Raw genomic sequence first — 144,179 nt, forward strand, 5'->3', positions numbered from 1 at the left:
TTACATATGTTTGGGTGAAAAACCTTACTGAGGTTTTTATGTGTTTTTAGTATTTCAATGTGTCCATGATTTCATGGACACTTCCTACCCAGACTACAATTCCCATAATGCTTTGGTGCACTGCTCCTTGTGCATAGGGGAGGGCTGTCTTACTGAGACAACATGTAGTCTAGGGAGGAAGTGAGCCCATTGTCCATGACATCATGGAGCCCATGGACACTTTTGAAATACTACATATATAAAAACGACGATTACCCACATAAAAAACCCAGGAAAGTGTTTCTTGTCTCCCAAACATCATTAAAATAAGCTCTGGTTGCAAAAGGGGTGAAGTCGCCGTTTAATGGGTTGAATCATTAAAGCTGCTATAAGCAATATGTCAAATGTAATTACTTTAAAAAAAATTGGTATTCAGACTGCCAGCAATGGGTAAAACAATATTGTCTCTGACACATCTTGGGGCCACAATCTGCATTCAAAGATGTTCCTAGCTTTGTCATTGGTCGATTTGCCTGTCTACTTCCTGATTGGTCAGTCATTTTGACCGGGTTCTTTTTTTTTCTCTGACCAATGACAAAGCTTCTAGGAATATCTTTGACTGCAGATTGTGGCCCCTAGATGTATCGCAGAGACTAAATCATGTGTGTTTTACTCATTGCTGAATGAAATAAAAATCATTAAAATTGACATTATTGCTTATAGGAGCTTTAATCACAATTTGTGACAATAATAAAGTAAGATATTGGTGACACAGCTTTCAGTGACTGTTATGACTTACAAAATGTCATCCTGTAGGCCGACAACTAAATAGATATTTTTTTTTCTTGTCATTTCAGAACGTGAAGCTGACAAGGCGACGTCGGTATTGAAGGTACAGTGCTGTTGCCACTCCTGGGTGCTGTTGGCAGTGAAGGTTAGTAATGAACCTTTTGATTCCTGATGCTTGTGTAAGTGGGCTACATGCTACATGCTACCATACCATAGGTTGTCATTCGCACCGTGTATCGTTTCACGTAATCTGTGTATAATGCCACTCTACATCACATGCCGCAATGTGATTTATGTATTGTTTAACATAATTTACGGGTAAAGCAGCTGTCGCGTCACGTCACATCACATATGTTATGTATGTTCTGTTGTAGTCTTTCTGTGCTGTTTTCTGTGTCGAGTAATTAGAATTTCTATTTCCTTTCTCTTTTAATAAAAAAAAGTATTTTTTTTTATTTCTCCTTGCCCATTGCCCTAGTTCTTCACTAGTGGACTGTGTGTACAAAATGTGATTTGGCGTCATGCGACTTATTTCCGGTATCATTATGGTAGCATGTAGCCTGCTTAACACTGTTTACAGCCTTCTATGCTGTAGATCTGTCCAAACTAACAGGAAGAAAATTATGGCAGATTTTCTTCGTTGGTTAGTTTGTTTTGTTTAGTGCTGATATTGAAGGTAAGTGGGCGTAGTTTATTATCTTTTGATGTCGGGCAGAAACCTTGTATCTCCATAGTTCAACCTTTTGTAAATTAATTTCCTTACTTGGTCATGCTACAGTGTCACACACTAAAGTAGCAAATAGCTGATCTACAAGCTCACGATGCAAAGATCATCCATTATTGAATATAACCTATTAGTATCGAACATGCACGGTTTCTACCCCGACCTTTCATCTTCTCTTCTATTCTTTGCTTTAATAAAGTTATTGTTTTTTCTGGTCAGAGTTTTTAATCGCATTTTGCTTTATTTTTCATAAGTAATTTCTTTCTTTCCTATCTATCACTAGTTCTTCACTAGTGTATGTGGTGCGTGTGTCGGGTCGTGTCTCTCATACAGTTTCTAATCATTTGATTGGAGCTGTATCGTTTCACGTCATTTGCGTTGTGTCATTTGCTGGTAAAGCGCCATCACGTCAGTTCACATCAGATATGAACACAGGCCGGTATGTGATGTGCATTTATGTGATATTTTTATGTGATTATTTCACAAATTGCGGATAGCTCATATATATTATTACAGAGTGAACATTTTAACTCAGAGAGAGAGAGAGAGAGAGAGAGAGAGCAGGTGAAACTACATGTTCAAAGTCGTTTGTCATGGACAGACTGGGAAACCGTTTTGCTGCCATCTAGTGTTCACCAGCAGACACTGCATGTGATTATTATGGGTCTGACTCTGCAGCAGTTCTTGACAAACCTTTTCATATATTATATAATTTGTGGGTCCTTGTCTGTCTGTCTGTCTGTTGTGTGTGCGTGCGTGCGTGCGTGCGTGCGTGCGCGCGCGCATGCGTGCAGCTTGTAAATCCACACAGCTGTTATTCATTCACTCTGACGGACCAATGACCGACGGTCTAGAACCGGATACAGGAGGCGGGGCTTATGCTTTAAAATGGAGGCGCACACGGTGCATAGTGTGTTTGGGGCGTTGCTGCTGAGAGGTAAGATTTGTTTGATAACCGCATGGTTGTTAGTGAACATTAACTCTGTTATTGTTTAAAGTGTTAGTGTTGTTAGAAGGATTGTTGGTTGTTTATTGTGACTCTAAAACAGTCACAACAAATTATGAGGAATGTGTTGGTACTTTTTGAGACACAAACAAACAAACAGGTGGAAAGTAAATAATTACATCTACTGAAGTACTGTGGACAATGGGCTATATTGTACTTTTATATTCTATTATTTGGACACTTTACTAGTTGTTTTGTAGATTGGGATTATTAAAAAAAAAATCCTTTTGGCTACATTGCAATCTACCACTGGGCTACAACCACATTTTGGCCATTTGGAAGTAGCTGATCTACAATCTCACAATGCTTTGTGATGCAATGCATTGTGAAATTGTAGATATGCTATTTTCAGATTTTTTTCTTTCAAACATTTGAAATGTAGCCTACTCATTCTGCGTAATGATTACATTTGGTCATTTTTTAAGTGCATGTTGATGCCATACCCTTTTACTTTAGTACATAATGGTAACACAAGTTGTAACTGTGGCTCAGACACATTCATAAGATCAAGCTAAACTAACTCTCTGCTGGATGGAAAACTCTGTACAAACTTCTCAGAATTCTAAAGTAGCAGATGTACAATCTAATTTCTACCATACAGAGCAACTTGATTTCAACTTTAAAGGGCCACTTCACCCCTTTTGCAACCAGATCTTATTTGAATGATTTTTGAGAAACACTTTCCTGAGGTTTTTATGTGTTTTTAGATATTTTAGTATTTCAAAGTGTCCATGGACTCCATGATGTCATGGACACCGGGCTCACTTCCTTCCTGAACTACTATTCCCACAATGCTTTGATCCACTGCTCCTCCTTGTGGATAGGGGGAGGGGCTGTCTTACTGAGACAACATGTAGTCCAGGAAGGAAGTGAGCCCAGTGTTCATGACATCATGGACTCTTTGAAATATTGAAATATCTAAAAACCCCAGGAAAGTGTTTTTTGTCTCAAACATAATTAAAATAAGATCTGGATGCAAAAGAGAAAAGCAAGAATTTCCTAAAGATGTATTTTCTACAATGTATAAAATCTGGATAAAGAGTAATGTTGGTGTATGTTTGTGTCTTACAGGTTGATCATGTGACCTTGGTGTCATGCGGTGACCTTGGATGCAGTCATCAGGAGATGGCTGGTATTGCTAATAGAGTGTCTACTCGGCTGAGCTGAAACTTATAACGGTGTCAACGAACGCTCCCTGAGATTACGAGGCGTACGGTGCTCGGGACGTATTGTGCCATACAACCTACGCGGCTCTATTAATACCGGCCATCTTCAACCGAGCGACGGAAGGCCCCGCACGGTACGTACTGCGATTAATAATTGTGTTTGCTGTTGAACATATGAATACAAAGTTTCCTTTTTAGCTTTTAGGCTTCATAAAAGAAATGGTTGCACAAGGCAGATTATAGCCCTAGAATGTGTGTAATAATGGTGACACAGCTCTGTCAGTGACTGTTATGACTTCCAAAATGTCATCCTGTAGGCCGACAACTCATTTTCTTTCCCCCTGCCATTTCAGAAAGTGAAGCTGACTGGAGGTGTGAACTCTATGCTGTTGCCACTGCTGGGTGAACTCTATGCTGTTGCCACTGCTGGGTGAACTCTATGCTGTTGCCACTGCTGGCTGCTGTTATCTGTGAAGGTTAGTTAACCGTCTGATTCTTGCTGCTTGTTTAAGTGGGCTACATGCTACCATACCGTAGGTTGTCTTTCACGCCATGTATAGTTTAACTTAATTTGTGTGTATATAATGCCAGTCCACATCACCGTTATATGATGTTTGTGGAGGCATGTGATTTATTTATCGTTTAACATAATTTACAGGTAAAGTCTGTCCACATCCACATCACATATGTAAGATCTCCTTTCTCTTCTATTCTTTGGATTTAATAAAGTTATTTATTTTTTCTTGTCATAGTTTTTAATCACATTTTGCTTTATTATATTTAAGTAATGTCTTTCTTCTTGCCTATCTATTGCCCTAGTTCTTCACTAGTGTTTTATGTGTGTACAAATGTGATGTGGAGGTGTGTGCTTTATGTCTTGTGTCATTATACAAGGTTTCTGCCTAACAGTCAAGGATAATAAACTACACTCAACCAAGGAAGCAAATGACACAGCGGCCATCATTTGCTTACTCTCGTTAGTTCAGACCTACAGCATAGTAAGCTGTAAACACAGTGTTAAGGGGCTACATGCTACCAAGGTTCATGTTTCAGGTTCATTTTTTTGTTTGTGCCCGTGGGGCGATTTGGTTTACAGCAAGGCATAACACAGGCAGGTAACATGAAACACAAAAACACAGCAAAAAGGCACATAATACACATAGAACATTTAAAACAGGATGGCAGTTCAAGGTATCAGTGTAACATTATAATTCATAACTTTTCCAGAAAGTTGTATAAAACATTAATACAAATCCAATTTACCTCCTCCTATCGGCATTTAGAGCCTTGATAGCTACAGGCACGAAGGAAAACGTATACCTGTTGCTTTTGGCCCCTGGGACTTTTAGGCGAATGCCAGAGGGAAGCAGCTTGAACTCAGAGCTGAGGGGACGGGAGTTGGGATGGGGAAGGTTCATGTTTTAGGTTGTCATTAGAGAAAGTAAAAGATGAGTGTTTCTTTTTGAGTGGTGCAACCACTCCTACAACCAGCAATGTCCGTGTACCCCGTGTACCTGTTTGTGTACCTGTGTGAGCACGAGTGGGTGTGCGCATGCGTGAAATTGGAACGAGAGAAGTATGTGACATGGCTGCCACCTGCTGGACGCAAAATCCAACTTCTGACTGTCTAGGTTCGCTAAAGAAGGAAAGGCCGAGCCAAAATAATAATGAAAAAATAGTTCTCAGCGACGCGGATTGATATCCATAATAAAGCTAATCTGACGGAGCAGAGAGAGAGAGAGAGAGAGAGAGGAGGGGGGAGAGAGGGGAGTTTCACCACTCTGTTCACACAGGTGTGATTTTTTATTTCATTTGCTGCTTTCTTTCGTTTTAGCGATTTTTGACGGGGTGGGGGCATTCGAGCATGGGGGCTAAATATTTTATTTTATAGCGATTTATTTTTTAATTATTTACTATGGTCCTAATAAACCCCAGGAAATTTAATCTGGCCAGAAAAGATCACGAGTTCTACTGAATGTGTCAAACTGACATTGAGCCTATGACACACAGTGTGGCTTCCCCCCCAGTAGGCTACCTTCACATTCAGTAGATCCTGTGATTTATTTTGTGGCCAGATGTAATTAGCTCATAGCTACGAGCTTGTAGGTCTGCTATTTTTTGAGTGGTGCAACCACTCCTACAACCAGCAATGTCCGTGTACCTAGGTACCTGTGTGTGTCTATGAGCACGAGTATGTTACTTATTTATACCAGTAGGGGGCGCCAGAAACAGAGAGAGGGGTAGTGCTGTGTCTCTATTGAGAGAGAGAGAGAGGGGGGGGGGGGGGGGGGAATTGCACCACTCAGTTCACACGTGTGTGATTTTTTTTAATCGAAGAACGACTGACACAGAAACATAGCTTTTTCAGAAAACTGTCAGGATGTACAGTAGAAGACATTTTTTTAATCTGATCTCGGGTCAGAATGGGAAACTGTCGGGATGTAGAAGACATTTTTAGAATCTGATCTCAGGTCAGAATGGGTTAAAAGCTCATTGCCGTTGGATGTTTTGAAACCTTTTCTCTGATGTCTCGTTTGTAGTCACAGCCAGACGAGAGTGACGAGGACATCCACACGGCCTTCTTGGATTGGCTGCACGCACAGAGCCACCAACCGCTGGCCTGCCTGACCGCACGCTGCAGCGTCATTGCCCTACACGGACACGAAGGTGAGTTATACTACTGACCACAATTTAATTATTTTATTTGGATCTGCACAAGAGGCGTAATACAATAGACCCAAACACTGATCAGAATTAGGTTATACATTATATGGTCCAAACCAGATATAGCTGCTGCACACATATATTATATTATATTTATTCTAGCTTTGGACACTTTCTGTTTTACAATTCATATTTTGATATTGCTGTATTGTAGAGTGTATGTTGTTGAGTTTGTTTTTTGTATTTTGTGCTTTGTATTTCGGCTACATTGAAAATGAGGGCTTGCCCCTTAATTGTACTCAGAGTTTAAATAAAGGTTATGATGATGCTTAACACACGTAAAAGAAGGAAAAAAAAAAATATATATATAGCACATTGTTGACATACTATTACTTGACACTACTAGACAGGATGTTTTTTTATTTTATTTTTTTAAGCCACCTAGGGATAAATTAATCAACGCCTTCTCCAGACGGACAGACTGCCCATAGTAGCTGAGACAGAACAGTATTTAGCCAGCTTTTTTGCATTTGTTTTTAGCAATCCACCCAATTGCAAACCCCTAAGCACAAGTTTATGGACATGGCCCAGACTTCCAAATACAAGGACAATAAGTTGACAGTTATATCCCAAGGCCATAATACGTTCCACCAGAAGCTGATATTTCATAAGTTTCGATGTAAAACAAGTGTCCATATACAAATCAAATGGGCAGCCTATTTCAAATATAGTGACAGTTTTTCTAATTTCATTGATGAACACAATATCTGGGGTATTTGGAATATTTTGTAGTGAATTGACATGCGTGTCATTGTGATCAAACCAGTCTATTTTTACAGTGCTGTGTTTATACATTCTTGTTGTCCTGTCCTGTACTCCTCTGGTCTTGTCTGAGACCAGGTCCACCAGACGATCATGTCTGGCAATGTACAGTCCTTTATAGTGGCTGCAACCATTTAAGATGTGTGCGACTGTTTCTTTGTCATGTGGTACTGGATGTAGGATGCAGTGTGGGTCGTGTGCTGATGGGTACCAGGTTGCCAAGTTGAACTTGGTCGGCAACACCTGTAAACGGGCTTTAATAGTGAAAATGAGAATGTCCTCACCTATGGTGTTATTTGACAGTATAGAGTGTGATAATGAGTGGTTTGCAAAGGGAAGAAGAGCCAGTTTTCCCTGCAGCCTCAGACTGGTCCAGTGTTGTGCACTTTGATCGCTTCATTGCTAGAATGGTGGCTCTTGTGGTCGCGGATTTGATTGACAGTTCATGGTGCGCACCGTCCTGCTCGTAGGTCGCACATGCACGGACACGCGGATCTATGATGATGCTGTTGTTGAGCGCAGCAGTTGTTGTTGAATAGTCCTACTAGTGATACACCCCCAAACATTTCCATAACCATTTTTTTTTGGAAACCTGTTTGAGAAATTTTGAGAATCAAGTTAAATACTACACCTGGAGAGGAAATATATAACGTACTGTACATGTACTGGTAAAATAAATGTCAAACCTTTCTTTCTTGTGACTGTTTTAGCTAAGCTGGAGCTCGCACTGACTGTCCTTACGCCAGAGCCAGAGAGCGATCCACTCGACCAGCTGTTTCTGCTAGCTCCAAGCGTCCTACGCAAGGCAGACATACAGGTATTGTTTCTGCTAGCTCCAAGCGTCCTACACAAGGCAGACGTACAGGTATTGTTCTGCTAGCTCCAAGCGTCCTACACAAGGCAGACATACAGGTATTGTTCATACTGTCAGAACCCATTCTGACCTGAGATCAGATTCTAAAAATGTCTTCTACATCCTGACAGTTTTCTGAAAAAGCTATGTTTCTATGTCAGTCGTAAAAATCGCCCAAAGACAATAATAGCAGACCTACAAGCTCGTAGCAATGAGCTCGTAGATCCGCTATTTTTCAATAGCTAAAGCTCCTAATCATAACTACAGAGTCACACAAAAGCTTCAAAAGTAGATGGTCCCTACTAAGCTCGGAAAGCGGCGTGTTTTGAGCTTGTAGATCTGCTAATACTTTTGAATTTGCATCCTGAAAAGTAACAGTTTTGGACACGATATTATATCATCTTTTCTCACAGTTTCCTCCCAACATTCACATTACTTTACGTACTACAGTGCAGTCCCCTGGGTTCTCAAACATGTTTAAATACTAGGACACTGTCTTAACTAAGGGACCTTTTGGCAAACCTCACACTTGATTTATAGTGCCGTTTCATATGCTGAAATATAGCACATTTAAAAAAAACATAAGCTATTTTTGTATAGTTGAATAGAGCACCAAAGTCCGGGCGTCAGTCCCCAGGTTCATGTATTTTTTATTTGCATTGAAATCCCCATTTTAGATCTCTTCATATAAGAACTGTGTTTGAAAAATCAACATATCATCCCGGCCTTTTCACTCATATGGATATGAAGCATCGACTGAAGGTGGAAATGTACAAATATAATATAAGAGTAAGCAAAGCAAAGCAAAGTTCTTTGTTTACCCAGGGAAGTGGAGTGGACTAAGCCAAGGACTTGTTTACAGCCACACCCTGCTCATAGAACATTTCATGGTAGGGGTTCAATGCCTTGCTCAACAAAATAAGCGTTAGAAATTAGTCAAACAACCCAGAGAATACATTTCCGGGTAGGCGGGGTGGCTGCATCTGCCCGTCGCAGAAACTGAATGTTAATTACGTTTATTTTTATTTTTATTTTATTGATATTTAATGTTTCGTGGTTAGTATGAGTCGAGTCACCACCAGCTGAGCTTACGTCAACAAGGAATCGCAGGAACGCAATGTGTTGACAGCTGGGCGTGACGTATATTAGCAGCGACATTGCCTTTATATGTAGTTTCAAGGCTTTTGCGGCAACATTAATTCAGTTTTCTCCAGAAACTGGCTGTATCAAATATTAATGGACATCATTAACGACACACAGCCACCCCCCTGACAGAAAGGCCGGAGTGGTCGGTTTATTTTTCAAACACAGTTCCTTCGATTTAAAATATTTGGGGATTTCAATGCAACTAAAAAAATCACACACGTGTGAACTGAGTGGTGCAATTCCCCCTCCCCCCCCCCCCCCTCTCTCTCTCTCTCTCTCTCTCTCTCTCTCTCTCTCTCTCATTAGAGACACAGCACTACCCCTCTCTCTGTTTCTGGCGCCCCTACTGGTATGAATAAGTCACATACTCGTGCTCACTTACACAGGTACGCAGGTACACAGGTACACAGACATTGCTGGTTGTAGGAGTGGTTGCGCCACTCAAAAAATACATGAACCTGTGTACTGGCGCCCTCTACTGAAAGTGACATCAGACTTCGACGCTCTATAGGATATATTTATTAGAAAATGCTTTCACTACGTTGTTGTGATTCATGCTGATTTAGTGTCTTAAATATCAACATAGTTTAAAAGCTACAGTATATATAAGCTTACATCTGTTCCTCATTACTGGTAGTCTGACAACCTCTGGTATTGGTCATTTTTTTTAATTTTTATTGAAGGAAGAACAGACAAAAAAACCCACAACTAACAAGACAATACGGAAAGAAAAAGAAAAGAAAAAGACAAAGTAAAAGAAAAAAAGGCTGCATTTTTCATATTACAACAAACTCAATGAAATCCTATTGCAATATCGCTATAGGCTGAGAGAAGAGATTTCACTTTTCCCACTTTTTATAGAATTTATCCTCTTGTAGTCTCAGTATGAATGTTAGTTTTTCCATAGAATACAGTTCCTCAATAATGTCCATCCCTTGATCTTTCGTTGGTGGGTCCTGTTGGTACCAGCGTCGTGTGATTGCTTTTTTACTTGATGCTAAGAGGATCTTGATTAAATATTTATCATGTATTAGAAACTCTTCAGGGATATTTCCCAACAGTAGAAAAGAAACAGAGGTATCTCAAAACACAGAATGGTCTCCAAGGTGGAGTGGATATCTGGTATTGGTCCCTTTTGAAGGCAATGGAAGTTAATTTTGTCATTCTGATCACAGTTGTTGTGTTATTATTATTGGTCACATCCAGGTGGACAGACAGCCGGTCAGCACACCACCTCCACCAGCACCAGCGGTGAAATCCCCAGGCGACACCACGCTACATCCAGATCTGACCTGTCCCAGTACTCTCGGGTATGTCTGGCTACTATTTATTTATTGCTTTTTATAATCGGTGTTCCCACCGTCCATGAAATTCCTGGAAATATTTTGAAATTGTCTTTGGGCATGATTGCACATACTGTACTGTAGGAGTATAAGAGACTCATTATTGCGTTGAATATTATTTCTGTGAACAAATTCAATTCAATCCCCCCCCAAATAAACGTAAGTCCCTTTGCATAGGAGTGTCTAAATAGTACATGTTCACAGCTAAATAGTACTGTACATGTCCCCTGTACAATTATATCGGCCTACAGAAAACATAAAAACCTTAAAGATTATCTAGTACACAGCAAGCTAAAATAAATCAACACACCAGCACGCCAGGGACCAGAATACTTCAAACCCAAACAATTAGTAAAAAAATAGAACCACAAAACGCGTGTTAGACATTAAACAACAAATAACAGCCAGAACCAGCAACTGCATTTACTTAATCACATGTGAAAAATGTGGTTTACAATATGTCGGAGAGACGGGTAAAACAATAGGTACTAGGCTGGGACGACACAGATACAATATTAACAATGCCAAAAAGACAACCACAACATTTGTGCAACATTTCATGGCTCACGGCATTGAAGCTCTAAAATGCGCTGGACTTCAACACAATCCTAACTGGACAGTTTTAGGACAAAGACGTTTTAATGAAAAACAGTTGGATTAAGAACCTCAACACGGATTTTCCTGGAGGCTTAATTAAACATGCCTAAAATCAGATCTTGAACACAACAAAACTTAAACTCAGGATTAAACTGGAGAAATCTAAAAGTGATTGGATCAGACTTCCTTCGGATACATGGCGAATGCATTTATTCCTTGCATTGTGCCTACACATGTTGCGACCTTCGGTCCCAACATGTGTAGGCACAGTGCACTGAAGTTGTTTAATTCCCCCACAGGGGGATGAAGGAGCTGATCACCTCCGGGTTGGAGTTCATCTCCCTCAGCCTCCAGGTCGGTCCTCTGTCCCGAGAGCTGGTGTCTCTGGGACGGGGCCTCCGGGGAGGGGCACTGCTGGTGACCGGAGCCAAGGTAACACACACACACACACACACACACACACACACACACACACACACACACACACACTCGTCACCGGAGCCATGGTTCCCCCACTAGAGCTCTTCATGGGGTCCATAAACATACTGTAGACCCGAACCCAAAATTGGCCTGTGATCTTTTACAATTTAGGCATTTATCAGACGCTCTTTTTTTTTTCACTTAATTTTTATTGAAGGAAGAACAGACAAAAAAAACAACTAACAAGACAATACGGAAAGAAAAAAAAAAGAAAAAGACAAAAAGTAAAAGAAAAAGGCTGCATTTTTCATATTACAACAAACATTCAATGAAATCCTATTGCAATATCGCTAGGCTGAGAGAAGAGATTCCACTTTTCCCACTTTTTATAGAATTTATCCTCTTGTAGTCTCAGTATGAATGTTAGTTTTTCCATAGAATACAGTTCCTCAATAATGTCCATCCATCCATTGACCGTTGGTGGGTCCTGTTGGTACCAGCGTCGTGTGATTGCTTTTTTACTTGGAGGATCTTGATTAAATATTTATCATGTGTTAGAAACTCTTCAGGGATATTTCCCAACAGTAGAAAAGAAACAGACAGAGGTATCTCAAAACACAGAATGGTCTCCAAGGTGGTATCGGACGCTCTTAATCCAGAGCGATTTACATTAAGAACAAGAAAAAAAAGCATGGGAATACATCACATAAAAAGCATTTATCATGAATTATGCGTAAGCTAAGAACGTAATAGTGGAATATCTATATAATGAAACTATACATACATAACTAACTATACTATGCTATACATATGTACTATGACGTGCTATGACTACATACAATGCAATTATAGTGCAGTCTACATAACATGCTATAAGTCTGTATCAAAAGTCTAGAGAAATGCTATCTAAGGGGGTGGAGTAAGTGCTATGGGCCATGATGGAGTCTGAAAAGGTGGGTTTTCAGACTACGGCGGAAGATTGGGAGTGAGGCTGCAGTTTTGACTGCAATGGGAAGTGCATTCCACAGTTTTGGAGCCAGAAAGGAGAAGAGTTTGGGACGTGTGGAGCGTTGTCCCGGAGTATTTAGTGAGGGTACTTCCAGCTTCCCTGCGTTGGCTGATCTGATTCCAATCCAATTCTGAAAACAAATTAAAATAACAAATCCAAACACACGTGTCAATTTCGTTCCCACTAAAAAATAAAAAAATAAACAGTACGAATCTGTACCGTAATTTGGCCTGTGAAATTTTGTTTTCCGAAATCCACAGCCATTCATGTCGGTGCTGCACTGACCCGATACTTACTGGGTCAGGGTTAAAAAAGACCCGTACATTCTAAAAAAAAGTCTTCTACATCCTGACAGTTTTCTGAAAAAGCTATGTTTCTATGTCAGTCATTCTTCGATTTTTCAAAAAATATTTTTCAATAGCTAAAGCATAACGTAATGCTAAAAACACCAAAGCGGGTTCCTGCCCCAAAATGGGTTAATTTGTCCAGTTAGCGCTGGCTAACATACTGTACGTGTTGTGTGGGGGGGGGTCTCCTTCACACAGGTTAGCGCTGGCTAACATACTGTACGTGTTGTGTGGGGGGGGGGGGGGTCTCCTTCACACAGGTTAGCGCTGGCTAACATACTGTACGTGTTGTGTGGGGGGGGGTCTCCTTCACACAGGTTAGCGCTGGCTAACATACTGAACGTGTTGTGTGTGTGGGGGGGTCTCCTTCACACAGGTTAGCGCTGCATGGCTAACATACTGTACGTGTTGTGTGGGGGGGGGGGGGGGTCTCCTTCACACAGGTTAGCGCTGGCTAACATACTGTATGTGTTGTGTGTGGGGGGGGGGTCTCCTTCACACAGGTTAGCGCTGGCTAACATACTGAACGTGTTGTGTGGGGGGGGGGGGGTCTCCTTCACACAGGTTAGCGCTGGCTAACATACTGTACGTGTTGTGTGTGGGGGGGGTCTCCTTCACACAGGTTAGCGCTGGCTAACATACTGAACGTGTTGTGTGGGGGGGGGGTCTCCTTCACACAGGTTAGCGCTGGCTAACATACTGAACGTGTTGTGTGTGGGGGGGGGGGGTCTCCTTCACACAGGTTAGCGCTGGCTAACATACTGTACGTGTTGTGTGTGGGGGGGGTCTCCTTCACACAGGTTAGCGCTGGCTAACATACTGAACGTGTTGTGTGTGGGGGGGGTCTCCTTCACACAGGTTAGCGCTGGCTAACATACTGTACGTGTTGTGTGTGGGGGGGGGGTCTCCTTCACAGGGCAGTGGGAAAAGCTCTCTGGCTAAAGCCTTGTGCTGGAAGGCTGCGGAAGAGCTGGACGCACACGTGGATGTGGTGGACTGCAAGATGCTCAAAGGTAGGAGGATATGTGCACGCACGCACGCACGCACGCACGCACACACGTACGTACATTTACAGTGCAGTAGTGTGCATTAGAGACTGACACAGGAGTGGATTTCCACTCCTGTCCTGTCCCACAGAAAAAATCCTGTCCTGTCCCAATCCTGGACCAGGGTAAAAAACTAAATCCTGTCCTGTCCCACTCCTAGAATGACTCCTGATCCCATCCCACTCCCACTCGAGATGACTCCCATCCCGCTCCTGTTTTTTTAAATTTTTTTATGGATTATTTGGTATGTGTAGTTTTTTTGACTTGCTAACGCAAGTCAAAAGAGCGTTGTCTCACTGAAAGATGACTACAAATATGGGTGCTTCTGTTCTTTTGGTTGGCGCCACGACCAGCTGAAAATGATCATTATGATTCCCTCTCCTGCACGCTCCCGTTGACTTTCATTCCCGTCCCGTCCCGATCACGGGATTAATAAAAATGTTAATCCCATCCCACGGGAATCCCGAAAATGTCACTCTCTAGTGTGCATGTGTTGAAGATAGTTGAAGATAGATTTTAAATGTATTAATGACATACATGCCCAATGTAGGTTTGAAAGCGTTAATCTTTCAATCCAATTAATTGCCAGAAATTGTCTCAAATGTGACTCAAATATAAAACCATAATTATTTCCCAGGTAAAAGGGCGGAGACGGTGCGCCGGGCGCTGGAGGAGGTTTTCGAGCAGGCGGTGTGGAGGCAGCCCTCGGTGGTCCTTCTGGATGACCTGGACCACGTGACGGGCTCGCCCACCTCGCCGGAGCACGAGCACGGCCCCGAGGCCGTGCTGAGGAAACACATCGCACAGAGTAAGAGAACACATCGCACAGAGTAAGAGAACACATCGCACTGAGTAAGAGAACACACGTCGCACAGAGTAAGAGAACACATCACACAGAGTAAGAGAACACATCGCACTGAGTAAGAGAACACATCGCACTGAGTAAGAGAACACATCGCACAGAGTAAGAGAACACATCGCACAGAGTAAGAGAACACATCGCACAGAGTAAGAGAACACATCGCACAGAGTAAGAGAACACACATCGCACAGAGTAAGAGAACACATCGCACAGAGTAAGAGAACACATCGCACAGAGTAAGAGAACACACATCGCACAGAGTAAGAGAACACATCGCACAGAGTAAGGGAACACATCGCACAGAGTAAGAGAACACATCGCACAGAGTAAGAACACACATCGCACAGAGTAAAAGAACACACATCGCACAGAGTAAGAGAACACATCGCACAGAGTAAGAGAACACATCGCACAGAGTAAGAGAACACATCGCACAGAGTAAGAGAACACGTCGCACAGAGTAAGAGAACACGTCGCACAGAGTAAGAGAACACGTCGCACAGAGTAAGAGAACACATCGCACAGAGTAAGGGAACACATCGCACAGAGTAAGAGAACACATCGCACAGAGTATGAGCGTTTGTGTCTCTGTCAAATCACGTCGCTGCTTGCGGCGCTGCGGCTTTAGGCTTATGATTGAATTGAGGATTTAAGTGTGTGCGTGTGCGTGTGTGTGCGCGTGCGTGTGCGTGTGTGTGTGTGTGTGTGTGTGCGTGTGCGTGTGCGCGCTCCCTCCAGGTCTTCTAGACATAGTGGATGAGTTGGTGCAGCGCTCCAGCCTGGTGTGTCTCCTCCTGTCCAGCCACAGCCAACACTCCCTGCACCCCTCACTGACCACGGTGCAGGGTCACTTCATACAGAGGACCCTCCACATACACCACCCTGACCAGGTACACACACACACACCTCACTGACCACGGTGCAGGGTCACTTCATACAGAGGACCCTCCACATACACCACCCTGACCAGGTACACACACACACACACACCTCACTGACCACGGTGCAGGGTCACTTCATACAGAGGACCCTCCACATACACCACCCTGACCAGGTACACACACACACACACCTCACTGACCACGGTGCAGGGTCACTTCATACAGAGGACCCTCCACATACACCACCCTGACCAGGTACACACACACACCTCACTGACCACGGTGCACTGGTGCAGGGTCACTTCATACAGAGGACCCTCCACATACACCACCCTGACCAGGTACACACACACACACACACACACACACACACACACACACACCCCTCACTGACCACGGTGCAGGGTCACTTCATACAGAGGACCCTCCACATACACCACCCTGACCAGGTACACACACACACACACACACACACACACCCCTCACTGACCACGGTGCAGGGTCACTTCATACAGAGGACCCTCCACATACACCACCCTGACCAGGTACACACACACACACACACACACACCCCTCCCCTCACCCAGTTGCAGGCCACCCACTTCATACAGAGGACCCTCCACATACACCACCCTGACCAGGTACACACACACACACACACCAACACACACACACACACAAACCCCTCACCCACTTCATACAGAGGACCCTACACATACAGCCACCTGACCAGGTATACACGCGCGCACGCATGTACGCAGGCACGCACACACACTGAACACATCATTTGTTTTAATTATTATAATTTAGCTTTATTATAATAAATGTATGAAACGTATGAAACAGTCCTTAAGATGTCAGACTAATCTTCTATAGTTCTATCATAAAACGTAACTAATTCGTACGTGTCAGTCAGTGCCTATGTCGTTGCTGTCGGGTTGGAAACCGCACGTCCAAAACTGTTGCTTTAACCCATTCAGGCCTGACGTCGAAATAAATAAATAAAAGTTTTCTAAATCATGACAATTTTCGGCAGACCTACAAGTTTGTAAGTTGCGGCACTCGGTGGCGCGCTATGAGCTTGTAGATCTGCTATTTTTTCAATAGCTATATTATAACAATGTATGTAACCACCAAAAGGGGTTTCCCGCTCAAAATGGGTTAAAGGATTAAAATTCAAAAGCAAAAAAAAGTAGCAGATCTACAAGCCCAAAACGCGTCACTTCGCGTTTCGGCTGTTATTTGCGAAAAAAGAAAAAAAAATCAGAGATGAGAGTTTTCTGTGACTTACAGTATATACTGTACATATAATACTGTACATCTTCCCTCAGATGCAGAGAGCAGAGATCCTGCGCTGCCTGGTGCTGGGGAGGACCGGCCTATCGGAGGAGACCTTACACACTCTGGACCTGGGGACGGTCGCCAAGGAGACGGAGGGTTACGCGCCCCGCGACCTGGCGCTGCTGCTGGAGAGGAGCGTGCACGCCAGTGTGGCGCGCACGCACGGACACGCACACACTGGAGACGGTAAGGAAACCCCCTCCCCCCCTCCCCCTCCCCATATGTGACCAGATTTGACTGAGAGCCTGCCATCGCCACTATTCAATTCAAACTTTATTCAAGACACTCACAGGGGGGTCCATAGGGCAGAACACATAAAACATAAAAAAACACAAAAGTAAACAAACTATAAATAAAATAAACGAAGCATAAACAAACAAACAAACAGGGGGGACACTTATCTCTGTACATACTGTACAGGCTAGAACGCCAGTGGCTCCACAGCTTAGATGATAATAGTCTGACAGAGCTCTTAGCAGGGTTGGAAAGTGATGCAATGATGCTGTTCTCAGATCAGGTTTCGTAGCACAGCAGGGCAAGTGGGTACATTTATTTCTACAAACATTTGACTGGCACTACAGCATCTTGGGGCTTTGAGCAGCAGTCTCATGCAGCCATTATACTGTATGCCACTGTCATTTTTTTGCAGGCTGCCCTTTTTGTAGTGTCGCCACAAGTGGGCAGTGTACAGCGGAGTACAATAAGCTTTAAAAAAGTGAGATTTTCACAGGAACAGAGCAGAAATTAAACTTGCGTATGAGTGTGTTTGCTTGAGCATACAGTTTACGCCGCTGTCTAAAGATATCTCTATCATCTGATCATTTGTTATAAAATGACCTAGATATTTGGTCTCTTTGCATTCTTTTAATGCCATTCCAGACAGGTAGAAATCAGGAAATACCAGCTTACTGTCTTACACTATATTTCCACACTCACTCCAGAGGGCCACTATAGTTCCACACTCACTCCAGAGGGCCACTATAGTTCCACATTCACTCCAGAGAGCCACTATATTTCCACACTCACTCCAGAGGGCCGCAGTCCCTCCCCCTTTCAGAAAAACGAGTGGCACAGGAAATGAAACCCCAATGCATTCTCCCATCGGCACTTCTTATTTAATTTATTTAAAGACTGTTACGCCGCGGACAAAGCCAACTCGGATCGTGACAAATCATGACAATGAACACAATGTTTTGGGCCGATCAAATAATTTATAAGACGAAAAACAAAACAAATAGTGTTGTCTCCTGACTTTCTTTTCTTCTTTCTAATGATTTGATCGGCCCAAAACATTGTGTTCATTGTCATGATTTGTCACGATCCGAGTTGGCTTTGTCCGCGGCGTTTTGAAAATGTATTTTTGAAAATGTATTATTTGACACACATAATAATAATAATAATAATTATAAAACTTTATTTGTATAGCACCTTTCATGACCTGAAATGCAGAAGTGCTTTACAGAACAATGGAGAATAAAAGCAAGGCAACAACATTAAAAAAAAGCAGTAATGCAATACAGTGAGGACATGAATAACAAAAAATAAAAGATAAATTAAAAGCAATGTTGTAGAAGTGGGTCTTGAGCTGAGCTTTAAAAATGTCTACAGAGGCTGCCTGACGAAGGTACAGTGGGAGCTTGTTCCATGCCGACGGCCCGTAGAAGCAAAAAGCTGCTTCCCCGTATTTTTTAGTTGCCATTTTTTTGTCAAAGCGAGCAGGCCAGCAGTGGAAGACCTTAGGGGGCGGTTTGGGACATATATTTAGGCAGGCAGTCATGTAGGTAGGAAGACCATTGAGAGCTTTATAGACAAGTAAAATAATTTTAATCTTAAAAACAACCGGAAGCCAGTGCAGTGATGCCAAAACTGGAGTAATATGTTCTCTCATCTTAGTTCTAGTTAAAACTCTGGCTGCTGCATTTTGGACAAGTTGTAATCTGTCAGTTGTTTTCTTAGGCAGTCCTGAAAAAAGTGCATTGCAGTAGTCAAGCCGAGAAAAAACAAAGGCGTGGATTAGCGTTTTTGCATCTTCCAAGGACAAATAGGCTCTGATTCGTGCAATATTTCTAAGGTGAAAAAAGGCAATCTTGGTAATGTGTGAATTAATATGAAATATAACATAAAGCCAGTGTTAAGGTTTAAAGGAGAATTCCATGCTAGAATGCTTTCTTATCTTTCTTACCTTTCTTTGTAGTTGTTACGTCCCCACCAAAGAGGTCCAGGTGTTTTTTTGTGCAAAAACTCCTAATTGGCTATTTCCCCTACCATAAGCCCTCAATGAATTGCATTGCATTGAATGGGGCTATGGGGTGTTCGCTTATTTCCATCGAAAGAAGTATTAAAGTGTGAATTAATACTTTCCTAATGAACACACAAAAGATGTGTAGCTGTCAACCCTTTATTTGAAAAAGAAGAAATTGCGGACAGTCTTTTTTACAGAGTAAACATGTTCTGTTACACTTTTATGAATACAACATAAAACAGATAATCTAAACATATAATCAAACTAAGTCATTGAAATACACTATGATGATAATTATGTTAGTCAACACAGAGACAAGTTACAATTGCACCACTAGTCCGTGAATATTAGTGAATGTGACATTGTAATTGCAGAAAAATATAACAATATAACAATATGAGAAGCAGCTGCTTCTCATATTGTTATATCAATATCAGCAGGTCATTATGCCAGTTGAACATTGATTAAAATAATTGATGTATAGTCCATCATGTTTAATGTATATAGCTGGACTAAACTGAATAATTGACATAATGCCAGAAAAAACACTCAATCATTTAACAGCCTTTTCCTCTTCATGACACGTCTTCATGTGTTTTTGTAGATTAGTCTTTTGACTACAGCCCTTGCCACAAACTGTACACGTAAAGGGTTTTTCCCCTGTATGAGTCCTCATGTGTGCTTTTAGATCACCCTTTCGACTACAGCGCTTGCCACAAACTGTACACGTAAAGGGTTTTTCCCCTGTGTGAGTCATCATGTGTCGTTTTAGATGACACTTTTGACTAAAGCCCTTGCCACAAACTGTACACGTAATGGGCTTTTCCCCTGTGTGAGTCATCATGTGTTGTTTTAGATGCCCAGAATGAATGTAGCTCTTGCCACAAACTGTACACGTAAAGGGCCTTTCCCCTGTATGAGTCCTCATGTGTGCTTTTAGATCACTCTTTTGACTAAAGCCTTTGCCACACACTGTGCAAGCAAATGGCCTTTCCCCTGAATGAACCATTGCATGCTTCTTCAGATTTCCGTTTAGGCTAAACATTTTGCCACAATCTGCACAACTAAAACATTTCTTACCTGTGTGACTCCTCATTGAGTGACTTTCTTTTGGTGATTTGAGGTCATGGAGCAGCTTGTTGCTTAAAGACAAACTCTTTCCTCCCATGTGTTGTGTATTGTGTGATTTCAGTGTGTTTAAACCAGACTGGTCACCTGTGGTCTCATCCCACTCATCACTCTCTTCAGTGATGTCAGATTCAGAACAGTGTGAAGAGAGGAGCTGATCATCACTAGTTGGTTGTGATGTTCCACAGTCCTCTACATCAGATTGTGTTTCCATGCTTTTAGACGAGGTGCTGGCTACAGGTTCTGTTAGCATGTTTTCATCATCTTCATGTTTCACTAATAGTAATGTCTCTGTTGATCCACCATCCTCCTCTGATCTTTGAAGTAACTCATTGTGTTCTCCTTTAATCTCTTGAGAAACTGGTTCCTCTTTGATAAGACTGGAGGTTCTCTCCTGCTGCTGCTCAGGGAATACCTCCTCTTTACACACAAGGGGGTGTATGGAGTCTAGAAGATACAGAGGAGAAACACATCATTACATGTTTGAACATTAACTCTTGCTGTTAGTTCCATACCTGCCCTAATGTTGTTTTTTTCAGTGTGAAGTGTCATGCAAATGATTTTACTTCAACAATGCTTCATTTCTAAAACAAGTATCTCCTTGTTTCTCAAATGTAAATTATCATTTGCTATACAACCCTATTGCTATCAGATGTACCCTCTGTTGTTTTAGAGTGCAACACGTTTAATGGTAAACATTTAAATAAATTATTCCTTACTACATGATTCTGTTAATGCTAGTTTAACAGTCACACGAACATGAATGAAACTACAACTAGAATACTATTGACTATTATCAATGCAACATTTTCACCATTTAATAAATAATGGTGAAAATAGTAATAGTAGTGAAGGTTTTACCAACCTGCTCTGTGTAGTTTGACGATTGGTTGTAAAACCATATCCAGTAGTCTGCGTTGGCGGTCAGTTTCTTGCTTGATGTGGAAAGCTTCATCCTCGTACTCTGTTAGAATTCTTCCAACGACCCCAAATATCTCTTCAGCAGCAGCAGATAGTCTCTGGTTGACCAAGGACTTCAATGTTTGTAGTAAAGCCATAACTCAAACCGGCCCAAACAAACTGATACTAGATCTATTTTTAAAGAGCGAAAATCTAAAGTACTAAAGTTTAAAGTATAACCAAAACGAAATGCTTCAGTTAGTGTAGAAAGGAGAAGTTCAGCTCTTAACAACTAGCAGAGATTAAAGTGACTCCAAGCAGAAGAAACTCTTGTTAAATACTAACAGAGGGCCCTGATGGTCCAATCAGAGTGAGGGGGCGGTACACAAAACTGGCCAATCACTGCTCCCAACAACAAGGCAATTCAATGAGTTTTATATCAAACATTAAGCAAATTAAACATATCAGATTCAGTAAAACAAATAAAAGTAAAAGCTGCATTATGTAACTTTCCTATTCTACCTATCTATATTAAATGTCAGTGTAGAATAATAATGACACAATCTCAATGAAAGGCAGCAGCAAACAGGCATGCATGTTTTTAGCTGTGATAAAAATAACAATTGTTGCAGAGCTGCAGTTTTCAGGGAGTTTGTTCCAGATATGTTACACATTAATCTGAATACTATGTTTTAATCCTATGGTCATAAAGCAAACCTTTACCAGGTGACCTTAGAGGTATGAACAGGTGGCACCTACGCAAGACTAAAGACTTGAGTAGCAGCGTTCTGAATGAGCTGCAATCACCTGGTATATTTTTAGGGACATCTGTAAAACACTGGTACAGTAGTCGACTACTATTGGACATTTTTCTAGATTCCGGTTGGATATGCATATATAATCTGACTTTGACGGTGCTAATGTGTCTGGTTAAAGTTCTGAGGCCATGATTAATTATACCAGAAAAAGACCCGGAATTCTTTGCGCGGCTTCGCTGCGCTCGGCCGCAATTTCCCTCCACAAGTCCACAAGTACTATTATTTTGTCATAGTTTTAACCATCACAGTATGACTAAGTGTCACCATCCTTGCACACAATTGTTAGAAAATGTAGCATTTCTTATTATACACTAGGTCTATCAATGTAGTCACAGGTTAAGTACAATGGACAGTATGCACTCTGTAACATTAGGAGTAGGACTTACTCCTGTCATGTTCAATGTAGACTGTTTCATTTAATTAATACTCCTATCATGTTCCTTATAGTAATAGTTTAGCATGCAGGATGTAAAATGAAGCAGTTCTTGTCACAGTACAAGTTGAAGGTGAAGCACATGTGTGTGATGAGCTTTCTGTAATGAACACACAAAAGATGTGTAGCTGTCAACCCTTTATTTGAAAAAGAAGAAATTGCAGACAGTCTTTTTTTACAGAGTAAATATGTTCTGTTACAATTTTATGAAGACAACATAATACAGATAATCTAAACATATATAATCAAACTAAGTCATTGAAATACACTATGATGATAATTATGTTAGTCAACACATGTCAACAGAGATATGTTACAATTGCACCACTAGTCCGTGAATATTAATGAATGTGGGCAAACACTAGTGTTTGCCCACATTCTTCAGCAATTACGATATATCAATATGAGAAGCAGCTGCTTCTCATATTGTTATATCAAAAGCTATTCAGGTTTTCAATTCAAATATAGCAATATAGCTGATCTACAAGCTCAAAGCTCAATGGTCCATCATGTTTGTCCAACCTTTTCAGCTTGGCACCAAAAGATACATATCTCACATGGAAATATACTTACAAAATGATGTATTATATACATGTTCTGCACATCACTTTTAACTTGATATGATGGACTCAATAGTCCATCGTATCAAGACTAACTGGAAAATAAGCATGGAGAGTGTGCAATATGTGTTTTTAGATATTGTAGTATTTCAAAGTGCCAATAATGTCATGGACACTGGTCTCACTTCCTTCCTGAAGTTCCTTCCTTCCTTCTCCACAAGTGCAGCAAAGCATTATGGTCATTGTAGTAATCCACCAGTGTCCATGACGTCACAGACACTTTGAAATACTAAAATGTCTAAAAGCACAAATTTAAACCCCCCAGGAAAGATATGGTTGCAAAAGGGCTGAAGTGGCCCTTTAAACATGCATTTGTGAAATGTCTATTTGACCATGAGAGGATGACTTCATACAATGACTATTGCTGTGTGCAGTGGGTGTGGTGAATTTAGGATTAGGAATGTGACAAATAGCTCAAGTTGCTTTTGTCACCTATCGGATGTTGTCACAGGGATGCTAAGTATTTTCCAGTCTAAATGATTTGAATGCAAATGATTCCCAATCTGTAAAAGGATCACATGCAAATTGGTTGGTCGATCCATTCAGCAACAGGGTTACACACCCTAACCCATTATCACCTGTCCATTAACAATGAGACAGACATGCTCCTAAACATTCCACAACATTCACAACCCATTTATTCTAACACAGTAGATAAAGGTGGGATTCCTGTATCCTACGACTAGAAATAATAATGCACTGGTATTGTACAGTAAAAATAAAATATAAAAAAGTTTAATTCATACCAATTGTCAGATAACATATCCACTCATGTCCACAACTATTATTTTGTTATAATTTTTACCATCACACTATTACTAAGAGATGTGTCACCATCCTTACACACAATAGAAAATGAAGCATTTCTTATTATACACTAGATCTACATGTAGTCACAGGTTAAGTACAATGGACAGTATGCACTCTGTAACATTAGGACTTACTCCCGTCGTGTTCAATGTAGAAAGTTCAAGTAAAATATGTGTAGACTGTTTAATTGAATTAATACTTTCCTAATGAACACACACCGTGAATATTAATTAATGTGACATTGTATTTGCAGAAAAATATAACAATATAGCAATATGAGAAGCAGCTGCTTCTCATATTGTTATATCAATATCAGCAGGTCATTATGCCAGTTGAACATTGATTAAAATAATTGATGTATAGTCCATCATGTTTAATGTATATAGCTGGACTAAACTGAATAATTGACATAATGCCTTATCTGAAGAAGAAGAAAACACTCATCATTTAACAGCCTTTTCCTCTTTATGACACGTCTTCATGTGTGTTTGTAGATGAGTCTTTTGACTACAGCCCTTGCCACAAACTGTACACGTAAAGGGTTTTTCCCCTGTGTGATTCATCATGTGTCGTTTTAGATCACACTTTTGACTAAAGCCCTTGCCACAAACTGTACACGTAACGGGCTTTTCCCCTGTGTGAGTCCTCATGTGTTGTTTTAGATGCCCAGTATGAAGACAGCCCTTGCCACAAACTGTACATGTAAAGGGCTGTTCCCCTGAATGAGTCATCATGTGTGATTTTAGATGACTCTCTTGAATGCAGCTCTTGCCACAAACTGTACACGTAAAGGGCCTTTCCCCTGTATGAGTCCTCATGTGTCGTTTTAGATCACCCTTTTGACTACATTCTTTGCCACAAACTGTACATGTAAAGGGCTTTTCCCCTGTGTGAGTCATCATGTGTTGTTTTAGATTCCCAGTATGAAGACAGCCCTTGCCACAAACTGTACACGTAAAGGGCTTTTCCCCTGTATGAGTCCTCATGTGTGCTTTTAGATCACTCTTTTGACTAAAGCCTTTGCCACACACTGTGCAAGCAAATGGCCTTTCCCCTGAATGAACCATTGCATGCTTTTTCAGATTTCCCTTTAGGCTAAACATTTTGCCACAATCTGCACAACTAAAACATTTCTTACCTGTGTGACTCCTCATTGAGTGACTTTCTTTTGGTGATTTGAGGTCATGGAGCAGCTTGTTGCTTAAAGACAAACTCTTTCCTCCCATGTGTTGTGTATTGTGTGATTTCAGTGTGTTTAAACCAGACTGGTCACCTGTGGTCTCATCCCACTCATCACTGTCTTCAGTGATGTCAGATTCAGAACAGTGTGAAGAGAGGAGCTGATCATCACTAGTTGGTTGTGATGTTCCACAGTCCTCTACATCAGATTGTGTTTCCATGCTTTTAGACGAGGTGCTGGCTACAGGTTCTGTTAGCATGTTTTCATCATCTTCATGTTTCACTAATAGTAATGTCTCTGTTGATCCACCATCCTCCTCTGATCTTTGAAGTAACTCATCGTGTTCTCCTTTAATCTGTGGATACTCTGGTTCCTCTTTGATCAGACTGGAGGTTCTCTCTTGTTCTCCTTTAATCTGTAGAGACTCTGGTTCCTCTTTGATCAGACTGGAGGTTCTCTCCTCTTGTTCTCCTTTAATCTGTAGAGACTCTGGTTCCTCTTTGATCAGACTGGAGGTTATCTCCTCCTGTTCTCCTTTAATCTGTAGAGACTCTGGTTCATCTTTGATAAGACTGGAGTTTATCTCCTCCTGTTCTTTTTTAATCTCTTGAGAAACTGGTTCCTCTTTGATAAGACTGGAGGTTCTCTCCTGCTGCTGCTCAGGGAATACCTCCTCTTTACACACAAGGGGGTGTATGGAGTCTAGAAGATACAGAGGAGAAACACATCATTACATGTTTGAACATGAACTCTTGCTGTTAGTTCCATACCTGCCCTAATGTTGTTTTTTTCAGTGTGAAGTGTCATGCAAATGATTTTACTTCAACAATGCTTCATTTCTAAAACAAGTATCTCCTTGTTTCTCAAATGTAAATTATCATTTGCTATACAACCCTATTGCTATCAGATGTATCCTCTGTTGTTTTAGAGTGCAACACGTTTAATGGTAAACATTTAAATAAATTATTCCTTACTACATGATTCTGTTAATGCTAGTTTAACAGTCACACGAACATGAATGGGGGAAAATACAACTAGAATACTATTGACTATTATCAATGCAACATTTTCACCATTTAATAAATAATGGTGAAAATAGTAATAGTAGTGAAGGTTTTACCAACCTGCTCTGTGTAGTTTGACGATTGGTTGTAAAACCATATCCAGTAGTCTGCGTTGGCGGTCAGTTTCTTGCTTGATGTGGAAAGCTTCATCCTCGTACTCTGTTAGAATTCTTCCAACGACCCCAAATATCTCTTCAGCAGCAGCAGATAGTCTCTGGTTGACCAAGGACTTCAATGTTTGTAGTAAAGCCATAACTCAAAACCTGCCCAAACAAACTGATACTAGATCTATTTTTAAAGAGCAAAAATCTAAAGTTTAAAGTAGAACCAAAACGAAATGCTTCAGCTAGTGTAGAAAGGAGAAGTTCAGCTCTTAACAACTAGCAGAGATTAAAGTGACTCCAAGCAGAATAAACTCTTGTTAAATACTAACAGAGGGCCCTGATGGTCCAATCAGAGTGAGGGGGCGGGACAATTCAATGAGTTTTATATCAAACATTAAGCAAATTAAACATATCAGATTCAGTAAAACAAATAAAAATAAAGTAAAAGCTGCATTATGTAACTTTCCTATTCTACCTATCTATATTAAATATCAGTGTAGAATAATAATGACACAATCTCAATGAAAGGCAGCAGCAAACAGGCATGCATGTTTTTAGCTGTGATAAAAATAACAATTGTTGCAGAGCTGCAGTTTTCAGGGAGTTTGTTCCAGATATGTTACACATTAATCTGAATACTATGTTTTAATTCTATGGTCATAAAAAAAACCTTTTTCAGGTGACCTTAGAGGTATGAACAGGTGGCACCTACGCAAGACTAAAGACTTGAGTAGCAGCATTCTGAATGAGCTGCAATCACCTGGTATATTTTTAGGGACATCTGTAAAACACTAGTACAGTAGTCGACTACTATTGGACATTTTTCTAGATTCCGGTTGGATTTTGCACTTTGACGGTGCTAATGTGTCGCTGCGCTCGGACGCAATTTCCCTCCCACCCTGCATGTCCACAAGTACTATTATTTTGTCATAGTTTTAACCATCATCACAGTATGACTAAGTGTCACCATCCTTGCACACAATTGTTAGTAAATGTAGCATTTCTTATTATACACTAGGTCTATCAATGTAGTCACAGGTTAAGTACAATGGACAGTATGCACTCTGTAACATTAGGAGTAGGACTTACTCCTGTCATGTTCAATGTAGACTGTTTCATTTAATTAATACTCCTATCATGTTCCTTATAGTAATAGTTTAGCATGCAGGATGTAAAATGAAGCAGTTCTTGTTGAAGTTGAAGGTGAAGCACATGTGTGTGATGAGCTTTCTGTAATGAACACACAAAAGACGTGTAGCTGTCAACCCTTTATTTGAAAAGATGAAATTGCAGACAGTCTTTTTTTACAGAGTAAATATGTTCTGTTACAATTTTATGAAGACAACATAATACAGATAATCTAAACATATATAATCAAACTAAGTCATTGAAATACACTATGACACAGAGACAAGTTACAATTGCACCACTAGTCCGTGAATATTAATTAATGTGACATTGTATTTGCAGAAAAATATAACAATATGAGAAGCAGCTGCTTCTCATATTGTTATATCAATATCAGCAGGTCATTATGCCAGTTGAACATTGATTAAAATAATTGATGTATAGTCCATCATGTTTAATGTATATAGCTGGACTAAACTGAATAATTGACATAATGCCTTATCTGAAGAAGAAAAAAACACTCATCATTTAACAGCCTTTTCCTCTTTATGACACGTCTTCATGTGTTTTTGTAGATTAGTCTTTTGACTACAGCCCTTGCCACAAACTGTACACGTAAAGGGTTTTTCCCCTGTATGAGTCCTCATGTGTACTTTTAAATCCCCATTATGAATACATCCCTTGCCACAAACTGTACATGTAAATGGATTTTCCCCTGTATGAGTCCTCATGTGTACTTTTAAATCCCCATTATGAGTACAGCCCTTGCCACAAACTGTACACGTAAAGGGTTTTTCCCCTGTGTGAGTCATCATGTGTTGTTTTAGATTCCCAGTATGACTAAAGCCCTTGCCACAAACTGTACACATAAAGGGCTTTTCCCCTGTGTGAGTCATCATGTGTTGTTTTAGATTCCCAGTATGAAGACAGCCTTTGCCACAAACTGTACACGTAAAGGGCTTTTCCCCTGTGTGAGTCATCATGTGTCGTTTTAGATTCCCAGTATGAAGACAGCCCTTGCCACAAACTGTACACGTAAAGGGCTTTTCCCCTGTGTGAGTCATCATGTGTGCTTTTAGATGACCCTCTTGAATGCAGCCCTTGCCACAAACTGTACACATAAAGGGCTTTTCCCCTGTATGAGTCCTCATGTGTCGTTTTAGATCACCCTTTTGACTACAGCCCTTGCCACAAACTGTACATGTAAAGGGAGTTCCGCCTGAATGAATTATTGCATGCTTCTTCAGATTTATCTTTAGGCTAAACATTTTGCCACAATCTGCACAACTAAAACATTTCTTACCTGTGTGACTCCTCATGGAGTGACTTTCTTTTGGTGATTTGAGGTCATGGAGCAGCTTGTTGCTTAAAGACAAACTCTTTCCTCCCATGTGTTGTGTATTGTGCGATTTCAGTGTGTTTAAACCAGACTGGTCATCCATGGTCTCATCCCACTCATCACTGTCTTCAGTGATGTCAGATTCAGAACAGTGTGAAGAGAGGAGCTGATCATCACTAGTTGGTTGTGATGTTCCACAGTCCTCTACATCAGATTGTGTTTCCATGCTTTTAGACGAGGTGCTGGCTACAGGTTCTGTTAGCATGTTTTCATCATCTTCATGTTTCACTAATAGTAATGTCTCTGTTGATCCACCATCCTCCTCTGATCTTTGAAGTAACTCATCGTGTTCACCTTTAATCTGTGGATACTCTGGTTCCTCTTTGATCAGACTGGAGGTTCGCTCCTCTTGTTCTCCTTTAATCTGTGGATACTCTGGTTCCTCTTTGATCAGACTGGAGGTTCGCTCCTCTTGTTCTCCTTTAATCTGTGGATACTCTGGTTCCTCTTTGATCAGACTGGAGTTTATCTCCTCCTGTTCTCCTTTAATCTGTAGAGATTCTGGTTCATCTTTGATCAGACTGGAGGTTCTCTCCTCTTGTTCTTTTTTAATCTGTTGAGAAACTGGTTCCTCTTTGATAAGACTGGAGGTTCTCTCCTGCTGCTGCTCAGGGAATACCTCCTCTTTACACACAAGGGGGTGTATGGAGTCTAGACAGAAGATACAGAGGAGAAACACATCATTACATGTTTGAACATGAACTCTTGCTGTTAGTTCCATACCTGCCCTAATGTTGTTTTTTTCAGTGTGAAGTGTCATGCAAATGATTTTACTTCAACAATGCTTTATTTCTAAAACAAGTATCTCCTTGTTTCTCAAATGTAGATTATCATTTGCTAAACAACCCTATTGCTATCAGACGTATCCTCTGTTGTTTTAGAGTGCAACACGTTTAATGAGTTGGCTTACTTTAAACGGTCTATGATTATTCATGGTCAACATTTAAATACTTTATTCCTTACTACTTGATTCTGTTGTTAATGCTAGTTTAACAGTCATACGAACATGAATGGGGGGAAATACAACTAGAATACTATTGACTATTATCAATGCAACATTTTCACCATTTAATAAATAATGGTGAAAATGGTAATAGTAATAGTAGTGAAGGTTTTACCAACCTGCTCTGTGTAGTTTGACGATTGGTTGTAAAACCATATCCAGTAGTCTGCGTTGGCGGTCAGTTTCTTGCTTGATGTGGAAAGCTTCATCCTCGTACTCTGTTAGCATTCGTCCAACGACCCCAAATATCTCTTCAGCAGCAGCAGATAGTCTCTGGTTGACCAAGGACTTCAATGTTTGTAGTAAAGCCATAACTCAAACCGGCCCAAACAAACGGATACTAGATCTATTTTTAAAGAGCGAAAATCTAAAGTACTAAAGTTTAAAGTAGAACCAGATGTAAAATGAAATGCTTCAGCTAGTGTAGAAAGGAGAAGTTCAGCTCTTAACAACTAGCAGAGATTAAAGTGACACCAAGCAGAAGAAAACTCTTGTTAAATACTAACAGAGGGCCCTGATGGTCCAATCAGAGTGAGGGGGCGGGACACAAAACTGGCCAATCACTGCTCCCAACAACAAGGCAATTCAATGAGTTTTATATCAAACATTAAGCAAATTAAACATTATATCAGATTCAGTAAAACAAATACAAATAAAGTAAAAGCTGCATTATGTAACTTTACTATTCTATCCTGTATTTGAACCTTGTTGCCTTAATTGAAAACATATTCAGGACGCAGAGCAAAATGGAACAAATTTAAATAAATTAAATGTCAGTGTAGAATAATGACACAATCTCAATGAAAGGCAGCAGCAAACAGGCATGCATGTTTTTAGCTGTGATAAAAATAACAGAGTTGTTGCAGAGCTGCAGTTTTCAGGGAGTTTGTTCCAGATATGTTACACATTAATCTGAATACTATGTTTTAATTCTAGGGTCATAAAGCAAACCTTTACCAGGTGACCTTAGAGGTATGAACGGGTGGCACCTACGCAAGACTAAAGACATGAGTAGCAGCGTTCTGAATGAGCTGCAATCACCTGGTATATTTTTAGGGACATCTGTAAAACACTGGTACAGTAGTCAAGACTACTATTGGACATTTTTGTAGATTCCGGTTGGATATAAATCATATAATCTGACTTTGACCGTGCTAATGTGTCTGGTTAAAGTTCTGAGGCCATGACTAATTATAACCGAATAAGACCAGGAATTCTTCAATTTCCCTCCCACCCTGCATGTCCACAAGTACTATTATTTTGTCATAGTTTTAACCATCATCACAGTATGACTAAGTGTCACCATCCTTGCACACAATTGTTAGAAAATGTAGCATTTCTTATTATACACTAGGTCTATCAATGTAGTCACAGGTTAAGTACAAGTAAGACGCGCAAATGCGGGAAGCGAACGCAGCTTGTACATATTTGGGTTTTTTAAGTTACGTTTTTTTTAAGTTACGTTTTTTTAAGGTGTGTGTGTGATACAGCTGCGCCCTCTGGTGGCGGGCGGGTGGTGTAACAGCGGGACAGACACACAGACATGATCTGCAGGGTCTCATAGTTAGTGCTCACTGCGTTCACAACAATGGACAGTATGCACTCTGTAACATTAGGAGTAGGACGTACTCCTGTCGTGTTCAATGTAGACTGTTTAATTTAATTAATACTCCTATCATGTTCCTTATAGTAATAGTTTGGCATGCAGGATGTAAAATGAAGCTGTTCTTGTCACTGTATTGTTCACAGTACAGGTTGAAGGTGAAGCACATGTGTTGTGATGAGCTTTATGTAATGAACACACAAAAGATGTGTAGCTGTCAACCCTTTATTTAAGAAATTGCGACTACGACTAGAAATAATAATGCACTGGTATTGTACAGTAAAAATATAATATAAAAAAGTTTCATTCATACCAATTGTTAGATAACATATCCACTCATGTCCACAACTATTATTTTGTCATAGTTTTAACCATCATCACAGTATGACTATGGGATGTGTCACCATCCTTGCACACAATAGAAAATGAAGCATTTCTTATTATACACTAGATCTACATGTAGTCACAGGTTAAGTACAATGGACAGTATGCACTCTGTAACATTAGGACTTACTTATGTCATGTTCAATGTAGAAAGTTCAAGTAAAATATGTGTAGACTGTTTAATTTAATTAATACTTTCCTAATGAACACACCAAAGATGTGTAGCTGTCAACCCTTTATTTGAAAAAGAAGAAATTGCAGACAGTCTTTTTTACAGAGTAAATATGTTCTGGTACAATTTTATGAAGACAAGATAATACAGATAATCTAAACATATATAATCAAACTAAGTCATTGAAATACACTATGATGATAATTATGTTAGTCAACACATGTCAACAGAGATATGTTACAATTGCACCACTAGTCCGTGAATATTAATGAATGTGACATTGTAATTGTAATTACAATATAACAATATGAGAAGCAGCTGCTTCTCATATTGTTATATCAAAAAATATTCAGGTTTTCAATTCAAATATAGCAAAAATAGCTGATCTACAAGCTCAAAGCGCGTCACATTGCGACGCGTTTTGAGCTCGTCGATCGGTTATTTTTTACTACGTCGGTAATATGCACTGTGGCTGTGTGGAAATATATTGGCCCTCTCTCCATCGTCAAAGTTGCCCAATAGACTCAATAGTCCATCATATCAAGACTAACTGGAAAATAAGCATGGAGAGAAAATCGAGCCTGTCTTGCATTTAAAGGGCATTTGTTTGGGAAACAAGAAACACTTTTTCCGTGTGTAATTATGTGTTTTTAGATATTGTAGTATTTCAAATTGCCAATGATGTCATGGACACTGGTCTCACTTCCTTCCTGAAGTTCCTTCCTTCTCCACAAGTGCAGCAAAGCATTATGGTCATTGTAGTAATCCACCAGTGTCCATGACGTCACAGACACTTTGAAATACTAAAATGTCTAAAAGCACAAATTTCCCACATAAACCCCCCAGGAAAGATATGGTTGCAAAAGGGCTGATGTGGCCCTTTAAACATGCATGTGTGAAATGTCTATTTGACCATGAGAGGATGACTTCATACAATTACTATTGCTGTGTGCAGTGGGTGTGGTGAATTTAGGATTAGGAATGTGACAAATGGCTCAAGTTGCTTTAGTCACCTAACAGATGTTGTCACAGGGATGCTAAGTATTTTCCAGTCTAAATGATTTAAATGCAAATGATTCCCAATCCTATACAATACATGTAAAAGGATCACATGCAAATTGGTTGGTCGATCCATTCAGCAACAGGGTTACACACCCTAACCCATTATCACCTGTCCATTAACAATGAGACAGACATGCTCCTAAACATTCCACAACATTCACAACCCATTTATTCTAACACGGTAGATAAAGCTGGGATTCCCGTATCCTACTACTAGAAATAATAATGCACTGGTATTGTACAGTAAAAATAAAAAGTTTCATTCATACCAATTGTTAGATAACATATATCCACTCATGTCCACAACTATTATTTTGTCATAGTTTTAACCATCATCACAGTATGACTATGGGATGTGTCACCATCCTTGCACACAATAGAAAATGAAGCATTTCTTATTATACACTAGATCTACATGTAGTCACAGGTTAAGTACAATGGACAGTATGCACTCTGTAACATTAGGACTTACTCCTGTCGTGTTCAATGTAGAAAGTTCAAGTAAAATATGTGTAGACTGTTTAATTGAATTAATACTTTCCTAATAAACACACAAAATATGTGTAGCTGTCAACCCTTTATTTGAAAAAGAAGAAATTGCGTACAGTCTTTTTTACAGAGTAAACATGTTCTGTTACACTTTTATGAATACAACATAAAACAGATAATCTAAACATATAATCAAACTAAGTCATTGAAATACACTATGATGATAATTATGTTAGTCAACACAGAGACAAGTTACAATTGCACCACTAGTCTGTGAATATTAATTAATGTGACATTGTATTTGCAGAAAAATATCAGCAGGTCATTATGCCAGTTGAACATTGATTAAAATAATTGATGTATAGTCCATCATGTTTAATGTATATAGCTGGACTAAACTGAATAATTGACATAATAATGCCTTATCATCATTTAACAGCCTTTTCCTCTTTATGACACGTCTTCATGTGTTTTTGTAGATGAGTCTTTTGACTACAGCCCTTGCCACAAACTGTACATGTAAATGGCTTTTCCCCTGTGTGAGTCATCATGTGTTGTTTTAGATTCCCAGTAAGCCTAAACCCCTTGCTACAAACTGTACACGTAAAGGGTTTTTCCCCTGTGTGAGTCATCATGTGTCGTTTTAGATCACACTTTTGACTAAAGTCCTTGCCACAAACTGTACACGTAACGGGCTTTTCCCCTGTGTGAGTCATCATGTGTTGTTTTAGATTCCCAGTATGAAGACAGCCCTTGCCACAAACTGTACACGTAAAGGGCTTTTCCCCTGTGTGAGTCATCATGTGTGCTTTTAGATGACCCTCTCTAATGCAGCTCTTGCCACAAACTGTACACATAAAGGGCCTTTCCCCTGTATGAGTCCTTATGTGTTGTTTTAGATCACCCTTTTGACTACAGCCCTTGCCACAAACTGTACAGTTCCGGGCTTTTCCCCTGTGTGAGTCATCATGTGTGCTTTTAGATTACCCTCTCTAATGCAGCTCTTGCCACAAACTGTACACATAAAGGGCCTTTCCCCTGTATGAGTCCTTATGTGTTGTTTTAGATCACCCTTTTGACTACAGCCCTTGCCACAAACTGGAGTTCCGCCTGAATGAATTATTGCATGCTTCTTCAGATTTCTCTTTAGGCTAAACATTTTGCCACAATCTGCACAACTAAAACATTTCTTACCTGTGTGACTCCTCATTGAGTGACTTTCTTTTGGTGATTTGAGGTCATGGAGCAGCTTGTTGCTTAAAGCGGGGATGACACGCCCCTCGGGAAGCTATTAAGGCTATTAACGCTAGCATCTAGATTGTGACGTAAAGTCGGGCCAGCTCAATTTGACCAATGAAATTGATCTTGTATCTGGTCTAAATGTCAGAGCGGCTCTGGGCTCTGCGAGTTAGCGTTCCTGGTGGCTATCAACTCATGCTAGTGGTTTTGAGGTCACTTTTAGCTTCATAGCTGGGTAAAAGTTTGGTGGAAAAATTAATTTTTTGCTCTAAAATATTCTTTAGAATGATATTGAGTTGACGTGTAAGTTTTAGGGTGAACTGTTGCATAATCGCAATTTCGCGTGACGGGCTCCATACATAGCGTTATTTAGGCTATAATGATCAACTTGTATGGGTGATCATTTTATGTATATCAAATATTATACCCCTCCATACACACACACACACACACCGACAGTCAGAGAACTGACTCACTAAACAACACTAAACAACGTTGGATTCGTACAGTGCAGAATGCAGATAAGTGTAGGCCTATGTTCTTATTATAATTGTGAGTTTGTTTTTTAACATGCACCGCGAGTCCACGGGAGCCGATCTACAAGCTCACAACGCGTTGCACTGCGAGTAGCCTGTCAAGTGAGCAGCGCAATCGCGCATGCTATAGAAATATCCTAATAAATAAATAAAAAGGTGTCGCTTGCAGGGGCAGTTTCCTTATGGGACTTGCCTCTAGAATGCATGCATAGGCATGCAAGTGCACTCGGCATTTATATATCATATATATAGACTAGTACGAAGTATAATTAAATGATCACAGGCATTCTAGGTCGGGACACATGAAATCCACGTAAATGCCTTTCCGCTAGCTTCACGTCATTATATCAGCGTAAACGCGAGAAAACATCAACTTCTTTTTTTTCACCGCTGGGGGGGGGGAGGCGGGGCTGCGGATAGCCCCCATGAGGATCATCAGAACTATTCGGGTCTGCAGTTACAGCACACATTTTCTTATATTATGGCGACGAGTATAGTCACTCATGACGGACAATCGGACATATAGGCAATGAAACGGTCAGTAAAGTGGAATGAATCACAGCATTATATCGCCCCTTGCTGCAGAATGGGAAAGAATGCAGAATATTTTCATGGCTTATAATCTAGGACAGGTCAGACGATCAGTTGAGGCAATTTATTATTTGGTACAGAGTCACACTCAATTCAATTCAATGGGCTTTATTGGCATGAGAAAACATACGTTTACACACACTCAAAGAGTACGGCAATTTCCCCGTTTTGATGTGCCTTCTCATCAATTCATTATGCATAAACAAACATTTCACATGAACAAACAATATTGGTAAAACTAACACATTTGAGTACGTTATATACATTTTATTTTCACACATTTCCGAGTCCGACCGGCTGAGAGCAGCCTGCATGACTACCAGAGGCTATACCGTGTGCGCACTAGGCTGTGCCCCGGCGGTGAGAGGGGACAAACGGACGTGAGCAGGGCTGCATCCCAGCTCTCTGCCGCAGCATGGAACTCCGAGTGCGAAATAGCGATTATGCAACAGCTTACCCTAAGACCTACACGTCAACTCAATGTCATTGTAAGGAAGCTTTTCGAGCAATAAAATAATTTTTTTTATTACACTTTCACTTTGTATGACGCAAAAGGCCACCTCAAAACCACTAGCCTTTACTGCGCTAGCCACTCAGCTCGGCTAGATGCTAGGTCACGTCAGAGCCTGAGATATAGTCACGTGTCGTTTGAAACTGTTTTCATTCAGACCACGTGATGTACCTTATCAGCAATGTTAATCTCGGGCTTTGACACTCCCCCTTTAAAGACAAACTCTTTCCTCCCATGTGTTGTGTATTGTGTGATTTCAGTGTGTTTAAACCAGACTGGTCACCTGTGGTCTCATCCCACTCATCACTCTCTTCAGTGATGTCAGATTCAGAACAGTGTGAAGAGAGGAGCTGATCATCACTAGTTGGTTGTGATGTTCCACAGTCCTCTACATCAGATTGTGTTTCCATGCTTTTAGACGAGGTGCTGGCTACAGGTTCTGTTAGCATGTTTTCATCATCTTCATGTTTCACTAATAGTAATGTCTCTGTTGATCCACCGTCCTCTTCTGATCTTTGAAGTAACTCATCGTGTTCTCCTTTAATCTGTGGATACTCTGGTTCCTCTTTGATCAGACTGGAGGTTCGCTCCTCTTGTTCTCCTTTAATCTGTGGATACTCTGGTTCCTCTTTGATCAGACTGGAGGTTCTCTCCTCTTGTTCTCCTTTAATCTGTAGAGACTCTGGTTCCTCTTTGCTCAGACTGGAGGTTCTCTCCTCTTGTTCTCCTTTAATCTGTAGAGACTCTGGTTCCTCTTTGATCAGACTGGAGGTTCTCTCCTCCTGTTCTCCTTTAATCTGTAGAGACTCTGGTTCATCTTTGATAAGACTGGAGTTTATCTCCTCCTGTTCTTTTTTAATCTGTTGAGAAACTGGTTCCTCTTTGATAAGACTGGAGGTTCTCTCCTGCTGCTGCTCAGGGAATACCTCCTCTTTACACACAAGGCAGTGTATGGAGTCTAGACAGAAGATACAGAGGAGAAACACATCATTACATGTTTGAACATGAACTCTTGCTGTTAGTTCCATACCTGCCCTAATGTTGTTTCAGTGTGAAGTGTCATGCACTAAAACAAGTATCTCCTTGTTTCTCAAATGTAAATTATCATTTGCTATACAACCCTATTGCTATCAGATGTATCCTCTGTTGTTTTAGAGTGCAACACGTTTAATGGTAAACATTTAAATAAATTATTCCTTACTACATGATTCTGTTAATGCTAGTTTAACAGTCACACAAACATGAATGGAGGAAACTACAACTAGAATACTATTGACTATTATCAATGCAACATTTTCACCATTTAATAAATAATGGTGAAAATAGTAATAGTAGTGAAGGTTTTACCAACCTGCTCTGTGTAGTTTGACGATTGGTTGTAAAACCATATCCAGTAGTCTGCGTTGGCGGTCAGTTTCTTGCTTGATGTGGAAAGCTTCATCCTCGTACTCTGTTAGAATTCTTCCAACGACCCCAAATATCTCTTCAGCAGCAGCAGATAGTCTCTGGTTGACCAAGGACTTCAATGTTTGTAGTAAAGCCATAACTCAAACCGGCCCAAACAAACTGATACTAGATCTATTTTTAAAGAGCGAAAATCTAAAGTACTAAAGTTTAAAGTAGAACCAAAACGAAATGCTTCAGTTAGTGTAGAAAGGAGAAGTTCAGCTCTTAACAACTAGCAGAGATTAAAGTGACTCCAAGCAGAAGAAACTCTTGTTAAATACTAACAGAGGGCCCTGATGGTCCAATCAGAGTGAGGGGGCGGTACACAAAACTGGTCAATCACTGCTCCCAACAACAAGGCAATTCAATGAGTTTATATCAAACATTAAGCAAATTAAACATATCAGATTCAGTAAAACAAATAAAGTAAAAGCTGCATTATATAACTTTCCTATTCTATCCCGTTTTTGAACCTTGTTGCCTTAATTGAAAACATATTCAGGACACAGAGAAAAATGAAACAAAAAATAAAATAAATTAAATAAATTAAATGTCAGTGTAGAATAATAATGACACAATCTCAATGAAAGGCAGCAGCAAACAGGCATGCATGTTTTTAGCTATGATAAAAAATAACAGAGTTGTTGCAGAGCTGCAGTTTTCAGGGAGTTTGTTCCAGATATGTTACACATTAATCTGAATACTATGTTTTAATTCTAGGGTCATAAAGCAAACCTTTACCAGGTGACCTTAGAGGTATGAACGGGTGGAACCTACGCAAGACTAAAGACTTGAGTAGCAGCGTTCTGAATGAGCTGCAATCACCTGGTATATATTTAGGGACATCTGTAAAACACTGGTACAGTAGTCAAGACTACTATTGGACATTTTTCTAGATTCCGGTTGGATATGCATATATAATCTGACTTTGACGGTGCTAATGTGTCTGGTTAAAGTTCTGAGGCCATGACTAATTATACCCGAAAAAGACCCGGTATTCTTCGCGCGGCTTCGCTGCGCTCGGCCGCAATTTCCCTCCCACCCTGCATGTCCACAAGTACTATTATTTTGTCATAGTTTTAACCATCATCACAGTATGACTAAGTGTCACCATCCTTGCACACAATTGTTAGAAAATGTAGCATTTCTTATTATACACTAGGTCTATCAATGTAGTCACAGGTTAAGTACAATGGACAGTATGCACTCTGTAACATTAGGAGTAGGACGTACTCCTGTCGTGTTCAATGTAGACTGTTTAATTTAATTAATACTCCTATCATGTTCCCTATAGTAATAGTTTGGCATGCAGGATGTAAAATGAAGCTGTTCTTGTCACTGTATTGTTCACAGTACAGGTTGAAGGTGAAGCACATGTGTTGTGATGAGCTTTCTGTAATGAACTCACAAAATATGTGTAGCTCCTAGAGTAAATATGTTCTGTTACAATTTTATGAAGACAACATAATACAGATAATCTAAACATATATAATCAAACTAAGTCATTGAAATACACTATGATGATAATTATGTTAGTCAACACATGTCAACAGAGATATGTTACAATTGCACCACTAGTCTGTGAATATTAATGAATGTGACATTGTAATTGCTGAAGAATGTGGGCAAACACTAGTGTTTGTCCACATTCTTCAGCAATTACAATATAACAATATGAGAAGCAGCTGCTTCTCATATTGTTATATCAAAAAATATTCAGGTTTTCAATTCAAATATAGCAAAAATAGCTGATCTACAAGCTCAAAGCGCGTCACATTGCGACGTGTTTTGAGCTCGTCGATCGGTTATTTTTTACTACGTCGGTAATATGCACTGTGGCTGTGTGGAAATATATTGGCCCTCTCTCCATCGTCAAAGTTGCCCAATAGACTCAATAGTCCATCATATCAAGACTAACTGGAAAATAAGCATGGAGAGAAAATCGAGCCTGTCTTGCATTTAAAGGGCATTTGTTTGGGAAACAAGAAACACTTTTTCCGTGTGTAATTATGTGTTTTTAGATATTGTAGTATTTCAAAGTGCCAATGATGTCATGGACACTGGTCTCACTTCCTTCCTGAAGTTCCTTCCTTCCTTCTCCACAAGTGCAGCAAAGCATTATGGTCATTGTAGTAATCCACCAGTGTCCATGACGTCACAGACACTTTGAAATACTAAAATGTCTAAAAGCACAAATTTCCCACATAAACCCACCAGGAAAGATATGGTTGCAAAAGGGCTGATGTGGCCCTTTAAACATGCATGTGTGAAATGTCTATTTGACCATGAGAGGATGACTTCATACAATTACTATTGCTGTGTGCAGTGGGTGTGGTGAATTTAGGATTAGGAATGTGACAAATAGCTCAAGTTGCTTTAGTCACCTAACAGATGTTGTCACAGGGATGCTAAGTATTTTCCAGTCTAAATGATTTAAATGCAAATGATTCCCAATCCTATATATACAATACATGTAAAAGGATCACATGCAAATTGGTTGGTCGATCCATTCAGCAACAGGGTTACACACACTAACCCATTATCACCTGTACATTAACAATGAGACAGACATGCTCCTAAACATTCCACAACATTCACAACCCATTTATTCTAACACGGTAGATAAAGCTGGGATTCCCGTATCCTACTACTAGAAATAATAATGCACTGGTATTGTACAGTAAAAATAAAAAGTTTCATTCATACCAATTGTTAGATAACATATATCCACTCATGTCCACAACTATTATTTAGTTTTAACCATCATCACAGTATGACTATGGGTCACCATCCTTGCACACAATAGAAAATGAAGCATTTCTTATTATACACTAGATCTACATGTAGTCACAGGTTAAGTACAATGGACAGTATGCACTCTGTAACATTAGGACTTACTCCTGTCGTGTTCAATGTAGAAAGTTCAAGTAAAATATGTGTAGACTGTTTAATTGAATTAATACTTTCCTAATAAACACACAAAATATGTGTAGCTGTCAACCCTTTATTTGAAAAAGAAGAAATTGCGTACAGTCTTTTTTACAGAGTAAACATGTTCTGTTACACTTTTATGAATACAACATAAAACAGATAATCTAAACATATAATCAAACTAAGTCATTGAAATACACTATGATGATAATTATGTTAGTCAACACAGAGACAAGTTACAATTGCACCACTAGTCTGTGAATATTAATTAATGTGACATTGTATTTGCAGAAAATATAACAATATAACAATATGAGAATATTGTTATATCAATATCAGCAGGTCATTATGCCAGTTGAACATTGATTAAAATAATTGATGTATAGTCCATCATGTTTAATGTATATAGCTGGACTAAACTGAATAATTGACATAATGCCTTATCTGAAGAAGAAAAAAACACTCATCATTTAACAGCCTTTTCCTCTTTATGACACGTCTTCATGTGTTTTTGTAGATGAGTCTTTTGACTACAGCCCTTGCCACAAACTGTACATGTAAATGGCTTTTCCCCTGTGTGAGTCATCATGTGTTGTTTTAGATTCCCAGTAAGCCTAAACCCCTTGCTACAAACTGTACACGTAAAGGGTTTTTCCCCTGTGTGAGTCATCATGTGTCGTTTTAGATCACACTTTTGACTAAAGTCTTTGCCACAAACTGTACACGTAACGGGCTTTTCCCCTGTGTGAGTCATCATGTGTTGTTTTAGATTCCCAGTATGAAGACAGCCCTTGCCACAAACTGTACACGTAAAGGGCTTTTCCCCTGTGTGAGTCATCATGTGTGCTTTTAGATGACCCTCTCTAATGCAGCTCTTGCCACAAACTGTACACATAAAGGGCCTTTCCCCTGTATGAGTCCTCATGTGTTGTTTTAGATCACCCTTTTGACTACAGCCCTTGCCACAAACTGTACATGTAAAGGGAGTTCCGCCTGAATGAATTATTGCATGCTTCTTCAGATTTCTCTTTAGGCTAAACATTTTGCCACAATCTGCACAACTAAAACATTTCTTACCTGTGTGACTCCTCATTGAGTGACTTTCTTTTGGTGATTTGAGGTCATGGAGCAGCTTGTTGCTTAAAGACAAACTATTTCCTCCCATGTGTTGTGTATTGTGTGATTTCAGTGTGTTTAAACCAGACTGGTCACCTGTGGTCTCATCCCACTCATCACTGTCTTCAGTGATGTCAGATTCAGAACAGTGTGAAGAGAGGAGCTGATCATCACTAGTTGGTTGTGATGGTCCACAGTCCTCTACATCAGATTGTGTTTCCATGCTTTTAGACGAGGTGCTGGCTACAGGTTCTGTTAGCATGTTTTCATCATCTTCATGTTTCACTAATAGTAATGTCTCTGTTGATCCACCATCCTCCTCTGATCTTTGAAGTAACTCATCGTGTTCTCCTTTAATCTGTAGAGACTCTGGTTCCTCTTTGATCAGACTGGAGGTTCTCTCCTCTTGTTCTCCTTTAATCTGTAGAGACTCTGGTTCCTCTTTGATCAGACTGGAGGTTATCTCCTCCTGTTCTCCTTTAATCTGTAGAGACTCTGGTTCCTCTTTGATAAGACTGGAGGTTCTCTCCTGCTGCTGCTCAGGGAATACCTCCTCTTTACACACAAGGGGGTGTATGGAGTCTATAAGATACAGAGGAGAAACACATCATTACATGTTTGAACATGAACTCTTGCTGTTAGTTCCATACCTGCCCTAATGTTGTTTTTTTCAGTGTGATGTGTCATGCAAATGATTTTACTTCAACAATGCTTCATTTCTAAAACCTCCTTGTTTCTCAAATGTAAATTATCATTTGCTATACAACCCTATTGCTATCAGATGTATCCTCTGTTGTTTTAGAGTGCAACACGTTTAATGGTAAACATTTAAATAAATTATTCCTTACTACATGATTCTGTTAATGCTAGTTTAACAGTCACACAAACATGAATGGAGGAAACTACAACTAGAATACTATTGACTATTATCAATGCAACATTTTCACCATTTAATAAATAATGGTGAAAATAGTAATAGTAGTGAAGGTTTTACCAACCTGCTCTGTGTAGTTTGACGATTGGTTGTAAAACCATATCCAGTAGTCTGCGTTGGCGGTCAGTTTCTTGCTTGATGTGGAAAGCTTCATCCTCGTACTCTGTTAGAATTCTTCCAACGACCCCAAATATCTCTTCAGCAGCAGCAGATAGTCTCTGGTTGACCAAGGACTTCAATGTTTGTAGTAAAGCCATAACTCAAACCGGCCCAAACAAACTGATACTAGATCTATTTCCAATCAGAGTGAGGGGGGCGGTACACAAAACTGGTCAATCACTGCTCCCAACAACAAGGCAATTCAATGAGTTTATATCAAACATTAAGCAAATTAAACATATCAGATTCAGTAAAACAAATAAAGTAAAAGCTGCATTATATAACTTTCCTATTCTATCCCGTTTTTGAACCTTGTTGCCTTAATTGAAAACATATTCAGGACACAGAGAAAAATGAAACAAAAAATAAAATAAATTAAATAAATTAAATGTCAGTGTAGAATAATAATGACACAATCTCAATGAAAGGCAGCAGCAAACAGGCATGCATGTTTTTAGCTATGATAAAAAATAACAGAGTTGTTGCAGAGCTGCAGTTTTCAGGGAGTTTGTTCCAGATATGTTACACATTAATCTGAATACTATGTTTTAATTCTAGGGTCATAAAGCAAACCTTTACCAGGTGACCTTAGAGGTATGAACGGGTGGAACCTACGCAAGACTAAAGACTTGAGTAGCAGCGTTCTGAATGAGCTGCAATCACCTGGTATATATTTAGGGACATCTGTAAAACACTGGTACAGTAGTCAAGACTACTATTGGACATTTTTCTAGATTCCGGTTGGATATGCATATATAATCTGACTTTGACGGTGCTAATGTGTCTGGTTAAAGTTCTGAGGCCATGACTAATTATACCCGAAAAAGACCCGGTATTCTTTGCGCGGCTTCGCTGCGCTCGGCCGCAATTTCCCTCCCACCCTGCATGTCCACAAGTACTATTATTTTGTCATAGTTTTAACCATCATCACAGTATGACTAAGTGTCACCATCCTTGCACACAATTGTTAGAAAATGTAGCATTTCTTATTATACACTAGGTCTATCAATGTAGTCACAGGTTAAGTACAATGAACAGTATGCACTCTGTAACATTAGGAGTAGGACGTACTCCTGTCGTGTTCAATGTAGACTGTTTAATTTAATTAATACTCCTATCATGTTCCCTATAGTAATAGTTTGGCATGCAGGATGTAAAATGAAGCTGTTCTTGTCACTGTATTGTTCACAGTACAGGTTGAAGGTGAAGCACATGTGTTGTGATGAGCTTTCTGTAATGAACTCACAAAATATGTGTAGCTGTCAACCCTTTTTTTTGAAAAAGAAGAAATTGCAGACATTTTTTTTATTACAGAGTAAATATGTTCTGTTACAATTTTATGAAGACAACATAATACAGATAATCTAAACATATATAATCAAACTAAGTCATTGAAATACACTATGATGATAATTATGTTAGTCAACACATGTCAACAGAGATATGTTACAATTGCACCACTAGTCTGTGAATATTAATGAATGTGACATTGTAATTGCTGAAGAATGTGGGCAAACACTAGTGTTTGTCCACATTCTTCAGCAATTACAATATAACAATATGAGAAGCAGCTGCTTCTCATATTGTTATATCAAAAAATATTCAGGTTTTCAATTCAAATATAGCAAAAATAGCTGATCTACAAGCTCAAAGCGCGTCACATTGCGACGCGTTTTGAGCTCGTCGATCGGTTATTTTTTACTACGTCGGTAATATGCACTGTGGCTGTGTGGAAATATATTGGCCCTCTCTCCATCGTCAAAGTTGCCCAATAGACTCAATAGTCCATCATATCAAGACTAACTGGAAAATAAGCATGGAGAGAAAATCGAGCCTGTCTTGCATTTAAAGGGCATTTGTTTGGGAAACAAGAAACACTTTTTCCGTGTGTAATTATGTGTTTTTAGATATTGTAGTATTTCAAAGTGCCAATGATGTCATGGACACTGGTCTCACTTCCTTCCTGAAGTTCCTTCCTTCCTTCTCCACAAGTGCAGCAAAGCATTATGGTCATTGTAGTAATCCACCAGTGTCCATGACGTCACAGACACTTTGAAATACTAAAATGTCTAAAAGCACAAATTTCCCACATAAACCCACCAGGAAAGATATGGTTGCAAAAGGGCTGATGTGGCCCTTTAAACATGCATGTGTGAAATGTCTATTTGACCATGAGAGGATGACTTCATACAATTACTATTGCTGTGTGCAGTGGGTGTGGTGAATTTAGGATTAGGAATGTGACAAATAGCTCAAGTTGCTTTAGTCACCTAACAGATGTTGTCACAGGGATGCTAAGTATTTTCCAGTCTAAATGATTTAAATGCAAATGATTCCCAATCCTATATATACAATACATGTAAAAGGATCACATGCAAATTGGTTGGTCGATCCATTCAGCAACAGGGTTACACACACTAACCCATTATCACCTGTACATTAACAATGAGACAGACATGCTCCTAAACATTCCACAACATTCACAACCCATTTATTCTAACACGGTAGATAAAGCTGGGATTCCCGTATCCTACTACTAGAAATAATAATGCACTGGTATTGTACAGTAAAAATAAAAAGTTTCATTCATACCAATTGTTAGATAACATATATCCACTCATGTCCACAACTATTATTTAGTTTTAACCATCATCACAGTATGACTATGGGTCACCATCCTTGCACACAATAGAAAATGAAGCATTTCTTATTATACACTAGATCTACATGTAGTCACAGGTTAAGTACAATGGACAGTATGCACTCTGTAACATTAGGACTTACTCCTGTCGTGTTCAATGTAGAAAGTTCAAGTAAAATATGTGTAGACTGTTTAATTGAATTAATACTTTCCTAATAAACACACAAAATATGTGTAGCTGTCAACCCTTTATTTGAAAAAGAAGAAATTGCGTACAGTCTTTTTTACAGAGTAAACATGTTCTGTTACACTTTTATGAATACAACATAAAACAGATAATCTAAACATATAATCAAACTAAGTCATTGAAATACACTATGATGATAATTATGTTAGTCAACACAGAGACAAGTTACAATTGCACCACTAGTCTGTGAATATTAATTAATGTGACATTGTATTTGCAGAAAATATAACAATATAACAATATGAGAATATTGTTATATCAATATCAGCAGGTCATTATGCCAGTTGAACATTGATTAAAATAATTGATGTATAGTCCATCATGTTTAATGTATATAGCTGGACTAAACTGAATAATTGACATAATGCCTTATCTGAAGAAGAAAAAAACACTCATCATTTAACAGCCTTTTCCTCTTTATGACACGTCTTCATGTGTTTTTGTAGATGAGTCTTTTGACTACAGCCCTTGCCACAAACTGTACATGTAAATGGCTTTTCCCCTGTGTGAGTCATCATGTGTTGTTTTAGATTCCCAGTAAGCCTAAACCCCTTGCTACAAACTGTACACGTAAAGGGTTTTTCCCCTGTGTGAGTCATCATGTGTCGTTTTAGATCACACTTTTGACTAAAGTCTTTGCCACAAACTGTACACGTAACGGGCTTTTCCCCTGTGTGAGTCATCATGTGTTGTTTTAGATTCCCAGTATGAAGACAGCCCTTGCCACAAACTGTACACGTAAAGGGCTTTTCCCCTGTGTGAGTCATCATGTGTGCTTTTAGATGACCCTCTCTAATGCAGCTCTTGCCACAAACTGTACACATAAAGGGCCTTTCCCCTGTATGAGTCCTCATGTGTTGTTTTAGATCACCCTTTTGACTACAGCCCTTGCCACAAACTGTACATGTAAAGGGAGTTCCGCCTGAATGAATTATTGCATGCTTCTTCAGATTTCTCTTTAGGCTAAACATTTTGCCACAATCTGCACAACTAAAACATTTCTTACCTGTGTGACTCCTCATTGAGTGACTTTCTTTTGGTGATTTGAGGTAATGGAGCAGCTTGTTGCTTAAAGACAAACTATTTCCTCCCATGTGTTGTGTATTGTGTGATTTCAGTGTGTTTAAACCAGACTGGTCACCTGTGGTCTCATCCCACTCATCACTGTCTTCAGTGATGTCAGATTCAGAACAGTGTGAAGAGAGGAGCTGATCATCACTAGTTGGTTGTGATGGTCCACAGTCCTCTACATCAGATTGTGTTTCCATGCTTTTAGACGAGGTGCTGGCTACAGGTTCTGTTAGCATGTTTTCATCATCTTCATGTTTCACTAATAGTAATGTCTCTGTTGATCCACCATCCTCCTCTGATCTTTGAAGTAACTCATCGTGTTCTCCTTTAATCTGTAGAGACTCTGGTTCCTCTTTGATCAGACTGGAGGTTCTCTCCTCTTGTTCTCCTTTAATCTGTAGAGACTCTGGTTCCTCTTTGATCAGACTGGAGGTTATCTCCTCCTGTTCTCCTTTAATCTGTAGAGACTCTGGTTCCTCTTTGATAAGACTGGAGGTTCTCTCCTGCTGCTGCTCAGGGAATACCTCCTCTTTACACACAAGGGGGTGTATGGAGTCTATAAGATACAGAGGAGAAACACATCATTACATGTTTGAACATGAACTCTTGCTGTTAGTTCCATACCTGCCCTAATGTTGTTTTTTTCAGTGTGATGTGTCATGCAAATGATTTTACTTCAACAATGCTTCATTTCTAAAACAAGTATCTCCTTGTTTCTCAAATGTAAATTATCATTTGCTATACAACCCTATTGCTATCAGATGTATCCTCTGTTGTTTTAGAGTGCAACACGTTTAATGGTAAACATTTAAATAAATTATTCCTTACTACATGATTCTGTTAATGCTAGTTTAACAGTCACACGAACATGAATGGGGGAAACTACAACTAGAATACTATTGACTATTATCAATGCAACATTTTCACCATTTAATAAATAATGGTGAAAATAGTAATGGTAGTGAAGGTTTTACCAACCTGCTCTGTGTAGTTTGACGATTGGTTGTAAAACCATATCCAGTAGTCTGCGTTGGCGGTCAGTTTCTTGCTTGATGTGGAAAGCTTCATCCTCGTACTCTGTTAGAATTCTTCCAACTACCCCAAATATCTCTTCAGCAGCAGCAGATAGTCTCTGGTTGACCAAGGACTTCAATGTTTGTAGTAAAGCCATAACTCAAACCGGCCCAAACAAACTGATACTAGATCTTTTTTTACAGAGCAAAAATCTAAAGTACTAAAGTTTAAAGTTATACCAAAACGAAATGCTTCAGCTAGTGTAGAAAGGAGAAGTTCAGCTCTTAACAACTAGCAGAGATTAAAGTGACTCCAAGCAGAAGAAACTCTTGTTAAATACTAACAGAGGGCCCTGATAGTCCAATCAGAGTGAGGGGGCGGTACACAAAACTGGTCACAATCACTGCTCCCAACAACAAGGCAATTCAATGAGTTTTATATCAAACATTAAGCAAATTAAACATTATATCAGATTCAGTTAAACAAATACAAATAAAGTAAAAGCTGCATTATGTAACTTTCCTATTCTATCCCGTATTTGAACCTTGTTGCCTTAATTGAAAACATATTCAGGACACAGAGAAAAATAGAACAAAAATAAAATAATTTAAATACATTAAATGTCAGTGTAGAATAATAATGACACAATCTCAATGAAAGGCAGTAGCAAACAGGCATGCATGTGTTTAGCTGTGATAAAAATAACAATTGTTGCAGAGCTGCAGTTTTCAGGGAGTTTGTTCCAGATATGTTACACATTAATACTATGTTTTAATCGTCAAAGTTGCCCAATAGACTCAATAGTCCATCATATCAAGACTAACTGGAAAATAAGCATGGTGAGAAAATCGAGCCTGTCTTGCATTTAAAGGGCATTTGTTTGGGAAACAAGAAACACTTTTTCCGTGTGTAATTATGTGTTTTTAGATATTGTAGTATTTCAAATTGCCAATGATGTCATGGACACTGGTCTCACTTCCTTCCTGAAGTTCCTTCCTTCCTTCTCCACAAGTGCAGCAAAGCATTATGGTCATTGTAGTAATCCACCAGTGTCCATGACGTCACAGACACTTTGAAATACTAAAATGTCTAAAAGCACAAATGTCCCACATAAACCCACCAGGAAAGATATGGTTGCAAAAGGGCTGAAGTGGCCCTTTAAACATGCATGTGTGAAATGTCTATTTGACCATGAGAGGATGACTTCATACAATGACTATTGCTGTGTGCAGTGGGTGTGGTGAATTTAGGATTAGGAATGTGACAAATAGCTAAAGTTGCTTTAGTCACCTAACAGATGTTGTCACAGGGATGCTAAGTATTTCCCAGTCTAAATGATTTAAATGCAAATGATTCCCAATCCTATATATACAATACATGTAAAAGGATCACATGCAAATTGGTTGGTCGATCCATTCAGCAACAGGGTTACACACCCTAACCCATTATCACCTGTCCATTAACAATGGGACAGACATGCTCCTAAACATTCCACAACATTCACAACCCATTTATTCTAACACGGTAGATAAAGCTGGGATTCCCGTATCCTACTACTAGAAATAATAATGCACTGGTATTGTACAGTAAAAATAAAATATAAAAAAGTTTCATTCATACCAATTGTTAGATAACATATCCACTCATGTCCACAACTATTATTTTGTCATAGTTTTAACCACCATCACAGTATGACTAAGAGATGTGTCACCATCCTTACACACAATAGAAAATTAAGCATTTCTTATTATACGCTAGATCTACATGTAGTCACAGGTTAAGTACAATGACAGTATGCACTCTGTAACATTAGGACTTACTCCTGTCGTGTTCAATGTAGAAAGTTCAAGTAAAATATGTGTAGACTGTTTAATTGAATTAATACTTTCCTAATGAACACACACCGTGAATATTAATTAATTTCACATTGTATTTGCAGAAAAATATAACAATATAACAATATGAGAAGCAGCTGCTTCTCATATTGTTATATCAATATCAGCAGGTCATTATGCCAGTTGAACATTGATTAAAATAATTGATGTATAGTCCATCATGTTTAATGTATATAGCTGGACTAAACTGAATAATTGACATAATGCGTCATCTGAAGAAGAAAAAACACTCATCATTTAACAGCCTTTTCCTCTTTATGACACGTCTTCATGTGTGTTTGTAGATGAGTCTTTCGACTACAGCGCTTGCCACAAACTGTACACGTAAAGGGTGTTTCCCCTGTGTGAGTCATCATGTGTCGTTTTAGATCACCCTTTCGACTACAGCGCTTGCCACAAACTGTACACGTAAAGGGTTTTTCCCCTGTGTGAGTCATCATGTGTCGTTTTAGATCACGCTTTTGACTAAAGCCCTTGCCACAAACTGTACACGTAACGGGCTTTTCCCCTGTGTGAGTCATTATGTGTGCTTTTAGATACCTCTTTTGACTAAAGCCTTTGCCACACACTGTGCAAGCAAATGGCTTTTCCCCTGAATGAACCATTGCATGCTTCTTCAGATTTCCCTTTAGGCTAAACATTTTGCCACAATCTGCACAACTAAAACATTTCTTACCTGTGTGACTCCTCATGGAGTGACTTTCTTTTGGTGATTTGAGGTCTTGGAGAAGCTTATTTCCTCCCATGTGTTGTGTATTGTGCGATTTCAGTGTGTTTAAACCAGACTGGTCATCCATGGTCTCATCCCACTCATCACTGTCTTCAGTGATGTCAGATTCAGAACAGTGTGAAGAGAGGAGCTGATCATCACTAGTTGGTTGTGATGGTCCACAGTCCCCTAGATCAGCTTGTGTTTCCATGCTTTTAGATGAGGTGCTGGCTACAGGTTCTGTTAGCATGTTTTCATCATCTTCATGTTTCACTAATAGTAATGTCTCTGTTGATCCACCGTCCTCCTCTGACCTTTGAAGTAACTCATCATGTTCCCCTTTAATCTGTGGATACTCTGGTTCCTCTTTGATCAGACTGGAGGTTCTCTCCTCTTGTTCTCCTTTAATCTGGGGAGACTCTGGTTCCTCTTTGATCAGACTGGAGGTTCTCTCTTGTTCTCCTTTAATCTGTTGAGAAACTGGTTCCTCTTTGATAAGACTGGAGGTTATCTCCTGCTGCTGCTCAGGGAATACCTCCTCTTTACACACAAGGGGGTGTATGGAGTCTAGACAGAAGATACAGAGGAGAAACACATCATTACATGTTTGAACATGAACTCTTGCTGTTAGTTCCATACCTGCCCTAATGTTGTTTTGTTCACAGTACAAGTTGAAGGTGAAGCACATGTGTTGTGATGAGCTTTCTGTAATGAACACAATTTCGCGCAATTTCCCTCCCACCCTGCATGTCCACAAGTACTATTATTTTGTCATAGTTTTAACCATCATCACAGTATGACTAAGTGTCACCATCCTTGCACACAATTGCATTTCTTATTATACACTAGGTCTGTCAATGTAGTCACAGGTTAAGTACAATGGACAGTATGCACTCTGTAACATTAGGAGTAGGACGTACTCCTGTCATGTTCAATGTAGACTGTTTCATTTAATTAATACTCCTATCATGTTCCTTATAGTAATAGTTTGGCATGCAGGATGTAAAATTAAGCTGTTGTCACTGTATTGTTCACAGTACAAGTTGAAGGTGAAGCACATGTGTTGTGATGAGCTTTCTGTAATGAACACACAAAAGATGTGTAGCTGTCAACCCTTTATTTGAAAAAGAAGAAATTGCAGACAGTCTTTTTTTACAGAGTAAATATGTTCTGTTACAATTTTATGAAGACAACATAATACAGATAATCTAAACATATATAATCAAACTAAGTCATTGAAATACACTATGATGATAATTATGTTAGTCAACACATGTCAACAGAGATATGTTACAATTGCACCACTAGTCCGTGAATATTAATGAATGTGACATTGTAATTGCTGAAGAATGTTCTTCAGCAATTACAATATAACAATATGAGAAGCAGCTGCTTCTCATATTGTTATATCAAAAAATATTCAGGTTTTCAATTCAAATATAGCAAAAATAGCTGATCTACAAGCTCAAAGCGCGTCACATTGCGACGCGTTTTGAGCTCGTCGATCGGTTATTTTTTACTACGTCGGTAATATGCACTGTGGCTGTGTGGAAATATATTGGCCCTCTCTCCATCGTCAAAGTTGCCCAATAGACTCAATAGTCCATCATATCAAGACTAACTGGAAAATAAGCATGGAGAGAAAATCGAGCCTGTCTTGCATTTAAAGGGCATTTGTTTGGGAAACATGAAACACTTTTTCCGTGTGTAATTATGTGTTTTTAGATATTGTAGTATTTCAAATTGCCAATGATGTCATGGACACTGGTCTCACTTCCTTCCTGAAGTTCCTTCCTTCCTTCTCCACAAGTGCAGCAAAGCATTATGGTCATTGTAGTAATCCACCAGTGTCCATGACGTCACAGACACTTTGAAATACTAAAATGTTTCCCACATAAACCCCCCAGAAAGATATGGTTGCAAAAGGGCTGAAGTGGCCCTTTAAACATGCATGTGTGAAATGTCTATTTGACCATGAGAGAATGACTTCATACAATGACTATTGCTGTGTGCAGTGGGTGTGGTGAATTTAGGATTAGGAATGTGACAAATAGCTCAAGTTGCTTTAGTCACCTAACAGATGTTGTCACAGGGATGCTAAGTATTTTCCAGTCTAAATGATTTAAATGCAAATGATTCCCAATCCTATATATACAGTACATGTAAAAGGATCACATGCAAATTGGTTGGTCGATCCATTCAGCAACAGGGTTACACACCCTAACCCATTATCACCTGTCCATTAACAATGAGACAGACATGCTCCTAAACATTCCACAACATTCACAACCCATTTATTCTAACACGGTAGATAAAGCTGGGATTCCCGTATCCTACTACTAGAAATAATAATGCACTGGTATTGTACAGTAAAAATAAAAAGTTTCATTCATACCAATTGTTAGATAACATATCCACTCATGTCCACAACTATTATTTTGTCATAGTTTTAACCATCATCACAGTATGACTATGGGATGTGTCACCATCCTTGCACACAACAGAAAATGAAGCATTTCTTATTATACACTAGATCTACATGTAGTCACAGGTTAAGTACAATGGACAGTATGCACTCTGTAACATTAGGACTTACTCCTGTCGTGTTCAATGTAGAAAGTTCAAGTAAAATATGTGTAGACTGTTTAATTGAATTAATACTTTCCTAATAAACACACAAAAGATGTGTAGCTGTCAACCCTTTATTTGAAAAAGAAGAAATTGCGTACAGTCTTTTTTACAGAGTAAACATGTTCTGTTACACTTTTATGAATACAACATAAAACAGATAATCTAAACATATAATCAAACTAAGTAATTGAAATACACTATGATGATAATTATGTTAGTCAACACAGAGACAAGTTACAATTGCACCACTAGTCTGTGAATATTAATTAATGTGCAAAAAAATATAACAATATAACAATATGAGAATATTGTTATATCAATATCAGCAGGTCATTATGCCAGTTGAACATTGATTAAAATAATTTATGTATAGTCCATCATGTTTAATGTATATAGCTGGACTAAACTGAATAATTGACATAATGCCTTATCTGAAGAAGAAAAAAACACTCATTTAACAGCCTTTTCCTCTTTATGACACGTCTTCATGTGTGTTTGTAGATGAATCTTTTGACTACAGCCCTTGCCACAAACTGTACACGTAAAGGGTTTTTCCCCTGTATGAGTCCTCATGTGTACGTTTAAATCCCCATTATGAATACAGCCCTTGCCACAAACTGTACACGTAACGGGCTTTTCCCCTGTGTGAGTCATCATGTGTTGTTTTAGATTCCCAGTATGACTAAAGCCCTTGCCACAAACTGTACACGTAAAGGGTCTTTCCCCTGTATGAGTCCTCATGTGTACGTTTAAATCCCCATTATGAATACAGCGCTTGCCACAAACTGTACATGTAAAGGGTTTTTCCCCTGTGTGAGTCATCATGTGTCGTTTTAGATCACACTTTTGACTAAAGTCCTTGCCACAAACTGTACACGTAACAGGCTTTTCCCCTGTGTGAGTCATCATGTGTCGTTTTAGATTCCCAGTATGAAGACAGCTCTTGCCACAAACTGTACACGTAAAGGGCTTTTCCCCTGTGTGAGTCATCATGTGTGCTTTTAGATGACCCTTTTGAATGCAGCTCTTGCCACAAACTGTACACGTAAAGGGCTTTTCCCCTGTGTGAGTCATCATGTGTGCTTTTAGATGACCCTTTTGAATGCAGCTCTTGCCACAAACTGTACACGTAAAGGGCTTTTCCCCTGTGTGAGTCATCATGTGTGCTTTTAGATGACCCTTTTGAATGCAGCTCTTGCCACAAACTGTACACGTAAAGGGAGTTCCGCCTGAATGAACCATTGCATGCTTCTTCAGATTTCTCTTTAGGCTAAACATTTTGCCACAATCTGCACAACTAAAACATTTCTTACCTGTGTGACTCCTCATTGAGTGACTTTCTTTTGGTGATTTGAGGTCATGGAGCAGCTTGTTGCTTAAAGACAAACTATTTCCTCCCATGTGTTGTGTATTGTGTGATTTCAGTGTGTTTAAACCAGACTGGTCACCTGTGGTCTCATCCCACTCATCACTGTCTTCAGTGATGTCAGATTCAGAACAGTGTGAAGAGAGGAGCTGATCATCACTAGTTGGTTGTGATGGTCCACAGTCCTCTACATCAGATTGTGTTTCCATGCTTTTAGACGAGGTGCTGGCTACAGGTTCTGTTAGCATGTTTTCATCATCTTCATGTTTCACTAATAGTAATGTCTCTGTTGATCCACCATCCTCCTCTGATCTTTGAAGTAACTCATCATGTTCTCCTTTAATCTGTGGATACTCTGGTTCCTCTTTGATCAGACTGGAGGTTCTCTCCTCCTGTTCTTTTTTAATCTGTGGATACTCTGGTTCCTCTTTGATCAGACTGGAGTTTATCTCCTCCTGTTCTTTTTTAATCTGTTGTGAAACTGGTTCCTCTTTGATAAGACTGGAGGTTCTCTCCTGCTGCTGCTCAGGGAATACCTCCTCTTTACACACAAGGGGGTGTATGGAGTCTAGACAGAAGATACAGAGGAGAAACACATCATTACATGGTTGAACATGAACTCTTGCTGTTAGTTCCATACCTGCCCTAATGTTGTTTCAGTGTGAAGTGTCATGCAAATGATTTTACTTCAACAATGCTTCATTTCTAAAACAAGTATCTCCTTGTTTCTCAAATGTAAATTACCATTTGCTATACAACCCTTTTGCTATCAGATGTATCCTCTGTTGTTTTAGAGTGCAACACGTTTATGATTATTCATGGTCAACATTTAAATAAATTATTCCTTACTACTTGATTCTGTTGTTAATGCTAGTTTAACAGTCACACGGACATGAATGGGGGAAAATACAACTAGAATACTATTGACTATTATCAATGCAACATTTTCACCATTTAATAAATAATGGTGAAAATAGTAGTGAAGGTTTTACCAACCTGCTCTGTGTAGTTTGACGATTGGTTGTAAAACCATATCCAGTAGTCTGCGTTGGCGGTCAGTTTCTTGCTTGATGTGGAAAGCTTCATCCTCGTACTCTGTTAGAATTCTTCCAACGACCCCAAATATCTCTTCAGCAGCAGCAGATAGTCTCTGGTTGACCAAGGACTTCAATGTTTGTAGTAAAGCCATAACTCAAACCGGCCCAAACAAACTGATACTAGATCTATTTTTAAAGAGCGAAAATCTAAAGTACTAAAATCTAAAGTACTAAAGTTTAAAGTACTAAAGTTTAAAGTAGAACCAAAACGAAATGCTTCAGTTAGTGTAGAAAGGAGAAGTTCAGCTCTTAACAACTAGCAGAGATTAAAGTGACTCCAAGCAGAAGAAACTCTTGTTAAATACTAACAGAGGGCCCTGATGGTCCAATCAGAGTGAGGGGGCGGTACACAAAACTGGCCAATCACTGCTCCCAACAACAAGGCAATTCAATGAGTTTTATATCAAACATTAAGCAAATTAAACATATCAGATTCAGTAAAAAAAATAAAAGTAAAAGCTGCATTATGTAACTTTCCTATTTTACCTATCTATATTAAATGTCAGTGTAGAATAATAATGACACAATCTCAATGAAAGGCAGCAGCAAACAGGCATGCATGTTTTTAGCTGTGATAAAAATAACAATTGTTGCAGAGCTGCAGTTTTCAGGTAGTTTGTTCCAGATATGTTACACATTAATCTGAATACTATGTTTTAATTCTATGGTCATAAAGCAAACCTTTACCAGGTGACCTTAGGTTCATAGAGGTATGAACAGGTGGCACCTACGCAAGACTAAAGACTTGAGTAGCAGCGTTCTGAATGAGCTGCAATCACCTGGTATATATTTAGGGACATCTGTAAAACACTGGTACAGTAGTCAAGACTACTTTTGTACATTTTTCTAGATTCCGGTTGGATATGCATATATAATCTGACTTTGACGGTGCTAATGTGTCTGGTTAAAGTTCTGAGGCCATGACTAATTATACCCGAAAAAGACCCGGAATTCTTCGCGCGGCTTCGCTGCGCTCGGCCGCAATTTCCCTCCCACCCTGCATGTCCACAAGTACTATTATTTTGTCATAGTTTTAACCATCATCACAGTATGACTAAGTGTCACCATCCTTGCACACAATTGTTAGAAAATGTAGCATTTCTTATTATACACTAGGTCTATCAATGTAGTCACAGGTTAAGTACAATGGACAGTATGCACTCTGTAACATTAGGAGTAGGACTTACTCCTGTCATGTTCAATGTAGACTGTTTAATTTAATTAATACTGTTCCTTATAGTAATAGTTTGGCATGCAGGATGTAAAATGAAGCAGTTCTTGTCACTGTATTGTTCACAGTACAAGTTGAAGGTGAAGCACATGTGTTTTGATGAGCTTTCTGTAATGAACACACAAAATATGTGTAGCTGTCAACCCTTTATTTGAAAAAGAAGAAATTGCAGACAGTCTTTTTTACAGAGTAAATATGTTCTGTTACAATTTTATGAAGACAACATAATACAGATAATCTAAACATATATAATCAAACCCCTTGTACTGCCAGCCCCAATTTTTTTGTTTGGGTAACAAATTGGCTTATTTTTAATTCATCATTTTAACATTAATAGAAAGATCTGATGGTTTGAATATATCGTTTTGATGAGACTGGCGATCCTAGTGTCTTCTCTAGAATTGCCACCAGATGGCGAGAATGCACCATTATGCTGATTTTGACAAAAATAGAGGAATCTAGGAGAGTCACTTCCGGTTCAAATGATCATCAACATCCGGTACTAGTTTGACCCAAGCCACTGCGGTGAATCTCGTCGATGCTAGGATAATACCATATTTTTCATTACTAAGTCATATTAACCCCAAATCAACCCCAAAACATCGCAAAATATCACATTTTTCACAGCGACGCACATAGAGACGGCGCGCGTGCGCGATGGCGCACGATCACGCGGATTTCGGCTGTTTTTTGGTAGATTACATCTAACATTAGCGATATTAGCGAAAAAATGCAAAATTTTTTCTCATTTGAAGCCCCAATAAATAACAGTCAATAAATTCCGTTTAATCCGTTTATGGCATGTTTATATTTTTCGATTAATTCCGTTTATTCCGGGTTTAGTAGTCCAGGAGTTAAGTCATTGAAATACACTATGATGATAATTATGTTAGTCAACACATGTCAACAGAGATATGTTACAATTGCACCACTAGTCCGTGAATATTAATGAATGTGACATTGCAATTGCTGAACATTCTTCAGCAATTACAATATAACAATATGAGAAGCAGCTGCTTCTCATATTGTTATATCAAAAAATATTCAGGTTTTCAATTCAAATATAGCAATAATAGCTAAATCTACAAGCTCAAAGCGCGTCACATTGCGACGCGTTTTGAGCTCGTCGATCGGTTATTTTTTACTACGTCGGTAATATGCACTGTGGCTGTGTGGAAATATATTGGCCCTCTCTCCATCGTCAAAGTCGCCCAACCCCTGACCTACGCTATGATTACAGTCCGTCCCTCAGGTGTGTGTGTGTCCCAACACGCTGTGTTGTCCGTCCCTCAGGTGTGTGTGTGTGTCCCAACACGCTGTGTTGTCTGTCCCTCAGGTATGTGTGTGTCCCAACACGCTGTGTGTCTGTCCCTCAGGTGTGTGTGTGTCCCAACACGCTGTGTTGTCCGTCCCTCAGGTGTGTGTGTGTCCCAACACGCTGTGTTGTCCGTCCCTCAGGTGTGTGTGTGTCCCAACACGCTGTGTTGTCCGTCCCTCAGGTGTGTGTCCCAACACGCTGTGTTGTCTGTCCCTCAGGTATGTGTGTGTCCCAACACGCTGTGTGTCTGTCCCTCAGGTGTGTGTGTGTCCCAACACGCTGTGTTGTCCGTCCCTCAGGTGTGTGTGTGTGTCCCAACACGCTGTGTTGTCCGTCCCTCAGGTATGTGTGTGTGTCCCAACACGCTGTGTTGTCTGTCCCTCAGGTATGTGTGTGTCCCAACACGCTGTGTGTCTGTCCCTCAGGTGTGTGTGTATCCCAGGAGGACTTCCAGCGGGCTCTGCAGGGCTTCACCCCTCCGTCGCTGCTGGCCATGGACCTCCACACCCCCCCCGGTGGGGTGGGGCTCGACAGCGTGGGCGGCCTGAGGGACGTGAGACGACAGTTAATGGACGCCATCTTGCTCCCGGCCAAGGTCAGTTAATGAATGGACGCCATCTTGCTCCCGGCCAAGGTCAGTTAATGAATGGACGCCATCTTGCTCCCGGCCAAGGTCAGTTAATGGACGCCATTTTGCTGCCGGCCAAGGTCAGCTCCACGGCGGTCATAGGTTTTATCATTTACAATTTAGGCATTTAACAGACGCTCTCATCCAGAGCGACTCAAGCGAGGTAAATGCACGTGTAGATGAAAATGCAGAGACGGCAAATCCCCTTTATTTTAGATCGTTTTTTTTTAGTAATAAACATAAAACATTGCAGAGACTTTAGTTGTCTCACTGTACAATACTTTAAAACTGTTTGTCAAATATTGTTGCACACGTGCCTAAAATGGCTGATATTTGCGGCGCCCCTCGTTGAAAACAATGAATGTATTTTCAACCTCCAGCTTATTGTCCCAGTGCAGGCTGCGTCAATGTCACAACTCTGTCTTACCCCATTCTGACCTGAGATCAGATTCATACGAGGTTTCCACTGGACACACACACACTGGTCTGATTGAACCATTCTGACCTGAGATCAGATTCTAAAAAATGTCAGTCGTTCTTCGATTAAAAAAAAAAAAAGCAGACCTACAAGCTCGTAGCGCGCAATAGCTAAAGCACAACATGGTGCTAACACCAAAATGGGTTCCCGTTCAGAATGGGTTAAATACTAAGATATCAAAAGTGCCCTTATGTAAAGGTGAAAGTTACTCTTTTCTTTTCTTTGACCGTCTCATTTTCATTTCAGTAAATAAAAATTGTATTTTTAGGCCGGAAAGATATATACTTATCCCTTTGTCTTTTTTCAATTGTGTGAAACTTTAAAAAGTGAATTTCTCTGCTTCCTGTGAGTGACACAATAAGTGGATTAGTTGGACAATTTCTCCTGTTCTATTGTGATCTTGTAACAATGAAAAGTGTCCCTCTGTCTGTCTGTTCTATCTATATCACTGTTTCCAAAACACTGGGTCGGGAGGGACCCATTTGTGGATCGCGCACCGATTTTTATGGGTCGCGAGTAATTTTTCTTGCTTCATTTCCTCCAAAACAATGTTGTAATTTCTTCTCAAAGGCATTTCCAGAAAAGTTCACAATGGTAATATTAGTCAAAAAACGAATACTTTTTTAAAACAACTTTTTTTTTTAGAAGTAATGAAAATGTCAGATCAGAAGTTTGGTTACAGCCTGGGTACAGAAATCTCTCATTTTTTTGGGGGTCTTGTTTGTCAACCACTGATCTACTGTACATGTACAGTAACAAGAGACGAGGCTAAAATATGGAAACGTGTCTCCCGTACGTTGCAGTACCCGGTTCTGTTCTCCAAGCTGCCCATCCGCCACTGCTCCGGACTGCTGCTGTACGGAGCGCCTGGCACGGGAAAGACCATGCTGGCAGGGGCCGTGGCCAAGGACAGTGGCATGAACTTCATCTCTATCAAGGTATATTCATATTGTAATACTTCAAACCCAAGGACAGTGGCATGAACTTCATCTCCATCAAGGTATATTTATATTGTAATACTTCAAACCCAAGGACAGTGGCATGAACTTCATCTCCATCAAGGTATATTTATATTGTAATACTTCAAACACAAGGACAGTGGCATGAACTTCATCTCCATCAAGGTATATTTATATTATAATACTTCAAACCCAAGGACAGTGGCATGAACTTCATCTCTATCAAGGTATATTTATATTGTAATACTTCAAACCCAAGGACAGTGGCATGAACTTCATCTCTATCAAGGTATATTTATATTATAATACTTCAAACCCAAGGACAGTGGCATGAACTTCATCTCCATCAAGGTATATTTATATTGTAATACTTCAAACCCAAGGACAGTGGCATGAACTTCATCTCTATCAAGGTATATTTATATTGTAATACTTCAAACCCAAGGACAGTGGCATGAACTTCATCTCTATCAAGGTATATTTATATTGTAATACTTCAAACCCAAGGACAGTGGCATGAACTTCATCTCTATCAAGGTATATTTATCCCATTTTGACCTGAGATCAGATTCTAAAAATGTCTTCTACGTCCTGACAGTCTTCTGAAAAAGCTATGTTTCTATGTCAGTCATTCTTCGATTTTTCTAAAATAGCAGACCTACAAGCTCGTAGCGCGCCACTCGGTGGCGCGCTACGAGCTTGTAGATCTGCTCTTTTTCAATAGCTAAAGCATAACATAATGCTAACACCAAAAGAGGTTCCCACCCAAAATGGGTTATATTATAATACTTCAAACCCAAGGACAGTGGCATGAACTTCATCTCCATCAAGGTATATTTATATTGTAATACTTCAAACCCAAGGACAGTGGCATGAACTTCATCTCTATCAAGGTATATTTATATTGTAATACTTCAAACCCAAGGACAGTGGCATGAACTTCATCTCTATCAAGGTATATTTATATTGTAATACTTCAAACCCAAGGACAGTGGCATGAACTGTTATCTCTACATTATGATACACACCAGTGGTTTTTAACCCTTTTCATGTCAAGGCCCATCATTTATTCTGCATTTGAGCCACGCGGACCACCATTTTAGCCTCAATGTTTTGTTTGATAAGATCCTCTCCCCTCCCCTCCCCTCCCCTCCCCTCCCCTCCCCTCCCCTCCCCTCCCCTGCCCTTCCCTCCCCTCCCCTCCCCTCATCTCCTCTCCTCTCCCCTCCTCTCCTCCAGGGACCGGAGCTTCTCAGTAAGTACATCGGAGCCAGTGAACAGGCAGTCCGGGATGTCTTTCAGAGGTCAGTTCTCTGCTCCGCTCAGAATTATGCTATTCTTTTTAAATAAAGTATATTTATTGCTTTTAACAAATTTAAGGACAAAAAAATTGAATATACAAAGACATGGCAAGAAGAAGCTGTTTTTCAACAGCCAAAAGTGTCAAATAATGTTTTAGGAGCTGTTTCTCAACAACCAAAGTGTCAAATAATGGTTAGAAGCTGTTTTTCAACAACCAAAAGTGTAAAATAATGTTTTAGGAGCCGTTTCTCAACAACCAAAAGTGTCAAATAATGTTTTATGAGCTGTTTCTCAACAACCAAAGTGTCAAATAATGGTTAGAAGCTGTTTTTCAACAACCAAAAGTGTCAAATAATGTTTTAGGAGCCGTTTCTCAACAACCAAAAGTGTCAAATAATGTTTTATGAGCTGTTTCTCAACAACCAAAGTGTCAAATAATGGTTAGAAGCTGTTTTTCAACAACCAAAAGTGTCAAATAATGTTTTAGGAGCTGTTTCTCAATAACCAAAAGTGTCAAATAATGTTTTAGGAGCTGTTTCTCAACAAGCAAAGTGTCAAATAATGGTTAGAAGCTGTTTTTCAACAACCAAAAGTGTAAAATAATGTTTTAGGAGCTGTTTCTCAATAACCAAAAGTGTCAAATAATATTTTAGGAGCTGTTTCTCAACAACCAAAGTGTCAAATATTGGTTAGAAGCTGTTTTTCAACAACCAAAAGTGTCAAATAATGTTTTAGGAGCTGTTTCTCAATAACCAAAAGTGTCAAATAATGTTTTAGGAGCTGTTTCTCAACAACCAAAGTGTCAAATAATGGTTAGAAGCTGTTTTTCAACAACCAAAAGTGTCAAATAATGTTTTATGAGCTGTTTCTCAACAACCAAAGTGTCAAATAATGGTTAGAAGCTGTTTTTCAACAACCAAAAGTGTCAAATAATGTTTTAGGAGCTGTTTCTCAATAACCAAAAGTGTCAAATAATATTTTAGGAGCTGTTTCTCAACAACCAAAGTGTCAAATATTGGTTAGAAGCTGTTTTTCAACAACCAAAAGTGTCAAATAATGTTTTAGGAGCTGTTTCTCAATAACCAAAAGTGTCAAATAATGTTTTAGGAGCTGTTTCTCAACAACCAAAGTGTCAAATAATGGTTAGAAGCTGTTTTTCAACAACCAAAAGTGTCAAATAATGTTTTAGGAGCTGTTTCTCAACAACCAAAAGTGTCAAATAATGTTTTATGAACTGTTTCTCAACAACCAAAGTGTCAAATAATTGTTAGAAGCTGTTTTTCAACAACCAAAAGTGTCAAATAATGTTTTAGGAGCTGTTTCTCAACAACCAAAAGTGTAAAATAATGTTTTAGGAGCTGTTTCTCAACAACCAAAGTGTCAAATAATGGTTAGAAGCTGTTTTTCAACAACCAAAAGTGTCAAATAATGTTTTAGGAGCTGTTTCTCAACAACCAAAAGTGTAAAATAATGTTTTATGAGCTGTTTCTCAACAACCAACGTGTCAAATAATGGTTAGAAGCTGTTTTTCAACAACCAAAAGTGTCAAATAATGTTTTAGGAGCTGTTTCTCAACAACCAAAAGTGTAAAATAATGTTTTAGGAGCTGTTTCTCAACAACCAAAGTGTAAAATAATGGTTAGAAGCTGTTTTTCAACAACCAAAAGTGTCAAATAATGTTTTAGGAGCTGTTTCTCAACAACCAAAAGTGTAAAATAATGTTTTAGGAGCTGTTTCTCAACAACCAAAGTGTCAAATAATGGTTAGAAGCTGTTTTTCAACAACCAAAAGTGTCAAATAATGTTTTAGGAGCTGTTTCTCAACAACCAAAAGTGTAAAATAATGTTTTAGGAGCTGTTTCTCAACAACCAAAAGTGTCAAATAATGTTTTAGGAGCTGTTTCTCAACAACCAAAAGTGTAAAATAATGTTTTAGGAGCTGTTTCTCAACAACCAAAGTGTCAAATATTGGTTAGAAGCTGTTTTTCAACAACCAAAAGTGTCAAATAATGTTTTAGGAGCTGTTTCTCAATAACCAAAAGTGTCAAATAATGTTTTAGGAGCTGTTTCTCAACAACCAAAGTGTCAAATAATGGTTAGAAGCTGTTTTTCAACAACCAAAAGTGTCAAATAATGTTTTAGGAGCTGTTTCTCAACAACCAAAAGTGTCAAATAATGTTTTATGAACTGTTTATCAACAACCAAAGTGTCAAATAATTGTTAGAAGCTGTTTTTCAACAACCAAAAGTGTCAAATAATGTTTTAGGAGCTGTTTCTCAACAACCAAAAGTGTAAAATAATGTTTTAGGAGCTGTTTCTCAACAACCAAAGTGTCAAATAATGGTTAGAAGCTGTTTTTCAACAACCAAAAGTGTCAAATAATGTTTTAGGAGCTGTTTCTCAACAACCAAAAGTGTAAAATAATGTTTTATGAGCTGTTTCTCAACAACCAACGTGTCAAATAATGGTTAGAAGCTGTTTTTCAACAACCAAAAGTGTCAAATAATGTTTTAGGAGCTGTTTCTCAACAACCAAAAGTTTAAAATAATGTTTTAGGAGCTGTTTCTCAACAACCAAAGTGTAAAATAATGGTTAGAAGCTGTTTTTCAACAACCAAAAGTGTCAAATAATGTTTTAGGAGCTGTTTCTCAACAACCAAAAGTGTAAAATAATGTTTTAGGAGCTGTTTCTCAACAACCAAAGTGTCAAATAATGGTTAGAAGCTGTTTTTCAACAACCAAAAGTGTCAAATAATGTTTTAGGAGCTGTTTCTCAACAACCAAAAGTGTAAAATAATGTTTTAGGAGCTGTTTCTCAACAACCAAAAGTGTCAAATAATGTTTTAGGAGCTGTTTCTCAACAACCAAAAGTGTAAAATAATGTTTTAGGAGCTGTTTCTCAACAACCAAAGTGTCAAATAATGGTTAGAAGCTGTTTCTCAACAACCAAAAGTGTCAAATAATGTTTTAGGAGCTGTTTCTCAACAACCAAAAGTGTCAAATAATGTTTTATGAACTGTTTCTCAACAACCAAAGTGTCAAATAATGGTTAGAAGCTGTTTTTCAACAACCAAAAGTGTCAAATAATGTTTTAGGAGCTGTTTCTCAACAACCAAAAGTGTAAAATAATGTTTTAGGAGCTGTTTCTCAACAACCAAAGTGTCAAATAATGGTTAGAAGCTGTTTTTCAACAACCAAAAGTGTCAAATTATGTTTTAGGAGCTGTTTCTCAACAACCAAAGTGTCAAATAATGGTTAGAAGCTGTTTTTCAACAACCAAAAGTGTCAAATAATGTTTTAGGAGCTGTTTCTCAACAACCAAAGTGTCAAATAATGGTTAGAAGCTGTTTTTCAACAACCAAAGGTGTCAAATAATGTTTTAGGAGCTGTTTCTCAACAACCAAAAGTGTAAAATAATGTTTTAGGAGCTGTTTCTCAACAACCAAAGTGTAAAATAATGGTTAGAAGCTGTTTTTCAACAACCAAAAGTGTCAAATAATGTTTTAGGAGCTGTTTCTCAACAACCAAAAGTGTCAAATAATGGTTAGAAGCTGTTTTTCAACAACCAAAATTGTCAAATAATGTTTTAGGAGCTGTTTCTCAACAACCAAAAGTGTAAAATAATGTTTTAGGAGCTGTTTCTCAACAACCAAAGTGTAAAATAATGGTTAGAAGCTGTTTCTCAACACCCAAAAGTGTCAAATAATGTTTTAGGAGCTGTTTCTCAACAACCAAAAGTGTAAAATAATGTTTTAGGAGCTGTTTCTCAACAACCAAAGTGTAAAATAATGGTTAGAAGCTGTTTCTCAACACCCAAAAGTGTCAAATAATGTTTTAGGAGCTGTTTCTCAACAACCAAAAGTGTAAAATAATGTTTTAGGAGCTGTTTCTCAACAACCAAAGTGTCAAATAATGGTTAGAAGCTGTTTTTCAACAACCAAAAGTGTCAAATAATGTTTTAGGAGCTGTTTCTCAACAACCAAAAGTGTAAAATAATGTTTTATGAGCTGTTTCTCAACAACCAAAGTGTCAAATAATGGTTAGAAGCTGTTTTTCAACAACCAAAAGTGTCAAATAATGTTTTAGGAGCTGTTTCTCAACAACCAAAAGTGTAAAATAATGTTTTAGGAGCTGTTTCTCAACAACCAAAAGTGTCAAATAATGTTTTAGGAGCTGTTTCTCAACAACCAAAGTGTCAAATAATGGTTAGAAGCTGTTTCTCAACAACCAAAAGTGTCAAATAATGTTTTAGGAGCTGTTTCTCAACAACCAAAAGTGTCAAATAATGTTTTATGAACTGTTTCTCAACAACCAAAGTGTCAAATAATGGTTAGAAGCTGTTTTTCAACAACCAAAAGTGTCAAATAATGTTTTAGGAGCTGTTTCTCAACAACCAAAAGTGTAAAATAATGTTTTAGGAGCTGTTTCTCAACAACCAAAGTGTCAAATAATGGTTGGAAGCTGTTTTTCAACAACCAAAAGTGTCAAATTATGTTTTAGGAGCTGTTTCTCAACAACCAAAGTGTCAAATAATGGTTAGAAGCTGTTTTTCAACAACCAAAGGTGTCAAATAATGTTTTAGGAGCTGTTTCTCAACAACCAAAAGTGTAAAATAATGTTTTAGGAGCTGTTTCTCAACAACCAAAGTGTAAAATAATGTTTTAGGAGCTGTTTCTCAACAACCAAAAGTGTAAAATAATGTTTTAGGAGTTGTTTCTCAACAACTGAAGTGTCAAATAATGGTTAGAAGCTGTTTTTCAACAACCAAAAGTGTCAAATAATGTTTTAGGAGCTGTTTCTCAACAACCAAAAGTGTAAAATAATGTTTTATGAGCTGTTTCTCAACAACCAAAGTGTCAAATAATGGTTAGAAGCTGTTTTTCAACAACCAAAAGTGTCAAATAATGTTTTAGGAGCTGTTTCTCAACAACCAAAAGTGTAAAATAATGTTTTAGGAGCTGTTTCTCAACAACCAAAGTGTAAAATAATGGTTAGAAGCTGTTTCTCAACACCCAAAAGTGTCAAATAATGTTTTAGGAGCTGTTTCTCAACAACCAAAAGTGTAAAATAATGTTTTAGGAGCTGTTTCTCAACAACCAAAGTGTAAAATAATGGTTAGAAGCTGTTTCTCAACACCCAAAAGTGTCAAATAATGTTTTAGGAGCTGTTTCTCAACAACCAAAAGTGTAAAATAATGTTTTAGGAGCTGTTTCTCAACAACCAAAGTGTCAAATAATGGTTAGAAGCTGTTTTTCAACAACCAAAAGTGTCAAATTATGTTTTAGGAGCTGTTTCTCAACAACCAAAGTGTCAAATAATGGTTAGAAGCTGTTTTTCAACAACCAAAAGTGTCAAATAATGTTTTAGGAGCTGTTTCTCAACAACCAAAAGTGTAAAATAATGTTTTAGGAGCTGTTTCTCAACAACCAAAGTGTAAAATAATGGTTAGAAGCTGTTTTTCAACAACCAAAAGTGTCAAATAATGTTTTATGAGCTGTTTCTCAACAACCAAAAGTGTAAAATAATGTTTTAGGAGCTGTTTCTCAACAACCAAAGTGTCAAATAATGGTTAGAAGCTGTTTTTCAACAACCAAAAGTGTCAAATAATGTTTTAGGAGCTGTTTCTCAACAACCAAAAGTGTAAAATAATGTTTTATGAGCTTTTTCTAATTTGCCTCCAAAAATAATTTGCCAAAATAATTTGCCTCCCAAAATAATTTGCCTCCCAAAATAATTTGCCTCCCAAAATAATTTCCCAAAATAATTTGCCTCCCAAAATAATTTGCCAAAATAATTTGCCTCCCAAAATAATTTGCCTCGCAAAATAATTTGCCAAAATAATTTGCCTCCCAAAATAATTTGCCTGCCAAAATAATTTGCCTCCCAAAATAATTTGCCAAAATAATTTGCCTCCCAAAATAATTTGCCAAAATAATTTGCCTCCCAAAATAATTTGCCAAAATAATTTGCCTCCCAAAATAATTTGCCTCCCAAAATAATTTGCCAAAATAATTTGCCAAAATAATTTGCCAAAATAATTTGCCTCCCAAAATAATTTGCCAAAATAATTTGCCTCCCAAAATAATTTGCCAAAATAATTTGCCTCCCAAAATAATTTGCCAAAATAATTTGCCTCCCAAAATAATTTGCCAAAATAATTTGCCTCCCAAAATAATTTGCCAAAATAATTTGCCTGCCAAAATAATTTGCCTCCCAAAATAATTTGCCTCCCAAAATAATTTGCCTCCCAAAATAATTTGCCAAAATAATTTGCCTCCCAAAATAATTTGCCAAAATAATTTGCCTCCCAAAATAATTTGCCAAAATAATTTGCCTCCCAAAATAATTTGCCAAAATAATTTGCCTCCCAAAATAATTTGCCTCCCAAAATAATTTGCCTCCCAAAATAATTTGCCTCCCAAAATAATTTGCCTCCCAAAATAATTTGCCTCCCAAAATAATTTACCTCCCAAAATAATTTGCCTCCCAAAATAATTTGCCAAAATAATTTGCCTCCCAAAATAATTTGCCAAAATAATTTGCCTCCCAAAATAATTTGCCTCCCAAAATAATTTGCCTCCCAAAATAATTTGCCTCCCAAAATAATTTGCCTCCCAAAATAATTTGCCTCCCAAAATAATTTGCCTCCCAAAATAATTTGCCTCCCAAAATAATTTGCCTCCCAAAATAATTTGCCTCCCAAAATAATTTGCCAAAATAATTTACCTCCCAAAATTATTTGCCAAAATTATTTGCCTCCCAAAATAATTGCTGTTTCTCAACAACCAAAAGTGTAAAATAATGTTTTAGGAGCTGTTTCTCAACAACCAAAGTGTAAAATAATGTTTTAGGAGCTGTTTCTCAACAACCAAAGTGTAAAATAATGGTTAGAAGCTGTTTTTCAACAACCAAAAGTGTAAAATAATGTTTTAGGAGCTGTTTCTCAACAACCAAAAGTGTAAAATAATGTTTTATGAACTGTTTCTCAACAACCAAAGTGTCAAATAATGGTTAGAAGCTGTTTTTCAACAACCAAAAGTGTCAAATAATGTTTTAGGAGCTGTTTCTCAACAACCAAAAGTGTAAAATAATGTTTTAGGAGCTGTTTCTCAACAACCAAAGTGTCAAATAATGGTTAGAAGCTGTTTTTCAACAACCAAAAGTGTCAAATAATGTTTTAGGAGCTGTTTCTCAACAACCAAAAGTGTAAAATAATGTTTTAGGAGCTGTTTCTCAACAACCAAAGTGTCAAATAATGGTTAGAAGCTGTTTTTCAACAACCAAAAGTGTCAAATAATGTTTTAGGAGCTGTTTCTCAACAACCAAAAGTGTAAAATAATGTTTTATGAGCTGTTTCTCAACAACCAAAGTGTCAAATAATGGTTAGAAGCTGTTTTTCAACAACCAAAAGTGTCAAATAATGTTTTAGGAGCTGTTTCTCAACAACCAAAAGTGTAAAATAATGTTTTAGGAGCTGTTTCTCAACAACCAAAGTGTAAAATAATGGTTAGAAGCTGTTTTTCAACAACCAAAAGTGTCAAATAATGTTTTAGGAGCTGTTTCTCAACAACCAAAAGTGTAAAATAATGTTTTAGGAGCTGTTTCTCAACAACCAAAGTGTCAAATAATGGTTAGAAGCTGTTTTTCAACAACCAAAAGTGTCAAATAATGTTTTAGGAGCTGTTTCTCAACAACCAAAAGTGTAAAATAATGTTTTATGAGCTGTTTCTCAACAACCAAAGTGTCAAATAATGGTTAGAAGCTGTTTTTCAACAACCAAAAGTGTCAAATAATGTTTTAGGAGCTGTTTCTCAACAACTAAAAGTGTCAAATAATGTTTTAGGAGCTGTTTCTCAACAACCAAAGTGTAAAATAATGATTAGAAGCTGTTTCTCAACAACCAAAAGTGTCAAATAATGTTTTAGGAGCTGTTTCTCAACAACCAAAAGTGTAAAATAATGTTTTAGGAGCTGTTTCTCAACAACCAAAGTGTCAAATAATGGTTAGAAGCTGTTTTTCAACAACCAAAAGTGTCAAATAATGTTTTAGGAGCTGTTTCTCAACAACCAAAGTGTCAAATAATGGTTAGAAGCTGTTTTTCAACAACCAAAAGTGTCAAATAATGTTTTAGGAGCTGTTTCTCAACAACCAAAAGTGTAAAATAATGTTTTAGGAGCTGTTTCTCAACAACCAAAGTGTCAAATAATGGTTAGAAGCTGTTTTTCAACAACCAAAAGTGTCAAATTATGTTTTAGGAGCTGTTTCTCAACAACCAAAGTGTCAAATAATGGTTAGAAGCTGTTTTTCAACAACCAAAAGTGTCAAATAATGTTTTAGGAGCTGTTTCTCAACAACCAAAGTGTCAAATAATGGTTAGAAGCTGTTTTTCAACAACCAAAAGTGTCAAATAATGTTTTAGGAGCTGTTTCTCAACAACCAAAAGTGTAAAATAATGTTTTAGGAGCTGTTTCTCAACAACCAAAGTGTCAAATAATGGTTAGAAGCTGTTTTTCAACAACCAAAAGTGTCAAATAATGTTTTAGGAGCTGTTTCTCAACAACCAAAGTGTCAAATAATGGTTAGAAGCTGTTTTTCAACAACCAAAAGTGTCAAATAATGTTTTAGGAGCTGTTTCTCAACAACCAAAAGTGTAAAATAATGTTTTAGGAGCTGTTTCTCAACAACCAAAGTGTCAAATAATGGTTAGAAGCTGTTTTTCAACAACCAAAAGTGTCAAATAATGTTTTAGGAGCTGTTTCTCAACAACCAAAGTGTCAAATAATGGTTAGAAGCTGTTTTTCAACAACCAAAAGTGTCAAATAATGTTTTAGGAGCTGTTTCTCAACAACCAAAGTGTCAAATAATGGTTAGAAGCTGTTTTTCAACAACCAAAAGTGTCAAATAATGTTTTAGGAGCTGTTTCTCAACAACCAAAAGTGTAAAATAATGTTTTAGGAGCTGTTTCTCAACAACCAAAGTGTCAAATAATGGTTAGAAGCTGTTTTTCAACAACCAAAAGTGTCAAATAATGTTTTAGGAGCTGTTTCTCAACAACCAAAAGTGTAAAATGATGTTTTAGGAGCTGTTTCTCAACAACCAAAGTGTCAAATAATGGTTAGAAGCTGTTTTTCAACAACCAAAAGTGTCAAATAATGTTTTAGGAGCTGTTTCTCAACAACCAAAAGTGTAAAATAATGTTTTATGAGCTGTTTCTAATTTGCCTCCAAAAATAATTTGCCAAAATAATTTGCCTCCCAAAATAATTTGCCAAAATAATTTGCCTCCCAAAATAATTTGCCTGCCAAAATAATTTGCCTCCCAAAATAATTTGCCAAAATAATTTGCCTCCCAAAATAATTTGCCAAAATAATTTGCCTCCCAAAATAATTTGCCAAAATAATTTGCCTCCCAAAATAATTTGCCTCCCAAAATAATTTGCCAAAATAATTTGCCAAAATAATTTGCCAAAATAATTTGCCTCCCAAAATAATTTGCCAAAATAATTTGCCTCCCAAAATAATTTGCCTCCCAAAATAATTTGCCATAATAATTTGCCTCCCAAAATAATTTGCCAAAATAATTTGCCTCCCAAAATAATTTGCCAAAATAATTTGCCTGCCAAAATAATTTGCCTCCCAAAATAATTTGCCTCCCAAAATAATTTGCCTCCCAAAATAATTTGCCAAAATAATTTGCCTCCCAAAATAATTTGCCAAAATAATTTGCCTCCCAAAATAATTTGCCAAAATAATTTGCCTCCCAAAATAATTTGCCAAAATAATTTGCCTCCCAAAATAATTTGCCAAAATAATTTGCCTCCCAAAATAATTTGCCTCCCAAAATAATTTGCCTCCCAAAATAATTTGCCAAAATAATTTACCTCCCAAAATAATTTGCCTCCCAAAATAATTTGCCAAAATAATTTGCCTCCCAAAATAATTTGCCAAAATAATTTGCCAAAATAATTTGCCTCCCAAAATAATTTGCCTCCCAAAATAATTTGCCTCCCAAAATAATTTGCCAAAATAATTTGCCTCCCAAAATAATTTGCCAAAATAATTTGCCTCCCAAAATAATTTGCCTCCCAAAATAATTTGCCTCCCAAAATAATTTGCCAAAATAATTTACCTCCCAAAATTATTTGCCAAAATTATTTGCCTCCCAAAATAATTGCTGTTTCTCAACAACCAAAAGTGTAAAATAATGTTTTAGGAGCTGTTTCTCAACAACCAAAGTGTAAAATAATGTTTTAGGAGCTGTTTCTCAACAACCAAAGTGTAAAATAATGGTTAGAAGCTGTTTTTCAACAACCAAAAGTGTAAAATAATGTTTTAGGAGCTGTTTCTCAACAACCAAAAGTGTAAAATAATGTTTTATGAACTGTTTCTCAACAACCAAAGTGTCAAATAATGGTTAGAAGCTGTTTTTCAACAACCAAAAGTGTCAAATAATGTTTTAGGAGCTGTTTCTCAACAACCAAAAGTGTAAAATAATGTTTTAGGAGCTGTTTCTCAACAACCAAAGTGTCAAATAATGGTTAGAAGCTGTTTTTCAACAACCAAAAGTGTCAAATAATGTTTTAGGAGCTGTTTCTCAACAACCAAAAGTGTAAAATAATGTTTTAGGAGCTGTTTCTCAACAACCAAAGTGTCAAATAATGGTTAGAAGCTGTTTTTCAACAACCAAAAGTGTCAAATAATGTTTTAGGAGCTGTTTCTCAACAACCAAAAGTGTAAAATAATGTTTTATGAGCTGTTTCTCAACAACCAAAGTGTCAAATAATGGTTAGAAGCTGTTTTTCAACAACCAAAAGTGTCAAATAATGTTTTAGGAGCTGTTTCTCAACAACCAAAAGTGTAAAATAATGTTTTAGGAGCTGTTTCTCAACAACCAAAGTGTAAAATAATGGTTAGAAGCTGTTTTTCAACAACCAAAAGTGTCAAATAATGTTTTAGGAGCTGTTTCTCAACAACCAAAAGTGTAAAATAATGTTTTAGGAGCTGTTTCTCAACAACCAAAGTGTCAAATAATGGTTAGAAGCTGTTTTTCAACAACCAAAAGTGTCAAATAATGTTTTAGGAGCTGTTTCTCAACAACCAAAAGTGTAAAATAATGTTTTATGAGCTGTTTCTCAACAACCAAAGTGTCAAATAATGGTTAGAAGCTGTTTTTCAACAACCAAAAGTGTCAAATAATGTTTTAGGAGCTGTTTCTCAACAACCAAAAGTGTCAAATAATGTTTTAGGAGCTGTTTCTCAACAACCAAAGTGTAAAATAATGATTAGAAGCTGTTTCTCAACAACCAAAAGTGTCAAATAATGTTTTAGGAGCTGTTTCTCAACAACCAAAAGTGTAAAATAATGTTTTAGGAGCTGTTTCTCAACAACCAAAGTGTCAAATAATGGTTAGAAGCTGTTTTTCAACAACCAAAAGTGTCAAATAATGTTTTAGGAGCTGTTTCTCAACAACCAAAGTGTCAAATAATGGTTAGAAGCTGTTTTTCAACAACCAAAAGTGTCAAATAATGTTTTAGGAGCTGTTTCTCAACAACCAAAAGTGTAAAATAATGTTTTAGGAGCTGTTTCTCAACAACCAAAGTGTCAAATAATGGTTAGAAGCTGTTTTTCAACAACCAAAAGTGTCAAATTATGTTTTAGGAGCTGTTTCTCAACAACCAAAGTGTCAAATAATGGTTAGAAGCTGTTTTTCAACAACCAAAAGTGTAAAATAATGTTTTAGGAGCTGTTTCTCAACAACCAAAGTGTCAAATAATGGTTAGAAGCTGTTTTTCAACAACCAAAAGTGTCAAATAATGTTTTAGGAGCTGTTTCTCAACAACCAAAAGTGTAAAATAATGTTTTAGGAGCTGTTTCTCAACAACCAAAGTGTCAAATAATGGTTAGAAGCTGTTTTTCAACAACCAAAAGTGTCAAATAATGTTTTAAAAGCTGTTTCTCAACAACCAAAGTGTCAAATAATGGTTAGAAGCTGTTTTTCAACAACCAAAAGTGTCAAATAATGTTTTAGGAGCTGTTTCTCAACAACCAAAAGTGTAAAATAATGTTTTAGGAGCTGTTTCTCAACAACCAAAGTGTCAAATAATGGTTAGAAGCTGTTTTTCAACAACCAAAAGTGTCAAATTATGTTTTAGGAGCTGTTTCTCAACAACCAAAGTGTCAAATAATGGTTAGAAGCTGTTTTTCAACAACCAAAAGTGTCAAATAATGTTTTAGGAGCTGTTTCTCAACAACCAAAGTGTCAAATAATGGTTAGAAGCTGTTTTTCAACAACCAAAAGTGTCAAATAATGTTTTAGGAGCTGTTTCTCAACAACCAAAAGTGTAAAATAATGTTTTAGGAGCTGTTTCTCAACAACCAAAGTGTCAAATAATGGTTAGAAGCTGTTTTTCAACAACCAAAAGTGTCAAATAATGTTTTAGGAGCTGTTTCTCAACAACCAAAAGTGTAAAATGATGTTTTAGGAGCTGTTTCTCAACAACCAAAGTGTCAAATAATGGTTAGAAGCTGTTTTTCAACAACCAAAAGTGTCAAATAATGTTTTAGGAGCTGTTTCTCAACAACCAAAAGTGTAAAATAATGTTTTATGAGCTGTTTCTAATTTGCCTCCAAAAATAATTTGCCAAAATAATTTGCCTCCCAAAATAATTTGCCTCCCAAAATAATTTGCCTCCCAAAATAATTTGCCTCCCAAAATAATTTGCCTCCCAAAATAATTTGCCTCCCAAAATAATTTGCCTCCCAAAATAATTTGCCAAAATAATTTGCCTCCCAAAATAATTTGCCTCCCAAAATAATTTGCCTCCCAAAATAATTTGCCTCCCAAAAAAATTTGCCTCCCAAAATAATTTGCCTCCCAAAATAATTTGCCAAAATAATTTGCCTCCCAAAATAATTTGCCAAAATAATTTGCCTCCCAAAATAATTTGCCTCCCAAAATAATTTGCCAAAATAATTTGCCTCCCAAAATAATTTGCCTCCCAAAATAATTTGCCAAAATAATTTGCCTCCCAAAATAATTTGCCAAAATATTTTGCCAAAATAATTTGCCTCCCAAAATAATTTGCCAAAATAATTTGCCTCCCAAAATAATTTGCCTCCCAAAATAATTTGCCAAAATAATTTGCCTCCCAAAATAATTTGCCTCCCAAAATAATTTGCCAAAATAATTTGCCTCCCAAAATAATTTGCCAAAATAATTTGCCTCCCAAAATAATTTGCCAAAATAATTTGCCTCCCAAAATAATTTGCCAAAATAATTTGCCTCCCAAAATAATTTGCCAAAATAATTTGCCTCCCAAAATAATTTGCCAAAATAATTTGCCTCCCAAAAAAATTTGCCAAAATAATTTGCCTCCCAAAATAATTTGCCTCCCAGAATAATTTGCCTCCCAAAATAATTTGCCAAAATAATTTGCCTCCCAAAATAATTGCTGCTTCTCATCAACCAAAAGTGTAAAATAATGTTTTAGGAGCTGTTTCTCAACAACCAAAGTGTCAAATAATGGTTAGAAGCTGTTTTTCAACAACCAAAAGTGTCAAATAATGTTTTAGGAGCTGTTTCTCAACAACCAAAAGTGTCAAATAATGTTTTATGAACTGTTTCTCAACAACCAAAGTGTCAAAAAATGGTAATTTGCCAAAATAATTTGCCTCCCAAAATAATTTGCCTCCCAAAATAATTTGCCTCCCAAAATAATTTGCCTCCCAAAATAATTTGCCTCCCAAAATAATTTGCCAAAATAATTTGCCTCCCAAAATAATTTGCCTCCCAAAATAATTTGCCAAAATAATTTGCCTCCCAAAATAATTTGCCTCCCAAAATAATTTGCCTCCCAAAATAATTTGCCTCCCAAAATAATTTGCCTCCCAAAATAATTTGCCAAAATAATTTGCCTCCCAAAATAATTTGCCAAAATAATTTGCCTCCCAAAAAAATTTGCCAAAATAATTTGCCTCCCAAAATAATTTGCCTCCCAGAATAATTTGCCTCCCAAAATAATTTGCCAAAATAATTTGCCTCCCAAAATAATTGCTGCTTCTCATCAACCAAAAGTGTAAAATAATGTTTTAGGAGCTGTTTCTCAACAACCAAAGTGTCAAATAATGGTTAGAAGCTGTTTTTCAACAACCAAAAGTGTCAAATAATGTTTTAGGAGCTGTTTCTCAACAACCAAAAGTGTCAAATAATGTTTTATGAACTGTTTCTCAACAACCAAAGTGTCAAATAATGGTTAGAAGCTGTTTTTTAAAAACCAAAAGTGTCAAATAATGTTTTAGGAGCTGTTTCTCAATAACCAAAAGTGTAAAATAATGTTTTAGAAGCTGTTTTTCAACAACCAAAAGTGTCAAATAATGTTTTAGGAGCTGTTTCTCAACAACCAAAAGTGTAAAATAATGTTTTAGGAGCTGTTTCTCAACAACCAAAGTGTCAAATAATGGTTAGAAGCTGTTTTTCAACAACCAAAAGTGTCAAATAATGTTTTAGGAGCTGTTTCTCAACAACCAAAAGTGTAAAATAATGTTTTAGGAGCTGTTTCTCAACAACCAAAGTGTCAAATAATGGTTAGAAGCTGTTTTTCAACAACCAAAAGTGTCAAATAATGTTTTAGGAGCTGTTTCTCAACAACCAAAAGTGTAAAATGATGTTTTAGGAGCTGTTTCTCAACAACCAAAGTGTCAAATAATGGTTAGAAGCTGTTTTTCAACAACCAAAAGTGTCAAATAATGTTTTAGGAGCTGTTTCTCAACAACCAAAAGTGTAAAATAATGTTTTATGAGCTGTTTCTAATTTGCCTCCAAAAATAATTTGCCAAAATAATTTGCCTCCCAAAATAATTTGCCAAAATAATTTGCCTCCCAAAATAATTTGCCTCCCAAAATAATTTCCCAAAATAATTTGCCTCCCAAAATAATTTGCCTCCCAAAATAATTTGCCTCCCAAAATAATTTGCCAAAATAATTTGCCTCCCAAAATAATTTGCCTCCCAAAAAAATTTGCCAAAATAATTTGCCTCCCAAAATAATTTGCCTCCCAAAATAATTTGCCTGCCAAAATAATTTGCCTCCCAAAATAATTTGCCTCCCAAAATAATTTGCCAAAATAATTTGCCTCCCAAAATAATTTGCCTCCCAAAATAATTTGCCAAAATAATTTGCCTCCCAAAATAATTTGCCAAAATAATTTGCCTCCCAAAATAATTTGCCTCCCAAAATAATTTGCCTCCCAAAATAATTTGCCTCCCAAAATAATTTGCCAAAATAATTTGCCTCCCAAAATAATTTGCCTCCCAAAATAATTTGCCAAAATAATTTGCCTCCCAAAATAATTTGCCTCCCAAAATAATTTGCCTCCCAAAATAATTTGCCTCCCAAAATAATTTGCCAAAATAATTTGCCTCCCAAAATAATTTGCCTCCCAAAATAATTTGCCTCCCAAAAAAATTTGCCTCCCAAAATAATTTGCCAAAATAATTTGCCTCCCAAAATAATTTGCCAAAATAATTTGCCTCCCAAAATAATTTGCCAAAATAATTTGCCTCCCAAATTAATTTGCCAAAATAATTTGCCTCCCAAAATAATTTGCCTCCCAAAATAATTTGCCAAAATAATTTGCCTCCCAAAATAATTTGCCTCCCAAAATAATTTGCCAAAATAATTTGCCAAAATATTTTGCCAAAATAATTTGCCTCCCAAAATAATTTGCCAAAATAATTTGCCTCCCAAAATAATTTGCCTCCCAAAATAATTTGCCTCCCAAAATAATTTGCCAAAATAATTTGCCTCCCAAAATAATTTGCCAAAATAATTTGCCTCCCAAAATAATTTGCCTCCCAAAATAATTTGCCTCCCAAAATAATTTGCCTCCCAAAATAATTTGCCAAAATAATTTGCCTCCCAAAATAATTTGCCTCCCAAAATAATTTGCCTCCCAAAATAATTTGCCTCCCAAAATAATTTGCCTCCCAAAATAATTTGCCTCCCAAAATAATTTGCCAAAATAATTTGCCTCCCAAAAAAATTTGCCAAAATAATTTGCCTCCCAAAATAATTTGCCTCCCAGAATAATTTGCCTCCCAAAATAATTTGCCAAAATAATTTGCCTCCCAAAATAATTGCTGCTTCTCATCAACCAAAAGTGTAAAATAATGTTTTAGGAGCTGTTTCTCAACAACCAAAGTGTCAAATAATGGTTAGAAGCTGTTTTTCAACAACCAAAAGTGTCAAATAATGTTTTAGGAGCTGTTTCTCAACAACCAAAAGTGTCAAATAATGTTTTATGAACTGTTTCTCAACAACCAAAGTGTCAAATAATGGTTAGAAGCTGTTTTTTAAAAACCAAAAGTGTCAAATAATGTTTTAGGAGCTGTTTCTCAACAACCAAAAGTGTAAAATAATGTTTTAGGAGCTGTTTCTCAACAACCAAAGTGTCAAATAATGGTTAGAAGCTGTTTTTCAACAACCAAAAGTGTCAAATAATGTTTTAGGAGCTGTTTCTCAACAACCAAAGTGTCAAATAATGGTTAGAAGATGTTTTTCAACAACCAAAAGTGTCAAATAATGTTTTAGGAGCTGTTTCTCAACAACCAAAAGTGTAAAATAATGTTTTAGGAGCTGTTTCTCAACAACCAAAGTGTCAAATAATGGTTAGAAGCTGTTTTTCAACAACCAAAAGTGTCAAATAATGTTTTAGGAGCTGTTTCTCAACAACCAAAAGTGTAAAATGATGTTTTAGGAGCTGTTTCTCAACAACCAAAGTGTCAAATAATGGTTAGAAGCTGTTTTTCAACAACCAAAAGTGTCAAATAATGTTTTAGGAGCTGTTTCTCAACAACCAAAAGTGTAAAATAATGTTTTATGAGCTGTTTCTAATTTGCCTCCAAAAATAATTTGCCAAAATAATTTGCCTCCCAAAATAATTTGCCAAAATAATTTGCCTCCCAAAATAATTTGCCTCCCAAAATAATTTCCCAAAATAATTTGCCTCCCAAAATAATTTGCCTCCCAAAATAATTTGCCAAAATAATTTGCCTCCCAAAATAATTTGCCTCCCAAAAAAATTTGCCAAAATAATTTGCCTCCCAAAATAATTTGCCTCCCAAAATAATTTGCCTGCCAAAATAATTTGCCTCCCAAAATAATTTGCCTCCCAAAATAATTTGCCAAAATAATTTGCCTCCCAAAATAATTTGCCTCCCAAAATAATTTGCCTCCCAAAAAAATTTGCCTCCCAAAATAATTTGCCAAAATAATTTGCCTCCCAAAATAATTTGCCAAAATAATTTGCCTCCCAAATTAATTTGCCAAAATAATTTGCCTCCCAAAATAATTTGCCTCCCAAAATAATTTGCCAAAATAATTTGCCTCCCAAAATAATTTGCCTCCCAAAATAATTTGCCAAAATAATTTGCCAAAATATTTTGCCAAAATAATTTGCCAAAATAATTTGCCTCCCAAAATAATTTGCCTCCCAAAATAATTTGCCAAAATAATTTGCCTCCCAAAATAATTTGCCAAAATAATTTGCCTCCCAAAATAATTTGCCTCCCAAAATAATTTGCCTCCCAAAATAATTTGCCAAAATAATTTGCCTCCCAAAATAATTTGCCTCCCAAAATAATTTGCCAAAATAATTTGCCTCCCAAAATAATTTGCCAAAATAATTTGCCTCCCAAAATAATTTGCCTCCCAAAATAATTTGCCAAAATAATTTGCCTCCCAAAAAAATTTGCCAAAATAATTTGCCTCCCAAAATAATTTGCCTCCCAGAATAATTTGCCTCCCAAAATAATTTGCCAAAATAATTTGCCTCCCAAAATAATTGCTGCTTCTCATCAACCAAAAGTGTAAAATAATGTTTTAGGAGCTGTTTCTCAACAACCAAAGTGTCAAATAATGGTTAGAAGCTGTTTTTCAACAACCAAAAGTGTCAAATAATGTTTTAGGAGCTGTTTCTCAACAACCAAAAGTGTCAAATAATGTTTTATGAACTGTTTCTCAACAACCAAAGTGTCAAATAATGGTTAGAAGCTGTTTTTTAACAACCAAAAGTGTCAAATAATGTTTTAGGAGCTGTTTCTCAATAACCAAAAGTGTAAAATAATGTTTTAGAAGCTGTTTTTCAACAACCAAAAGTGTCAAATAATGTTTTAGGAGCTGTTTCTCAACAACCAAAAGTGTAAAATAATGTTTTAGGAGCTGTTTCTCAACAACCAAAGTGTCAAATAATGGTTAGAAGCTGTTTTTCAACAACCAAAAGTGTCAAATAATGTTTTAGGAGCTGTTTCTCAACAACCAAAAGTGTAAAATAATGTTTTATGAGCTGTTTCTCAACAACCAAAGTGTCAAATAATGGTTAGAAGCTGTTTTTCAACAACCAAAAGTGTCAAATAATGTTTTAGGAGCTGTTTCTCAACAACCAAAAGTGTAAAATAATGTTTTAGGAGCTGTTTCTCAACAACCAAAGTGTAAAATAATGGTTAGAAGCTGTTTTTCAACAACCAAAAGTGTCAAATAATGTTTTATGAACTGTTTCTCAACAACCAAAGTGTCAAATAATGGTTAGAAGCTGTTTTTCAACAACCAAAAGTGTCAAATAATGTTTTAGGAGCTGTTTCTCAACCACCAAAAGTGTAAAATAATGTTTTAGGAGCTGTTTCTCAACAACCAAAGTGTCAAATAATGGTTAAAAGCTGTTTTTCAACAACCAAAAGTGTCAAATAATGTTTTAGGAGCTGTTTCTCAACAACCAAAAGTGTCAAATAATGTTTTAGGAGCTGTTTCTCAACAACCAAAGTGTCAAATAATGGTTAGAAGCTGTTTTTCAACAACCAAAAGTGTCAAATAATGTTTTAGGAGCTGTTTCTCAACAACCAAAGTGTCAAATAATGGTTAGAAGCTGTTTTTCAACAACCAAAAGTGTCAAATAATGTTTTAGGAGCTGTTTCTCAACAACCAAAAGTGTAAAATAATGTTTTAGGAGCTGTTTCTCAACAACCAAAGTGTAAAATAATGGTTAGAAGCTGTTTTTCAACAACCAAAAGTGTCAAATAATGTTTTATGAACTGTTTCTCAACAACCAAAGTGTCAAATAATGGTTAGAAGCTGTTTTTCAACAACCAAAAGTGTCAAATAATGTTTTAGGAGCTGTTTCTCAACAACCAAAAGTGTCAAATAATGTTTTAGGAGCTGTTTCTCAACAACCAAAGTGTAAAATAATGATTAGAAGCTGTTTCTCAACAACCAAAAGTGTCAAATAATGTTTTAGGAGCTGTTTCTCAACAACCAAAAGTGTAAAATAATGTTTTAGGAGCTGTTTCTCAACAACCAAAGTGTCAAATAATGGTTAGAAGCTGTTTTTCAACAACCAAAAGTGTCAAATAATGTTTTAGGAGCTGTTTCTCAACAACCAAAGTGTCAAATAATGGTTAGAAGCTGTTTTTCAACAACCAAAAGTGTCAAATAATGTTTTAGGAGCTGTTTCTCAACAACCAAAAGTGTAAAATAATGTTTTAGGAGCTGTTTCTCAACAACCAAAGTGTCAAATAATGGTTAGAAGCTGTTTTTCAACAACCAAAAGTGTCAAATGATGTTTTAGGAGCTGTTTCTCAACAACCAAAGTGTCAAATAATGGTTAGAAGCTGTTTTTCAACAACCAAAAGTGTCAAATAATGTTTTAGGAGCTGTTTCTCAACAACCAAAGTGTCAAATAATGGTTATAAGCTGTTTTTCAACAACCAAAAGTGTCAAATAATGTTTTAGGAGCTGTTTCTCAACAACCAAAAGTGTAAAATAATGTTTTAGGAGCTGTTTCTCAACAACCAAAGTGTCAAATAATGGTTAGAAGCTGTTTTTCAACAACCAAAAGTGTCAAATAATGTTTTAGGAGCTGTTTCTCAACAACCAAAGTGTCAAATAATGGTTAGAAGCTGTTTTTCAACAACCAAAAGTGTCAAATAATGTTTTAGGAGCTGTTTCTCAACAACCAAAAGTGTAAAATAATGTTTTAGGAGCTGTTTCTCAACAACCAAAGTGTCAAATAATGGTTAGAAGCTGTTTTTCAACAACCAAAAGTGTCAAATTATGTTTTAGGAGCTGTTTCTCAACAACCAAAGTGTCAAATAATGGTTAGAAGCTGTTTTTCAACAACCAAAAGTGTCAAATAATGTTTTAGGAGCTGTTTCTCAACAACCAAAGTGTCAAATAATGGTTAGAAGCTGTTTTTCAACAACCAAAAGTGTCAAATAATGTTTTAGGAGCTGTTTCTCAACAACCAAAAGTGTAAAATAATGTTTTAGGAGCTGTTTCTCAACAACCAAAGTGTCAAATAATGGTTAGAAGCTGTTTTTCAACAACCAAAAGTGTCAAATAATGTTTTAGGAGCTGTTTCTCAACAACCAAAAGTGTAAAATGATGTTTTAGGAGCTGTTTCTCAACAACCAAAGTGTCAAATAATGGTTAGAAGCTGTTTTTCAACAACCAAAAGTGTCAAATAATGTTTTAGGAGCTGTTTCTCAACAACCAAAAGTGTAAAATAATGTTTTATGAGCTGTTTCTAATTTGCCTCCAAAAATAATTTGCCAAAATAATTTGCCTCCCAAAATAATTTGCCTCCCAAAATAATTTGCCTCCCAAAATAATTTGCCAAAATAATTTGCCTCCCAAAATAATTTGCCTCCCAAAATAATTTGCCAAAATAATTTGCCTCCCAAAATAATTTGCCTCCCAAAATAATTTGCCTCCCAAAATAATTTGCCTCCCAAAATAATTTGCCTCCCAAAAAAATTTGCCTCCCAAAATAATTTGCCTCCCAAAATAATTTGCCAAAATAATTTGCCTCCCAAAATAATTTGCCAAAATAATTTGCCTCCCAAAATAATTTGCCTCCCAAAATAATTTGCCAAAATAATTTGCCTCCCAAAATAATTTGCCTCCCAAAATAATTTGCCAAAATAATTTGCCAAAATATTTTGCCAAAATAATTTGCCTCCCAAAATAATTTGCCAAAATAATTTGCCTCCCAAAATAATTTGCCAAAATAATTTGCCTCCCAAAATAATTTGCCTCCCAAAATAATTTGCCAAAATAATTTGCCTCCCAAAATAATTTGCCAAAATAATTTGCCTCCCAAAATAATTTGCCTCCCAAAATAATTTGCCTCCCAAAATAATTTGCCTCCCAAAATAATTTGCCTCCCAAAATAATTTGCCAAAATAATTTGCCTCCCAAAATAATTTGCCTCCCAAAATAATTTGCCTCCCAAAATAATTTGCCTCCCAAAATAATTTGCCAAAATAATTTGCCTCCCAAAATAATTTGCCAAAATATTTTGCCAAAATAATTTGCCTCCCAAAATAATTTGCCAAAATAATTTGCCTCCCAAAATAATTTGCCTCCCAAAATAATTTGCCTCCCAAAATAATTTGCCAAAATAATTTGCCTCCCAAAATAATTTGCCAAAATAATTTGCCTCCCAAAATAATTTGCCAAAATAATTTGAGCTGTTTCTCAACAACCAAAAGTGTCAAATAATGTTTTAGGAGCTGTTTCTCAACAACCAAAGTGTCAAATAATGGTTAGAAGCTGTTTTTCAACAACCAAAAGTGTCAAATAATGTTTTAGGAGCTGTTTCTCAACAACCAAAAGTGTCAAATAATGGTTAGAAGCTGTTTTTCAACAACCAAAAGTGTCAAATAATGTTTTAGGAGCTGTTTCTCAACAACCAAAAGTGTCAAATAATGTTTTAGGAGCTGTTTCTCAACAACCAAAGTGTCAAATAATGGTTAGAAGCTGTTTTTCAACAACCAAAAGTGTCAAATATTGTTTTAGGAGCTGTTTCTCAACAACCAAAAGTGTAAAATAATGTTTTAGGAGCTGTTTCTCAACAACCAAAGTGTCAAATAATGGTTAGAAGCTGTTTTTCAACAACCAAAAGTGTCAAATAATGTTTTAGGAGCTGTTTCTCAACAACCAAAAGTGTAAAATAATGTTTTAGGAGCTGTTTCTCAACAACCAAAGTGTCAAATAATGGTTAGAAGCTGTTTTTCAACAACCAAAAGTGTCAAATAATGTTTTAGGAGCTGTTTCTCAACAACCAAAAGTGTAAAATAATGTTTTAGGAGCTGTTTCTCAACAACCAAAGTGTAAAATAATGGTTAGAAGCTGTTTTTCAACAACCAAAAGTGTCAAATAATGTTTTATGAACTGTTTCTCAACAACCAAAGTGTCAAATAATGGTTAGAAGCTGTTTTTCAACAACCAAAAGTGTCAAATAATGTTTTAGGAGCTGTTTCTCAACCACCAAAAGTGTAAAATAATGTTTTAGGAGCTGTTTCTCAACAACCAAAGTGTCAAATAATGGTTAGAAGCTGTTTTTCAACAACCAAAAGTGTCAAATAATGTTTTAGGAGCTGTTTCTCAACAACCAAAAGTGTCAAATAATGTTTTAGGAGCTGTTTCTCAACAACCAAAGTGTCAAATAATGGTTAGAAGCTGTTTTTCAACAACCAAAAGTGTCAAATAATGTTTTAGGAGCTGTTTCTCAACAACCAAAAGTGTAAAATAATGTTTTATGAGCTGTTTCTCAACAACCAAAGTGTCAAATAATGGTTAGAAGCTGTTTTTCAACAACCAAAAGTGTCAAATAATGTTTTAGGAGCTGTTTCTCAACAACCAAAAGTGTAAAATAATGTTTTAGGAGCTGTTTCTCAACAACCAAAGTGTAAAATAATGGTTAGAAGCTGTTTTTCAACAACCAAAAGTGTCAAATAATGTTTTATGAGCTGTTTCTCAACAACCAAAAGTGTAAAATAATGTTTTAGGAGCTGTTTCTCAACAACCAAAGTGTCAAATAATGGTTAGAAGCTGTTTTTCAACAACCAAAAGTGTCAAATAATGTTTTAGGAGCTGTTTCTCAACAACCAAAGTGTCAAATAATGGTTAGAAGCTGTTTTTCAACAACCAAAAGTGTCAAATAATGTTTTAGGAGCTGTTTCTCAACGACCAAAAGTGTAAAATAATGTTTTAGGAGCTGTTTCTCAACAACCAAAGTGTCAAATAATGGTTAGAAGCTGTTTTTCAACAACCAAAAGTGTCAAATAATGTTTTAGGAGCTGTTTCTCAACAACCAAAAGTGTAAAATAATGTTTTAGGAGCTTTTTCTCAACAACCAAAGTGTCAAATAATGGTTAGAAGCTGTTTTTCAACAACCAAAAGTGTCAAATAATGTTTTAGGAGCTGTTTCTCAACAACCAAAGTGTCAAATAATGGTTAGAAGCTGTTTTTCAACAACCAAAAGTGTCAAATAATGTTTTAGGAGCTGTTTCTCAACAACCAAAAGTGTAAAATAATGTTTTAGGAGCTGTTTCTCAACAACCAAAGTGTCAAATAATGGTTAGAAGCTGTTTTTCAACAACCAAAAGTGTCAAATAATGTTTTAGGAGCTGTTTCTCAACAACCAAAAGTGTAAAATAATGTTTTAGGAGCTGTTTCTCAACAACCAAAGTGTAAAATAATGGTTAGAAGCTGTTTTTCAACAACCAAAAGTGTCAAATAATGTTTTATGAACTGTTTCTCAACAACCAAAGTGTCAAATAATGGTTAGAAGCTGTTTTTCAACAACCAAAAGTGTCAAATAATGTTTTAGGAGCTGTTTCTCAACCACCAAAAGTGTAAAATAATGTTTTAGGAGCTGTTTCTCAACAACCAAAGTGTCAAATAATGGTTAGAAGCTGTTTTTCAACAACCAAAAGTGTCAAATAATGTTTTAGGAGCTGTTTCTCAACAACCAAAAGTGTCAAATAATGTTTTAGGAGCTGTTTCTCAACAACCAAAGTGTCAAATAATGGTTAGAAGCTGTTTTTCAACAACCAAAAGTGTCAAATAATGTTTTAGGAGCTGTTTCTCAACAACCAAAAGTGTAAAATAATGTTTTATGAGCTGTTTCTCAACAACCAAAGTGTCAAATAATGGTTAGAAGCTGTTTTTCAACAACCAAAAGTGTCAAATAATGTTTTAGGAGCTGTTTCTCAACAACCAAAAGTGTAAAATAATGTTTTAGGAGCTGTTTCTCAACAACCAAAGTGTAAAATAATGGTTAGAAGCTGTTTTTCAACAACCAAAAGTGTCAAATAATGTTTTATGAGCTGTTTCTCAACAACCAAAAGTGTAAAATAATGTTTTAGGAGCTGTTTCTCAACAACCAAAGTGTCAAATAATGGTTAGAAGCTGTTTTTCAACAACCAAAAGTGTAAAATAATGTTTTAGGAGCTGTTTCTCAACAACCAAAGTGTCAAATAATGGTTAGAAGCTGTTTTTCAACAACCAAAAGTGTCAAATAATGTTTTAGGAGCTGTTTCTCAACGACCAAAAGTGTAAAATAATGTTTTAGGAGCTGTTTCTCAACAACCAAAGTGTCAAATAATGGTTAGAAGCTGTTTTTCAACAACCAAAAGTGTCAAATAATGTTTTAGGAGCTGTTTCTCAACAACCAAAAGTGTAAAATAATGTTTTAGGAGCTTTTTCTTAACAACCAAAGTGTCAAATAATGGTTAGAAGCTGTTTTTCAACAACCAAAAGTGTCAAATAATGTTTTAGGAGCTGTTTCTCAACAACCAAAGTGTCAAATAATGGTTAGAAGCTGTTTTTCAACAACCAAAAGTGTCAAATAATGTTTTAGGAGCTGTTTCTCAACAACCAAAAGTGTAAAATAATGTTTTAGGAGCTGTTTCTCAACAACCAAAGTGTCAAATAATGGTTAGAAGCTGTTTTTCAACAACCAAAAGTGTCAAATAATGTTTTAGGAGCTGTTTCTCAACAACCAAAAGTGTAAAATAATGTTTTAGGAGCTGTTTCTCAACAACCAAAGTGTAAAATAATGGTTAGAAGCTGTTTTTCAACAACCAAAAGTGTCAAATAATGTTTTAGGAGCTGTTTCTCAACAACCAAAAGTGTAAAATAATGTTTTAGGAGCTGTTTCTCAACAACCAAAGTGTAAAATAATGGTTAGAAGCTGTTTTTCAACAACCAAAAGTGTCAAATAATGTTTTAGGAGCTGTTTCTCAACAACTAAAAGTGTAAAATAATGTTTTAGGAGCTGTTTCTCAACAACCAAAGTGTCAAATAATGGTTAGAAGCTGTTTTTCAACAACCAAAAGTGTCAAATAATGTTTTAGGAGCTGTTTCTCAACGACCAAAAGTGTAAAATAATGTTTTAGGAGCTGTTTCTCAACAACCAAAGTGTCAAATAATGGTTAGAAGCTGTTTTTCAACAACCAAAAGTGTCAAATAATGTTTTAGGAGCTGTTTCTCAACAACCAAAAGTGTAAAATAATGTTTTAGGAGCTGTTTCTCAACAACCAAAGTGTCAAATAATGGTTAGAAGCTGTTTTTCAACAACCAAAAGTGTCAAATAATGTTTCAGGAGCTGTTTCTCAACAACCAAAGTGTCAAATAATGGTTAGAAGCTGTTTTTCAACAACCAAAAGTGTCAAATAATGTTTTAGGAGCTGTTTCTCAACAACCAAAAGTGTAAAATAATGTTTTAGGAGCTGTTTCTCAACAACCAAAAGTGTAAAATAATGTTTTAGGAGCTGTTTCTCAACAACCAAAGTGTAAAATAATGGTTAGAAGCTGTTTTTCAACAACCAAAAGTGTCAAATAATGTTTTATGAACTGTTTCTCAACAACCAAAGTGTCAAAATAATTTGCCTCCCAAAATAATTTGCCAAAATAATTTGCCTCCCAAAATAATTTGCCAAAATAATTTGCCTCCCAAAATAATTTGCCAAAATAATTTGCCAAAATAATTTGCCTCCCAAAATAATTTGCCTCCCAAAATAATTTGCCTCCCAAAATAATTTGCCTCCCAAAATAATTTGCCAAAATAATTTGCCTCCCAAAATAATTTGCCTCCCAAAATAATTTGCCAAAATAATTTGCCAAAATAATTTGCCTCCCAAAATAATTTGCCAAAATAATTTGCCTCCCAAAATAATTTGCCAAAATAATTTGCCTCCCAAAATAATTTGCCAAAATATTTTGCCAAAATAATTTGCCTCCCAAAATAATTTGCCTCCCAAAATAATTTGCCTCCCAAAATAATTTGCCAAAATAATTTGCCTCCCAAAATAATTTGCCAAAATAATTTGCCTCCCAAAATAATTTGCCAAAATAATTTGCCTCCCAAAATAATTTGCCTCCCAAAATAATTTGCCTCCCAAAATAATTTGCCTCCCAAAATAATTTGCCTGCCAAAAATAATTTGCCTCCCAAAATAATTTGCCTCCCAAAATAATTTGCCAAAATAATTTGCCTCCCAAAATAATTTGCCTCCCAAAATAATTTGCCTCCCAAAATAATTTGCCAAAATAATTTGCCTCCCAAAATAATTTGCCTCCCAAAATAATTTGCCTCCCAAAATAATTTGCCAAAATAATTTGCCTCCCAAAATAATTTGCCTCCCAAAATAATTTGCCTCCCAAAATAATTTGCCTCCCAAAATAATTTGCCTCCCAAAATAATTTGCCTCCCAAAATAATTTGCCTCCCAAAATAATTTGCCAAAATAATTTGCCAAAATATTTTGCCAAAATAATTTGCCAAAATAATTTGCCTCCCAAAATAATTTGCCTCCCAAAATAATTTGCCAAAATAATTTGCCTCCCAAAATAATTTGCCTGCCAAAATAATTTGCCTCCCAAAATAATTTGCCTCCCAAAATAATTTGCCTCCCAAAATAATTTGCCTCCCAAAATAATTTGCCAAAATAATTTGCCTCCCAAAATAATTTGCCAAAATAATTTGCCTCCCAAAATAATTTGCCAAAATAATTTGCCTCCCAAAATAATTTGCCTCCCAAAATAATTTGCCAAAATAATTTGCCTCCCAAAAAAATTTGCCAAAATAATTTGCCTCCCAAAATAATTTGCCTCCCAGAATAATTTGCCTCCCAAAATAATTTGCCAAAATAATTTGCCTCCCAAAATAATTGCTGCTTCTCATCAACCAAAAGTGTAAAATAATGTTTTAGGAGCTGTTTCTCAACAACCAAAGTGTCAAATAATGGTTAGAAGCTGTTTTTCAACAACCAAAAGTGTCAAATAATGTTTTAGGAGCTGTTTCTCAACAACCAAAAGTGTCAAATAATGTTTTATGAACTGTTTCTCAACAACCAAAGTGTCAAATAATGGTTAGAAGCTGTTTTTTAACAACCAAAAGTGTCAAATAATGTTTTAGGAGCTGTTTCTCAATAACCAAAAGTGTAAAATAATGTTTTAGAAGCTGTTTTTCAACAACCAAAAGTGTCAAATAATGTTTTAGGAGCTGTTTCTCAACAACCAAAAGTGTAAAATAATGTTTTAGGAGCTGTTTCTCAACAACCAAAGTGTCAAATAATGGTTAGAAGCTGTTTTTCAACAACCAAAAGTGTCAAATAATGTTTTAGGAGCTGTTTCTCAACAACCAAAAGTGTAAAATAATGTTTTATGAGCTGTTTCTCAACAACCAAAGTGTCAAATAATGGTTAGAAGCTGTTTTTCAACAACCAAAAGTGTCAAATAATGTTTTAGGAGCTGTTTCTCAACAACCAAAAGTGTAAAATAATGTTTTAGGAGCTGTTTCTCAACAACCAAAGTGTAAAATAATGGTTAGAAGCTGTTTTTCAACAACCAAAAGTGTCAAATAATGTTTTATGAACTGTTTCTCAACAACCAAAGTGTCAAATAATGGTTAGAAGCTGTTTTTCAACAACCAAAAGTGTCAAATAATGTTTTAGGAGCTGTTTCTCAACCACCAAAAGTGTAAAATAATGTTTTAGGAGCTGTTTCTCAACAACCAAAGTGTCAAATAATGGTTAAAAGCTGTTTTTCAACAACCAAAAGTGTCAAATAATGTTTTAGGAGCTGTTTCTCAACAACCAAAAGTGTCAAATAATGTTTTAGGAGCTGTTTCTCAACAACCAAAGTGTCAAATAATGGTTAGAAGCTGTTTTTCAACAACCAAAAGTGTCAAATAATGTTTTAGGAGCTGTTTCTCAACAACCAAAGTGTCAAATAATGGTTAGAAGCTGTTTTTCAACAACCAAAAGTGTCAAATAATGTTTTAGGAGCTGTTTCTCAACAACCAAAAGTGTAAAATAATGTTTTAGGAGCTGTTTCTCAACAACCAAAGTGTAAAATAATGGTTAGAAGCTGTTTTTCAACAACCAAAAGTGTCAAATAATGTTTTATGAACTGTTTCTCAACAACCAAAGTGTCAAATAATGGTTAGAAGCTGTTTTTCAACAACCAAAAGTGTCAAATAATGTTTTAGGAGCTGTTTCTCAACAACCAAAAGTGTCAAATAATGTTTTAGGAGCTGTTTCTCAACAACCAAAGTGTAAAATAATGATTAGAAGCTGTTTCTCAACAACCAAAAGTGTCAAATAATGTTTTAGGAGCTGTTTCTCAACAACCAAAAGTGTAAAATAATGTTTTAGGAGCTGTTTCTCAACAACCAAAGTGTCAAATAATGGTTAGAAGCTGTTTTTCAACAACCAAAAGTGTCAAATAATGTTTTAGGAGCTGTTTCTCAACAACCAAAGTGTCAAATAATGGTTAGAAGCTGTTTTTCAACAACCAAAAGTGTCAAATAATGTTTTAGGAGCTGTTTCTCAACAACCAAAAGTGTAAAATAATGTTTTAGGAGCTGTTTCTCAACAACCAAAGTGTCAAATAATGGTTAGAAGCTGTTTTTCAACAACCAAAAGTGTCAAATGATGTTTTAGGAGCTGTTTCTCAACAACCAAAGTGTCAAATAATGGTTAGAAGCTGTTTTTCAACAACCAAAAGTGTCAAATAATGTTTTAGGAGCTGTTTCTCAACAACCAAAGTGTCAAATAAAGGTTATAAGCTGTTTTTCAACAACCAAAAGTGTCAAATAATGTTTTAGGAGCTGTTTCTCAACAACCAAAAGTGTAAAATAATGTTTTAGGAGCTGTTTCTCAACAACCAAAGTGTCAAATAATGGTTAGAAGCTGTTTTTCAACAACCAAAAGTGTCAAATAATGTTTTAGGAGCTGTTTCTCAACAACCAAAGTGTCAAATAATGGTTAGAAGCTGTTTTTCAACAACCAAAAGTGTCAAATAATGTTTTAGGAGCTGTTTCTCAACAACCAAAAGTGTAAAATAATGTTTTAGGAGCTGTTTCTCAACAACCAAAGTGTCAAATAATGGTTAGAAGCTGTTTTTCAACAACCAAAAGTGTCAAATTATGTTTTAGGAGCTGTTTCTCAACAACCAAAGTGTCAAATAATGGTTAGAAGCTGTTTTTCAACAACCAAAAGTGTCAAATAATGTTTTAGGAGCTGTTTCTCAACAACCAAAGTGTCAAATAATGGTTAGAAGCTGTTTTTCAACAACCAAAAGTGTCAAATAATGTTTTAGGAGCTGTTTCTCAACAACCAAAAGTGTAAAATAATGTTTTAGGAGCTGTTTCTCAACAACCAAAGTGTCAAATAATGGTTAGAAGCTGTTTTTCAACAACCAAAAGTGTCAAATAATGTTTTAGGAGCTGTTTCTCAACAACCAAAAGTGTAAAATGATGTTTTAGGAGCTGTTTCTCAACAACCAAAGTGTCAAATAATGGTTAGAAGCTGTTTTTCAACAACCAAAAGTGTCAAATAATGTTTTAGGAGCTGTTTCTCAACAACCAAAAGTGTAAAATAATGTTTTATGAGCTGTTTCTAATTTGCCTCCAAAAATAATTTGCCAAAATAATTTGCCTCCCAAAATAATTTGCCTCCCAAAATAATTTGCCTCCCAAAATAATTTGCCAAAATAATTTGCCTCCCAAAATAATTTGCCTCCCAAAATAATTTGCCAAAATAATTTGCCTCCCAAAATAATTTGCCTCCCAAAATAATTTGCCTCCCAAAATAATTTGCCTCCCAAAATAATTTGCCTCCCAAAAAAATTTGCCTCCCAAAAAAATTTGCCTCCCAAAATAATTTGCCAAAATAATTTGCCTCCCAAAATAATTTGCCAAAATAATTTGCCTCCCAAAATAATTTGCCTCCCAAAATAATTTGCCAAAATAATTTGCCTCCCAAAATAATTTGCCTCCCAAAATAATTTGCCAAAATAATTTGCCAAAATATTTTGCCAAAATAATTTGCCTCCCAAAATAATTTGCCAAAATAATTTGCCTCCCAAAATAATTTGCCAAAATAATTTGCCTCCCAAAATAATTTGCCTCCCAAAATAATTTGCCAAAATAATTTGCCTCCCAAAATAATTTGCCAAAATAATTTGCCTCCCAAAATAATTTGCCAAAATAATTTGCCTCCCAAAATAATTTGCCAAAATAATTTGCCTCCCAAAATAATTTGCCAAAATAATTTGCCTCCCAAAATAATTTGCCAAAATAATTTGCCTCCCAAAAAAATTTGCCAAAATAATTTGCCTCCCAAAATAATTTGCCTCCCAGAATAATTTGCCTCCCAAAATAATTTGCCAAAATAATTTGCCTCCCAAAATAATTGCTGCTTCTCATCAACCAAAAGTGTAAAATAATGTTTTAGGAGCTGTTTCTCAACAACCAAAGTGTCAAATAATGGTTAGAAGCTGTTTTTCAACAACCAAAAGTGTCAAATAATGTTTTAGGAGCTGTTTCTCAACAACCAAAAGTGTCAAATAATGTTTTATGAACTGTTTCTCAACAACCAAAGTGTCAAATAATGGTTAGAAGCTGTTTTTTAAAAACCAAAAGTGTCAAATAATGTTTTAGGAGCTGTTTCTCAATAACCAAAAGTGTAAAATAATGTTTTAGAAGCTGTTTTTCAACAACCAAAAGTGTCAAATAATGTTTTAGGAGCTGTTTCTCAACAACCAAAAGTGTAAAATAATGTTTTAGGAGCTGTTTCTCAACAACCAAAGTGTCAAATAATGGTTAGAAGCTGTTTTTCAACAACCAAAAGTGTCAAATAATGTTTTAGGAGCTGTTTCTCAACAACCAAAGTGTCAAATAATGGTTAGAAGCTGTTTTTCAACAACCAAAAGTGTCAAATAATGTTTTAGGAGCTGTTTCTCAACAACCAAAAGTGTAAAATGATGTTTTAGGAGCTGTTTCTCAACAACCAAAGTGTCAAATAATGGTTAGAAGCTGTTTTTCAACAACCAAAAGTGTCAAATAATGTTTTAGGAGCTGTTTCTCAACAACCAAAAGTGTAAAATAATGTTTTATGAGCTGTTTCTAATTTGCCTCCAAAAATATTTTGCCAAAATAATTTGCCTCCCAAAATAATTTGCCAAAATAATTTGCCTCCCAAAATAATTTGCCTCCCAAAATAATTTGCCTCCCAAAATAATTTGCCTCCCAAAATAATTTGCCAAAATAATTTGCCTCCCAAAATAATTTGCCAAAATAATTTGCCTCCCAAAATAATTTGCCTCCCAAAATAATTTGCCTCCCAAAATAATTTGCCAAAATAATTTGCCTCCCAAAATAATTTGCCTCCCAAAATAATTTGCCAAAATAATTTGCCTCCCAAAATAATTTGCCAAAATAATTTGCCTCCCAAAATAATTTGCCAAAATAATTTGCCTCCCAAAATAATTTGCCAAAATAATTTGCCTCCCAAAATAATTTGCCTCCCAGAATAATTTGCCTCCCAAAATAATTTGCCTCCCAGAATAATTTGCCTCCCAAAATAATTTGCCAAAATAATTTGCCTCCCAAAATAATTGCTGCTTCTCATCAACCAAAAGTGTCAAATAATGGTTAGAAGCTGTTTTTCAACAACCAAAAGTGTCAAATAATGTTTTAGGAGCTGTTTCTCAACAACCAAAAGTGTCAAATAATGTTTTAGAAGCTGTTTTTCAACAACCAAAAGTGTCAAATAATGTTTTAGGAGCTGTTTCTCAACAACCAAAAGTGTAAAATAATGTTTTAGGAGCTGTTTCTCAACAACCAAAGTGTCAAATAATGGTTAGAAGCTGTTTTTCAACAACCAAAAGTGTCAAATAATGTTTTAGGAGCTGTTTCTCAACAACCAAAGTGTCAAATAATGGTTAGAAGCTGTTTTTCAACAACCAAAAGTGTCAAATAATGTTTTAGGAGCTGTTTCTCAACAACCAAAAGTGTAAAATAATGTTTTAGGAGCTGTTTCTCAACAACCAAAGTGTCAAATAATGGTTAGAAGCTGTTTTTCAACAACCAAAAGTGTCAAATAATGTTTTAGGAGCTGTTTCTCAACAACCAAAAGTGTAAAATGATGTTTTAGGAGCTGTTTCTCAACAACCAAAGTGTCAAATAATGGTTAGAAGCTGTTTCTCAACAACCAAAAGTGTAAAATAATGTTTTATGAGCTGTTTCTAATTTGCCTCCAAAAATAATTTGCCAAAATAATTTGCCTCCCAAAATAATTTCCCAAAATAATTTGCCTCCCAAAATAATTTGCCTCCCAAAATAATTTCCCAAAATAATTTGCCTCCCAAAATAATTTGCCTCCCAAAATAATTTGCCTCCCAAAATAATTTGCCAAAATAATTTGCCTCCCAAAATAATTTGCCTCCCAAAATAATTTGCCTCCCAAAAAAATTTGCCAAAATAATTTGCCTCCCAAAATAATTTGCCTCCCAAAATAATTTGCCTGCCAAAATAATTTGCCTCCCAAAATAATTTGCCAAAATAATTTGCCTCCCAAAATAATTTGCCTCCCAAAATAATTTGCCAAAATAATTTGCCTCCCAAAATAATTTGCCTCCCAAAATAATTTGCCTCCCAAAATAATTTGCCTCCCAAAATAATTTGCCTCCCAAAATAATTTGCCTCCCAAAATAATTTGCCAAAATAATTTGCCTCCCAAAATAATTTGCCTCCCAAAATAATTTGCCTCCCAAAATAATTTGCCTCCCAAAATAATTTGCCTCCCAAAATAATTTGCCTCCCAAAAAAATTTGCCTCCCAAAATAATTTGCCAAAATAATTTGCCTCCCAAAATAATTTGCCAAAATAATTTGCCTCCCAAAATAATTTGCCAAAATAATTTGCCTCCCAAAATAATTTGCCAAAATAATTTGCCTCCCAAAATAATTTGCCTCCCAAAATAATTTGCCAAAATAATTTGCCAAAATATTTTGCCAAAATAATTTGCCTCCCAAAATAATTTGCCAAAATAATTTGCCTCCCAAAATAATTTGCCTCCCAAAATAATTTGCCTCCCAAAATAATTTGCCAAAATAATCTGCCTCCCAAAATAATTTGCCAAAATAATTTGCCTCCCAAAATAATTTGCCAAAATAATTTGCCTCCCAAAATAATTTGCCTCCCAAAATAATTTGCCTCCCAAAATAATTTGCCAAAATAATTTGCCTCCCAAAATAATTTGCCTCCCAAAATAATTTGCCAAAATAATTTGCCTCCCAAAATAATTTGCCAAAATAATTTGCCTCCCAAAATAATTTGCCTCCCAAAATAATTTGCCAAAATAATTTGCCTCCCAAAAAGATTTGCCAAAATAATTTGCCTCCCAAAATAATTTGCCTCCCAGAATAATTTGCCTCCCAAAATAATTTGCCAAAATAATTTGCCTCCCAAAATAATTGCTGCTTCTCATCAACCAAAAGTGTAAAATAATGTTTTAGGAGCTGTTTCTCAACAACCAAAGTGTCAAATAATGGTTAGAAGCTGTTTTTCAACAACCAAAAGTGTCAAATAATGTTTTAGGAGCTGTTTCTCAACAACCAAAAGTGTCAAATAATGTTTTATGAACTGTTTCTCAACAACCAAAGTGTCAAATAATGGTTAGAAGCTGTTTTTTAAAAACCAAAAGTGTCAAATAATGTTTTAGGAGCTGTTTCTCAATAACCAAAAGTGTAAAATAATGTTTTAGAAGCTGTTTTTCAACAACCAAAAGTGTCAAATAATGTTTTAGGAGCTGTTTCTCAACAACCAAAAGTGTAAAATAATGTTTTAGGAGCTGTTTCTCAACAACCAAAGTGTCAAATAATGGTTAGAAGCTGTTTTTCAACAACCAAAAGTGTCAAATAATGTTTTAGGAGCTGTTTCTCAACAACCAAAAGTGTAAAATAATGTTTTAGGAGCTGTTTCTCAACAACCAAAGTGTAAAATAATGGTTAGAAGCTGTTTCTCAACAACCAAAGTGTCAAATAATGGTTAGAAGCTGTTTTTCAACAACCAAAAGTGTCAAATAATGTTTTAGGAGCTGTTTCTCAACAACCAAAAGTGTCAAATAATGTTTTATGAACTGTTTCTCAACAACCAAAGTGTCAAATAATGGTTAGAAGCTGTTTTTTAAAAACCAAAAGTGTCAAATAATGTTTTAGGAGCTGTTTCTCAATAACCAAAAGTGTAAAATAATGTTTTAGAAGCTGTTTTTCAACAACCAAAAGTGTCAAATAATGTTTTAGGAGCTGTTTCTCAACAACCAAAAGTGTAAAATAATGTTTTAGGAGCTGTTTCTCAACAACCAAAGTGTCAAATAATGGTTAGAAGCTGTTTTTCAACAACCAAAAGTGTCAAATAATGTTTTAGGAGCTGTTTCTCAACAACCAAAGTGTCAAATAATGGTTAGAAGCTGTTTTTCAACAACCAAAAGTGTCAAATAATGTTTTAGGAGCTGTTTCTCAACAACCAAAAGTGTAAAATGATGTTTTAGGAGCTGTTTCTCAACAACCAAAGTGTCAAATAATGGTTAGAAGCTGTTTTTCAACAACCAAAAGTGTCAAATAATGTTTTAGGAGCTGTTTCTCAACAACCAAAAGTGTAAAATAATGTTTTAGGAGCTGTTTCTCAACAACCAAAAGTGTAAAATAATGTTTTATGAGCTGTTTCTAATTTGCCTCCAAAAATAATTTGCCAAAATAATTTGCCTCCCAAAATAATTTGCCAAAATAATTTGCCTCCCAAAATAATTTGCCTCCCAAAATAATTTCCCAAAATAATTTGCCTCCCAAAATAATTTGCCAAAATAATTTGCCTCCCAAAATAATTTGCCTCCCAAAAAAATTTGCCAAAATAATTTGCCTCCCAAAATAATTTGCCTCCCAAAATAATTTGCCTGCCAAAATAATTTGCCTCCCAAAATAATTTGCCAAAATAATTTGCCTCCCAAAATAATTTGCCTCCCAAAATAATTTGCCAAAATAATTTGCCTCCCAAAATAATTTGCCTCCCAAAATAATTTGCCTCCCAAAATAATTTGCCTCCCAAAATAATTTGCCTCCCAAAATAATTTGCCAAAATAATTTGCCTCCCAAAATAATTTGCCTCCCAAAATAATTTGCCTCCCAAAATAATTTGCCTCCCAAAATAATTTGCCTCCCAAAATAATTTGCCAAAATAATTTGCCTCCCAAAATAATTTGCCTCCCAAAAAAATTTGCCTCCCAAAATAATTTGCCAAAATAATTTGCCTCCCAAAATAATTTGCCAAAATAATTTGCCTCCCAAATTAATTTGCCAAAATAATTTGCCTCCCAAAATAATTTGCCTCCCAAAATAATTTGCCAAAATAATTTGCCTCCCAAAATAATTTGCCTCCCAAAATAATTTGCCAAAATAATTTGCCAAAATATTTTGCCAAAATAATTTGCCTCCCAAAATAATTTGCCAAAATAATTTGCCTCCCAAAATAATTTGCCTCCCAAAATAATTTGCCTCCCAAAATAATTTGCCTCCCAAAATAATTTGCCAAAATAATTTGCCTCCCAAAATAATTTGCCAAAATAATTTGCCTCCCAAAATAATTTGCCAAAATAATTTGCCTCCCAAAATAATTTGCCTCCCAAAATAATTTGCCTCCCAAAATAATTTGCCAAAATAATTTGCCAAAATAATTTGCCTCCCAAAATAATTTGCCTCCCAAAATAATTTGCCAAAATAATTTGCCTCCCAAAATAATTTGCCAAAATAATTTGCCTCCCAAAATAATTTGCCAAAATAATTTGCCTCCCAAAAAAATTTGCCAAAATAATTTGCCTCCCAAAATAATTTGCCTCCCAGAATAATTTGCCTCCCAAAATAATTTGCCAAAATAATTTGCCTCCCAAAATAATTGCTGCTTCTCATCAACCAAAAGTGTAAAATAATGTTTTAGGAGCTGTTTCTCAACAACCAAAGTGTCAAATAATGGTTAGAAGCTGTTTTTCAACAACCAAAAGTGTCAAATAATGTTTTAGGAGCTGTTTCTCAACAACCAAAAGTGTCAAATAATGTTTTAGAAGCTGTTTTTCAACAACCAAAAGTGTCAAATAATGTTTTAGGAGCTGTTTCTCAACAACCAAAAGTGTAAAATAATGTTTTAGGAGCTGTTTCTCAACAACCAAAGTGTCAAATAATGGTTAGAAGCTGTTTTTCAACAACCAAAAGTGTCAAATAATGTTTTAGGAGCTGTTTCTCAACAACCAAAGTGTCAAATAATGGTTAGAAGCTGTTTTTCAACAACCAAAAGTGTCAAATAATGTTTTAGGAGCTGTTTCTCAACAACCAAAAGTGTAAAATAATGTTTTAGGAGCTGTTTCTCAACAACCAAAGTGTCAAATAATGGTTAGAAGCTGTTTTTCAACAACCAAAAGTGTCAAATAATGTTTTAGGAGCTGTTTCTCAACAACCAAAAGTGTAAAATGATGTTTTAGGAGCTGTTTCTCAACAACCAAAGTGTCAAATAATGGTTAGAAGCTGTTTTTCAACAACCAAAAGTGTCAAATAATGTTTTAGGAGCTGTTTCTCAACAACCAAAAGTGTAAAATAATGTTTTATGAGCTGTTTCTAATTTGCCTCCAAAAATAATTTGCCAAAATAATTTGCCTCCCAAAATAATTTGCCAAAATAATTTGCCTCCCAAAATAATTTGCCTCCCAAAATAATTTCCCAAAATAATTTGCCTCCCAAAATAATTTGCCTCCCAAAATAATTTGCCTCCCAAAATAATTTGCCAAAATAATTTGCCTCCCAAAATAATTTGCCTCCCAAAATAATTTGCCTGCCAAAATAATTTGCCTCCCAAAATAATTTGCCAAAATAATTTGCCTCCCAAAATAATTTGCCTCCCAAAATAATTTGCCAAAATAATTTGCCTCCCAAAATAATTTGCCTCCCAAAATAATTTGCCTCCCAAAATAATTTGCCAAAATAATTTGCCTCCCAAAATAATTTGCCTCCCAAAATAATTTGCCTGCCAAAATAATTTGCCTCCCAAAATAATTTGCCTCCCAAAATAATTTGCCAAAATAATTTGCCTCCCAAAATAATTTGCCTCCCAAAATAATTTGCCAAAATAATTTGCCTCCCAAAATAATTTGCCTCCCAAAATAATTTGCCTCCCAAAATAATTTGCCTCCCAAAATAATTTGCCAAAATAATTTGCCTCCCAAAATAATTTGCCTCCCAAAATAATTTGCCAAAATAATTTGCCTCCCAAAATAATTTGCCTCCCAAAATAATTTGCCTCCCAAAATAATTTGCCAAAATAATTTGCCTCCCAAAATAATTTGCCTCCCAAAATAATTTGCCTCCCAAAAAAATTTGCCTCCCAAAATAATTTGCCAAAATAATTTGCCTCCCAAAATAATTTGCCAAAATAATTTGCCTCCCAAATTAATTTGCCAAAATAATTTGCCTCCCAAAATAATTTGCCAAAATAATTTGCCTCCCAAAATAATTTGCCTCCCAAAATAATTTGCCTCCCAAAATAATTTGCCAAAATAATTTGCCAAAATATTTTGCCAAAATAATTTGCCTCCCAAAATAATTTGCCTCCCAAAATAATTTGCCTCCCAAAATAATTTGCCTCCCAAAATAATTTGCCAAAATAATTTGCCTCCCAAAATAATTTGCCAAAATAATTTGCCTCCCAAAATAATTTGCCAAAATAATTTGACTCCCAAAATAATTTGCCTCCCAAAATAATTTGCCAAAATAATTTGCCTCCCAAAATAATTTGCCTCCCAAAATAATTTGCCAAAATAATTTGCCTCCCAAAATAATTTGCCAAAATAATTTGCCTCCCAAAATAATTTGCCTCCCAAAATAATTTGCCAAAATAATTTGCCTCCCAAAAAAATTTGCCAAAATAATTTGCCTCCCAAAATAATTTGCCTCCCAGAATAATTTGCCTCCCAAAATAATTTGCCTCCCAGAATAATTTGCCTCCCAAAATAATTTGCCAAAATAATTTGCCTCCCAAAATAATTGCTGCTTCTCATCAACCAAAAGTGTAAAATAATGTTTTAGGAGCTGTTTCTCAACAACCAAAGTGTCAAATAATGGTTAGAAGCTGTTTTTCAACAACCAAAAGTGTCAAATAATGTTTTAGGAGCTGTTTCTCAACAACCAAAAGTGTCAAATAATGTTTTAGGAGCTGTTTCTCAACAACCAAAAGTGTCAAATAATGTTTTATGAACTGTTTCTCAACAACCAAAGTGTCAAATAATGGTTAGAAGCTGTTTTTTAAAAACCAAAAGTGTCAAATAATGTTTTAGGAGCTGTTTCTCAATAACCAAAAGTGTAAAATAATGTTTTAGAAGCTGTTTTTCAACAACCAAAAGTGTCAAATAATGTTTTAGGAGCTGTTTCTCAACAACCAAAAGTGTAAAATAATGTTTTAGGAGCTGTTTCTCAACAACCAAAGTGTCAAATAATGGTTAGAAGCTGTTTTTCAACAACCAAAAGTGTCAAATAATGTTTTAGGAGCTGTTTCTCAACAACCAAAAGTGTAAAATAATGTTTTAGGAGCTGTTTCTCAACAACCAAAGTGTCAAATAATGGTTAGAAGCTGTTTTTCAACAACCAAAAGTGTCAAATAATGTTTTAGGAGCTGTTTCTCAACAACCAAAAGTGTAAAATGATGTTTTAGGAGCTGTTTCTCAACAACCAAAGTGTCAAATAATGGTTAGAAGCTGTTTTTCAACAACCAAAAGTGTCAAATAATGTTTTAGGAGCTGTTTCTCAACAACCAAAAGTGTAAAATAATGTTTTATGAGCTGTTTCTAATTTGCCTCCAAAAATAATTTGCCAAAATAATTTGCCTCCCAAAATAATTTGCCAAAATAATTTGCCTCCCAAAATAATTTGCCTCCCAAAATAATTTCCCAAAATAATTTGCCTCCCAAAATAATTTGCCTCCCAAAATAATTTGCCTCCCAAAATAATTTGCCAAAATAATTTGCCTCCCAAAATAATTTGCCTCCCAAAAAAATTTGCCAAAATAATTTGCCTCCCAAAATAATTTGCCTCCCAAAATAATTTGCCTCCCAAAATAATTTGCCTGCCAAAATAATTTGCCTCCCAAAATAATTTGCCTCCCAAAATAATTTGCCAAAATAATTTGCCTCCCAAAATAATTTGCCAAAATAATTTGCCTCCCAAAATAATTTGCCTCCCAAAATAATTTGCCTCCCAAAATAATTTGCCTCCCAAAATAATTTGCCAAAATAATTTGCCTCCCAAAATAATTTGCCAAAATAATTTGCCTCCCAAAATAATTTGCCTCCCAAAATAATTTGCCTCCCAAAATAATTTGCCAAAATAATTTGCCTCCCAAAATAATTTGCCAAAATAATTTGCCTCCCAAAATAATTTGCCTCCCAAAATAATTTGCCAAAATAATTTGCCAAAATATTTTGCCAAAATAATTTGCCTCCCAAAATAATTTGCCAAAATAATTTGCCTCCCAAAATAATTTGCCTCCCAAAATAATTTGCCAAAATAATTTGCCTCCCAAAATAATTTGCCTCCCAAAATAATTTGCCTCCCAAAATAATTTGCCAAAATAATTTGCCTCCCAAAATAATTTGCCAAAATAATTTGCCTCCCAAAATAATTTGCCTCCCAAAATAATTTGCCTCCCAAAATAATTTGCCAAAATAATTTGCCTCCCAAAATAATTTGCCTCCCAAAATAATTTGCCAAAATAATTTGCCTCCCAAAATAATTTGCCAAAATAATTTGCCTCCCAAAATAATTTGCCTCCCAAAATAATTTGCCAAAATAATTTGCCTCCCAAAAAAATTTGCCAAAATAATTTGCCTCCCAAAATAATTTGCCTCCCAGAATAATTTGCCTCCCAAAATAATTTGCCAAAATAATTTGCCTCCCAAAATAATTGCTGCTTCTCATCAACCAAAAGTGTAAAATAATGTTTTAGGAGCTGTTTCTCAACAACCAAAGTGTCAAATAATGGTTAGAAGCTGTTTTTCAACAACCAAAAGTGTCAAATAATGTTTTAGGAGCTGTTTCTCAACAACCAAAAGTGTCAAATAATGTTTTATGAACTGTTTCTCAACAACCAAAGTGTCAAATAATGGTTAGAAGCTGTTTTTTAACAACCAAAAGTGTCAAATAATGTTTTAGAAGCTGTTTTTCAACAACCAAAAGTGTCAAATAATGTTTTAGGAGCTGTTTCTCAACAACCAAAAGTGTAAAATAATGTTTTAGGAGCTGTTTCTCAACAACCAAAGTGTCAAATAATGGTTAGAAGCTGTTTTTCAACAACCAAAAGTGTCAAATAATGTTTTAGGAGCTGTTTCTCAACAACCAAAAGTGTAAAATAATGTTTTATGAGCTGTTTCTCAACAACCAAAGTGTCAAATAATGGTTAGAAGCTGTTTTTCAACAACCAAAAGTGTCAAATAATGTTTTAGGAGCTGTTTCTCAACAACCAAAAGTGTAAAATAATGTTTTAGGAGCTGTTTCTCAACAACCAAAGTGTAAAATAATGGTTAGAAGCTGTTTTTCAACAACCAAAAGTGTCAAATAATGTTTTATGAACTGTTTCTCAACAACCAAAGTGTCAAATAATGGTTAGAAGCTGTTTTTCAACAACCAAAAGTGTCAAATAATGTTTTAGGAGCTGTTTCTCAACCACCAAAAGTGTAAAATAATGTTTTAGGAGCTGTTTCTCAACAACCAAAGTGTCAAATAATGGTTAAAAGCTGTTTTTCAACAACCAAAAGTGTCAAATAATGTTTTAGGAGCTGTTTCTCAACAACCAAAAGTGTCAAATAATGTTTTAGGAGCTGTTTCTCAACAACCAAAGTGTCAAATAATGGTTAGAAGCTGTTTTTCAACAACCAAAAGTGTCAAATAATGTTTTAGGAGCTGTTTCTCAACAACCAAAGTGTCAAATAATGGTTAGAAGCTGTTTTTCAACAACCAAAAGTGTCAAATAATGTTTTAGGAGCTGTTTCTCAACAACCAAAAGTGTAAAATAATGTTTTATGAGCTGTTTCTCAACAACCAAAGTGTCAAATAATGGTTAGAAGCTGTTTTTCAACAACCAAAAGTGTCAAATAATGTTTTAGGAGCTGTTTCTCAACAACCAAAAGTGTAAAATAATGTTTTAGGAGCTGTTTCTCAACAACCAAAGTGTCAAATAATGGTTAGAAGCTGTTTTTCAACAACCAAAAGTGTCAAATATTGTTTTAGGAGCTGTTTCTCAACAACCAAAAGTGTAAAATAATGTTTTAGGAGCTGTTTCTCAACAACCAAAGTGTCAAATAATGGTTAGAAGCTGTTTTTCAACAACCAAAAGTGTCAAATTATGTTTTAGGAGCTGTTTCTCAACAACCAAAGTGTCAAATAATGGTTAGAAGCTGTTTTTCAACAACCAAAGGTGTCAAATAATGTTTTAGGAGCTGTTTCTCAACAACCAAAAGTGTAAAATAATGTTTTAGGAGCTGTTTCTCAACAACCAAAGTGTAAAATAATGTTTTAGGAGCTGTTTCTCAACAACTGAAGTGTCAAATAATGGTTAGAAGCTGTTTTTCAACAACCAAAAGTGTCAAATAATGTTTTAGGAGCTGTTTCTCAACAACCAAAAGTGTAAAATAATGTTTTATGAGCTGTTTCTCAACAACCAAAGTGTCAAATAATGGTTAGAAGCTGTTTTTCAACAACCAAAATTGTCAAATAATGTTTTAGGAGCTGTTTCTCAACAACCAAAAGTGTAAAATAATGTTTTAGGAGCTGTTTCTCAACAACCAAAGTGTAAAATAATGGTTAGAAGCTGTTTCTCAACACCCAAAAGTGTCAAATAATGTTTTAGGAGCTGTTTCTCAACAACCAAAAGTGTAAAATAATGTTTTAGGAGCTGTTTCTCAACAACCAAAGTGTAAAATAATGGTTAGAAGCTGTTTCTCAACACCCAAAAGTGTCAAATAATGTTTTAGGAGCTGTTTCTCAACAACCAAAAGTGTAAAATAATGTTTTAGGAGCTGTTTCTCAACAACCAAAGTGTCAAATAATGGTTAGAAGCTGTTTTTCAACAACCAAAAGTGTCAAATTATGTTTTAGGAGCTGTTTCTCAACAACCAAAGTGTCAAATAATGGTTAGAAGCTGTTTTTCAACAACCAAAAGTGTCAAATAATGTTTTAGGAGCTGTTTCTCAACAACCAAAAGTGTAAAATAATGTTTTAGGAGCTGTTTCTCAACAACCAAAGTGTAAAATAATGGTTAGAAGCTGTTTTTCAACAACCAAAAGTGTCAAATAATGTTTTATGAGCTGTTTCTCAACAACCAAAAGTGTAAAATAATGTTTTAGGAGCTGTTTCTCAACAACCAAAGTGTCAAATAATGGTTAGAAGCTGTTTTTCAACAACCAAAAGTGTCAAATAATGTTTTAGGAGCTGTTTCTCAACAACCAAAAGTGTAAAATAATGTTTTATGAGCTTTTTCTAATTTGCCTCCAAAAATAATTTGCCAAAATAATTTGCCTCCCAAAATAATTTGCCAAAATAATTTGCCTCCCAAAATAATTTGCCTCCCAAAATAATTTGCCTCCCAAAATAATTTCCCAAAATAATTTGCCTCCCAAAATAATTTGCCAAAATAATTTGCCTCCCAAAATAATTTGCCAAAATAATTTGCCTCCCAAAATAATTTGCCTCGCAAAATAATTTGCCAAAATAATTTGCCTCCCAAAATAATTTGCCTGCCAAAATAATTTGCCTCCCAAAATAATTTGCCAAAATAATTTGCCTCCCAAAATAATTTGCCAAAATAATTTGCCTCCCAAAATAATTTGCCAAAATAATTTGCCAAAATAATTTGCCTCCCAAAATAATTTGCCAAAATAATTTGCCTCCCAAAATAATTTGCCAAAATAATTTGCCTGCCAAAATAATTTGCCTCCCAAAATAATTTGCCTCCCAAAATAATTTGCCTCCCAAAATAATTTGCCTCCCAAAATAATTTGCCAAAATAATTTGCCTCCCAAAATAATTTGCCAAAATAATTTGCCTCCCAAAATAATTTGCCTCCCAAAATAATTTGCCAAAATAATTTGCCTCCCAAAATAATTTGCCTCCCAAAATAATTTGCCTCCCAAAATAATTTGCCTCCCAAAATAATTTGCCAAAATAATTTACCTCCCAAAATAATTTGCCTCCCAAAATAATTTGCCAAAATAATTTGCCTCCCAAAATAATTTGCCAAAATAATTTGCCAAAATAATTTGCCTCCCAAAATAATTTGCCAAAATAATTTGCCTCCCAAAATAATTTGCCAAAATAATTTGCCTCCCAAAATAATTTGCCTCCCAAAATAATTTGCCTTTGCCTCCCAAAATAATTTGCCAAAATAATTTGCCTCCCAAAATAATTTGCCAAAATAATTTGCCTCCCAAAATAATTTGCCTCCCAAAATAATTTGCCAAAATAATTTACCTCCCAAAATAATTTGCCTCCCAAAATAATTTGCCAAAATAATTTGCCTCCCAAAATAATTGCTGTTTCTCAACAACCAAAAGTGTAAAATAATGTTTTAGGAGCTGTTTCTCAACAACCAAAGTGTAAAATAATGTTTTAGGAGCTGTTTCTCAACAACCAAAGTGTAAAATAATGGTTAGAAGCTGTTTTTCAACAACCAAAAGTGTAAAATAATGTTTTAGGAGCTGTTTCTCAACAACCAAAAGTGTAAAATAATGTTTTATGAACTGTTTCTCAACAACCAAAGTGTCAAATAATGGTTAGAAGCTGTTTTTCAACAACCAAAAGTGTCAAATAATGTTTTAGGAGCTGTTTCTCAACAACCAAAAGTGTAAAATAATGTTTTAGGAGCTGTTTCTCAACAACCAAAGTGTCAAATAATGGTTAGAAGCTGTTTTTCAACAACCAAAAGTGTCAAATAATGTTTTAGGAGCTGTTTCTCAACAACCAAAAGTGTAAAATAATGTTTTAGGAGCTGTTTCTCAACAACCAAAGTGTCAAATAATGGTTAGAAGCTGTTTTTCAACAACCAAAAGTGTCAAATAATGTTTTAGGAGCTGTTTCTCAACAACCAAAAGTGTAAAATAATGTTTTATGAGCTGTTTCTCAACAACCAAAGTGTCAAATAATGGTTAGAAGCTGTTTTTCAACAACCAAAAGTGTCAAATAATGTTTTAGGAGCTGTTTCTCAACAACCAAAAGTGTAAAATAATGTTTTAGGAGCTGTTTCTCAACAACCAAAGTGTAAAATAATGGTTAGAAGCTGTTTTTCAACAACCAAAAGTGTCAAATAATGTTTTAGGAGCTGTTTCTCAACAACCAAAAGTGTAAAATAATGTTTTAGGAGCTGTTTCTCAACAACCAAAGTGTCAAATAATGGTTAGAAGCTGTTTTTCAACAACCAAAAGTGTAAAATAATGTTTTAGGAGCTGTTTCTCAACAACCAAAAGTGTAAAATAATGTTTTATGAGCTGTTTCTCAACAACCAAAGTGTCAAATAATGGTTAGAAGCTGTTTTTCAACAACCAAAAGTGTCAAATAATGTTTTAGGAGCTGTTTCTCAACAACCAAAAGTGTCAAATAATGTTTTAGGAGCTGTTTCTCAACAACCAAAGTGTAAAATAATGATTAGAAGCTGTTTCTCAACAACCAAAAGTGTCAAATAATGTTTTAGGAGCTGTTTCTCAACAACCAAAAGTGTAAAATAATGTTTTAGGAGCTGTTTCTCAACAACCAAAGTGTCAAATAATGGTTAGAAGCTGTTTTTCAACAACCAAAAGTGTCAAATAATGTTTTAGGAGCTGTTTCTCAACAACCAAAGTGTCAAATAATGGTTAGAAGCTGTTTTTCAACAACCAAAAGTGTCAAATAATGTTTTAGGAGCTGTTTCTCAACAACCAAAAGTGTAAAATAATGTTTTAGGAGCTGTTTCTCAACAACCAAAGTGTCAAATAATGGTTAGAAGCTGTTTTTCAACAACCAAAAGTGTCAAATTATGTTTTAGGAGCTGTTTCTCAACAACCAAAGTGTCAAATAATGGTTAGAAGCTGTTTTTCAACAACCAAAAGTGTCAAATAATGTTTTAGGAGCTGTTTCTCAACAACCAAAGTGTCAAATAATGGTTAGAAGCTGTTTTTCAACAACCAAAAGTGTCAAATAATGTTTTAGGAGCTGTTTCTCAACAACCAAAAGTGTAAAATAATGTTTTAGGAGCTGTTTCTCAACAACCAAAGTGTCAAATAATGGTTAGAAGCTGTTTTTCAACAACCAAAAGTGTCAAATAATGTTTTAGGAGCTGTTTCTCAACAACCAAAGTGTCAAATAATGGTTAGAAGCTGTTTTTCAACAACCAAAAGTGTCAAATAATGTTTTAGGAGCTGTTTCTCAACAACCAAAAGTGTAAAATAATGTTTTAGGAGCTGTTTCTCAACAACCAAAGTGTCAAATAATGGTTAGAAGCTGTTTTTCAACAACCAAAGTGTCAAATAATGGTTAGAAGCTGTTTTTCAACAACCAAAAGTGTCAAATTATGTTTTAGGAGCTGTTTCTCAACAACCAAAGTGTCAAATAATGGTTAGAAGCTGTTTTTCAACAACCAAAAGTGTCAAATAATGTTTTAGGAGCTGTTTCTCAACAACCAAAGTGTCAAATAATGGTTAGAAGCTGTTTTTCAACAACCAAAAGTGTCAAATAATGTTTTAGGAGCTGTTTCTCAACAACCAAAAGTGTAAAATAATGTTTTAGGAGCTGTTTCTCAACAACCAAAGTGTTTAATAATGGTTAGAAGCTGTTTTTCAACAACCAAAAGTGTCAAATAATGTTTTAGGAGCTGTTTCTCAACAACCAAAAGTGTAAAATGATGTTTTAGGAGCTGTTTCTCAACAACCAAAGTGTCAAATAATGGTTAGAAGCTGTTTTTCAACAACCAAAAGTGTCAAATAATGTTTTAGGAGCTGTTTCTCAACAACCAAAAGTGTAAAATAATGTTTTATGAGCTGTTTCTAATTTGCCTCCAAAAATAATTTGCCAAAATAATTTGCCTCCCAAAATAATTTGCCAAAATAATTTGCCTCCCAAAATAATTTGCCTCCCAAAATAATTTCCCAAAATAATTTGCCTCCCAAAATAATTTGCCAAAATAATTTGCCTCCCAAAATAATTTGCCTCCCAAAATAATTTGCCAAAATAATTTGCCTCCCAAAATAATTTGCCAAAATAATTTGCCTCCCAAAATAATTTGCCTGCCAAAATAATTTGCCTCCCAAAATAATTTGCCTCCCAAAATAATTTGCCAAAATAATTTGCCTCCCAAAATAATTTGCCAAAATAATTTGCCTCCCAAAATAATTTGCCTCCCAAAATAATTTGCCTCCCAAAATAATTTGCCTCCCAAAAAAATTTGCCTCCCAAAATAATTTGCCTCCCAAAATAATTTGCCAAAATAATTTGCCTCCCAAAATAATTTGCCTCCCAAAATAATTTGCCTCCCAAAATAATTTGCCTCCCAAAATAATTTGCCAAAATAATTTGCCTCCCAAAATAATTTGCCAAGATAATTTGCCTCCCAAAATAATTTGCCTCCCAAAATAATTTGCCTCCCAAAAAAATTTGCCTCCCAAAATAATTTGCCTCCCAAAATAATTTGCCAAAATAATTTGCCTCCCAAAATAATTTGCCAAAATAATTTGCCTCCCAAAATAATTTGCCAAAATAATTTGCCTCCCAAAATAATTTGCCAAAATAATTTGCCTCCCAAAATAATTTGCCTCCCAAAATAATTTGCCAAAATAATTTGCCTCCCAAAATAATTTGCCTCCCAAAATAATTTGCCAAAATATTTTGCCAAAATAATTTGCCTCCCAAAATAATTTGCCAAAATAATTTGCCTCCCAAAATAATTTGCCTCCCAAAATAATTTGCCTCCCAAAATAATTTGCCAAAATAATTTGCCTCCCAAAATAATTTGCCAAAATAATTTGCCTCCCAAAATAATTTGCCTCCCAAAATAATTTGCCTCCCAAAATAATTTGCCTCCCAAAATAATTTGCCAAAATAATTTGCCTCCCAAAATAATTTGCCAAAATAATTTGCCTCCCAAAATAATTTGCCAAAATAATTTGCCTCCCAAAATAATTTGCCTCCCAAAAAAATTTGCCAAAATAATTTGCCTCCCAAAATAATTTGCCAAAATAATTTGCCTCCCAAAATAATTTGCCTCCCAGAATAATTTGCCTCCCAAAATAATTTGCCAAAATAATTTGCCTCCCAAAATAATTGCTGCTTCTCATCAACCAAAAGTGTAAAATAATGTTTTAGGAGCTGTTTCTCAACAACCAAAGTGTCAAATAATGGTTAGAAGCTGTTTTTCAACAACCAAAAGTGTCAAATATTGTTTTAGGAGCTGTTTCTCAACAACCAAAAGTGTAAAATAATGTTTTAGGAGCTGTTTCTCAACAACCAAAGTGTCAAATAATGGTTAGAAGCTGTTTTTCAACAACCAAAAGTGTCAAATAATGTTTTAGGAGCTGTTTCTCAACAACCAAAAGTGTAAAATAATGTTTTAGGAGCTGTTTCTCAACAACCAAAGTGTCAAATAATGGTTAGAAGCTGTTTTTCAACAACCAAAAGTGTCAAATAATGTTTTAGGAGCTGTTTCTCAACAACCAAAAGTGTAAAATAATGTTTTAGGAGCTGTTTCTCAACAACCAAAGTGTAAAATAATGGTTAGAAGCTGTTTTTCAACAACCAAAAGTGTCAAATAATGTTTTATGAACTGTTTCTCAACAACCAAAGTGTCAAATAATGGTTAGAAGCTGTTTTTCAACAACCAAAAGTGTCAAATAATGTTTTAGGAGCTGTTTCTCAACCACCAAAAGTGTAAAATAATGTTTTATGAGCTGTTTCTCAACAACCAAAGTGTCAAATAATGGTTAGAAGCTGTTTTTCAACAACCAAAAGTGTCAAATAATGTTTTAGGAGCTGTTTCTCAACAACCAAAAGTGTAAAATAATGTTTTAGGAGCTGTTTCTCAACAACCAAAGTGTAAAATAATGGTTAGAAGCTGTTTTTCAACAACCAAAAGTGTCAAATAATGTTTTATGAGCTGTTTCTCAACAACCAAAAGTGTAAAATAATGTTTTAGGAGCTGTTTCTCAACAACCAAAGTGTCAAATAATGGTTAGAAGCTGTTTTTCAACAACCAAAAGTGTCAAATAATGTTTTAGGAGCTGTTTCTCAACAACCAAAAGTGTAAAATAATGTTTTAGGAGCTGTTTTTCAACAACCAAAAGTGTCAAATAATGTTTTAGGAGCTGTTTCTCAACAACCAAAAGTGTAAAATAATGTTTTAGGAGCTGTTTCTCAACAACCAAAGTGTCAAATAATGGTTAGAAGCTGTTTTTCAACAACCAAAAGTGTCAAATAATGTTTTAGGAGCTGTTTCTCAACAACCAAAAGTGTAAAATGATGTTTTAGGAGCTGTTTCTCAACAACCAAAGTGTCAAATAATGGTTAGAAGCTGTTTTTCAACAACCAAAAGTGTCAAATAATGTTTTAGGAGCTGTTTCTCAACAACCAAAAGTGTAAAATAATGTTTTATGAGCTGTTTCTAATTTGCCTCCAAAAATAATTTGCCAAAATAATTTGCCTCCCAAAATAATTTGCCAAAATAATTTGCCTCCCAAAATAATTTGCCTCCCAAAATAATTTCCCAAAATAATTTGCCTCCCAAAATAATTTGCCTCCCAAAATAATTTGCCAAAATAATTTGCCTCCCAAAATAATTTGCCAAAATAATTTGCCTCCCAAAATAATTTGCCAAAATAATTTGCCTCCCAAAATAATTTGCCTCCCAAAATAATTTGCCAAAATAATTTGCCTCCCAAAATAATTTGCCTGCCAAAATAATTTGCCTCCCAAAATAATTTGCCTCCCAAAATAATTTGCCAAAATAATTTGCCTCCCAAAATAATTTGCCTCCCAAAATAATTTGCCTCCCAAAATAATTTGCCTCCCAAAATAATTTGCCTCCCAAAATAATTTGCCAAAATAATTTGCCTCCCAAAATAATTTGCAGAAATAATTTGCCTCCCAAAATAATTTGCCAAAATAATTTGCCTCCCAAAATAATTTGCCTCCCAAAATAATTTGCCTCCCAAAATAATTTGCCAAAATAATTTGCCTCCCAAAATAATTTGCCAAAATAATTTGCCAAAATAATTTGCCTCCCAAAATAATTTGCCTCCCAAAATAATTTGCCAAAATAATTTGCCTCCCAAAATAATTTGCCTCCCAAAATAATTTGCCAAAATAATTTGCCTCCCAAAATAATTTGCCAAAATAATTTGCCTCCCAAAATAATTTGCCTCCCAAAATAATTTGCCTCCCAAAATAATTTGCCAAAATAATTTGCCTCCCAAAATAATTTGCCTCCCAAAATAATTTGCCAAAATAATTTGCCTCCCAAAATAATTTGCCAAAATAATTTGCCTCCCAAAATAATTTGCCAAAATAATTGTTTTATGAGCTGTTTCTCAACAACCAAAAGTGTAAAATAATGTTTTATGAGCTGTTTCTAATTTGCCTCCAAAAATAATTTGCCAAAATAATTTGCCTCCCAAAATAATTTGCCAAAATAATTTGCCTCCCAAAATAATTTGCCTCCCAAAATAATTTCCCAAAATAATTTCCCAAAATAATTTGCCTCCCAAAATAATTTGCCAAAATAATTTGCCTCCCAAAATAATTTGCCTGCCAAAATAATTTGCCTCCCAAAATAATTTGCCTCCCAAAATAATTTGCCTCCCAAAATAATTTGCCTCCCAAAATAATTTGCCTCCCAAAATAATTTGCCTCCCAAAATAATTTGCCAAAATAATTTGCCTCCCAAAATAATTTGCCTCCCAAAATAATTTGCCAAAATAATTTGCCTCCCAAAATAATTTGCCTCCCAAAATAATTTGCCTCCCAAAATAATTTGCCAAAATAATTTGCCTCTCAAAATAATTTGCCTCCCAAAATAATTTGCCAAAATAATTTGCCTCTCAAAATAATTTGCCTCCCAAAATAATTTGCCTCCCAAAATAATTTGCCTCCCAAAATAATTTGCCAAAATAATTTGCCTCCCAAAATAATTTGCCAAAATAATTTGCCTCCCAAAATAATTTGCCAAAATAATTTGCCTCCCAAAATAATTTGCCTCCCAAAATAATTTGCCAAAATAATTTGCCTCCCAAAATAATTTGCCTCCCAAAATAATTTGCCTCCCAAAATAATTTGCCTCCCAAAAAAATTTGCCTCCCAAAATAATTTGCCTCCCAAAATAATTTGCCTCCCAAAATAATTTGCCTCCCAAAATAATTTGCCAAAATAATTTGCCTCCCAAAATAATTTGCCTCCCAAAATAATTTGCCAAAATAATTTGCCTCCCAAAATAATTTGCCTCCCAAAATAATTTGCCTCCCAAAATAATTTGCCAAAATAATTTGCCTCTCAAAATAATTTGCCTCCCAAAATAATTTGCCAAAATAATTTGCCTCTCAAAATAATTTGCCTCCCAAAATAATTTGCCTCCCAAAATAATTTGCCTCCCAAAATAATTTGCCAAAATAATTTGCCTCCCAAAATAATTTGCCAAAATAATTTGCCTCCCAAAATAATTTGCCAAAATAATTTGAGCTGTTTCTCAACAACCAAAAGTGTCAAATAATGTTTTAGGAGCTGTTTCTCAACAACCAAAGTGTCAAATAATGGTTAGAAGCTGTTTTTCAACAACCAAAAGTGTCAAATAATGTTTTAGGAGCTGTTTCTCAACAACCAAAGTGTCAAATAATGGTTAGAAGCTGTTTTTCAACAACCAAAAGTGTCAAATAATGTTTTAGGAGCTGTTTCTCAACAACCAAAAGTGTAAAATAATGTTTTAGGAGCTGTTTCTCAACAACCAAAGTGTCAAATAATGGTTAGAAGCTGTTTTTCAACAACCAAAAGTGTCAAATATTGTTTTAGGAGCTGTTTCTCAACAACCAAAAGTGTAAAATAATGTTTTAGGAGCTGTTTCTCAACAACCAAAGTGTCAAATAATGGTTAGAAGCTGTTTTTCAACAACCAAAAGTGTCAAATAATGTTTTAGGAGCTGTTTCTCAACAACCAAAAGTGTAAAATAATGTTTTAGGAGCTGTTTCTCAACAACCAAAGTGTCAAATAATGGTTAGAAGCTGTTTTTCAACAACCAAAAGTGTCAAATAATGTTTTAGGAGCTGTTTCTCAACAACCAAAAGTGTAAAATAATGTTTTAGGAGCTGTTTCTCAACAACCAAAGTGTCAAATAATGGTTAGAAGCTGTTTTTCAACAACCAAAAGTGTCAAATAATGTTTTAGGAGCTGTTTCTCAATAACCAAAAGTGTAAAATAATGTTTTAGAAGCTGTTTTTCAACAACCAAAAGTGTCAAATAATGTTTTAGGAGCTGTTTCTCAACAACCAAAAGTGTCAAATAATGTTTTAGGAGCTGTTTCTCAACAACCAAAAGTGTAAAATAATGTTTTAGGAGCTGTTTCTCAACAACCAAAGTGTCAAATAATGGTTAGAAGCTGTTTTTCAACAACCAAAAGTGTCAAATAATGTTTTAGGAGCTGTTTCTCAACAACCAAAAGTGTAAAATAATGTTTTAGGAGCTGTTTCTCAACAACCAAAGTGTCAAATAATGGTTAGAAGCTGTTTTTCAACAACCAAAAGTGTCAAATAATGTTTTAGGAGCTGTTTCTCAACGACCAAAAGTGTAAAATAATGTTTTAGGAGCTGTTTCTCAACAACCAAAGTGTCAAATAATGGTTAGAAGCTGTTTTTCAACAACCAAAAGTGTCAAATAATGTTTTAGGAGCTGTTTCTCAACAACCAAAAGTGTAAAATAATGTTTTAGGAGCTGTTTCTCAACAACCAAAGTGTCAAATAATGGTTAGAAGCTGTTTTTCAACAACCAAAAGTGTCAAATAATGTTTTAGGAGCTGTTTCTCAACAACCAAAGTGTCAAATAATGGTTAGAAGCTGTTCTTCAACAACCAAAAGTGTCAAATAATGTTTTAGGAGCTGTTTCTCAACAACCAAAAGTGTAAAATAATGTTTTAGGAGCTGTTTCTCAACAACCAAAGTGTCAAATAATGGTTAGAAGCTGTTTTTCAACAACCAAAAGTGTCAAATAATGTTTTAGGAGCTGTTTCTCAATAACCAAAAGTGTAAAATAATGTTTTAGAAGCTGTTTTTCAACAACCAAAAGTGTCAAATAATGTTTTAGGAGCTGTTTCTCAACAACCAAAAGTGTAAAATAATGTTTTATGAGCTGTTTCTCAACAACCAAAGTGTCAAATAATGGTTAGAAGCTGTTTTTCAACAACCAAAAGTGTCAAATAATGTTTTAGGAGCTGTTTCTCAACAACCAAAAGTGTAAAATAATGTTTTAGGAGCTGTTTCTCAACAACCAAAGTGTAAAATAATGGTTAGAAGCTGTTTTTCAACAACCAAAAGTGTCAAATAATGTTTTATGAACTGTTTCTCAACAACCAAAGTGTCAAATAATGGTTAGAAGCTGTTTTTCAACAACCAAAAGTGTCAAATATTGTTTTAGGAGCTGTTTCTCAACCACCAAAAGTGTAAAATAATGTTTTAGGAGCTGTTTCTCAACAACCAAAGTGTCAAATAATGGTTAGAAGCTGTTTTTCAACAACCAAAAGTGTCAAATAATGTTTTAGGAGCTGTTTCTCAACAACCAAAAGTGTAAAATAATGTTTTAGGAGCTGTTTTTCAACAACCAAAAGTGTCAAATAATGTTTTAGGAGCTGTTTCTCAACAACCAAAAGTGTAAAATAATGTTTTAGGAGCTGTTTCTCAACATCCAAAGTGTCAAATAATGGTTAGAAGCTGTTTTTCAACAATCAAAAGTGTCAAATAATGTTTTAGGAGCTGTTTCTCAACAACCAAAAGTGTAAAATGATGTTTTAGGAGCTGTTTCTCAACAACCAAAGTGTCAAATAATGGTTAGAAGCTGTTTTTCAACAACCAAAAGTGTCAAATAATGTTTTAGGAGCTGTTTCTCAACAACCAAAAGTGTAAAATAATGTTTTATGAGCTGTTTCTAATTTGCCTCCCAAAATAATTTGCCTCCCAAAATAATTTGCCAAAATAATTTGCCTCCCAAAATAATTTGCCTCACAAAATAATTTGCCAAAATAATTTGCCTCCCAAAATAATTTGCCAAAATAATTTGCCTCCCAAAATAATTTGCCAAAATAATTTGCCTGCCAAAATAATTTGCCAAAATAATTTGCCTCCCAAAATAATTTGCCTGCCAAAATAATTTGCCTCCCAAAATAATTTGCCTCCCAAAATAATTTGCCAAAATAATTTGCCTCCCAAAATAATTTGCCTACCAAAATAATTTGCCAAAATAATTTGTCTCCCAAAATAATTTGCCAAAATAATTTGCCTCCCAAAATAATTTGCCTCCCAAAATAATTTGCCAAAATAATTTGCCTCCCAAAATAATTTGCCAAAATAATTTGCCTCCCAAAATAATTTGCCAAAATAATTTGGCAAAAATAATTTGCCTCCCAAAATAATTTGCCTCCCAAAATAATTTGCCAAAATAATTTGCCTCCCAAAATAATTTGCCAAAATAATTTGCCAAAATAATTTGCCTCCCAAAATAATTTGCCAAAATAATTTGCCTCCCAAAATAATTTGCCTCCCAAAATAATTTGCCAAAATAATTTGCCTCCCAAAATAATTTGCCAAAATATTTTGCCAAAATAATTTGCCACCCAAAATAATTTGCCAAAATAATTTGCCTCCCAAAATAATTTGCCTCCCAAAATAATTTGCCTCCCAAAATAATTTGCCTCCCAAAATAATTTGCCAAAATAATTTGCCTCCCAAAATAATTTGCCAAAATAATTTGAGCTGTTTCTCAACAACCAAAAGTGTCAAATAATGTTTTAGGAGCTGTTTCTCAACAACCAAAGTGTCAAATAATGGTTAGAAGCTGTTTTTCAACAACCAAAAGTGTCAAATAATGTTTTAGGAGCTGTTTCTCAACAACCAAAGTGTCAAATAATGGTTAGAAGCTGTTTTTCAACAACCAAAAGTGTCAAATAATGTTTTAGGAGGCAAATCTTTTTTGGGAGGCAAATAATTTGCCTCCCAAAATAATTTGCCTCCCAAAATAATTTGCCAAAATAATTTGCCTCCCAAAATAATTTGCCTCCCAAAATAATTTGCCAAAAAATTTGCCTCCCAAAATAATTTGCCAAAATATTTTGCCAAAATAATTTGCCTCCCAAAATAATTTGCCTCCCAAAATAATTTGCCAAAATAATTTGCCTCCCAAAATCATTTGCCAAAATAATTTGCCTCCCAAAATCATTTGCCAAAATAATTTGCCTCCCAAAATAATTTGCCTCCCAAAATAATTTGCCAAAATAATTTGCCTCCCAAAATAATTTGCCTCCCAAAATAATTTGCCAAAATAATTTGCCTCCCAAAATAATTTGCCTCCCAAAATAATTTGCCTCCCAAAATAATTTGCCAAAATAATTTGCCTCCCAAAATAATTTGCCAAAATATTTTGCCAAAATAATTTGCCTCCCAAAATAATTTGCCAAAATAATTTGCCTCCCAAAATAATTTGCCTCCCAAAATAATTTGCCAAAATAATTTGCCTCCCAAAATAATTTGCCAAAATAATTTGCCTCCCAAAATAATTTGCCAAAATAATTTGCCTCCCAAAATAATTTGCCAAAATAATTTGCCTCCCAAAATAATTTGCCAAAATAATTTGCCTCCCAAAATAATTTGCCTCCCAAAATAATTTGCCTCCCAAAATAATTTGCCTCCCAAAATAATTTGCCAAAATAATTTGCCTCCCAAAATAATTTGCCTCCCAAAATAATTTGCCAAAATAATTTGCCTCCCAAAATAATTTGCCAAAATAATTTGCCTCCCAAAATAATTTGCCAAAATATTTTGCCAAAATAATTTGCCTCCCAAAATAATTTGCCTCCCAAAATAATTTGCCTCCCAAAATAATTTGCCTCCCAAAATAATTTGCCTGCCAAAATAATTTGCCTCCCAAAATAATTTGCCAAAATAATTTGCCTCCCAAAATAATTTGCCAAAATAATTTGCCTCCCAAAATAATTTGCCAAAATAATTTGCCTCCCAAAAAAATTTGCTAAAATAATTTGCCTCCCAAAATAATTTGCCTCCCAGAATAATTTGCCTCCCAAAATAATTTGCCAAAATAATTTGCCTCCCAAAATAATTGCTGCTTCTCATCAACCAAAAGTGTAAAATAATGTTTTAGGAGCTGTTTCTCAACAACCAAAGTGTCAAATAATGGTTAGAAGCTGTTTTTCAACAACCAAAAGTGTCAAATAATGTTTTAGGAGCTGTTTCTCAATAACCAAAAGTGTAAAATAATGTTTTAGAAGCTGTTTTTCAACAACCAAAAGTGTCAAATAATGTTTTAGGAGCTGTTTCTCAACAACCAAAGTGTCAAATAATGGTTAGAAGCTGTTTTTCAACAACCAAAAGTGTCAAATAATGTTTTAGGAGCTGTTTCTCAACAACCAAAGTGTCAAATAATGGTTAGAAGCTGTTTTTCAACAACCAAAAGTGTCAAATAATGTTTTAGGAGCTGTTTCTCAACAACCAAAAGTGTAAAATAATGTTTTAGGAGCTGTTTCTCAACAACCAAAGTGTCAAATAATGGTTAGAAGCTGTTTTTCAACAACCAAAAGTGTCAAATAATGTTTTAGGAGCTGTTTCTCAACAACCAAAAGTGTAAAATAATGTTTTAGGAGCTGTTTCTCAACAACCAAAGTGTAAAATAATGGTTAGAAGCTGTTTTTCAACAACCAAAAGTGTCAAATAATGTTTTATGAGCTGTTTCTCAACAACCAAAAGTGTAAAATAATGTTTTAGGAGCTGTTTCTCAACAACCAAAGTGTCAAATAATGGTTAGAAGCTGTTTTTCAACAACCAAAAGTGTCAAATAATGTTTTAGGAGCTGTTTCTCAACAACCAAAAGTGTAAAATAATGTTTTAGGAGCTGTTTTTCAACAACCAAAAGTGTCAAATAATGTTTTAGGAGCTGTTTCTCAACAACCAAAAGTGTAAAATAATGTTTTAGGAGCTGTTTCTCAACAACCAAAGTGTCAAATAATGGTTAGAAGCTGTTTTTCAACAACCAAAAGTGTCAAATAATGTTTTAGGAGCTGTTTCTCAACAACCAAAAGTGTAAAATGATGTTTTAGGAGCTGTTTCTCAACAACCAAAGTGTCAAATAATGGTTAGAAGCTGTTTTTCAACAACCAAAAGTGTAAAATAATGTTTTATGAGCTGTTTCTAATTTGCCTCCCAAAATAATTTGCCTCCCAAAATAATTTGCCAAAATAATTTGCCTCCCAAAATAATTTGCCTCACAAAATAATTTGCCAAAATAATTTGCCTCCCAAAATAATTTGCCAAAATAATTTGCCTCCCAAAATAATTTGCCAAAATAATTTCCCTGCCAAAATAATTTGCCAAAATAATTTGCCTCCCAAAATAATTTGCCTGCCAAAATAATTTGCCTCCCAAAATAATTTGCCTCCCAAAATAATTTGCCAAAATAATTTGCCTCCCAAAATAATTTGCCTCCCAAAATAATTTGCCAAAATAATTTGTCTCCCAAAATAATTTGCCAAAATAATTTGCCTCCCAAAATAATTTGCCTCCCAAAATAATTTGCCAAAATAATTTGCCTCCCAAAATAATTTGCCAAAATAATTTGCCTCCCAAAATAATTTGCCAAAATAATTTGCCAAAATAATTTGCCTCCCAAAATAATTTGCCTCCCAAAATAATTTGCCTCCCAAAATAATTTGCCAAAATAATTTGCCTCCCAAAATAATTTGCCAAAATAATTTGCCAAAATAATTTGCCAAAATAATTTGCCTCCCAAAATAATTTGCCTCCCAAAATAATTTGCCAAAATAATTTGCCTCCCAAAATAATTTGCCTCCCAAAATAATTTGCCTCCCAAAATAATTTGCCAAAATAATTTGCCTCCCAAAATAATTTGCCAAAATATTTTGCCAAAATATTTTGCCAAAATAATTTGCCTCCCAAAATAATTTGCCAAAATAATTTGCCTCCCAAAATAATTTGCCTCCCAAAATAATTTGCCTCCCAAAATAATTTGCCAAAATAATTTGCCTCCCAAAATAATTTGCCAAAATAATTTGAGCTGTTTCTCAACAACCAAAAGTGTCAAATAATGTTTTAGGAGCTGTTTCTCAACAACCAAAGTGTCAAATAATGGTTAGAAGCTGTTTTTCAACAACCAAAAGTGTCAAATAATGTTTTAGGAGCTGTTTCTCAACAACCAAAGTGTCAAATAATGGTTAGAAGCTGTTTTTCAACAACCAAAAGTGTCAAATAATGTTTTAGGAGGCAAATTTTTTTTGGGAGGCAAATAATTTGCCTCCCAAAATAATTTGCCTCCCAAAATAATTTGCCAAAATAATTTGCCTCCCAAAATAATTTGCCTCCCAAAATAATTTGCCAAAAAATTTGCCTCCCAAAATAATTTGCCAAAATATTTTGCCAAAATAATTTGCCTCCCAAAATAATTTGCCTCCCAAAATAATTTGCCAAAATAATTTGCCTCCCAAAATCATTTGCCAAAATAATTTGCCTCCCAAAATCATTTGCCAAAATAATTTGCCTCCCAAAATAATTTGCCTCCCAAAATAATTTGCCAAAATAATTTGCCTCCCAAAATAATTTGCCTCCCAAAATAATTTGCCAAAATAATTTGCCTCCCAAAATAATTTGCCTCCCAAAATAATTTGCCTCCCAAAATAATTTGCCAAAATAATTTGCCTCCCAAAATAATTTGCCAAAATATTTTGCCAAAATAATTTGCCTCCCAAAATAATTTGCCAAAATAATTTGCCTCCCAAAATAATTTGCCTCCCAAAATAATTTGCCTCCCAAAATAATTTGCCTCCCAAAATAATTTGCCAAAATAATTTGCCTCCCAAAATAATTTGCCAAAATAATTTGCCTCCCAAAATAATTTGCCAAAATAATTTGCCTCCCAAAATAATTTGCCAAAATAATTTGCCTCCCAAAATAATTTGCCTCCCAAAATAATTTGCCTCCCAAAATAATTTGCCTCCCAAAATAATTTGCCAAAATAATTTGCCTCCCAAAATAATTTGCCTCCCAAAATAATTTGCCAAAATAATTTGCCTCCCAAAATAATTTGCCAAAATAATTTGCCTCCCAAAATAATTTGCCAAAATATTTTGCCAAAATAATTTGCCTCCCAAAATAATTTGCCTCCCAAAATAATTTGCCTCCCAAAATAATTTGCCTCCCAAAATAATTTGCCTCCCAAAATAATTTGCCAAAATAATTTGCCTCCCAAAATAATTTGCCTCCCAAAATAATTTGCCTCCCAAAATAATTTGCCTCCCAAAATAATTTGCCTCCCAAAATAATTTGCCAAAATAATTTGCCTCCCAAAATAATTTGCCAAAATAATTTGAGCTGTTTCTCAACAACCAAAAGTGTCAAATAATGTTTTAGGAGCTGTTTCTCAACAACCAAAGTGTCAAATAATGGTTAGAAGCTGTTTTTCAACAACCAAAAGTGTCAAATAATGTTTTAGGAGCTGTTTCTCAACAACCAAAGTGTCAAATAATGGTTAGAAGCTGTTTTTCAACAACCAAAAGTGTCAAATAATGTTTTAGGAGCTGTTTCTCAACAACCAAAAGTGTCAAATAATGTTTTAGGAGCTGTTTCTCAACAACCAAAGTGTCAAATAATGGTTAGAAGCTGTTTTTCAACAACCAAAAGTGTCAAATATTGTTTTAGGAGCTGTTTCTCAACAACCAAAAGTGTAAAATAATGTTTTAGGAGCTGTTTCTCAACAACCAAAGTGTCAAATAATGGTTAGAAGCTGTTTTTCAACAACCAAAAGTGTCAAATAATGTTTTAGGAGCTGTTTCTCAACAACCAAAAGTGTAAAATAATGTTTTAGGAGCTGTTTCTCAACAACCAAAGTGTCAAATAATGGTTAGAAGCTGTTTTTCAACAACCAAAAGTGTCAAATAATGTTTTAGGAGCTGTTTCTCAACAACCAAAAGTGTAAAATAATGTTTTAGGAGCTGTTTCTCAACAACCAAAGTGTAAAATAATGGTTAGAAGCTGTTTTTCAACAACCAAAAGTGTCAAATAATGTTTTATGAACTGTTTCTCAACAACCAAAGTGTCAAATAATGGTTAGAAGCTGTTTTTCAACAACCAAAAGTGTCAAATAATGTTTTAGGAGCTGTTTCTCAACAACCAAAAGTGTAAAATGATGTTTTAGGAGCTGTTTCTCAACAACCAAAGTGTCAAATAATGGTTAGAAGCTGTTTTTCAACAACCAAAAGTGTCAAATAATGTTTTAGGAGCTGTTTCTCAACAACCAAAAGTGTCAAATAATGTTTTAGGAGCTGTTTCTCAACAACCAAAGTGTCAAATAATGGTTAGAAGCTGTTTTTCAACAACCAAAAGTGTCAAATAATGTTTTAGGAGCTGTTTCTCAACAACCAAAAGTGTAAAATAATGTTTTATGAGCTGTTTCTCAACAACCAAAGTGTCAAATAATGGTTAGAAGCTGTTTTTCAACAACCAAAAGTGTCAAATAATGTTTTATGAGCTGTTTCTCAACAACCAAAAGTGTAAAATAATGTTTTAGGAGCTGTTTCTCAACAACCAAAGTGTCAAATAATGGTTAGAAGCTGTTTTTCAACAACCAAAAGTGTCAAATAATGTTTTAGGAGCTGTTTCTCAACAACCAAAAGTGTAAAATAATGTTTTAGGAGCTGTTTCTCAACAACCAAAGTGTCAAATAATGGTTAGAAGCTGTTTTTCAACAACCAAAAGTGTCAAATAATGTTTTAGGAGCTGTTTCTCAACGACCAAAAGTGTAAAATAATGTTTTAGGAGCTGTTTCTCAACAACCAAAGTGTCAAATAATGGTTAGAAGCTGTTTTTCAACAACCAAAAGTGTCAAATAATGTTTTAGGAGCTGTTTCTCAACAACCAAAAGTGTAAAATAATGTTTTAGGAGCTGTTTCTCAACAACCAAAGTGTCAAATAATGGTTAGAAGCTGTTTTTCAACAACCAAAAGTGTCAAATAATGTTTTAGGAGCTGTTTCTCAACAACCAAAGTGTCAAATAATGGTTAGAAGCTGTTTTTCAACAACCAAAAGTGTCAAATAATGTTTTAGGAGCTGTTTCTCAACAACCAAAAGTGTAAAATAATGTTTTAGGAGCTGTTTCTCAACAACCAAAGTGTCAAATAATGGTTAGAAGCTGTTTTTCAACAACCAAAAGTGTCAAATAATGTTTTAGGAGCTGTTTCTCAACAACCAAAAGTGTAAAATGATGTTTTAGGAGCTGTTTCTCAACAACCAAAGTGTCAAATAATGGTTAGAAGCTGTTTTTCAACAACCAAAAGTGTCAAATAATGTTTTAGGAGCTGTTTCTCAACAACCAAAAGTGTAAAATAATGTTTTATGAGCTGTTTCTAATTTGCCTCCAAAAATAATTTGCCAAAATAATTTGCCTCCCAAAATAATTTGCCAAAATAATTTGCCTCCCAAAATAATTTGCCTCCCAAAATAATTTCCCAAAATAATTTGCCTCCCAAAATAATTTGCCAAAATAATTTGCCTCCCAAAATAATTTGCCTTCCAAAATAATTTGCCAAAATAATTTGCCTCCCAAAAAAATTTGCCAAAATAATTTGCCTCCCAAAATAATTTGCCTCCCAAAATAATTTGCCAAAATAATTTGCCTCCCAAAATAATTTGCCTCCCAAAATAATTTGCCAAAATAATTTGCCTGCCAAAATAATTTGCCTCCCAAAATAATTTGCCTCCCAAAATAATTTGCCTCCCAAAATAATTTGCCAAAATAATTTGCCTCCCAAAATAATTTGCCTCCCAAAATAATTTGCCAAAAAATTTGCCTCCCAAAATAATTTGCCAAAATATTTTGCCAAAATAATTTGCCTCCCAAAATAATTTGCCTCCCAAAATAATTTGCCAAAATAATTTGCCTCCCAAAATAATTTGCCAAAATAATTTGCCTCCCAAAATCATTTGCCAAAATAATTTGCCTCCCAAAATAATTTGCCTCCCAAAATAATTTGCCTCCCAAAATAATTTGCCTCCCAAAATAATTTGCCAAAATAATTTGCCTCCCAAAATAATTTGCCTCCCAAAATAATTTGCCTCCCAAAATAATTTGCCAAAATAATTTGCCTCCCAAAATAATTTGCCAAAATAATTTGCCTCCCAAAATAATTTGCCAAAATAATTTGCCTCCCAAAATAATTTGCCAAAATAATTTGCCTCCCAAAATAATTTGCCAAAATAATTTGCCTCCCAAAATCATTTGCCAAAATAATTTGCCTCCCAAAATAATTTGCCTCCCAAAATAATTTGCCTCCCAAAATAATTTGCCTCCCAAAATAATTTGCCAAAATAATTTGCCTCCCAAAATAATTTGCCTCCCAAAATAATTTGCCTCCCAAAATAATTTGCCTCCCAAAATAATTTGCCAAAATAATTTGCCTCCCAAAATAATTTGCCAAAATAATTTGCCTCCCAAAATAATTTGCCAAAATAATTTGCCTCCCAAAATAATTTGCCTCCCAAAAAAATTTGCCTCCCAAAAAAATTTGCCTCCCAAAATAATTTGCCTCCCAAAATAATTTGCCTCCCAAAATAATTTGCCAAAATAATTTGCCAAAATAATTTGCCTCCCAAAATAATTTGCCAAAATAATTTGCCTCCCAAAATAATTTGCCTCCCAAAATAATTTGCCAAAATAATTTGCCTCCCAAAATAATTTGCCAAAATATTTTGCCAAAATAATTTGCCTCCCAAAATAATTTGCCTCCCAAAATAATTTGCCTCCCAAAATAATTTGCCTCCCAAAATAATTTGCCAAAATAATTTGCCTCCCAAAATAATTTGCCAAAATAATTTGCCTCCCAAAATAATTTGCCAAAATAATTTGCCTCCCAAAATAATTTGCCAAAATAATTTGCCTCCCAAAATAATTTGCCAAAATAATTTGCCTCCCAAAATAATTTGCCTCCCAAAATAATTTGCCTCCCAAAATAATTTGCCTGCCAAAAATAATTTGCCTCCCAAAATAATTTGCCTCCCAAAATAATTTGCCAAAATAATTTGCCTCCCAAAATAATTTGCCTCCCAAAATAATTTGCCAAAATAATTTGCCTCCCAAAATAATTTGCCTCCCAAAATAATTTGCCTCCCAAAATAATTTGCCAAAATAATTTGCCTCCCAAAATAATTTGCCAAAATAATTTGCCTCCCAAAATAATTTGCCAAAATAATTTGCCTCCCAAAATAATTTGCCTCCCAAAATAATTTGCCTCCCAAAATAATTTGCCTCCCAAAATAATTTGCCTCCCAAAATAATTTGCCAAAATAATTTGCCTCCCAAAATAATTTGCCTCCCAAAATAATTTGCCTCCCAAAATAATTTGCCTCCCAAAATAATTTGCCAAAATAATTTGCCTCCCAAAATAATTTGCCAAAATATTTTGCCAAAATAATTTGCCTCCCAAAATAATTTGCCAAAATAATTTGCCTCCCAAAATAATTTGCCTCCCAAAATAATTTGCCTCCCAAAATAATTTGCAGAAATAATTTGCCTCCCAAAATAATTTGCCAAAATAATTTGCCTCCCAAAATAATTTGCCTCCCAAAATAATTTGCCTCCCAAAATAATTTGCCTCCCAAAATAATTTGCCAAAATAATTTGCCTCCCAAAATAATTTGCCTCCCAAAATAATTTGCCTCCCAAAATAATTTGCCAAAATAATTTGCCAAAATAATTTGCCTCCCAAAATAATTTGCCAAAATAATTTGCCTCCCAAAATAATTTGCCTCCCAAAATAATTTGCCTCCCAAAATAATTTGCCAAAATAATTTGCCTCCCAAAATAATTTGCCAAAATAATTTGCCTCCCAAAATAATTTGCCTCCCAAAATAATTTGCCTCCCAAAATAATTTGCCTCCCAAAATAATTTGCCTCCCAAAATAATTTGCCAAAATAATTTGCCTCCCAAAATAATTTGCCAAAATAATTTGCCTCCCAAAATAATTTGCCAAAATAATTGTTTTAGGAGCTGTTTCTCAACAACCAAAAGTGTAAAATAATGTTTTATGAGCTGTTTCTAATTTGCCTCCAAAAATAATTTGCCAAAATAATTTGCCTCCCAAAATAATTTGCCAAAATAATTTGCCTCCCAAAATAATTTGCCTCCCAAAATAATTTCCCAAAATAATTTGCCTCCCAAAATAATTTGCCTCCCAAAATAATTTGCCTCCCAAAATAATTTGCCAAAATAATTTGCCTCCCAAAATAATTTGCCTGCCAAAATAATTTGCCTCCCAAAATAATTTGCCTCCCAAAATAATTTGCCTCCCAAAATAATTTGCCTGCCAAAATAATTTGCCTCCCAAAATAATTTGCCTCCCAAAATAATTTGCCAAAATAATTTGCCTCCCAAAATAATTTGCCTCCCAAAATAATTTGCCTCCCAAAATAATTTGCCAAAATAATTTGCCTCCCAAAATAATTTGCCTCCCAAAATAATTTGCCAAAATAATTTGCCTCCCAAAATAATTTGCCAAAATAATTTGCCTCCCAAAATAATTTGCCTCCCAAAATAATTTGCCAAAATAATTTGCCTCCCAAAATAATTTGCCTCCCAAAATAATTTGCCTCCCAAAATAATTTGCCTCCCAAAATAATTTGCCAAAATAATTTGCCTCCCAAAATAATTTGCCAAAATAATTTGCCAAAATAATTTGCCTCCCAAAATAATTTGCCTCCCAAAATAATTTGCCTCCCAAAATAATTTGCCTCCCAAAATAATTTGCCAAAATAATTTGCCTCCCAAAATAATTTGCCAAAATATTTTGCCAAAATAATTTGCCTCCCAAAATAATTTGCCTCCCAAAATAATTTGCCTGCCAAAATAATTTGCCTCCCAAAATAATTTGCCTGCCAAAATAATTTGCCTCCCAAAATAATTTGCCTCCCAAAATAATTTGCCAAAATATTTTGCCAAAATAATTTGCCTCGCAAAATAATTTGCCAAAATAATTTGCCTCCCAAAATAATTTGCCTGCCAAAATAATTTGCCTCCCAAAATAATTTGCCTCCCAAAATAATTTGCCAAAATATTTTGCCAAAATAATTTGCCTCCCAAAATAATTTGCCTCCCAAAATAATTTGCCTCCCAAAATAATTTGCCAAAATAATTTGCCTCCCAAAATAATTTGCAGAAATAATTTGCCTCCCAAAATAATTTGCCAAAATAATTTGCCTCCCAAAATAATTTGCCTCCCAAAATAATTTGCCTCCCAAAATAATTTGCCAAAATAATTTGCCTCCCAAAATAATTTGCCAAAATAATTTGCCAAAATAATTTGCCTCCCAAAATAATTTGCCAAAATAATTTGCCTCCCAAAATAATTTGCCTCCCAAAATAATTTGCCTCCCAAAATAATTTGCCTCCCAAAATAATTTGCCAAAATAATTTGCCTCCCAAAATAATTTGCCAAAATAATTTGCCTCCCAAAATAATTTGCCAAAATAATTTGCCTCCCAAAATAATTTGCCAAAATAATTTGCCTCCCAAAATAATTTGCCTCCCAAAATAATTTGCCTCCCAAAATAATTTGCCAAAATAATTTGCCTCCCAAAATAATTTGCCTCCCAAAATAATTTGCCAAAATAATTTGCCTCCCAAAATAATTTGCCAAAATAATTTGCCTCCCAAAATAATTTGCCAAAATAATTGTTTTAGGAGCTGTTTCTCAACAACCAAAAGTGTAAAATAATGTTTTATGAGCTGTTTCTAATTTGCCTCCAAAAATAATTTGCCAAAATAATTTGCCTCCCAAAATAATTTGCCAAAATAATTTGCCTCCCAAAATAATTTGCCTCCCAAAATAATTTCCCAAAATAATTTGCCTCCCAAAATAATTTGCCTCCCAAAATAATTTGCCAAAATAATTTGCCTCCCAAAATAATTTGCCTGCCAAAATAATTTGCCTCCCAAAATAATTTGCCTCCCAAAATAATTTGCCTCCCAAAATAATTTGCCTGCCAAAATAATTTGCCTCCAAAAAATAATTTGCCTCCCAAAATAATTTGCCTCCCAAAATAATTTGCCTCCCAAAATAATTTGCCTCCCAAAATAATTTGCCTCCCAAAATAATTTGCCTCCCAAAATAATTTGCCAAAATAATTTGAGCTGTTTCTCAACAACCAAAAGTGTCAAATAATGTTTTAGGAGCTGTTTCTCAACAACCAAAGTGTCAAATAATGGTTAGAAGCTGTTTTTCAACAACCAAAAGTGTCAAATAATGTTTTAGGAGCTGTTTCTCAACAACCAAAGTGTCAAATAATGGTTAGAAGCTGTTTTTCAACAACCAAAAGTGTCAAATAATGTTTTAGGAGCTGTTTCTCAACAACCAAAAGTGTCAAATAATGTTTTAGGAGCTGTTTCTCAACAACCAAAGTGTCAAATAATGGTTAGAAGCTGTTTTTCAACAACCAAAAGTGTCAAATATTGTTTTAGGAGCTGTTTCTCAACAACCAAAAGTGTAAAATAATGTTTTAGGAGCTGTTTCTCAACAACCAAAGTGTCAAATAATGGTTAGAAGCTGTTTTTCAACAACCAAAAGTGTCAAATAATGTTTTAGGAGCTGTTTCTCAACAACCAAAAGTGTAAAATAATGTTTTAGGAGCTGTTTCTCAACAACCAAAGTGTCAAATAATGGTTAGAAGCTGTTTTTCAACAACCAAAAGTATCAAATAATGTTTTAGGAGCTGTTTCTCAACAACCAAAAGTGTAAAATAATGTTTTAGGAGCTGTTTCTCAACAACCAAAGTGTAAAATAATGGTTAGAAGCTGTTTTTCAACAACCAAAAGTGTCAAATAATGTTTTATGAACTGTTTCTCAACAACCAAAGTGTCAAATAATGGTTAGAAGCTGTTTTTCAACAACCAAAAGTGTCAAATAATGTTTTAGGAGCTGTTTCTCAACAACCAAAAGTGTAAAATGATGTTTTAGGAGCTGTTTCTCAACAACCAAAGTGTCAAATAATGGTTAGAAGCTGTTTTTCAACAACCAAAAGTGTCAAATAATGTTTTAGGAGCTGTTTCTCAACAACCAAAAGTGTCAAATAATGTTTTAGGAGCTGTTTCTCAACAACCAAAGTGTCAAATAATGGTTAGAAGCTGTTTTTCAACAACCAAAAGTGTCAAATAATGTTTTAGGAGCTGTTTCTCAACAACCAAAAGTGTAAAATAATGTTTTATGAGCTGTTTCTCAACAACCAAAGTGTCAAATAATGGTTAGAAGCTGTTTTTCAACAACCAAAAGTGTCAAATAATGTTTTATGAGCTGTTTCTCAACAACCAAAAGTGTAAAATAATGTTTTAGGAGCTGTTTCTCAACAACCAAAGTGTCAAATAATGGTTAGAAGCTGTTTTTCAACAACCAAAAGTGTCAAATAATGTTTTAGGAGCTGTTTCTCAACAACCAAAAGTGTAAAATAATGTTTTAGGAGCTGTTTCTCAACAACCAAAGTGTCAAATAATGGTTAGAAGCTGTTTTTCAACAACCAAAAGTGTCAAATAATGTTTTAGGAGCTGTTTCTCAACGACCAAAAGTGTAAAATAATGTTTTAGGAGCTGTTTCTCAACAACCAAAGTGTCAAATAATGGTTAGAAGCTGTTTTTCAACAACCAAAAGTGTCAAATAATGTTTTAGGAGCTGTTTCTCAACAACCAAAAGTGTAAAATAATGTTTTAGGAGCTGTTTCTCAACAACCAAAGTGTCAAATAATGGTTAGAAGCTGTTTTTCAACGACCAAAAGTGTCAAATAATGTTTTAGGAGCTGTTTCTCAACAACCAAAGTGTCAAATAATGGTTAGAAGCTGTTTTTCAACAACCAAAAGTGTCAAATAATGTTTTAGGAGCTGTTTCTCAACAACCAAAAGTGTAAAATAATGTTTTAGGAGCTGTTTCTCAACAACCAAAGTGTCAAATAATGGTTAGAAGCTGTTTTTCAACAACCAAAAGTGTCAAATAATGTTTTAGGAGCTGTTTCTCAACAACCAAAAGTGTAAAATGATGTTTTAGGAGCTGTTTCTCAACAACCAAAGTGTCAAATAATGGTTAGAAGCTGTTTTTCAACAACCAAAAGTGTCAAATAATGTTTTAGGAGCTGTTTCTCAACAACCAAAAGTGTAAAATAATGTTTTATGAGCTGTTTCTAATTTGCCTCCAAAAATAATTTGCCAAAATAATTTGCCTCCCAAAATAATTTGCCAAAATAATTTGCCTCCCAAAATAATTTGCCTCCCAAAATAATTTGCCAAAATAATTTGCCTGCCAAAATAATTTGCCTCCCAAAATAATTTGCCTCCCAAAATAATTTGCCAAAATAATTTGCCTCCCAAAATAATTTGCCTCCCAAAATAATTTGCCTCCCAAAATAATTTGCCAAAAAATTTGCCTCCCAAAATAATTTGCCAAAATATTTTGCCAAAATAATTTGCCTCCCAAAATAATTTGCCTCCCAAAATAATTTGCCAAAATAATTTGCCTCCCAAAATAATTTGCCAAAATAATTTGCCTCCCAAAATCATTTGCCAAAATAATTTGCCTCCCAAAATAATTTGCCTCCCAAAATAATTTGCCAAAATAATTTGCCTCCCAAAATAATTTGCCTCCCAAAATAATTTGCCTCCCAAAATAATTTGCCAAAATAATTTGCCTCCCAAAATAATTTGCCTCCCAAAATAATTTGCCAAAATAATTTGCCTCCCAAAATAATTTGCCTCCCAAAATAATTTGCCAAAATAATTTGCCTCCCAAAATAATTTGCCAAAATATTTTGCCAAAATAATTTGCCTCCCAAAATAATTTGCCAAAATAATTTGCCTCCCAAAATAATTTGCCTCCCAAAATAATTTGCCTCCCAAAATAATTTGCCTCCCAAAATAATTTGCCAAAATAATTTGCCTCCCAAAATAATTTGCCAAAATAATTTGCCTCCCAAAATAATTTGCCTCCCAAAATAATTTCCCAAAATAATTTGCCTCCCAAAATAATTTGCCTCCCAAAATAATTTGCCAAAATAATTTGCCTCCCAAAATAATTTGCCTGCCAAAATAATTTGCCTCCCAAAATAATTTGCCTCCCAAAATAATTTGCCTCCCAAAATAATTTGCCTGCCAAAATAATTTGCCTCCCAAAATAATTTGCCTCCCAAAATAATTTGCCTCCCAAAATAATTTGCCTCCCAAAATAATTTGCCTCCCAAAATAATTTGCCTCCCAAAATAATTTGCCAAAATAATTTGAGCTGTTTCTCAACAACCAAAAGTGTCAAATAATGTTTTAGGAGCTGTTTCTCAACAACCAAAGTGTCAAATAATGGTTAGAAGCTGTTTTTCAACAACCAAAAGTGTCAAATAATGTTTTAGGAGCTGTTTCTCAACAACCAAAGTGTCAAATAATGGTTAGAAGCTGTTTTTCAACAACCAAAAGTGTCAAATAATGTTTTAGGAGCTGTTTCTCAACAACCAAAAGTGTCAAATAATGTTTTAGGAGCTGTTTCTCAACAACCAAAGTGTCAAATAATGGTTAGAAGCTGTTTTTCAACAACCAAAAGTGTCAAATATTGTTTTAGGAGCTGTTTCTCAACAACCAAAAGTGTAAAATAATGTTTTAGGAGCTGTTTCTCAACAACCAAAGTGTCAAATAATGGTTAGAAGCTGTTTTTCAACAACCAAAAGTGTCAAATAATGTTTTAGGAGCTGTTTCTCAACAACCAAAAGTGTAAAATAATGTTTTAGGAGCTGTTTCTCAACAACCAAAGTGTCAAATAATGGTTAGAAGCTGTTTTTCAACAACCAAAAGTATCAAATAATGTTTTAGGAGCTGTTTCTCAACAACCAAAAGTGTAAAATAATGTTTTAGGAGCTGTTTCTCAACAACCAAAGTGTAAAATAATGGTTAGAAGCTGTTTTTCAACAACCAAAAGTGTCAAATAATGTTTTATGAACTGTTTCTCAACAACCAAAGTGTCAAATAATGGTTAGAAGCTGTTTTTCAACAACCAAAAGTGTCAAATAATGTTTTAGGAGCTGTTTCTCAACAACCAAAAGTGTAAAATGATGTTTTAGGAGCTGTTTCTCAACAACCAAAGTGTCAAATAATGGTTAGAAGCTGTTTTTCAACAACCAAAAGTGTCAAATAATGTTTTAGGAGCTGTTTCTCAACAACCAAAAGTGTCAAATAATGTTTTAGGAGCTGTTTCTCAACAACCAAAGTGTCAAATAATGGTTAGAAGCTGTTTTTCAACAACCAAAAGTGTCAAATAATGTTTTAGGAGCTGTTTCTCAACAACCAAAAGTGTAAAATAATGTTTTATGAGCTGTTTCTCAACAACCAAAGTGTCAAATAATGGTTAGAAGCTGTTTTTCAACAACCAAAAGTGTCAAATAATGTTTTATGAGCTGTTTCTCAACAACCAAAAGTGTAAAATAATGTTTTAGGAGCTGTTTCTCAACAACCAAAGTGTCAAATAATGGTTAGAAGCTGTTTTTCAACAACCAAAAGTGTCAAATAATGTTTTAGGAGCTGTTTCTCAACAACCAAAAGTGTAAAATAATGTTTTAGGAGCTGTTTCTCAACAACCAAAGTGTCAAATAATGGTTAGAAGCTGTTTTTCAACAACCAAAAGTGTCAAATAATGTTTTAGGAGCTGTTTCTCAACGACCAAAAGTGTAAAATAATGTTTTAGGAGCTGTTTCTCAACAACCAAAGTGTCAAATAATGGTTAGAAGCTGTTTTTCAACAACCAAAAGTGTCAAATAATGTTTTAGGAGCTGTTTCTCAACAACCAAAAGTGTAAAATAATGTTTTAGGAGCTGTTTCTCAACAACCAAAGTGTCAAATAATGGTTAGAAGCTGTTTTTCAACGACCAAAAGTGTCAAATAATGTTTTAGGAGCTGTTTCTCAACAACCAAAGTGTCAAATAATGGTTAGAAGCTGTTTTTCAACAACCAAAAGTGTCAAATAATGTTTTAGGAGCTGTTTCTCAACAACCAAAAGTGTAAAATAATGTTTTAGGAGCTGTTTCTCAACAACCAAAGTGTCAAATAATGGTTAGAAGCTGTTTTTCAACAACCAAAAGTGTCAAATAATGTTTTAGGAGCTGTTTCTCAACAACCAAAAGTGTAAAATGATGTTTTAGGAGCTGTTTCTCAACAACCAAAGTGTCAAATAATGGTTAGAAGCTGTTTTTCAACAACCAAAAGTGTCAAATAATGTTTTAGGAGCTGTTTCTCAACAACCAAAAGTGTAAAATAATGTTTTATGAGCTGTTTCTAATTTGCCTCCAAAAATAATTTGCCAAAATAATTTGCCTCCCAAAATAATTTGCCAAAATAATTTGCCTCCCAAAATAATTTGCCTCCCAAAATAATTTGCCAAAATAATTTGCCTGCCAAAATAATTTGCCTCCCAAAATAATTTGCCTCCCAAAATAATTTGCCAAAATAATTTGCCTCCCAAAATAATTTGCCTCCCAAAATAATTTGCCTCCCAAAATAATTTGCCAAAAAATTTGCCTCCCAAAATAATTTGCCAAAATATTTTGCCAAAATAATTTGCCTCCCAAAATAATTTGCCTCCCAAAATAATTTGCCAAAATAATTTGCCTCCCAAAATAATTTGCCAAAATAATTTGCCTCCCAAAATCATTTGCCAAAATAATTTGCCTCCCAAAATAATTTGCCTCCCAAAATAATTTGCCAAAATAATTTGCCTCCCAAAATAATTTGCCTCCCAAAATAATTTGCCTCCCAAAATAATTTGCCAAAATAATTTGCCTCCCAAAATAATTTGCCTCCCAAAATAATTTGCCAAAATAATTTGCCTCCCAAAATAATTTGCCAAAATAATTTGCCTCCCAAAATAATTTGCCAAAATATTTTGCCAAAATAATTTGCCTCCCAAAATAATTTGCCAAAATAATTTGCCTCCCAAAATAATTTGCCTCCCAAAATAATTTGCCTCCCAAAATAATTTGCCTCCCAAAATAATTTGCCAAAATAATTTGCCTCCCAAAATAATTTGCCAAAATAATTTGCCTCCCAAAATAATTTGCCTCCCAAAAAAATTTGCCTCCCAAAAAAATTTGCCTCCCAAAATAATTTGCCTCCCAAAATAATTTGCCTCCCAAAATAATTTGCCTCCCAAAATAATTTGCCAAAATAATTTGCCAAAATAATTTGCCTCCCAAAATAATTTGCCAAAATAATTTGCCTCCCAAAATAATTTGCCTCCCAAAATAATTTGCCAAAATAATTTGCCTCCCAAAATAATTTGCCAAAATATTTTGCCAAAATAATTTGCCTCCCAAAATAATTTGCCTCCCAAAATAATTTGCCTCCCAAAATAATTTGCCAAAATAATTTGCCTCCCAAAATAATTTGCCAAAATAATTTGCCTCCCAAAATAATTTGCCAAAATAATTTGCCTCCCAAAATAATTTGCCAAAATAATTTGCCTCCCAAAATAATTTGCCTCCCAAAATAATTTGCCTCCCAAAATAATTTGCCTCCCAAAATAATTTGCCTCCCAAAATAATTTGCCTGCCAAAAATAATTTGCCTCCCAAAATAATTTGCCTCCCAAAATAATTTGCCTCCCAAAATAATTTGCCTGCCAAAATAATTTGCCTCCCAAAATAATTTGCCAAAATAATTTGCCTCCCAAAATAATTTGCCTCCCAAAATAATTTGCCTCCCAAAATAATTTGCCAAAATAATTTGCCTCCCAAAATAATTTGCCAAAATAATTTGCCTCCCAAAATAATTTGCCAAAATAATTTGCCTCCCAAAATAATTTGCCTCCCAAAATAATTTGCCTCCCAAAATAATTTGCCTCCCAAAATAATTTGCCAAAATAATTTGCCTCCCAAAATAATTTGCCTCCCAAAATAATTTGCCTCCCAAAATAATTTGCCAAAATAATTTGCCTCCCAAAATAATTTGCCAAAATAATTTGCCTCCCAAAATAATTTGCCAAAATATTTTGCCAAAATAATTTGCCTCCCAAAATAATTTGCCTCCCAAAATAATTTGCCAAAATAATTTGCCTCCCAAAATAATTTGCAGAAATAATTTGCCTCCCAAAATAATTTGCCAAAATAATTTGCCTCCCAAAATAATTTGCCTCCCAAAATAATTTGCCTCCCAAAATAATTTGCCAAAATAATTTGCCAAAATAATTTGCCTCCCAAAATAATTTGCCAAAATAATTTGCCTCCCAAAATAATTTGCCTCCCAAAATAATTTGCCTCCCAAAATAATTTGCCTCCCAAAATAATTTGCCAAAATAATTTGCCTCCCAAAATAATTTGCCAAAATAATTTGCCTCCCAAAATAATTTGCCTCCCAAAATAATTTGCCAAAATAATTTGCCTCCCAAAATAATTTGCCTCCCAAAATAATTTGCCAAAATAATTTGCCTCCCAAAATAATTTGCCAAAATAATTTGCCTCCCAAAATAATTTGCCAAAATAATTGTTTTAGGAGCTGTTTCTCAACAACCAAAAGTGTAAAATAATGTTTTATGAGCTGTTTCTAATTTGCCTCCAAAAATAATTTGCCAAAATAATTTGCCTCCCAAAATAATTTGCCAAAATAATTTGCCTCCCAAAATAATTTGCCTCCCAAAATAATTTCCCAAAATAATTTGCCTCCCAAAATAATTTGCCTCCCAAAATAATTTGCCAAAATAATTTGCCTCCCAAAATAATTTGCCTGCCAAAATAATTTGCCTCCCAAAATAATTTGCCTCCCAAAATAATTTGCCTCCCAAAATAATTTGCCTCCCAAAATAATTTGCCAAAATAATTTGCCTCCCAAAATAATTTGCCTCCCAAAATAATTTGCCAAAATAATTTGCCTCCCAAAATAATTTGCCTCCCAAAATAATTTGCCTCCCAAAATAATTTGCCAAAATAATTTGCCTCCCAAAATAATTTGCCAAAATAATTTGCCTCCCAAAATAATTTGCCAAAATAATTTGCCTCCCAAAATAATTTGCCTCCCAAAATAATTTGCCTCCCAAAATAATTTGCCAAAATAATTTGCCTCCCAAAATAATTTGCCAAAATAATTTGCCAAAATAATTTGCCTCCCAAAATAATTTGCCTCCCAAAATAATTTGCCAAAATAATTTGCCTCCCAAAATAATTTGCCTCCCAAAATAATTTGCCAAAATAATTTGCCTCCCAAAATAATTTGCCAAAATATTTTGCCAAAATAATTTGCCTCCCAAAATAATTTGCCTCCCAAAATAATTTGCCTGCCAAAATAATTTGCCTCCCAAAATAATTTGCCTCCCAAAATAATTTGCCAAAATATTTTGCCAAAATAATTTGCCTCCCAAAATAATTTGCCAAAATAATTTGCCTCCCAAAATAATTTGCCTCCCAAAATAATTTGCCAAAATAATTTGCCTCCCAAAATAATTTGCAGAAATAATTTGCCTCCCAAAATAATTTGCCAAAATAATTTGCCTCCCAAAATAATTTGCCTCCCAAAATAATTTGCCTCCCAAAATAATTTGCCTCCCAAAATAATTTGCCAAAATAATTTGCCTCCCAAAATAATTTGCCAAAATAATTTGCCAAAATAATTTGCCTCCCAAAATAATTTGCCAAAATAATTTGCCTCCCAAAATAATTTGCCTCCCAAAATAATTTGCCAAAATAATTTGCCTCCCAAAATAATTTGCCTCCCAAAATAATTTGCCTCCCAAAATAATTTGCCAAAATAATTTGCCTCCCAAAATAATTTGCCTCCCAAAATAATTTGCCTCCCAAAATAATTTGCCAAAATAATTTGCCTCCCAAAATAATTTGCCAAAATAATTTGCCTCCCAAAATAATTTGCCAAAATAATTTGCCTCCCAAAATAATTTGCCAAAATAATTGTTTTAGGAGCTGTTTCTCAACAACCAAAAGTGTAAAATAATGTTTTATGAGCTGTTTCTAATTTGCCTCCAAAAATAATTTGCCAAAATAATTTGCCTCCCAAAATAATTTGCCAAAATAATTTGCCTCCCAAAATAATTTGCCTCCCAAAATAATTTGCCTCCCAAAATAATTTGCCTCCCAAAATAATTTGCCAAAATAATTTGCCTCCCAAAATAATTTGCCTGCCAAAATAATTTGCCTCCCAAAATAATTTGCCTCCCAAAATAATTTGCCTCCCAAAATAATTTGCCTGCCAAAATAATTTGCCTCCCAAAATAATTTGCCTCCCAAAATAATTTGCCTCCCAAAATAATTTGCCTCCCAAAATAATTTGCCAAAATAATTTGCCTCCCAAAATAATTTGCCTCCCAAAATAATTTGCCTCCCAAAATAATTTGCCAAAATAATTTGCCTCCCAAAATAATTTGCCAAAATAATTTGCCTCCCAAAAAAATTTGCCTCCCAAAATAATTTGCCTCCCAAAATAATTTGCCTCCCAAAATAATTTGCCAAAATAATTTGCCTCCCAAAATAATTTGCCAAAATAATTTGCCTCCCAAAATAATTTGCCTCCCAAAATAATTTGCCAAAATAATTTGCCTCCCAAAATAATTTGCCTCCCAAAATAATTTGCCAAAATAATTTGCCTCCCAAAATAATTTGCCAAAATATTTTGCCAAAATAATTTGCCTCCCAAAATAATTTGCCAAAATAATTTGCCTCTCAAAATAATTTGCCTCCCAAAATAATTTGCCTCCCAAAATAATTTGCCTCCCAAAATAATTTGCCAAAATAATTTGCCTCCCAAAATAATTTGCCAAAATAATTTGCCTCCCAAAATAATTTGCCAAAATAATTTGAGCTGTTTCTCAACAACCAAAAGTGTCAAATAATGTTTTAGGAGCTGTTTCTCAACAACCAAAGTGTCAAATAATGGTTAGAAGCTGTTTTTCAACAACCAAAAGTGTCAAATAATGTTTTAGGAGCTGTTTCTCAACAACCAAAGTGTCAAATAATGGTTAGAAGCTGTTTTTCAACAACCAAAAGTGTCAAATAATGTTTTAGGAGCTGTTTCTCAACAACCAAAAGTGTAAAATAATGTTTTAGGAGCTGTTTCTCAACAACCAAAGTGTCAAATAATGGTTAGAAGCTGTTTTTCAACAACCAAAAGTGTCAAATATTGTTTTAGGAGCTGTTTCTCAACAACCAAAAGTGTAAAATAATGTTTTAGGAGCTGTTTCTCAACAACCAAAGTGTCAAATAATGGTTAGAAGCTGTTTTTCAACAACCAAAAGTGTCAAATAATGTTTTAGGAGCTGTTTCTCAACAACCAAAAGTGTAAAATAATGTTTTAGGAGCTGTTTCTCAACAACCAAAGTGTCAAATAATGGTTAGAAGCTGTTTTTCAACAACCAAAAGTGTCAAATAATGTTTTAGGAGCTGTTTCTCAACAACCAAAAGTGTAAAATAATGTTTTAGGAGCTGTTTCTCAACAACCAAAGTGTAAAATAATGGTTAGAAGCTGTTTTTCAACAACCAAAAGTGTCAAATAATGTTTTATGAACTGTTTCTCAACAACCAAAGTGTCAAATAATGGTTAGAAGCTGTTTTTCAACAACCAAAAGTGTCAAATAATGTTTTAGGAGCTGTTTCTCAACCACCAAAAGTGTAAAATAATGTTTTAGGAGCTGTTTCTCAACAACCAAAGTGTCAAATAATGGTTAGAAGCTGTTTTTCAACAACCAAAAGTGTCAAATAATGTTTTAGGAGCTGTTTCTCAACAACCAAAAGTGTCAAATAATGTTTTAGGAGCTGTTTCTCAACAACCAAAGTGTCAAATAATGGTTAGAAGCTGTTTTTCAACAACCAAAAGTGTCAAATAATGTTTTAGGAGCAGTTTCTCAACAACCAAAAGTGTAAAATAATGTTTTATGAGCTGTTTCTCAACAACCAAAGTGTCAAATAATGGTTAGAAGCTGTTTTTCAACAACCAAAAGTGTCAAATAATGTTTTAGGAGCTGTTTCTCAACAACCAAAAGTGTAAAATAATGTTTTAGGAGCTGTTTCTCAACAACCAAAGTGTAAAATAATGGTTAGAAGCTGTTTTTCAACAACCAAAAGTGTCAAATAATGTTTTATGAGCTGTTTCTCAACAACCAAAAGTGTAAAATAATGTTTTAGGAGCTGTTTCTCAACAACCAAAGTGTCAAATAATGGTTAGAAGCTGTTTTTCAACAACCAAAAGTGTCAAATAATGTTTTAGGAGCTGTTTCTCAACAACCAAAAGTGTAAAATAATGTTTTAGGAGCTGTTTTTCAACAACCAAAAGTGTCAAATAATGTTTTAGGAGCTGTTTCTCAACAACCAAAAGTGTAAAATAATGTTTTAGGAGCTGTTTCTCAACAACCAAAGTGTCAAATAATGGTTAGAAGCTGTTTTTCAACAACCAAAAGTGTCAAATAATGTTTTAGGAGCTGTTTCTCAACAACCAAAAGTGTAAAATGATGTTTTAGGAGCTGTTTCTCAACAACCAAAGTGTCAAATAATGGTTAGAAGCTGTTTTTCAACAACCAAAAGTGTCAAATAATGTTTTAGGAGCTGTTTCTCAACAACCAAAGTGTCAAATAATGGTTAGAAGCTGTTTTTCAACAACCAAAAGTGTCAAATAATGTTTTAGGAGCTGTTTCTCAACAACCAAAAGTGTAAAATAATGTTTTAGGAGCTGTTTCTCAACAACCAAAGTGTCAAATAATGGTTAGAAGCTGTTTTTCAACAACCAAAAGTGTCAAATATTGTTTTAGGAGCTGTTTCTCAACAACCAAAAGTGTAAAATAATGTTTTAGGAGCTGTTTCTCAACAACCAAAGTGTCAAATAATGGTTAGAAGCTGTTTTTCAACAACCAAAAGTGTCAAATAATGTTTTAGGAGCTGTTTCTCAACAACCAAAAGTGTAAAATAATGTTTTAGGAGCTGTTTCTCAACAACCAAAGTGTCAAATAATGGTTAGAAGCTGTTTTTCAACAACCAAAAGTGTCAAATAATGTTTTAGGAGCTGTTTCTCAACAACCAAAAGTGTAAAATAATGTTTTAGGAGCTGTTTCTCAACAACCAAAGTGTAAAATAATGGTTAGAAGCTGTTTTTCAACAACCAAAAGTGTCAAATAATGTTTTAGGAGCTGTTTCTCAACCACCAAAAGTGTAAAATAATGTTTTAGGAGCTGTTTCTCAACAACCAAAGTGTCAAATAATGGTTAGAAGCTGTTTTTCAACAACCAAAAGTGTCAAATAATGTTTTAGGAGCTGTTTCTCAACAACCAAAAGTGTCAAATAATGTTTTAGGAGCTGTTTCTCAACAACCAAAGTGTCAAATAATGGTTAGAAGCTGTTTTTCAACAACCAAAAGTGTCAAATAATGTTTTAGGAGCAGTTTCTCAACAACCAAAAGTGTAAAATAATGTTTTATGAGCTGTTTCTCAACAACCAAAGTGTCAAATAATGGTTAGAAGCTGTTTTTCAACAACCAAAAGTGTCAAATAATGTTTTAGGAGCTGTTTCTCAACAACCAAAAGTGTAAAATAATGTTTTAGGAGCTGTTTCTCAACAACCAAAGTGTAAAATAATGGTTAGAAGCTGTTTTTCAACAACCAAAAGTGTCAAATAATGTTTTATGAGCTGTTTCTCAACAACCAAAAGTGTAAAATAATGTTTTAGGAGCTGTTTCTCAACAACCAAAGTGTCAAATAATGGTTAGAAGCTGTTTTTCAACAACCAAAAGTGTCAAATAATGTTTTAGGAGCTGTTTCTCAACAACCAAAAGTGTAAAATAATGTTTTAGGAGCTGTTTTTCAACAACCAAAAGTGTCAAATAATGTTTTAGGAGCTGTTTCTCAACAACCAAAAGTGTAAAATAATGTTTTAGGAGCTGTTTCTCAACAACCAAAGTGTCAAATAATGGTTAGAAGCTGTTTTTCAACAACCAAAAGTGTCAAATAATGTTTTAGGAGCTGTTTCTCAACAACCAAAAGTGTAAAATGATGTTTTAGGAGCTGTTTCTCAACAACCAAAGTGTCAAATAATGGTTAGAAGCTGTTTTTCAACAACCAAAAGTGTCAAATAATGTTTTAGGAGCTGTTTCTCAACAACCAAAAGTGTAAAATAATGTTTTATGAGCTGTTTCTAATTTGCCTCCCAAAATAATTTGCCTCCCAAAATAATTTGCCAAAATAATTTGCCTCCCAAAATAATTTGCCTCCCAAAATAATTTGCCAAAATAATTTGCCTCCCAAAATAATTTGCCAAAATAATTTGCCTGCCAAAATAATTTGCCAAAATAATTTGCCTCCCAAAATAATTTGCCTGCCAAAATAATTTGCCTCCCAAAATAATTTGCCAAAATAATTGTTTTAGGAGCTGTTTCTCAACAACCAAAAGTGTAAAATAATGTTTTATGAGCTGTTTCTAATTTGCCTCCAAAAATAATTTGCCAAAATAATTTGCCTCCCAAAATAATTTGCCAAAATAATTTGCCTCCCAAAATAATTTGCCTCCCAAAATAATTTCCCAAAATAATTTGCCTCCCAAAATAATTTGCCTCCCAAAATAATTTGCCAAAATAATTTGCCTCCCAAAATAATTTGCCTGCCAAAATAATTTGCCTCCCAAAATAATTTGCCTCCCAAAATAATTTGCCTCCCAAAATAATTTGCCTGCCAAAATAATTTGCCTCCCAAAATAATTTGCCTCCCAAAATAATTTGCCTCCCAAAATAATTTGCCTCCCAAAATAATTTGCCTCCCAAAATAATTTGCCAAAATAATTTGCCTCCCAAAATAATTTGCCTCCCAAAATAATTTGCCAAAATAATTTGCCTCCCAAAATAATTTGCCAAAATAATTTGCCTCCCAAAATAATTTGCCAAAATAATTTGCCTCCCAAAATAATTTGCCTCCCAAAAAAATTTGCCTCCCAAAATAATTTGCCTCCCAAAAAAATTTCCCTCCCAAAATAATTTGCCTCCCAAAATAATTTGCCTCCCAAAATAATTTGCCAAAATAATTTGCCTCCCAAAATAATTTGCCAAAATAATTTGCCAAAATAATTTGCCTCCCAAAATAATTTGCCTCCCAAAATAATTTGCCAAAATAATTTGCCTCCCAAAATAATTTGCCTCCCAAAATAATTTGCCAAAATAATTTGCCTCCCAAAATAATTTGCCAAAATATTTTGCCAAAATAATTTGCCTCCCAAAATAATTTGCCAAAATAATTTGCCTCTCAAAATAATTTGCCTCCCAAAATAATTTGCCTCCCAAAATAATTTGCCAAAATAATTTGCCTCCCAAAATAATTTGCCAAAATAATTTGCCTCCCAAAATAATTTGCCAAAATAATTTGAGCTGTTTCTCAACAACCAAAAGTGTCAAATAATGTTTTAGGAGCTGTTTCTCAACAACCAAAGTGTCAAATAATGGTTAGAAGCTGTTTTTCAACAACCAAAAGTGTCAAATAATGTTTTAGGAGCTGTTTCTCAACAACCAAAGTGTCAAATAATGGTTAGAAGCTGTTTTTCAACAACCAAAAGTGTCAAATAATGTTTTAGGAGCTGTTTCTCAACAACCAAAAGTGTAAAATAATGTTTTAGGAGCTGTTTCTCAACAACCAAAGTGTCAAATAATGGTTAGAAGCTGTTTTTCAACAACCAAAAGTGTCAAATATTGTTTTAGGAGCTGTTTCTCAACAACCAAAAGTGTAAAATAATGTTTTAGGAGCTGTTTCTCAACAACCAAAGTGTCAAATAATGGTTAGAAGCTGTTTTTCAACAACCAAAAGTGTCAAATAATGTTTTAGGAGCTGTTTCTCAACAACCAAAAGTGTAAAATAATGTTTTAGGAGCTGTTTCTCAACAACCAAAGTGTCAAATAATGGTTAGAAGCTGTTTTTCAACAACCAAAAGTGTCAAATAATGTTTTAGGAGCTGTTTCTCAACAACCAAAAGTGTAAAATAATGTTTTAGGAGCTGTTTCTCAACAACCAAAGTGTAAAATAATGGTTAGAAGCTGTTTTTCAACAACCAAAAGTGTCAAATAATGTTTTATGAACTGTTTCTCAACAACCAAAGTGTCAAATAATGGTTAGAAGCTGTTTTTCAACAACCAAAAGTGTCAAATAATGTTTTAGGAGCTGTTTCTCAACCACCAAAAGTGTAAAATAATGTTTTAGGAGCTGTTTCTCAACAACCAAAGTGTCAAATAATGGTTAGAAGCTTTTTTCAACAACCAAAAGTGTCAAATAATGTTTTAGGAGCTGTTTCTCAACAACCAAAAGTGTCAAATAATGTTTTAGGAGCTGTTTCTCAACAACCAAAGTGTCAAATAATGGTTAGAAGCTGTTTTTCAACAACCAAAAGTGTCAAATAATGTTTTAGGAGCAGTTTCTCAACAACCAAAAGTGTAAAATAATGTTTTATGAGCTGTTTCTCAACAACCAAAGTGTCAAATAATGGTTAGAAGCTGTTTTTCAACAACCAAAAGTGTCAAATAATGTTTTAGGAGCTGTTTCTCAACAACCAAAAGTGTAAAATAATGTTTTAGGAGCTGTTTCTCAACAACCAAAGTGTAAAATAATGGTTAGAAGCTGTTTTTCAACAACCAAAAGTGTCAAATAATGTTTTATGAGCTGTTTCTCAACAACCAAAAGTGTAAAATAATGTTTTAGGAGCTGTTTCTCAACAACCAAAGTGTCAAATAATGGTTAGAAGCTGTTTTTCAACAACCAAAAGTGTCAAATAATGTTTTAGGAGCTGTTTCTCAACAACCAAAAGTGTAAAATAATGTTTTAGGAGCTGTTTTTCAACAACCAAAAGTGTCAAATAATGTTTTAGGAGCTGTTTCTCAACAACCAAAAGTGTAAAATAATGTTTTAGGAGCTGTTTCTCAACAACCAAAGTGTCAAATAATGGTTAGAAGCTGTTTTTCAACAACCAAAAGTGTCAAATAATGTTTTAGGAGCTGTTTCTCAACAACCAAAAGTGTAAAATGATGTTTTAGGAGCTGTTTCTCAACAACCAAAGTGTCAAATAATGGTTAGAAGCTGTTTTTCAACAACCAAAAGTGTCAAATAATGTTTTAGGAGCTGTTTCTCAACAACCAAAGTGTCAAATAATGGTTAGAAGCTGTTTTTCAACAACCAAAAGTGTCAAATAATGTTTTAGGAGCTGTTTCTCAACAACCAAAAGTGTAAAATAATGTTTTAGGAGCTGTTTCTCAACAACCAAAGTGTCAAATAATGGTTAGAAGCTGTTTTTCAACAACCAAAAGTGTCAAATATTGTTTTAGGAGCTGTTTCTCAACAACCAAAAGTGTAAAATAATGTTTTAGGAGCTGTTTCTCAACAACCAAAGTGTCAAATAATGGTTAGAAGCTGTTTTTCAACAACCAAAAGTGTCAAATAATGTTTTAGGAGCTGTTTCTCAACAACCAAAAGTGTAAAATAATGTTTTAGGAGCTGTTTCTCAACAACCAAAGTGTCAAATAATGGTTAGAAGCTGTTTTTCAACAACCAAAAGTGTCAAATAATGTTTTAGGAGCTGTTTCTCAACAACCAAAAGTGTAAAATAATGTTTTAGGAGCTGTTTCTCAACAACCAAAGTGTAAAATAATGGTTAGAAGCTGTTTTTCAACAACCAAAAGTGTCAAATAATGTTTTATGAACTGTTTCTCAACAACCAAAGTGTCAAATAATGGTTAGAAGCTGTTTTTCAACAACCAAAAGTGTCAAATAATGTTTTAGGAGCTGTTTCTCAACCACCAAAAGTGTAAAATAATGTTTTAGGAGCTGTTTCTCAACAACCAAAGTGTCAAATAATGGTTAGAAGCTGTTTTTCAACAACCAAAAGTGTCAAATAATGTTTTAGGAGCTGTTTCTCAACAACCAAAAGTGTCAAATAATGTTTTAGGAGCTGTTTCTCAACAACCAAAGTGTCAAATAATGGTTAGAAGCTGTTTTTCAACAACCAAAAGTGTCAAATAATGTTTTAGGAGCAGTTTCTCAACAACCAAAAGTGTAAAATAATGTTTTATGAGCTGTTTCTCAACAACCAAAGTGTCAAATAATGGTTAGAAGCTGTTTTTCAACAACCAAAAGTGTCAAATAATGTTTTAGGAGCTGTTTCTC

General features: G+C 35.2%; 1 protein-coding gene across 1 annotated transcript; it reads left to right on the plus strand.

Moving 5' to 3' along the window:
• Positions 1–2,380: 2,380 nt before the first annotated feature.
• LOC308314497 (peroxisomal ATPase PEX1-like) lies at positions 2,381–61,632 on the plus strand (the record flags this gene model as incomplete). The annotated part of the gene is made up of 13 exons (XM_080762128.1): positions 2,381–2,429; positions 4,574–4,662; positions 6,205–6,331; positions 7,861–7,967; positions 10,356–10,459; positions 11,389–11,521; positions 13,782–13,878; positions 14,549–14,719; positions 15,512–15,663; positions 16,986–17,181; positions 58,643–58,812; positions 60,127–60,261; positions 61,522–61,632. The coding sequence occupies 13 exons, from the start codon at positions 2,381–2,383 to the stop codon at positions 61,630–61,632; spliced, it is 1,641 nt and encodes a 546-aa protein (XP_080618254.1).
• Positions 61,633–144,179: the final 82,547 nt, after the last annotated feature.

This window comes from Protomyctophum bolini (assembly GCF_963924005.1).
Source record: "Protomyctophum bolini genome assembly, chromosome: 4".
Classification (NCBI taxonomy): domain Eukaryota; kingdom Metazoa; phylum Chordata; class Actinopteri; order Myctophiformes; family Myctophidae; genus Protomyctophum; species Protomyctophum bolini.